Source organism: Coregonus clupeaformis, unplaced genomic scaffold, assembly GCF_020615455.1.
Source record: "Coregonus clupeaformis isolate EN_2021a unplaced genomic scaffold, ASM2061545v1 scaf1145, whole genome shotgun sequence".
Taxonomy (NCBI): domain Eukaryota; kingdom Metazoa; phylum Chordata; class Actinopteri; order Salmoniformes; family Salmonidae; genus Coregonus; species Coregonus clupeaformis.
This window is the reverse complement of record NW_025534599.1, coordinates 642-125,044: the sequence shown is the minus strand read 5'-3', so window position 1 is coordinate 125,044 and position 124,403 is coordinate 642. Positions and strand designations below refer to the sequence as shown.

Sequence of the window (124,403 nt, the reverse complement as noted above, 5' to 3'; positions counted from 1 at the left end):
CTCCCTGACCACTTCCAGAGGTAGTCGGGGTGCATTGTGTCTGCATATCTTACAAGTGTAAACAGATCTAAAATCATTGACAATTGACTTATGGCATCAATATGTCTTAAAACAAATATCTGTGAAATAATTTACTAATCTGTTTACAATGCAGACACTGTGGATGGATCAGAGACCTTTTAATACCATGTGTAGACGCGACAAACTTTGATCAGATAGTGATTGTATCATATTTGATCAGATCACAAAACCTACATGCTAGTGCAAGGTGTAAACAAGGCTTATTACGATGTATTCCATCTGGTTCTGCCACCTTTGCTTTGCTTTTCACCTTGTATTAACAAACCCACATTATGGCTGACAGAACGAACACTACAGTTCATGTGAAATTAAACAGGTTGGGGTTACACTTTACACACACATTATTCAATCTGTATTTCGGAAGTTAAGCGTTAAAGCGTGATTGGAATTTAAAGGCAATGTTCCCGCGTTAGCGGAGACTGCATTCACGGTGAAGGCTGCATATGACGACTCAATCGGAAATTACCTTTACATTTCTATCAAGTAATCTGTAACGCTTCAGCGATCCAGATTGAATAGAGTCCTAAGTTTCTCTGATACCTCTGTAATAGTACTGTATTACACTACTTACACTAATAGCAACATTGTATTAATGTTGTTAGCGTGTCAACGACATGAGTGAAGACATTATACTGTACATTGATATACAGTGGTGTAAGCCTATGGAAAGAACAGAACATTGATATAAGGTAATGGAGACCTATAGTTATTATTAGGAACAGTCAGAGAGATACTGAACAGAACATTGATATAAGGTAATGGAGACATATAGTTATTATTAGGAACAGTCAGAGAGATACTGAACAGAACATTGATATAAGGTAATGGAGACCTATAGTTATTAAAAGGAACAGTCAAGAGAGATACTGAACAGAACATTGATATAAGGTAATGGAGACCTATAGTTATTATTAGGAACAGTCAGAGAGATACTGAACAGAACATTGATATAAGGTAATGGAGACCTATAGTTATTATTAGGAACAGTCAGAGAGATACTGAACAGAACATTGATATAAGGTAATGGGAGACCTATAGTTATTATTAGGAACAGTCAGAGAGATACTGAACAGAACATTGATATAAGGTAATGGAGACCTATAGTTATTATTAGGAACAGTCAGAGAGATACTGAACAGAACATTGATATAAGGTAATGGAGACCTATAGTTATTATTAGGAACAGTCAGAGAGATACTGAACAGAACATTGATATAAGGTAATGGAGACCTATAGTTATTATTAGGAACAGTCAGAGAGATACTGAACAGAACATTGATATAAGGTAATGGAGACCTATAGTTATTATTAGGAACAGTCAGAGAGATACTGAACAGAACATTGATATAAGGTAATGGGAGACCTATAGTTATTATTAGGAACAGTCAGAGAGATACTGAACAGAACATTGATATAAGGTAATGGAGACCTATAGTTATTATTAGGAACAGTCAAGAGAGATACTGAACAGAACATTGATATAAGGTAATGGAGACCTATAGTTATTATTAGGAACAGTCAGAGAGATACTGAACAGAACATTGATATAAGGTAATGGAGACCTATAGTTATTATTAGGAACAGTCAGAGAGATACTGAACAGAACATTGATATAAGGTAATGGAGACCTATAGTTATTATTAGGAACAGTCAGAGAGATACTGAACAGAACATTGATATAAGGTAATGGAGACCTATAGTTATTACGAGGAACAGTCAGAGAGATACTGAACAGAACATTGATATAAGGTAATGGAGACCTATAGTTATTATTAGGAACAGTCAGAGAGATACTGAACAGAACATTGATATAAGGTAATGGAGACCTATAGTTATTATGAGGAACAGTCAGAGAGATACTGAACAGAACATTGATATAAGGTAATGGAGACCTATAGTTATTATGAGGAACAGTCAGAGAGATACTGAACAGAACATTGATATAAGGTAATGGAGACCTATAGTTATTATTAAGAACAGTCAGAGAGATATTGAACAGAACATTGATATAAGGTAATGTAGACCTATAGTTATTATGAGAAACAGTCAGAGAGATACTGAACAGAACATTGATATAAGGTAATGGAGACCTATAGTTATTATTAGGAACAGTCAGAGAGATACTGAACATAACATTGATATAAGGTAATAGAGAGTTATAGTTATTATTAGGAACAGTCAGAGAGATACTGAACAGAACATTGATATAAGGTAATGGAGACCTATAGTTATTATGAGGAACAGTCAGAGAGATACTGAACAGAACATTGATATAAGGTAATGGAGACCTATAGTTATTATTAGGAACAGTCAGAGAGATACTGAACAGAACATTGATATAAGGTAATGTAGACCTATAGTTATTATGAGGAACAGTCAGAGAGATACTGAACAGAACATTGATATAAGGTAATGGAGACCTATAGTTATTATTAGGAACAGTCAGAGAGATACTGAACAGAACATTGATATAAGGTAATGGAGACCTATAGTTATTATTAGGAACAGTCAGAGAGATACTGAACAGAACATTGATATAAGGTAATGGAGACCTATAGTTATTATTAGGAACAGTCAGAGAGATACTGAACAGAACATTGATATAAGGTAATGGAGACCTATAGTTATTATTAGGAACAGTCAGAGAGATACTGAACAGAACATTGATATAAGGTAATGGAGACCTATAGTTATTATTAGGAACAGTCAGAGAGATACTGAACAGAACATTGATATAAGGTCATGGAGACCTATAGTTATTATGAGGAACAGTCAGAGAGATACTGAACAGAACATTGATATAAGGTAATGGAGACCTATAGTTTATTACTGGGATCAGACAGAGAGTTATAAACCATATATATACAGTACCAGTCAAAAGTTTGGACACACCTACTCATTCAAGGGTTTTGCTTTATTTTTACTATTTTCTATGAAATAACACATATGGAATCATGTAGTAAGAAAAAAGTGTTAAACAACTCAAAATATATTTTATGTTTGAGATTCTTCAAATAGCCACCCTTTGCCTTGATGTCCGCTTTGCACACTCTTGTCATTCTCTCAACCAGCGTCACCTGGAATGCTTTTCCAACAGTCTTGAAGGAGTTCCCACATATGGTGAGCACTTGTTGGCTGCTTTTCCTTCACTCTGCCATCCGACTCATCCCAAACCATCTCAATTTGGTTGAGGTCGGGGGATTGTGGAGACCAGGTCATCTGATGCAGCACTCCATCACTCTCCTTCTTGGTAAAATATCCCTTACACAGCCTGGAGGTGTGTTGGGTGATTGTCCTGTTGAAAAACAAATAATAGTCCCACTAATCCCAAACCAGATGGGATGGTGTATCGCTGTAGAATGCTGTGGTAGCCATGCTGGTTAAGTGTGCCTTGAATTCTAAATAAATCACAGACAGTGTCACCAGCAAAGCACCCCCATAACACCTCCTCCTCCATGCTTTACGGTGGGAACTACACATGCAGAGATCATCCATTCACCCACACTGCATCTCACAAAGACACTGCGGTTGGAACCAAAAATCTCCAATTTGGACTCCAGACCAAAGGACAAATTTCCACCAGTCTAATGTCCATTGCTCGTGTTTCTTGGCCCAAGCAATTCTCTTCTTATTATTGGTGTCCTTTAGTAGTGGTTTCTTTGCAGCAATTCAACCATGAAGGCCTGATTCACACAGTCTCCTCTGAACAGTTGATGTTGAGATGTGTCTGTGACTTGAACTCTGTGAAGCATTTATTTGGGCTGCAATTTCTGAGGCTGGTAACTCTAATGAACTTTTCCTCTGCAGCAGAGGTAACTCTGGGTCTTCCGTTCCTGTGGCGGTCCTCATGAGAGCCAGTTTCATCATAGCGCTTGATGGTTTTTGCGACTGCACTTGAAGAAACTTTCAAAGTTCTTGAAAAGTTCCGTACTGACTGACCTTTGTGTCTTAAAGTAATGATGGACTGTTGTTTCTCTTTGCTTATTTTAGCTGTTCTTGCCATAATATGGACTTGGTCTTTTACCAAATAGGGCTATATTCTGTATACCCCCTACTTTCTCACAACACAACTGATTGTCTCAAACACATTAAGAAGGAAAGAAATTCCACAAATTAACTTTTAAGAAGGCACACCTGTTAATTGAAATGCATTCCAGGTAACTATCTCATGAAGCTGGTTGAGAGAATGCCAAGAGTGTGCAAAGCTGTCATCAAGGCAAAGGGTGGATATTTGATGAATCTCAAATATAAAATATATTTTATAATAATAATAATAATAATATAATAATAATAATATAATATAATATGCCATTTAGCAGACGCTTTTATCCAAAGCGACTTACAGTCATGCGTGCATACATTTTTTTTGTGTATTTTGATTTGTTTAATACTTTTTTGGTTACTACATGATTCCATATGTGTTACTTCATAGTTTTGATGTCTTCACTATTATTCTACAATGTAAAAAATAGTAAAAATTATACTTTATATCCAGTAATGGTTTTGATGAGGTGTTGAAAAATAGTGTATAGTTAGGGGTCAAATCAAATCAGTTATGACATCTCAGTGGAATCGTGCATTTTGAGCATATTGTATAGTTTCTTTAGGAATCAATTTTGAAGTAGCAAATTAAAAATGACTAGCAGATTTTATTCTAAATACAGGAAGACAGGCAACGTAGGGCAGCTATGAATTGCAGTGCAGAAGTAGATGTCCCCATATGTTTTAAATGACTGGTCCCAGAGCCCTTCCTGATGGACTCTGTCCTCGCTGTCACTGTCCTCTGAAATAAATGTCAGAGGTTGTAGATTAGTAGGCACCGCTGCCCTCCTTTAATCTGTCACCTCACCTCTTATTCTCCCTGTGTGTCATTCTAGCAGCCTGCACCCTCCCTCTCTCTCTCTCTCTCTCTCTCTCTCTCTCTCTCTCTCTCTCTCTCTCTCTCTCTCTCTCTCTCTCTCTCTCTCTCTCTCTCTCTCTCACACCTCTTCAATACACTGTATGTGATTTCTGACTTTGGCAGCCGGCTAACTTTCACACTCGAATAGGTTTTATGTGCACTGTGCCTCCAGAAGGTTAACCAGATAAGATCAGGCAGATTTGGCTCAGGGACTGATGTGGAGACAGAGGGAAGGTTGTGTGTGTGTCTCTCTGTGTGTGTGGGGGATCTTGTTTGTTCTGTCTGGTGGGCCCAGTCTGGCCTAGCCTGCATTACAACAGCAGACACTGAAGGAGCTGAAAGAGCATCAGTGTTACCTCTCAGGGGAACAGCCATCCGCCCGCCAGCAGGAGAAGGAGACAGAGGAAGAAAAGGGGGAGGAGAAGGTGAGCCTACATCACTGAAAGCCTGCCAATCTGATGGAGAAAGGAGGAGGAAGAGGAGGAGGAGCGAGAGAAGGAGGAGGAGGAGGAGGGGGGGGGAGGAGGAGGAGGAGGAGGAGGAGGAAGGGAAGAGAGGAGGAGGGAGAGAGAGGGGGAGATGATGAGGGAGAGAATAGGAGGGAGAGATGAGGAGGAGGAGGAGGAGGAGGGAGAGGAGGAGGGGGAGAGGAGGAGGAGGAGGAGGGAGAGGAGGAGGGGGAGATGAGGAGGGAGAGATGAGGAGGAGGAGGAGAGGAGGAGGAGGGAGATGAGGAGGGAGAGATAAGGAGGGGGAGGAGGAGGAGGAGGAGGAGGGAGAGGGAGAAGAGGAGGAGGAGGAGGAGGAGGAGGGAGGAGGAGGAGGAGGAGGGGGGAGTGGAGGTGAGCCATGCACCACTGAGAGTCTGCCCATTTGACGGAGAGAGGAGACTAGAGGGAAGGAGGACAGAAGAGTAAAGGAGAATTGATTCTCTACTCTCTCTCTCTCCCTCCTCTCTAGTTTCTTCACGAGAGTATTGTATGCGTGGTAGCTGAATGTCATGACAGAGAGTATTGAGCCTGGGTTGATTTTACATAATTCCCATACATGTTTATATGTCTACACAGGGAAGCCACAGGGAAGCCCTTCTCTTCCCCCTGCATCGTATGAGAAACGTCTCTGTGGTACATTTGTAAGGGCTGGCCGGCCAGTGAGATGCTGCCTCGTAATTGGCTGAAATTCAACCCCAGGCTTTGCTGACTCATGTGTGGTTGGCTAGTTACTTAATTACCCACCTGGGGCCTAGTACACAGGATTATACAAGCAAAAGCAGTCCTTGTGTTAAACTGACAATCTTTCTCAATTCCCCTTCCCCATTTAACCACATACACATGTACTGTAGGATCTTAATTTGATCACCCTGTTGCAGGAGAGCTTTGCACATTTAAAATGTGTAGTGATTTGACTGAGGTTTAAAAAGGCTTTTGAAGTTTGTAATTTCCACTTTAAAATGTCAGACTTGGTTTTCCCTTACGAAAAATGTATCAACCCCTCCAAAAATGTCCATTCATTATAATCCACAATATAATTCACATTTCCTGTTGCTGCAGGATTATTTTCCAGCTGTAGAAAACTGGCTAAAATTCAGATCCTACACCTGTATGTTGTGTAATATTGACGTTCGGTGGAGATTCACATCAGATTATATTTTACTTCTGATACTATGTATTAATAAGGAGACGGGACACCATAGCGTTAGCTTTATAAACGTCTTTAGTAAGATAAAACCAGATATAGTTACAGAGCATTATGGGAACTGTAGTACATCCTGCTACAATAAGTGAAAACTATTTGTAATACCTGTGTTGTCCTTTAAAGAAGATGGTCAAAATGAAGCCTTATAATAAGTCATACAGTGAGGGAAAAAAGTATTTGATCCCCTGCTGATTTTGTACATTTGCCCACTGACAAAGACATGATCAGTCTATAATTTTAATGGTAGGTTTATTTGAACAGTGACAGACAGAATAACAACAAAAAAATCCAGAAGAACGCATGTCAAAAATGTTGTATAAATTGATTTGTATTTTAATGAGGGAAATAAGTATTTGACCCCCTCTCAATCAGAAAGATTTTCCGCCTAATTCAACAATCTGCCATCTGGACCAGTAGGTTTTCTTGGGAAGAGGATAAATTATTCAGAGTAGCTTCGATATTCTACTTTCTGTCAGATTGGGTGCTAGTAGAGACAACACTTTTTTTACCAGAGTGGCATGTATTCTTCAAAGAAGCCTCAATGTCATGGGCTATTTTCTGTCAGAATGGGTGCCACTTCAGCCAATACTTTTTATCCTGAAATCAACAAGGACGTTTCACTGCACATTTGGATCCCAGATGAAACATGTTATTTAATACACTCCATTAATTCATCACTGTTCACTGGCCTAGTTTTATACCAGTCATCTGCTGCTGTTAAACACTCACACACGCGCACACACACACACATACACACACACACATATACACACACACACACACACACACACACACACACACACACACACACACACACACACACACACACACACACACACACACACACACACACACACACACACACATATACACACACACACACACACACACACACATACACACACACACACACACACACACACACACACGCACCCATGCACGTGCGCAAACACACACACAAACACACCCACCAATGCACGCACACATACATACACAGATACACATACACACACGCATGCAAGCACCCACGCACGCACTTGCACACACAAACGCATGCGTACGCACAAACACGTTTGTGTTCACAGACTGAAGTGAGCATCTGCTCAGTAAAATACCCATACATCCTACCAAACACTCCCCCTCCATCCCTCCTCTGTGTCCTCGTATGACCAGACCACTTCTATCTCTTCTCTAGACCCCCGTCCATCCCTCCTCTGTGTCCTCGTATGACCAGACCACGTCTATCTCTTCTCTAGACCCCCCGTCCATCCCTCCTCTGTGTCCTCGTATGACCAGACCACTTCTATCTCTTCTCTAGACCCCCGTCCATCCCTCCTCTGTGTCCTCGTATGACCAGACCACTTCTATCTCTTCTCTAGACCCCCGTCCATCCCTCCTCTGTGTCCTCGTATGACCAGACCACTTCTATCTCTTCTCTAGACCCCCGTCCATCCCTCCTCTGTGTCCTCGTATGACCAGACCACTTCTATCTCTTCTCTAGACCCCTTGTCCATCCAAAATAATAATACTGTCTCATCCTTTGCTTCTCAATACAGTATGTGCCATTAGGAGAAAGGAGGGTGACAGGAACCTAAGCCTCCCCCTCCAAGCCTCCTCTTTGTCCTCATGTGACCAGAAACCTCTGCTACCTTTCCCCTAAAGCCAAAATCCATCAACGAATGTCATCCTTATAATAAAGTCATCCTTATAATAATGTCATCCATCAACCTAATGTCATACATATAAATATGTCAGCCATTAACATAATGTCATCCTTATAATAATGTCATCCATCAACATAATGTCATCCTTATAATAATGTCATCCATCAACATAATGTCATCCATATAATATTGCCATCCTTATAATAATGTCATCCTTATAATAATGTCATCCAACAACATAATGTCATCCATATAATCATGTCATCCTTATAATAATGTCATCCATCAACCTAATGTCATCCTTATAATAATGTCAACCATCAACATAATGTAATCCTTATAATAATGTCATCCATCAACATAATGTCATCCATATAATTATGCATCCATCAACATAATGTCATCCATATAATAATGTCATCCATCAACATAATGTCATCCTTATAATAATGTCATCCATATAATAATGTCATCCATATAATAATGTCATCCATATAATAATGTCAACCATCAACCTAATGTCATCCATATAATAATGTCAACCATCAACATAATGTAATCCTTATAATAATGTCATCCTTATAATAATGTAATCCATATAATAATGTAATCCATCAACACAATGTCATCCTTATAATAATGTCATCCATCAACATAATGTCATCCTTATAATAATGTCATCCTTATAATAATGTCATTCTTATGATAATGTCATTCTTATGATAATGTCATCCATATAATAATGTCATCCATCAACTTAATGTCATCCATATAATAATGTCATCCATCAACATAATGTCATCCTTATAATAATGTCATCCATATAATGATGTCATCCATATAATAATGTCATCCATATAATAATGTCAACCATCAACCTAATGTCATCCATATAATAATGTCAACCATCAACATAATGTAATCCTTATAATAATGTCATCCTTATAATAATTTCATCCATATAATAATGTAATCCATCAACATAATGTCATCCTTATAATAATGTCATCCATCAACATAATGTCATCCTTATAATAATGTCATTCTTATGATAATGTAATCCTTATAATAATGTCATCCATATAATAATGTCATACATATAATAATGTCATCCTTATAATAATGTCATCCATCAACATAATGTCATCCTTATAATAATGTCAACAATCAACTTAATGTCATCCATATAATAATGTCATCCTTATAATAATGTCATCCATCAACATAATGTCATCCTTATAATAATGTCAACCTTATAATAATGTCATCCATCAACATAATGTCATACTTATAATAATGTCATCCATCCACATAATGTCATCCTTATGATAATGTCATCCATCAACACAATGTCATCCTTATAATAATGTCATTCATATGATAATGTAATCCTCACAATAATGTCATCCATATAATAATGTCATCCTTATAATAATGTCATCCATCAACATAGTGTAATCCTTATAATAATGTCATCCATCAACATAATGTCATCCTTATAATGATGTCATCCTTATAATAATGTCATCCATATAATAATGTCATCCTCATAATAATGTCATCCATCAACATAATGTCATCCTTATAATAATGTCATCCATCAACATAATGTCATCCTTATAATAATGACATCCATCAACATAATGTCATCCTTATAATAATGTCATCCATATATTAATGTCATCCTTATAATAATGTCATCCTTATAATAATGACATCCATCAACATAATGTCATCCTTATAATAATGTCATCCATATAATAATGTCATCCTTATAATAATGTCATCCATCAACATAATGTAATCCTTATAATAATGTCATCCTTATAATAATGTCATCCATCAACATAATGTCATCCATATAATAATGTCATCCATCAACCTAATGTCATCCTTATAATAATGTCATCATCAACATAATGTCATCCTCATAATAATGTCATCCTTATAATAATGTCATCCATATAATAATGTCATCCTTATAATAATGTCAACCATCAACATAATGTCATCCATATAATAATGTCATCCTTATAATAATGTCATCCATCAACATAATGTCATCCATATAATAATGTCATCCTTATAATAATGTCATCCATCAACATAATGTCATCCTTATAATAATGTCATCCATCAACATAATGTCATCCTTATAATAATAATAATAATAATATGCCATTTAGCAGACGCTTTTATCCAAAGCGACTTACAGTCATGCGTGCATACATTTTTTTTGTGTATGGGTGGTCCCGGGGATCGAACCCACTACCTTGGCGTTACAAGCGCCGTGCTCTACCAGCTGAGCTCCATCAACATAATGTCATCCTTATAATAATGTCATCCATATAATAATGTCATCCTTATAAAAATGTCAACCATCAACATAATGTCATCCATATAAAAATGTCATCCTTATAATAATATCATCCATCAACATAATGTCATCCATATAATAATGTCATCCTTATAATAATATCATCCATCAACATAATGTCATCCTTATAATAATGTCATCCATCAACATAATGTCATCCTTATAATAATGTCATCCATCAACATAATGTCATCCTTATAATAATGTCATCCATATAATAATGTCAACCATCAACATAATGTCATCCTTATAATAATATCATCCATCAACCTAATGTAATCCTTATAATAATGTCAACCTTATAATAATGTCATCCATATAATAATGTCATCCATCAACATAATGTCATCCTTATAATAATATCATCCATCAACATAATGTCATCCTTATAATAATGTCATCCATCAACATAATGTCATCCTTATAATAATGTCATCCTTATAATAATGTCAACCATCAACTTAATGTCATCCATATAATAATGTCATCCTAATAATAATGTCATCCATCAACATAATGTCATCCATATAATAATGTCATCCATATAATAATGTCATCCATCAACATAATGTCATCCATCAACATAATGTCATCCTTATAATAATGTCATCCATCAACATAATGTCATCCTTATAATAATGTCATACATTTACATTTTAGTCATTTAGCAGACGCTCTTATCCAGAGCGACTTACAGGAGCATTTAGGGTTAAGTGCCTTGCTTAAGGGCACATCGACAGATTTTTCACCTAGTCGGCCCGAGGATTAGAACCAGTGACCTTTCGGTTACTGGCACAACGCTCTTACCCACTAAGCTACCTGCCACCCTGTCATCCATATAATAATGTCATCCTTATAGTAATGTCATCCATTTAATAATGTCAACCATCAACATAATGTCATCCTTATAATAATGTCATCCATCAACATAATGTAATCCTTATAATAATGTCATCCTTATAATAATGTCATCCATCAACATAATGTCATCCATATAATAATGTCATCCATATAATAATGTCATCCTTATAATAATGTCAACCATCAACTTAATGTCATCATATAATAATGTCATCCATCAACATAATGTCATCCTTATAATAATGTCATCCTTATAATAATGTCATCCATCAACATAATGTCATCCTTATAATAATGTCATCCATCAACATAATGTCATCCTTATGATAATGTCATCCTTATAATAATGTCATCCATCAACATAATGTCATCCTTATGATAATGTCATCCATCAACATAATGTCATCCTTATAATAATGTCATTCTTATGATAATGTAATCCTTATAAAATGTCATCCATATAATAATGTCATCCTTATAATAATGTCATCCATCAACATAATGTCATCCTTATAATAATGTCAACCATCAACTTAATGTCATCCATATAATAATGTCATCCTTATAATAATGTCATCCATCAACATAATGTCATCCTTATAATAATGTCATCCATCAACATAATGTCATCCTTATAATAATGTCATCCATCAACATAATGTCATCCTTATAATAATGTCATCCTTATAATAATGTCATCCATCAACATAATGTCATCCTTATAATAATGTCATCCATCAACATAATGTCATCCTTATAATAATGTCATCCTTATAATAATGTCATCCATATAATAATGTCATCCTTATAATAATGTCAACCATCAACATAATGTCATCCTTATAATAATGTAATCCTTATAATAACGTCATCCATCAACATAATGTCATCCATATAATAATGTCATCCATATAATAATGTCATCCATCAACATAATGTCATCCATCAACATAATGTCATCCTTATAATAATGTCATCCATCAACATAATGTCATCCTTATAATAATGTAATACATTTACATTTTAGTCATTTAGCAGACGCTCTTATCCAGAGCGACTTACAGGAGCATTTAGGGTTAAGTGCCTTGCTTAAGGGCACATCGACAGATTTTTCACCTAGTAGGCCCGGGGATTAGAACCAGTGACCTTTCGGTTACTGGCACAATGCTCTTACCCACTAAGCTACCTGCCACCCTGTCATCCATATAATAATGTCATCCTTATAGTAATGTCATCCTTATAATAATGTCATCCATATAATAATGTCAACCATCAACATAATGTCATCCTTATAATAATGTCATCCTTATAATAATGTCATCCATCAACATAATGTCATCCTTATAATAATGTCATCCATCAACATAATGTCATCCTTATGAAATGTCATCCTTATAATAATGTCATCCATCAACATAATGTCATCCTTATAATAATGTCATCCTTATAATAATGTCATCCATCAACATAATGCCATCCTTATAATAATGTCATCCTTATAATAATGTCATCCATCAACATAATGTCATCCTTATAATAATGTCATCCATCAACATAATGTCATCCTTATGATAATGTCATCCTTATAATAATGTCATCCATCAACATAATGTCATCCTTATGATAATGTCATCCTTATAATAATGTCATCCATCAACATAATGTCATCCTTATGATAATGTCATCCATCAACATAATGTCATCCTTATAATAATGTCATTCTTATGATAATGTAATCCTTATAACAATGTCATCCATATAATAATATCATCCTTATAATAATGTCATCCATCAACATAATGTCATCCTTATAATAATGTCATCCTTATAATAATGTCATCCTTATAATAATGTCATCCATCAACATAATGTCATCCTTATAATAATGTCATCCATCAACATAATGTCATCCTTATGATAATGTCATCCATCAACATAATGTCATCCTTATGAATATGTCATCCTTATAATAATGTCATCCATCAACATAATGTCATCCTTATAAAAATGTCATCCATCAACATAATTTCATCCTTAGAATAATGTCATTCTTATGATAATGTCATCCTTATAATAATGTCATCCATATAATAATGTCATCCATATAATAATGTCATCCTTATAATAATGTCAACCATCAACTTAATGTCATCCATATAATAATGTCATCCTTATAATAATGTCATCCATCAACATAATGTCATCCATCAACATAATGTCATCCTTATAATAATGTCATCCTTATAATAATGTCATCCATCAACATAATGTCATCCTTATGATAATGTCATCCTTATAATAATGTCATCCTTATAATAATGTCATCCATCAACATAATGTCATCCTTATAATAATGTCATCCATCAACATAATGTCATCCTTATAATAATGTCATCCTTATAATAATGTCATCCATCAACATAATGTCATCCTTATGATAATGTCATCCTTATAATAATGTCATCCATCAACATAATGTCATCCTTATGATAATGTCATCCATCAACATAATGTCATCCTTATAATAATGTCATTCTTATGATAATGTAATCCTTATAAAATGTCATCCATATAATAATGTCATCCTTATAATAATGTCATCCATCAACATAATGTCATCCTTATAATAATGTCAACCATCAACTTAATGTCATCCATATAATAATGTCATCCTTATAATAATGTCATCCATATAATAATGTCAACCATCAACATAATGTCATCCTTATAATAATGTCATCCTTATAATAATGTCATCCATCAACATAATGTAATCCTTATAATAATGTCATCCATATCATAATGTCATCCATCAACATAATGTCATCCTTATAATAATGTCATACATTTACATTTTAGTCATTTAGCAGACGCTCTTATCCAGAGCGACTTACAGGAGCATTTAGGGTTAAGTGCCTTGCTTAAGGGCACATCGACAGATTTTTCACCTAGTCGGCCCGGGGATTAGAACCAGTGACCTTTCGGTTACTGGCACAATGCTCTTACCCACTAAGCTACCTGCCACCCTGTCATCCATATAATAATGTCATCCTTATAGTAATGTCATCCTTATAATAATGTCATCCATATAATAATGTCAACCATCAACATAATGTCATCCTTATAATAATGTCATCCTTATAATAATGTCATCCATCAACATAATGTCATCCATATAATAATGTCATCCATATAATAATGTCATCCATCAACATAATGTCATCCTTATAATAATGTCATCCATCAACATAATGTCATCCTTATGATAATGTCATCCTTATAAAAATGTCATCCATCAACATAATGTCATCCTTATAATAATGTCATCCTTATAATAATGTCATCCATCAACATAATGCCATCCTTATAATAATGTCATCCTTATAATAATGTCATCCATCAACATAATGTCATCCTTATAATAATGTCATCCATCAACATAATGTCATCCTTATAATAATGTCATCCTTATAATAATGTCATCCATCAACATAATGTCATCCCTTATGATAATGTCATCCTTATAATAATGTCATCCATCAACATAATGTCATCCTTATGATAATGTCATCCATCAACATAATGTCATCCTTATAATAATGTCATTCTTATGATAATGTAATCCCTTATAACAATGTCATCCATATAATAATGTCATCCTTATAATAATGTCATCCATCAACATAATGTCATCTCTTATAATAATGTCATCCTTATAATAATGTCATCCATATAATAATGTCATCCATCAACATAATGTCATCCTTATAATAATGTCATCCATCAACATAATGTCATCCTTATAATAATGTCATCCTTATAATAATGTCATCCATCAACATAATGTCATCCATATAATAATGTCATCCATATAATAATGTCATCCTTATAATAATGTCAACCATCAACTTAATGTCATCCATATAATAATGTCATCCATCAACATAATGTCATCCTTATAATAATGTCATCCTTATAATAATGTCATCCATCAACATAATGTCATCCTTATAATAATGTCATCCATCAACATAATGTCATCCTTATGATAATATCATCCTTATAATAATGTCATCCATCAACATAATGTCATCCTTATGAGAATGTCATCCATCAACATAATGTAATCCTTATAATAATGTCATTCTTATGATAATGTAATTCTTATAACAATGTCATCCATATAATAATGTCATCCTTATAATAATGTCATCCATCAACATAATGTCATCCTTATAATAATGTCAACCATCAACTTAATGTCATCCATATAATAATGTAATCCTTATAATAATGTCATCCATCAACATAATGTCATCCTTATAATAATGTCATCCATCAACATAATGTCATCCTTATAATAATGTCATCCATCAACATAATGTAATCATTATAATAATGTCATCCTTATAATAATGTCATCCATCAACATAATGTCATCCATATAATAATGTCATCCATCAACCTAATGTCATCCTTATAATAATGTCAACCATCAACATAATGTCATCCATATAATAATGTCATCCTTATAATAATGTCATCCATATAATAATGTCATCCTTATAATAATGTCATCCATCAACATAATGTCATCCTTATAATAATGTCATCCATCAACATAATGTCATCCTTATAATAATAATAATAATAATATGCCATTTGCAGACGCTTTTATCCAAAGCGACTTACAGTCATCGTGCATACATTTTTGTGTATGGGTGGTCGGATCGAACCACTACCTTGGCGTTACAAGTGCCGTGCTCTACCAGCTGAGCTCCATCAACATAATGTCATCCTTATAATAATGTCATCCATATAATAATGTCATCCTTATAAAAATGTCAACCATCAACATAATGTCATCCATATAAAAATGTCATCCTTATAATAATATCATCCATCAACATAATGTCATCCATATAATAATGTCATCCTTATAATAATGTCATCCATCAACATAATGTCATCCTTATAATAATGTCATCCATCAACATAATGTCATCCTTATAATAATGTCATCCATCAACATAATGTCATCCTTATAATAATGTCATCCATATAATAATGTCAACCATCAACATAATGTCATCCTTATAATAATATCATCCTTATAATAATGTCATCCATCAACATAATGTAATCCTTATAATAATGTCAACCTTATAATAATGTCATCCATATAATAATGTCATCCATCAACATAATGTCATCCTTATAATAATATCATCCATCAACATAATGTCATCCTTATAATAATGTCATCCATCAACATAATGTCATCCTTATAATAATGTCATCCTTATAATAATGTCAACCATCAACTTAATGTCATCCATATAATAATGTCATCCTTATAATAATGTCATCCATCAACATAATGTCATCCATATAATAATGTCATCCATATAATAATGTCATCCATCAACATAATGTCATACATCAACATAATGTCATCCTTCAACATAATGTCATCCTTATAATAATGTCATACATTTACATTTTAGTCATTTAGCAGACGCTCTTATCCAGAGCGACTTACAGGAGCATTTAGGGTTAAGTGCCTCGATTAAGGGCACATCGACAGATTTTTCACCTAGTCGGCCCGAGGATTAGAACCAGTGACCTTTCGGTTACTGGCACAACGCTCTTACCCACTAAGCTACCTGCCACCCTGTCATCCATATAATAATGTCATCCTTATAGTAATGTCATCCATTTAATAATGTCAACCATCAACATAATGTCATCCTTATAATAATGTCATCCATCAACATAATGTAATCCTTATAATAATGTCATCCTTATAATAATGTCATCCATCAACATAATGTCATCCATATAATAATGTCATCCATATAATAATGTCATCCTTATAATAATGTCAACCATCAACTTAATGTCATCCATATAATAATGTCATCCATCAACATAATGTCATCCTTATAATAATGTCATCCTTATAATAATGTCATCCATCAACATAATGTCATCCTTATAATAATGTCATCCATCAACATAATGTCATCCTTATGATAATGTCATCCTTATAATAATGTCATCCATCAACATAATGTCATCCTTATGATAATGTCATCCATCAACATAATGTCATCCTTATAATAATGTCATTCTTATGATAATGTAATCCTTATAACAATGTCATCCATATAATAATGTCATCCTTATAATAATGTCATCCATCAACATAATGTCATCCTTATAATAATGTCAACCATCAACTTAATGTCATCCATATAATAATGTAATCCTTATAATAATGTCATCCATCAACATAATGTCATCCTTATAATAATGTCATCCATCAACATAATGTCATCCTTATAATAATGTCATCCATCAACATAATGTCATCCTTATAATAATGTCATCCTTATAATAATGTCATCCATATAATAATGTCAACCATCAACATAATGTCATCCTTATAATAATGTCATCCTTATAATAATGTCATCCATCAACATAATGTAATCCTTATAATAATGTCATCCATATAATAATGTCATCCATCAACATAATGTCATCCTTATAATAATGTCATCCATCAACATAATGTCATCCTTATAATAATGTCATCCTTATAATAATGTCATCCATATAATAATGTCATCCTTATAATAATGTCAACCATCAACATAATGTCATCCATATAATAATGTCATCCTTATAATAACGTCATCCATCAACATAATGTCATCCATATAATAATGTCATCCATATAATAATGTCATCCATCAACATAATGTCATCCTTATAATAATGTCATTCATCAACATAATTTCATCCTTATAATAATGTCATCCTTATAATAATGTAATACATTAATTTTAGTCATTTAGCAGACGCTCTTATCCAGAGGCGACTTACAGAAGCATTTAGGGTTAAGTGCCTTGCTAGGGCACATCGACAGATTTTTCACCTAGTAGGCCGGGGTTAGAACCAGTGACCTTTCGGTTACTGGCACAATGCTCTTACCCACTAAGCTACCTGCCACCCTGTCATCCATATAATAATGTCATCCTTATAGTAATGTCATCCTTATAATAATGTCATCCATATAATAATGTCAACCATCAACATAATGTCATCCTTATAATAATGTCATCCTTATAATAATGTCATCCATCAACATAATGTCATCCTTATAATAATGTCATCCATCAACATAATGTCATCCTTATGAAATGTCATCCTTATAATAATGTCATCCATCAACATAATGTCATCCTTATAATAATGTCATCCCTTATAATAATGTCATCCATCAACATAATGCCATCCTTATAATAATGTCATCCTTATAATAATGTCATCCATCAACATAATGTCATCCTTATAATAATGTCATCCATCAACATAATGTCATCCATATCATAATGTCATCCTTATAATAATGTCATCCATCAACATAATGTCATCCTTATGATAATGTCATCCTTATAATAATGTCATCCATCAACATAATGTCATCCTTATGATAATGTCATCCATCAACATAATGTCATCCTTATAATAATGTCATTCTTATGATAATGTAATCCTTATAACAATGTCATCCATATAATAATGTCATCCTTATAATAATGTCATCCATCAACATAATGTCATCCTTATAATAATGTCATCCTTATAATAATGTCATCCTTATAATAATGTCATCCATCAACATAATGTCATCCTTATAATAATGTCATCCATCAACATAATGTCATCCTTATAATAATGTCATCCATCAACATAATGTCATCCTTATGAATATGTCATCCTTATAATAATGTCATCCATCAACATAATGTCATCCTTATAATAATGTCATCCATCAACATAATTTCATCCTTAGAATAATGTCATTCTTATGATAATGTCATCCTTATAATAATGTCATCCATATAATAATGTCATCCATATAATAATGTCATCCTTATAATAATGTCAACCATCAACTTAATGTCATCCATATAATAATGTCATCCTTATAATAATGTCATCCATCAACATAATGTCATCCATCAACATAATGTCATCCTTATAATAATGTCATCCTTATAATAATGTCATCCATCAACATAATGTCATCCTTATGATAATGTCATCCTTATAATAATGTCATCCTTATAATAATGTCATCCATCAACATAATGTCATCCTTATAATAATGTCATCCATCAACATAATGTCATCCTTATAATAATGTCATCCTTATAATAATGTCATCCATCAACATAATGTCATCCTTATGATAATGTCATCCTTATAATAATGTCATCCATCAACATAATGTCATCCTTATGATAATGTCATCCATCAACATAATGTCATCCTTATAATAATGTCATTCTTATGATAATGTAATCCTTATAAAATGTCATCCATATAATAATGTCATCCTTATAATAATGTCATCCATCAACATAATGTCATCCTTATAATAATGTCAACCATCAACTTAATGTCATCCATATAATAATGTCATCCTTATAATAATGTCATCCTTATAATAATGTCATCCATCAACATAATGTCATCCTTATAATAATGTCATCTCTTATAATAATGTCATCCATCAACATAATGTCATCCTTATAATAATGTCATCCATATAATAATGTCATCCATCAACATAATGTCATCCTTATAATAATGTCATACATTTACATTTTAGTCATTTAGCGCGCTCTTATCCGGCTTACAGGAGCATTTAGGGTTAAGTGCCTTGTAGGGCACATCGACAGATTTTTCACCTAGTCGGCCTTAGAACCAGTGACCTTTGGTTACTGGCACAATGCTCTTACCCACTAAGCTACACACTGTCATCCATATAATAATGTCATCCCTTATAATAATGTCATCCTTATAATAATGTCATCCATATAATAATGTCAACCATCAACATAATGTCATCCTTATAATAATGTCATCCTTATAATAATGTCATCCATATAATAATGTCATCCATATAATAATGTCATCCATATAATAATGTCATCCATCAACATAATGTCATCCTTATAATAATGTCATCCATCAACATAATGTCATCCTTATAATAATGTCATCCTTATAATAATGTCATCCATCAACATAATGTCATCCTTATAATAATGTCATCCTTATAATAATGTCATCCATCAACATAATGTCATCCTTATAATAATGTCATCCTTATAATAATGTCATCCATCAACATAATGTCATCCTTATAATAATGTCATCCATCAACATAATGTCATCCTTATAATAATGTCATCCTTATAATAATGTCATCCATCAACATAATGTCATCCTTATGATAATGTCATCCTTATAATAATGTCATCCATCAACATAATGTCATCCTTATGATAATGTCATCCATCAACATAATGTCATCCTTATAATAATGTCATTCTTATGATAATGTAATCCTTATAACAATGTCATCCATATAATAATGTCATCCTTATAATAATGTCATCCATCAACATAATGTCATCCTTATAATAATGTCATCCTTATAATAATGTCATCCTTATAATAATGTCATCCATCAACATAATGTCATCCTTATAATAATGTCATCCATCAACATAATGTCATCCTTATAATAATGTCATCCATCAACATAATGTCATCCTTATGAATATGTCATCCTTATAATAATGTCATCCATCAACATAATGTCATCCTTATAATAATGTCATCCATCAACATAATTTCATCCTTATAATAATGTCATTCTTATGATAATGTCATCCTTATAATAATGTCATCCATATAATAATGTCATCCATATAATAATGTCATCCTTATAATAATGTCAACCATCAACTTAATGTCATCCATATAATAATGTCATCCTTATAATAATGTCATCCATCAACATAATGTCATCCATCAACATAATGTCATCCTTATAATAATGTCATCCTTATAATAATGTCATCCATCAACATAATGTCATCCTTATGATAATGTCATCCTTATAATAATGTCATCCTTATAATAATGTCATCCATCAACATAATGTCATCCTTATAATAATGTCATCCATCAACATAATGTCATCCTTATAATAATGTCATCCTTATAATAATGTCATCCATCAACATAATGTCATCCTTATAATAATGTCATCCATCAACATAATGTCATCCTATAATAATGTCATCCTTATAATAATGTCATCCATCAACATAATGTCATCCTTATGATAATGTCATCCATCAACATAATGTCATCCTTATAATAATGTCATTCTTTGATAATGTAATCATATAAAATGTCATCCATATAATAATGTCATCCTTATAATAATGTCATCCATCAACATAATGTCATCCTTATAATAATGTCAACCATCAACTTAATGTCATCCATATAATAATGTCATCCTTATAATAATGTCATCCATCAACATAATGTCATCCTTATAATAATGTCATCCATCAACATAATGTCATCCTTATAATAATGTCATCCATCAACATAATGTCATCCTTATAATAATGTCATCCTTATAATAATGTCATCCATATAATAATGTCAACCATCAACATAATGTCATCCTTATAATAATGTCATCCTTATAATAATGTCATCCATCAACATAATGTAATCCTTATAATAATGTCATCCATATCATAATGTCATCCATCAACATAATGTCATCCTTATAATAATGTCATCCATCAACATAATGTCATCCTTATAATAATGTCATCCTTATAATAATGTCATCCATATAATAATGTCATCCTTATAATAATGTCAACCATCAACATAATGTCATCCATATAATAATGTCATCCTTATAATAACGTAATCCATCAACATAATGTCATCCATATAATAATGTCATCCATATAATAATGTCATCCATCAACATAATGTCATCCTTATAATAATGTCACCCATCAACATAATGTCATCCATCAACATAATGTCATCCTTATAATAATGTCATACATTTACATTTACATTTTAGTCATTTAGCAGACGCTCTTATCCAGAGCGACTTACAGGAGCATTTAGGGTTAAGTGCCTTGCTTAAGGGCACATCGACAGATTTTTCACCTAGTCGGCCCGGGGATTAGAACCAGTTACCTTTCGGTTACTGGCACAATGCTCTTACCCAATAAGCTACATGCCACCCTGTCATCCATATAATAATGTCATCCTTATAGTAACGTCATCCTTATAATAATGTCATCCTTATAATACTGTCAACCATCAACATAATGTCATCCTTATAATAATGTCATCCATATAATAATGTCATCCTTATAATAATGTCATCCATATAATAATGTCATCCTTATAATAATGTCATCCATATAATAATGTCATCCTTATAATAATGTCATCCTTATAATAATGTCATCCATCAACATAATGTCATCCTTATAATAATGTCATCCTTATAATAATGTCATCCATCAACATAATGTCATCCTTATAATAATGTCATCCTTATAATAATGTCATCCATCAACATAATGTCATCCTTATAATAATGTCATCCATCAACATAATGTCATCCTTATGATAATGTCATCCTTATAATAATGTCATCCATCAACATAATGTCATCCTTATAATAATGTCATCCATCAACATAATGTCATCCTTATAATAATGTCATCCTTATAATAATGTCATCCATCAACATAATGTCATCCTTATAATAATGTCATCCTTATAATAATGTCATCCATCAACATAATGTCATCCTTATAATAATGTCATCCATCAACATAATGTCATCCTTATGATAATGTCATCCTTATAATAATGTCATCCATCAACATAATGTCATCCTTATAATAATGTCATCCATCAACATAATGTCATCCTTATAATAATGTCATCCTTATAATAATGTCATCCATCAACATAATGTCATCCTTATAATAATGTCATCCATATAATAATGTCATCCATATAATAATGTCATCCATCAACATAATGTCATCCTTATAATAATGTCATCCATCAACATAATGTCATCCTTATAATAATGTCATCCTTATAATAATGTCATCCATCAACATAATGTCATCCTTATAATAATGTCATCCTTATAATAATGTCATCCATCAACATAATGTCATCCTTATAATAATGTCATCCTTATAATAATGTCATCCATCAACATAATGTCATCCTTATAATAATGTCATCCATCAACATAATGTCATCCTTATGATAATGTCATCCTTATAATAATGTCATCCATCAACATAATGTCATCCTTATGATAATGTCATCCATCAACATAATGTCATCCTTATAATAATGTCATCCATATAATAATGTCAACCATCAACATAATGTCATCCTTATAATAATGTCATCCATATAATAATGTCATCCATATAATAATGTCATCCATCAACATAATGTCATCCTTATAATAATGTCATCCATCAACATAATGTCATCCTTATGATAATGTCATCCTTATAATAATGTCATCCATCAACATAATGTCATCCTTATAATAATGTCATCCTTATAATAATGTCATCCATCAACATAATGTCATCCTTATAATAATGTCAGCCATCAACATAATGTCATCCTTATAATAATGTCATCCTTATAATAATGTCATCCATCAACATAATGTCATCCTTATGATAATGTCATCCATCAACATAATGTCATCCTTATAATAATGTCATTCTTATGATAATGTAATCCTTATAACAATGTCATCCATATAATAATGTCATCCTTATAATAATGTCATCCATCAACATAATGTCATCCTTATAATAATGTCATTCATCAACATAATTTCATCCTTATAATAATGTCATTCTTATGATAATGTCATCCTTATAATAATGTCATCCATCAACATAATGTCATCCTTATAATAATGTCATTCATCAACATAATTTCATCCTTATAACAATGTCATTCTTATGATAATGTCATCCTTATAATAATGTCATCCATCAACATAATGTCATCCTTATAATAATGTCATCCTTATAATAATGTCATCCATCAACATAATGTCATCCTTATAATAATGTCATCCATCAACATAATGTCATCCTTATGATAATGTCATCCTTATAATAATGTCATCCATCAACATAATGTCATCCCTTATAATAATGTCATCCATCAACATAATGTCATCCTTATAATAATGTCATTCTTATGATAATGTAATCCTTATAAAATGTCATCCATATAATAATGTCATCCTTATAATAATGTCATCCATCAATATAATGTCATCCTTATAATAATGTCAACCATCAACTTAATGTCATCCATATAATAATGTCATCCTTATAATAATGTCATCCTTATAATAATGTCATCCATCAACATAATGTCATCCTTATAATAATGTCATCCATCAACATAATGTCATCCTTATAATAATGTCATCCTTATAATAATGTCATCCATATAATAATGTCATCCATCAACATAATGTCATCCTTATAATAATGTCATCCTTATAATAATGTCATCCATCAACATAATGTCATCCTTATAATAATGTCATCCATATCATAATGTCATCCATCAACATAATGTCATCCTTATAATAATGTCATCCATCAACATAATGTCATCCTTATAATAATGTCATCCTTATAATAATGTCATCCTTATAATAATGTCATCCATCAACATAATGTCATCCTTATAATAATGTCATCCTTATAATAATGTCGTCCATCAACATAATGTCATCCTTATAATAATGTCATCCTTATAATAATGTCATCCATCAACATAATGTCATCCCTTATAATAATGTCATCCATCAACATAATGTCATCCTTATAATAATGTCATCCTTATGATAATGTCATCCTTATAATAATGTCGTCCATCAACATAATGTCATCCTTATAATAATGTCATCCTTATAATAATGTCATCCATCAACATAATGTCATCCTTATAATAATGTCATCCATCAACATAATGTCATCCTTATAACAATGTCATCCTTATAATAATGTCATCCTTATAATAATGTCATCCATCAACATAATGTCATCCTTATAATAATGTCATCCATCAACATAATGTCATCCTTATAATAATGTCATCCTTATAATAATGTCATCCTTATAATAATGTCATCCATCAACATAATGTCATCCTTATAATAATGTCATCCTTATAATAATGTCATCCATCAACATAATGTCATCCTTATAATAATGTCATCCATCAACATAATGTCATCCTTATGATAATGTCATCCTTATAATAATGTCATCCATCAACATAATGTCATCCTTATGATAATGTCATCCATCAACATAATGTCATCCTTATAATAATGTCATTCTTATGATAATGTAATCCTTATAACAATGTCATCCATATAATAATGTCATCCTTATAATAATGTCAACCATCAACTTAATGTCATCCTTATAATAATGTCAACCATCAACTAATGTCATCCATATAATAATGTCATCCTTATCAAATAATGTCATCCTTATAATAATGTCATCCATCAACATAATGTCATCCTTATAATAATGTCATCCATCAACATAATGTCATCCTTATAATAATGTCATCCTTATAATAATGTCATCCATATAATAATGTCAACCATCAACATAATGTCATCCTTATAATAATGTCATCCTTATAATAATGTCATCCATCAACATAATGTCATCCTTATAATAATGTCATCCATATATAATGTCATCCATCAACATAATGTCATCCTTATAATAATGTCATCCATCAACATAATGTCATCCTTATAATAATGTCATCCTTATCAATAATGTCATCCTTATAATAATGTCATCCATCAACATAATGTCATCCTTATAATAATGTCATCCTTATAATAATGTCATCCATCAACATAATGTCATCCTTATAATAATGTCATCCTTATAATAATGTCATCCATCAACATAATGTCATCCTTATAATAATGTCATCCATCAACATAATGTCATCCTATATAATAATGTCATCCATATAATAATGTCATCCATCAACATAATGTCATCCTTATAATAATGTCATCCATCAACATAATGTCATCCTTATAATAATGTCATCTTATTCCTTATAATAATGTCATCCATATAATAATGTCATCCTTATAATAATGTCATCCATCAACATAATGTCATCTATAGCACATCAACATAATGTCATCCATATAATAATGTCATCCATATAATAATGTCATCCTTATAATAATGTCATCCATCAACATAATGTCATCCTTATAATAATGTCATCCTTATAATAATGTCATCCATCAACATAATGTCATCCTTATAATAATGTCATCCATATCATAATGTCATCCATCAACATAATGTCATCCTTATAATAATGTCATACATTTATACATTTTAGTCATTTGCAGACGCTCTTATCCAGAGCGACTACAGAGCATTTAGGTTAAGTGCCTTGCTTAATGGCACATCGACAGATTTTTCACCTAATCGGCCGGTTAGAACCAGTCCTTTCGGTTACTGGCACAATGCTCTTACCCACTAAGCTACCTGCCATGTCATCCATATAATAATGTCATCCTTATAATAATGTCATCCTTATAATAATGTCATCCATATAATAATGTCAACCATCAACATAATGTCATCCTTATAATAATGTCATCCTTATAATAATGTCTCCATCAACATAATGTCATCCATATAATAATGTCATCCTTATAATAATGTCATCCATCAACATAATGTCATCCTTATAATAATGTCATCCATCAACATAATGTCATCCTTATAATAATGTCATCCTTATAATAATGTCATCCATCAACATAATGTCATCCTTATAATAATGTCATCCTTATAATAATGTCATCCATCAACATAATGTCATCCTTATAATAATGTCATCCTTATCACATAATGTCATCCATCAACATAATGTCATCCTTATAATAATGTCATCCATCAACATAATGTCATCCTTATAATAATGTCATCCTTATAATAATGTCATCCATCAACATAATGTCATCCTTATAATAATGTCATCCTTATAATAATGTCATCCATCAACATAATGTCATCCTTATGATAATGTCATCCATCAACATAATGTCATCCTTATAATAATGTCATTCTTATGATAATGTAATCCTTATAACAATGTCATCCATATAATAATGTCATCCTTATAATAATGTCATCCATCAACATAATGTCATCCTTATAATAATGTCATCCTTATAATAATGTCATCCATCAACATAATGTCATCCTTATAATAATGTCATCCATCAACATAATGTCATCCTTATAATAATGTCATCCATCAACATAATGTCATCCTTATGAATATGTCATCCTTATAATAATGTCATCCATCAACATAATGTCATCCTTATAATAATGTCATCCATCAACATAATTTCATCCTTATAATAATGTCATTCTTATGATAATGTCATCCTTATAATAATGTCATCCATATAATAATGTCATCCATATAATAATGTCATCCTTATAATAATGTCAACCATCAACTTAATGTCATCCATATAATAATGTCATCCTTATAATAATGTCATCCATCAACATAATGTCATCCATCAACATAATGTCATCCTTATAATAATGTCATCCTTATAATAATGTCATCCATCAACATAATGTCATCCTTATGATAATGTCATCCTTATAATAATGTCATCCTTATAATAATGTCATCCATCAACATAATGTCATCCTTATAATAATGTCATCCATCAACATAATGTCATCCTTATAATAATGTCATCCTTATAATAATGTCATCCATCAACATAATGTCATCCTTATAATAATGTCATCCATCAACATAATGTCATCCTTATGATAATGTCATCCTTATAATAATGTCATCATAAATAATGTCATCCTTATAATAATGTCATCCATCAACATAATGTCATCCTTATAATAATGTCATTCTTATAATAATGTCATCCATATAAATAATGTCATCCATATAATAATGTCATCCTTATAATAATGTCATCCATCAACATAATGTCATCCTTATAATAATGTCATCCATCAACATAATGTCATCCTTATAATAATGTCATCCTTATAATAATGTCATCCATCAACATAATGTCATCCTTATAATAATGTCATCCATCAACATAATGTCATCCTTATAATAATGTCATCCATCAACATAATGTCATCCTTATAATAATGTCATCCTTATAATAATGTCATCCTTATAATAATGTCAACCATCAACATAATGTCATCCTTATAATAATGTCATCCTTATAATAATGTCATCCATCAACATAATGTCATCCTTATAATAATGTCATCCATATAATAATGTCATCCATCAACATAATGTCATCCTTATAATAATGTCATCCATCAACATAATGTCATCCTTATAATAATGTCATCCTTATAATAATGTCATCCATATAATAATGTCATCCTTATAATAATGTCAACCATCAACATAATGTCATCCATATAATAATGTCATCCTTATAATAATGTAATCCATCAACATAATGTCATCCATATAATAATGTCATCCTTATAATAATGTCATCCATCAACATAATGTCATCCTTATAATAATGTCATCCATCAACATAATGTCATCCATCAACATAATGTCATCCTTATAATAATGTCATACATTTACATTTACATTTAGTCATTTAGCGCGCTCTTATCCAGAGCGCTTACGGGCATTTAGGGTTAAGTGCCTTGCTAAGGCACATCGCGATTTTTCACCTAGTCGGCCCGGGGATTAGAACCAGTTACCTTTCGGTTACTGGCACAATGCTCTTACCCAATAAGCTACATGCCACCCTGTCATCCATATAATAATGTCATCCTTATAGTAATGTCATCCTTATAATAATGTCATCCATATAATAATGTCAACCATCAACATAATGTCATCCTTATAATAATGTCATCCATATAATAATGTCATCCATATAATAATGTCATCCATCAACATAATGTCATCCTTATAATAATGTCATCCATCAACATAATGTCATCCTTATGATAATGTCATCCTTATAATAATGTCATCCATCAACATAATGTCATCCTTATAATAATGTCATCCTTATAATAATGTCATCCATCAACATAATGTCATCCTTATAATAATGTCATCCTTATAATAATGTCATCCATCAACATAATGTCATCCTTATAATAATGTCATCCATCAACATAATGTCATCCTTATGATAATGTCATCCTTATAATAATGTCATCCTTCAACATAATGTCATCCGTATGATAATGTCATCCATCAACACAATGTCATCCTTATAATAATGTCATCCTTATAATAATGTCATCCATCAACATAATGTCATCCTTATAATAATGTCATCCTTATAATAATGTCATCCATCAACATAGTGTAATCCTTATAATAATGTCATCCATCAACATAATGTCATCCTTATAATAATGTCATCCTTATAATAATGTCATCCATCAACATAATGTCATCCTTATAATAATGTCATCCATCAACATAATGTCATCCTTATAATAATGTCATCCTTATAATAATGTCAACCATCAACATAATGTCATCCTTATAATAATGTCATCCATATAATAATGTCATCCTTATAATAATGTCATCCATCAACATAATGTCATCCTTATAATAATGTCATCCATCAACATAATGTCATCCTTATAATAATGTCATCCTTATAATAATGTCATCCATCAACATAATGTCATCCTTATAATAATGTCATCCTATAATAATGTCATCCATCAACATAATGTCATCCTTATAATAATGTCATCCTTATAATAATGTCATCCATCAACATAATGTCATCCTTATAATAATGTCATCCATCAACATAATGTCATCCTTATAATAATGTCATCCTTATAATAATGTCATCCATCAACATAATGTCATCCTTATAATAATGTCATCCATCAACATAATGTCATCCTTATAATAATGTCATCCATATAATAATGTCAACCATCAACATAATGTCATCCTTATAATAATGTCATCCATATAATAATGTCATCCTTATAATAATGTCATCCATCAACATAATGTCATCCTTATAATAATGTCATCCATCAACATAATGTCATCCTTATGATAATGTCATCCTTATAATAATGTCATCCATCAACATAATGTCATCCTTATAATAATGTCATCCTTATAATAATGTCATCCATATAATAATGTCAACCATCAACATAATGTCATCCTTATAATAATGTCATCCTTATAATAATGTCATCCATCAACATAATGTCATCATATAATAATGTCATCCATATAATAATGTCATCCATCAACATAATGTCATCCTTATAATAATGTCATCCATCAACATAATGTCATCCTTATAATAATGTCATCCTTATAATAATGTCATCCTTATAATAATGTCATCCATCAACATAATGTCATCCTTATAATAATGTCATCCTTATAATAATGTCATCCATCAACATAATGTCATCCTTATAATAATGTCATCCTTATAATAATGTCATCCATCAACATAATGTCATCCTTATAATAATGTCAGCCATCAACATAATGTCATCCTTATAAAATGTCATTATGATAATGTCATCCTTATAATAATGTCATCCATCAACATAATGTCATCCTTATAATAATGTCATCCTTATAATAATGTCATCCATCAACATAATGTCATCCTTATAATAATGTCATTCATCAACATAATTTCATCCTTATAATAATGTCATTCTTATGATAATGTCATCCTTATAATAATGTCATCCATCAACATAATGTCATCCTTATAATAATGTCATTCATCAACATAATTTCATCCTTATAATAATGTCATTCTTATGATAATGTCATCCTTATAATAATGTCATCCATCAACATAATGTCATCCTTATAATAATGTCATCCTTATAATAATGTCATCCATCAACATAATGTCATCCTTATAATAATGTCATCCATCAACATAATGTCATCCTTATGATAATGTCATCCTTATAATAATGTCATCCATCAACATAATGTCATCCTTATGATAATGTCATCCATCAACATAATGTCATCCTTATAATAATGTCATTCTTATGATAATGTAATCCTTATAAAATGTCATCCATATAATAATGTCATCCTTATAATAATGTCATCCATCAACATAATGTCATCCTTATAATAATGTCAACCATCAACTTAATGTCATCCATATAATAATGTCATCCTTATAATAATGTCATCCTTATAATAATGTCATCCATCAACATAATGTCATCCTTATAATAATGTCATCCATCAACATAATGTCATCCTTATAATAATGTCATCCTTATAATAATGTCATCCATATAATAATGTCAACCATCAACATAATGTCATCCTTATAATAATGTCATCCTTATAATAATGTCATCCATCAACATAATGTAATCCTTATAATAATGTCATCCATATCATAATGTCATCCATCAACATAATGTCATCCTTATAATAATGTCATCCATCAACATAATGTCATCCTTATAATAGTGTCATCCTTATAATAATGTCATCCTTATAATAATGTCATCCATCAACATAATGTCATCCTTATAATAATGTCATCCTTATAATAATGTCATCCATCAACATAATGTCATCCTTATAATAATGTCATCCTTATAATAATGTCATCCATCAACATAATGTCATCCTTATAATAATGTCAGCCATCAACATAATGTCATCCTTATGATAATGTCATCCTTATAATAATGTCATCCATCAACATAATGTCATCCTTATGATAATGTCATCCATCAACATAATGTCATCCTTATAATAATGTCATTCTTATGATAATGTAATCCTTATAACAATGTCATCCATATAATAATGTCATCCTTATAATAATGTCATCCATCAACATAATGTCATCCTTATAATAATGTCATTCATCAACATAATTTCATCCTTATAATAATGTCATTCTTATGATAATGTCATCCTTATAATAATGTCATCCATCAACATAATGTCATCCTTATAATAATGTCATCCATCAACATAATGTCATCCTTATAATAATGTCATCCATCAACATAATGTCATCCTTATGAATATGTCATCCTTATAATAATGTCATCCATCAACATAATTTCATCCTTATAATAATGTCATTCTTATGATAATGTCATCCTTATAATAATGTCATCCATATAATAATGTCATCCTTATAATAATGTCAACCATCAACTTAATGTCATCCATATAATAATGTCATCCTTATAATAATGTCATCCATCAACATAATGTCATCCATCAACATAATGTCATCCTTATAATAATGTCATCCTTTATAATAATGTCATCCATCAACATAATGTCATCCTTATAATAATGTCATCCTTATAATAATGTCATCCATCAACATAATGTCATCCTTATAATAATGTCATCCATCAACATAATGTCATCCTTATAATAATGTCATCCTTATAATAATGTCATCCATATAATAATGTCAACCATCAACATAATGTCATCCATATAATAATGTCATCCTTATAATAATGTCATCCATCAACATAATGTCATCCATATAATAATGTAATCCTTATAATAATGTAATCCATCAACATAATGTCATCCTTATAATAATGTCATCCATCAACATAATGTCATCCTTATAATAATGTTATCCATATAATAATGTCGTCCATATTATAATGTCATCCTTATAATAATGTCATCCATATAATAATGTCAACCATCAACATAATGTCATCCTTATAATAATGTCATCCATCAACAAAATGTCATCCATATAATAATGTCAACCATCAACATAATGTCATCATTATAATAATGTCGTCCATCAACATAATGTAATCCTTATAATAATGTCATCCTTATAATAATGTCATCCATCAACATAATGTCATCCTATAATAATGTCATCCTATAATAATGTCATCCATCAACATAATGTCATCCTTATAATAATGTCATCCTTATAATAATGTCATCCATCAACATAATGTCATCCTTATAATAATGTCATCCTATAATAATGTCATCCATCAACATAATCTCATCCTTATAATAATGTCATCCATCAACATAATTTCATCCTTATAATAATGTCATCCATATAATGTCAACCATCAACATAATGTCATCCTTATAATAATGTCATCCTTATAATAATGTCATCCATCAACATAATGTCATCCATATAATAATGTCAACCATCAACATAATGTCATCCTTATAATAATGTCATCCATATAATAATGTCATCCATATAATAATGTCATCCTTATCAATAATGTCATCCATCATAATAATGTCATCCATCATAATAATGTCATCCTTATAATAATGTCATCCATCAACATAATGTCATCCATATAATAATGTCATCCTTATAATAATGTCATCCATCAACATAATGTCATCCTTATAATAATGTCATCCATCAACATAATGTCATCCTTATAATAATGTCATCCATAATAATGTCATCTCTTATAATAATGTCATCCATCAACATAATGTCATCCTTATAATAATGTCATCCATCAACATAATGTCATCCTTATGATAATGTCATCCTTATAATAATGTCATCCTTATAATAATGTCATCCATCAACATAATGTCATCCTTATAATAATGTCATCCATCAACATAATGTCATCCTTATAATAATGTCATCCTTATAATAATGTCATCCATATAATAATGTCAACCATCAACATAATGTCATCCTTATAATAATGTCATCCTTATAATAATGTCATCCATCAACATAATGTCATCCATATAATAATGTCATCCATATCATAATGTCATCCATCAACATAATGTCATCCTTATAATAATGTCATCCATCAACATAATGTCATCCATATAATAATGTCATCCATATAATAATGTCATCCTTATAATAATGTCAACCATCAACTTAATGTCATCCATATAATAATGTCATCCTTATAATAATGTCATCCATCAACATAATGTCATCCTTATAATAATGTCATCCTTATAATAATGTCATCCATCAACATAATGTCATCCTTATAATAATGTCATCCATCAACATAATGTCATCCTTATGATAATGTCATCCTTATAATGTCATCCATCAACATAATGTCATCCTTATGATAATGTCATCCATCAACATAATGTCATCCTTATAATAATGTCATTCTTATGATAATGTAATCCTTATAACAATGTCATCCATATAATAATGTCATCCTTATAATAATGTCATCCATCAACATAATGTCATCCTTATAATAATGTCATCCTTATAATAATGTCATCCTTATAATAATGTCATCCATCAACATAATGTCATCCTTATAATAATGTCATCCATCAACATAATGTCATCCTTATAATAATGTCATCCTTATAATAATGTCATCCATATAATAATGTCATCCATATAATAATGTCATCCTTATAATAATGTCATCCATCAACATAATGTCATCCTTATAATAATGTCATCCTTATAATAATGTCATCCATCAACATAATGTCATCCTTATAATAATGTCATCCATCAACATAATGTCATCCTTATAATAATGTCATCCATCAACATAATGTCATCCTTATAATAATGTCATCCTTATAATAATGTCATCCATCAACATAATGTCATCCTTATAATAATGTCATCCATCAACATAATGTCATCCTTATAATAATGTCATTCTTATAAATGTCATCCTTATAATAATGTCATCCATATAATAATGTCATCCATATAATAATGTCATCCTTATAATAATGTCATCCATCAACATAATGTCATCCATATAATAATGTCATCCTTATAATAATGTCATCCATCAACATAATGTCATCCATAAATAATGTAATCCTTATAATAATGTCATCCTTATAATAATGTCAACCATCAACATAATGTAATCCTTATAATAATGTCATCCATATAATAATGTCATCCTTATAATAATGTCATCCATCAACATAATGTCATCCATATAATAATGTCATCCATCAACATAATGTCATCCTTATAATAATGTCATCCATCAACATAATGTCATCCTTATAATAATGTCATCCTTATGATAATGTCATCCTTATAATAATGTCATCCCATATAATAATGTCATCCATATACATAATGTCATCCTTATAATAATGTCATCCATCAACATAATGTCATCCTTATAATAATGTCATCCTTATAATAATGTCATCCTATCAACATAATGTCATCCATAAATAATGTCATCCTTATAATAATGTCATCCATCAACATAATGTCATCCTTATAATAATGTCATCCTTATAATAATGTCATCCTTATAATAATGTCATCCATCAACATAATGTCATCCTTATAATAATGTCATCCATCAACATAATGTCATCCTTATAATAATGTCATCCTTATAATAATGTCATCCATCAACATAATGTCATCCTTATAATAATGTCATCCATCAACATAATGTCATCCTTATAATAATGTCATCCTTATAATAATGTCATCCATCAACATAATGTCATCCTTATAATAATGTCAACCATCAACATAATGTCATCCTTATAATAATGTCATCCTTATGATAATGTCATCCTTATAATAATGTCATCCATATAATAATGTCATCCTTATAATAATGTCATCCATACATAATGTCATCCTTATAATAATGTCATCCATCAACATAATGTCATCCTTATAATAATGACATCCATATAATTATGTCATCCATCAACATAATTTCATCCATATAATAATGTCATCCATCAACATAATGTCATCCTTATAATAATGTCATCCATCAACATAATGTCATCCTTATAATAATGTCATCCATATAATAATGTTATCCTTATAATAATGTCAACCATCAACATAATGTAATCCTTATAATAATGTCATCCTTATAATAATGTCATCCATCAACATAATGTCATCCTTATAATAATGTCATCCTTATAATAATGTCATCCATCAACATAATGTCATCCTTATAATAATGTCATCCATCAACATAATGTCATCCTTATAATAATGTCATCCTTATAATAATGTCATCCATATAATAATGTCATCCTTATAATAATGTCATCCATCAACATAATGTCATCCTTATAATAATGTCATCCTTATAATAATGTCATCCATCAACATAATGTCATCCATATAATAATGTCATCCTTATAATAATGTCATCCATCAACATAATGTCATCCTTATAATAATGTCATCCATCAACATAATGTCATCCTTATAATAATGTCATCCTTATGATAATGTCATCCTTATAATAATGTCATCCATCAACATAATGTCATCCTTATAATAATGTCATCCTTATAATAATGTCATCCATCAACATAATGTCATCCTTATAATAATGTCATCCATCAACATAATGTCATCCTTATGATAATGTCATCCTTATAATAATGTCATCCATCAACATAATGTCATCCTTATAATAATGTCATCCATCAACATAATTTCATCCTTATAATAATGTCATTCTTATCATAATGTCATCCTTATAATAATGTCATCCATATACATAATGTCATCCTTATAATAATGTCATCCATCAACATAATGTCATCCTTATAATAATGTCACTAATTCCATATAATAATGTCATCCTTATAATAATGTCATCCTTATAATAATGTCATCCATCAACATAATGTCATCCTTATAATAATGTCATCCATCATAATGTCATCCATATAATAATGTCATCCTTATAATAATGTCATCCATATCATAATGTCATCCATCAACATAATGTCATCCATATAATAATGTCATCCTTATAATAATGTCATCCATCAACATAATGTCATCCTTATAATAATGTCATCCATCAACATAATGTCATCCTTATAATAATGTCATCCTTATAATAATGTCATCCTTATAATAATGTCATCCATCAACATAATCTCATCCTTATAATAATGTCATCCTTATAATAATGTCATCCATCAACATAATGTCATCCTTATAATAATGTCATCCTTATAATAATGTCATCCATCAACATAATGTCATCCTTATAATAATGTCATCCATCAACATAATGTCATCCTTATAATAATGTCATCCTTATAATAATGTCATCCATCAACATAATGTCATCCTTATAATAATGTCATCCATCAACATAATGTCATCCTATAATAATGTCATTCTTATAATAATGTCATCCTTATAACAATGTCATCCATATAATAATGTCATCCTTATAATAATGTCATCCATCAACATAATGTCATCCTTATAATAATGTCATCCATCAACATAATGTCATCCTTATATAATGTCATCCTTATTTTAAGGTCATCCATATAATAATGTCATCCATCAACATAATGTCATCCTTATAATAATGTCATCCATCAACCTAATGTCATCCTTATTTTAAGGTTATCCATATAATAAAGTCATCCATATTTTAATGTCATCCATATAATAATGTCATCCTTATAATAATGTCATCCATCAACATAATGTCATCCTTATAATAATGTCATCCTTATCATAATGTCATCCTTATAATAATGTCATCCTTATAATAATGTCATCCATCATAATAATGTCATCCTTATAATAATGTCATCCATCAACATAATGTCATCCTTATAATAATGTCATCCTTATAATAATGTCATCCATCAACATAATGTCATCCTTATATTTATGTCATCAACCTCTCCTTTACTGCAAAAGTCCAATTTGACCCTCCAGCCCCGGCCAGCACTCCTGTAGACACCCCTGTAGATTTGAAAGGATTGGATAGGTATAATATAAAATAGTTATACCTATGAGGTGGTCCGGGGGAGCGGAGAGCAGGCCGTGGCGACCCCGGGTTCGACTGGCTAATGAACGAGGGAGACAGACCACCTCATGTTTATTTCCCAGCTTCGTCGAGAGCAGGAGTCCCGGGAGAGACGGAAACAAGGCTGCTGAATAATAATCAGTGCTTTGTGTTTTAGTACGACTGGTCGACTCCACCGGCATATGGATGGAGAGATGGAAGGATGAGGGGAGAAGCGTGCCACTTTTCAGGGAGGGATGATGGTGGGGTCTAAGGAGGGAACACAGGCTCTCATTCCCTGAAGGGGAATGGTCGTAGATGGATGGGCCATGAATCAAGCTCTCTGTCGCTGCCCTGAGAGAAGGCGGCCATTTGTGACCTACGCTAATAGCAACTCATTCTCCAATACAGACTAATCAATTTTCAGGAGCCATCGCTTAACTGGGGCGCAAATTCATGAAAGGGTTGGCATATGTTGAATATGAAACATTTTATTTTGCACTGAATATTTTCTTATTGCAAACTGTCACAAGCTGTTGTCCCCTTTCTAGATCACGGGACCCTAATGTGCTTGAATACATTTACTTAATCATTTTGTCACCAGCCTTAGATAATACACTCCCCTACATATGTAGTTGGACAGTGCTGCTATTCTTTTTTTAAATTTGGCTCTATACTCCAGCATTTTGGATTTGATATATAATGCTTCATTTTAGGCGACAGTACAGAATGTCATCTTTTATATGAGGGTATTTTCATACATACCTGTTTTACTGTTTAGAAGTGTAAGCACTTTATGTATCTAGTCCCCCCATTTGAAGATGTCACAAGTATTTGTACAAATTTCACTTACAGTATAGTATACTAAGGTATTCAACAGTTTAAAAAATAAAAATAATAATAATTGTAAAGTGGTTATCCCACTGGCTATAAGGTGAATGCACCTATTTGTAAGTCGCTCTGGATAAGAGCGTCTGCTAAATGACGTAAATGTAAATGTAAAAATGATATATATTATAATTGTATATACAGTATTATATATTATATATTATTATATATTATTTTAAATATATAAATAAAGTTATTCTATTATAATATAGTTCCGTAGGGCCTCACATTACAGAGTGTTCAAGTACTTCTACGGAATATGAATTATTTAATTAATTAAGCACAATGCTTGAACACATTTAATTGCTTCGAGACCATATACAGTAATTGATGTCTGGCTGAGAAACACTTAATTCTGTATTGGATGCATGAATTCTGTGATTCCATTCATTAAAACGTACTAGACGCCATAAGACTCCTGAACAGCTAATCATGGCTACCCAAACTATTTGCATTGTCCCCCCCACCACCCCCTCTTTTACGCTGCTGCCACTCTGTTTATTATTTATGCATAGTCACTTTAACTCTACCTACATGTACATATTACCTCGATTACCTTGACTAACCTTTGCCCCCGCACATTGACTCTGTACCGGTACCCCCTGTATATAGGATATTTTATTGTTATATAGCCTTGCTATTGTTATTTTACTGCTGCTCTTTAATGAGCAGCAGTATCTATTATTATACTTAACACTTATTTTATTTTATTAAAACTGCATTGTTGGTTAAGGGCTTGTAAGTAAGCATTTCACTGTAAGGTTCACCTGTTGTATTCGGCACATGTGACAAATAAAATGTGATTTGATTTGATTTGATCCTTGCTTTCTCCATCCTTGTTTCCTTAATTCCTCTGAAATTTCATTGGAGGAGGAGGTCTCAGGTTCTCCTCCAATTTCCCTTTCAGAAGAATTTCAAGGACAGAGGAAGCAAGGATTTGACTGCTGGTAATGGTTCCCCACACACACACACGCATACACACACACACACACAGGAATGGCAGAGAGAGCAAGCTGTGTTTAGGGAAGTGGTTTTCTATTTTTGTGACCTAAATCTCTCTAGCAATTATCACTGTCACCACTGCAACCATTAGGCCAACTCTCACCACAAACAGTATGTTGCAGACCTGGGTTCAAATACTATTTCAAATCAGTTAAAAAACGTTATCTATATTTGATTGAGCTTGATTGGCGAATGCCCCCCGTTGATACCAGTAAATGTACTCTTTGTGGGTGATCTCTATAGAACATGGCTCAAACCCCTTCCAATCCTACACCGTTCGTAGCTCTTTAAAGAACATGGCTCAAACCCCTTCCAATCCTACACAGTTCGTAGCTCTTTAAAGAACATGGCTCAAACCCCTTCCAATCCTACACCGTTCATAGCTCTCTATAGAACATGGTTCAAACCCCTTCCAATCCTACACCGTTCGTAGATAATTTCCTCTGTCACTCTTCTGCCTGACTATAGAAGAGCAGTCTTCAGTTAATTCCAGACCATTAGTAGCATACTACTGATTTTCAGGGGAGCTTCAAAGAAACACATTACATTTCCAACCTTTCTAGTGACAGGCAGTAGCTACTGCAGGAAGCTTGGTGGGCGACCCTGTTCTAATGGATATGATTAAGGTATGGTGGTAATGCCAGGCATCTTGTGGTGGGCCACCTTTCTGCAGCTGAACAAAAATGATGATTCCAGGATGATTATTAAAATCAGTTTCAAGGCAAAGAGGTTGAATTGAGACATGTTGGTCAGTTATAATAACAAGCCTATGTCCTCCAAGTAGGCAGTGTTTTTGGCTCCTCTCTCTCTATGTGAACAAACTGATCATGACATTCTTCCATTTCATAATTGTGTTAAAATGATAATTTATTCAAATGCCCATTTATATTGATTTGTGCATGGAAAAGTCCTCATCCTCCATCTTCTGATGCAGTTTGAGCAGAAAGCCCTGGAGTCAAATGCTCAAAGTATTTGAAAGATATTTAATAGTATTTGAACCAAGGTTTGATATCTTGCTGCTTTAGTCCTTCATCAACGATTCAATCAACTCATCTTTCTTTTGCTCATTGAACTAAAGAGCAAACATCTTCTTAGATAGGAAGATGGAAATGAATACAACACTGTAGCATTGCGTGGTATTTCTGAATTGGCAATGTGCCTGAGAGGGTAGGCAGACTTCAGGCACTTAAACGTTGTTCTCACTTCCCACTATACTTGTTTCAACAGATACATCTAAAATTATTCTCCTAAAATGGCAGGGAGCTTAGCAACACTGTACTGCAGGCCCCACACTAACATACCACTTCGAATGCATCTAGGCTATTACATAAAAAAAAAAAATATGTTTAGTCATTTAGCAGAAGCTCTTATCCAGAGCGACTTACAGTTAGTGCATTCATCTTAAAATAGCTAGGTGAGACAACCACATATCACAATCATAGTAAGTACACTTTTCCTCAGTAAAGTAGCTATCAGCAAGGTCAGAGCTAGTAAGGAATATAATACAAAGTCAAGTGTTAGTTATCTATGTATTGGGCTAGCATTATTATCAGTTATCTATGTATTGGGCTAGCATTGTGATTAGTTATATATGTATTGGGCTAGCATTGTGATTAGTTATCTATGTATTGGGCTAGCATTGTGATTAGTTATCTATGTATTGGGCTAGCATTGTGATTAGTTATCTATGTATTGGGCTAGCATTGTGATCAGTTATCTATGTATTGGACTAGCCTTGTGATTAGTTATCTATGTATTGGGCTAGCATTGTGATTAGTTATCTATGTATTGGGCTAGCATTGTGATCAGTTATCTATGTATTGGGCTAGCATTATTATCAGTTATCTATGTATTGGGCTAGCATTGTGATTAGTTATCTATGTATTGGGCTAGCATTGTGATTAGTTATCTATGTATTGGCTAGTATTGTGATTAGTTATCTATGTATTGGGCTAGTATTGTGATCAGTTATCTATGTATTGGGCTAGCATTGTGATTAGTTATCTATGTATTGGGCTAGCATTGTGATTAGTTATCTATGTATTGGCTAGTATTGTGATCAGTTATCTATGTATTGGGCTAGCATTGTGATTAGTTATCTATGTATTGGGCTAGCATTGTGATCAGTTATCTATGTATTGGGCTAGCATTGTGATCAGTTATCTATGTATTGGGCTAGCATTGTGATCAGTTATCTATGTATTGGCTAGCATTGTGATCAGTTATCTATGTATTGGCTAGTATTGTGATCAGTTATCTATGTATTGGGCTAGCATTGTGATCAGTTATCTATGTATTGGGCTAGCATTGTGATTAGTTATCTATGTATTGGGCTAGCATTGTGATCAGTTATCTATGTATTGGGCTAGTATTGTGATCAGTTATCTATGTGATCAGTTATCTATGTATTGGGCTAGCATTGTAAGGGGTATGCTAGTGTGCACACTGAAACATACACTCAGCTACATAGTTTCTACATATCTAAAATGAGTGTCCAGCAAATACAGGCCTGTGTACTACATCCACGTTGAGTCCAGTAAACAGTATGTCCAACTATCTAGCTCTGGGAAAATATAGCTGTGGCATGTTGACCGGCTTGTTGACAGGGCCAAATAGTCTTCATTGGGGAACTGACTGTGGTAGACTGTGTCAGGTCCCAGCGGTTCTAGAGGGCAGAGAGGTTAACCAGGGGGTGTTTTACACAGCATCAACATAACCACACTGCTCCTGCTCTGCCTTGCCTGAATTCCCCCTCGTTGCCAGTGTTCAACTCTCCAGAGGCCTGCTGAAGGCTAGAGTAACACAGTGGAAATATAGTATGAACTAGAAGTCTGTCATCAGACAGCTAGGGGTCTCAGTGGAGGGACCCTACTGTAGTTCACTATGGCCTGGTGCCAGATCTGTTAGTGCTGACTGTAGGATTATTGGAAAGACAGCACTAACAGATCAAATCAAATCAACTTGTATTTGTCACATGCTTCGTAAAACAACAGGTAGACTAACAGTGAAATACTTACTTATGGGTCCCTTCCCAACAATGCAGAGTTAAAGATACAAATATATATATTTTTAAATAGAAATAGTGACACGAGGAATAAATACACAGTGAATAATGAATAACAATAATGAGTAGAAAATAACATGTCTATATACAGGGAGTACCAGTACAGAGTCGATGTGCAGAGGTAAGAGGTCATTGATGTACAGTCGTGGTCAAAAGTTTTGAGAATGACACAAGTATTGGTCTTCACAAAGTTTGCTGCTTCAGTTTTTTTTTAGATATTTTTGTCAGATGTTACTATGGTATACTGAAGTATAATTACAAGCATTCCATAAGTGTCAAAGGCTTTTCTTGACAATTACATTACGTTTATGCAAAGAGTCAATATTTTCAGTGTTGACCCTTCTTTTTCAAGACCTCTGCAATCCGCCCTGGCATGCTGTCAATTAACTTCTGGGCCACATCCTGACTGATGGCAGCCCATTCTTGCATAATCAATGCTTGGAGTTTGTCAGAATTTGTGGGTTTTTGTTTGTCCACCCGCCTCTTGAGGATTGACCACAAGTTCTCAATGGGATTAAGGTCTGGGGAGTTTCCTGGCCATGGACCCAAAATGTCGATGTTTTGTTCCCCGAGTCACTTAGTTATCCCTTTTGCCTTATGGCAAGGTGCTCCATCATGCTGGAAAAGGCATTGTTCGTCACCAAACTGTTCTTGGATGGTTGGGAGAAGATGCTCTCGGAGGATGTGTTGGTACCATTCTTTATTCAAGGCTGTGTTCTTAGGCAAAATTGTGAGTGAGCCCACTCCCTTGGCTGAGAAGCAACCCCACACATGAATGGTCTCAGGATGCTTTACTGTTGGCATGACACAGGACTGATGGTAGCGCTCACCTTGTCTTCTCCGGACAAGCTTCTTCCGGATGCCCCAAACAATCGGAAAGGGGATTCATCAGAGAAAACGACTTTACCCCAGTCCTCAGCAGTCCAATCCCTGTACCTTTTGCAGAATATCAGTCTGTCCCTGATGTTTTCCCTGGAGAGAAGTGGCTTCCTCGCTGCCCTTCTTGACACCAGGCCATCCTCCAAAAGTCTTCGCCTAACTGTGCGTGCAGATGCACTCACACCTGCCTGCTGCCATTCCTGAGCAAGCTCTGCACTGGTGGTGCCCCGATCCCGCAGCTGAATCAACTTTAGGAGACGGTCCTGGTGCTTGCTGGACTGTCTTGGGCGCCCTGAAGCCTTCTTCACAACAATTGAACCTCTCTCCTTGAAGTTCTTGTTGATCCGATAAATGGTTGATTTAGGTGCAATCTTACTAGCAGCAATATCCTTGACTGTGAAGCCCTTTTTGTGCAAAGGAATGATGACAGCACATGTTTCCTTGCAGGTAACCATGGTTAACAGAGGAAGAACAATGAGTTCAAGCACCACCTTCCTTTTAAAGCTTCCAGTCTGTTATTCTAACTCAATCAGCATGACAGAGTGATCTCCAGCCTTGTCCTCGTCAACACTCTCACCTGTGTTAACGAGAGAATCACTGACATGATGTCAGCTGGTCCTTTTGTGGCAGGGCTGAAATGCAGTAGAAATGTTTTTGGGGGATTAAGTTCATTTTCATGGCAAAGAGGGACTTTCCAATTAATTGCAATTCATCTGATCACTCTTCATAACATTCTGGAGTATATGCAAATTGCCATCATAAAAACTGAGGCAGCAGACTTTGTGAAAATTAATATTTGTGACATTCTCAAAACTTTTGACCACGACTGTAGATATGTACATATAGGTAGGGATAAAGTTACTAGGCAACAGGATAATAGACTGAGCTGTAGCAGTAGCGTATGTGGTTAGTGTGAAAGTGTGTGTGTGTGTGTGTGTGTGTGTGTGTGTGTGTGTGTGTGTGTGTGTGTGTGTGTGTGTGTGTGTGTGTGTGTGTGTGTGTGTGTGAGTGTGTGTGTGAGTGTGTGTGTGTGAGAGTGTGTGTGTGTGTATGTATGTAGCGTGTGTGTAATGCGTGTTGGGGTGTCAGTGTAAGTATGTGTGAGTGTGTGGGTAGAGTCCAGTGTCAGTGAAAAAGAGTCTGGAACCAGGCTACAAGACAACACAAACAGATCTGGGACCTGGCTTCAAGACAACACAAAAATATTTGAGACCAGGCTACAAGACAACACAAAAAGATCTGAGATCAGGCTACAAGACAACACAAACAGATCTGGGACCAGGCTATAAGACAACACACATATCTGGGACCAGGCTACAAGACAACAAAAACAGATCTGGGACCAGGCTAGTAGGTCAATCAAGCATCATTCACAGAAACTGTCACAGGGTCTACGTTCCAATATTCACACTAGCACACTCCTTAGAATGCATTCCAGGGAAGACTGGAACAGTGCCAGTGGAAGGGAAGACTGGAACAGTGCCAGTGGAAGGGAAGACTGGAACAGTGCCAGTGGAAGGGAAGACTGGAACAGTGCCAGTGGAAGGGAAGACTAGAACAGTGCCAGTGGAAGGGAAGACTGGAACAGTGCCAGTGGAAGGGAAGACTGGAACAGTGCCAGTGGAAGGGAAGACTGGAACAGTGCCAGTGTAAGGGAAGACTAGAACAGTGCCAGTGTAAGGGAAGACTGGAACAGTGCCAGTGGAAGGGAAGACTGGAACAATGCCAGTGTAAGGGAAGACTGGAACAGTGCCAGTGGAAGGGAAGACTGGAACAGTGCCAGTGGAAGGGAAGACTGGAACAGTGCCAGTGTAAGGGAAGACTGGAACAGTGCCAGTGTAAGGGAAGACTGGAACAGTGCCAGTGGAAGGGAAGACTGGAACAGTGCCAGTGGAAGGGAAGACTGGAACAGTGCCAGTGTAAGGGAAGACTGGAACAGTGCCAGTGGAAGGGAAGACTAGAACAGTGCCAGTGGAAGGGAAGACTGGAACAGTGCCAGTGGAAGGGAAGACTAGAACAGTGCCAGTGGAAGGGAAGACTAGAACAGTGCCAGTGGAAGGGAAGACTGGAACAGTGCCAGTGGAAGGGAAGACTGGAACAGTGCCAGTGGAAGGGAAGACTGGAACAATGCCAGTGGAAGGGAGACTAGAACAGTGCCAGTGTAAGGGAAGACTGGAACAGTGCCAGTGTAAGGGAAGACTGGAACAGTGCCAGTGTAAGGGAAGACTGGAACAGTGCCAGTGTAAGGGAAGACTAGAACAGTGCCAGTGGAAGGGAAGACTGGAACAGTGCCAGTGGAAGGGAAGACTGGAACAGTGCCAGTGTAAGGGAAGACTAGAACAGTGCCAGTGGAAGGGAAGACTGGAACAGTGCCAGTGGAAGGGAAGACTGGAACAGTGCCAGTGGAAGGGAAGACTGGAACAATGCCAGTGGAAGGGAAGACTAGAACAGTGCCAGTGGAAGGGAAGACTGGAACAGTGCCAGTGGAAGGGAAGACTGGAACAGTGCCAGTGGAAGGGAAGACTGGAACAATGCCAGTGGAAGGGGAAGACTAGAACAGTGCCAGTGGAAGGGAAGACTGGAACAGTGCCAGTGGAAGGGAAGACTGGAACAGTGCCAGTGGAAGGGAAGACTGGAACAATGCCAGTGGAAGGGAAGACTGGAACAGTGCCAGTGGAAGGGAAGACTGGAACAGTGCCAGTGGAAGGAGACTGGAACGTCCAGTGGAAGGGAAGACTGGAACAATGCCAGTGGAAGGGAAGACTGGAACAGTGCCAGTGGAAGGGAAGACTGGAACAATGCCAGTGGAAGGGAAGACTGGAACAATGCCAGTGGAAGGGAAGACTGGAACAGTGCCAGTGGAAGGGAAGACTGGAACAATGCCAGTGGAAGGGAAGACTAGAACAGTGCCAGTGGAAGGGAAGACTGGAACAGTGCCAGTGGAAGGGAAGACTGGAACAGTGCCAGTGGAAGGGAAGACTGGAACAATGCCAGTGGAAGGGAAGACTGGAACAGTGCCAGTGGAAGGGAAGACTGGAACAATGCCAGTGGAAGGGAAGACTAGAACAGTGCCAGTGGAAGGGAAGACTGGAACAGTGCCAGTGTAAGGGAAGACTAGAACAGTGCCAGTGGAAGGAGACTGGAACAGTGCCAGTGGAAGACTAGAACAGTGCCAGTGGAAGGGAAGACTGGAACAGTGCCAGTGGAAGGGAAGACTGGAACATTGCCAGTGGAAGGGAAGACTAGAACAGTGCCAGTGGAAGGGAAGACTGGAACAGTGCCAGTGGAAGGGAAGACTGGAACAGTGCCAGTGGAAGGGAAGACTGGAACAGTGCCAGTGGAAGGGAGCTGTGGAGTACATTATATTCTATCCATTTTCAAATGCAACAATTCCACCACATCCATTTAGACATTCCTTTCTGTCTCATTGTGTCATTTCCTTCCATGAATAAATTATGTTAATGTACCTCCCAACAAGACATCATTAACACAGTATAATATACATTATGTACCATACATCTCCCAACAAGACATCACTAACACAGTATAATATACATTATGTACCATACATCTCCCAACAAGACATCACTAACACAGTATAATATACATTATGTACCATACATCTCCCAACAAGACATCACTAACACAGTATAATATACATTATGTACCATACATCTCCCAACAAGACATCACTAACACAGTATAATATACATTATGTACCATACATCTCCCAACAAGACATCACTAACACAGTATAATATACATTATGTACCATACATCTCCCAACAAGACATCACTAACACAGTATAATATACATTATGTACCATACATCTCCCAACAAGACATCACTAACACAGTATAATATACATTATGTACCATACATCTCCCAACAAGACATCACTAACACAGTATAATATACATTATGTACCATACATCTCCCAACAAGACATCACTAACACAGTATAATATACATTATGTACCATACATCTCCCAACAAGACATCACTAACACAGTATAATATACATTATGTACCATACATCTCCCAACAAGACATCACTAACACAGTATAATATACATTATGTACCATACATCTCCCAACAAGACATCACTAACACAGTATAATATACATTATGTACCATACATCTCCCAACAAGACATCACTAACACAGTATAATATACATTATGTACCATACATCTCCCAACAAGACATCACTAACACAGTATAATATACATTATGTACCATACATCTCCCAACAAGACATCACTAACCCAGTATAATATACATTGTGTACGGTCAAGAAAACGTTTTATTCTCTGTAGAAAAACGTATGAAATAATGATTGAAACGGAAAGACGTTTACAAGACACCGTATACAGTACATCTTGTCAGAGCAATTGAGAATGGCAGCCTATCAATTTACAACATTTTGTAAATGGCTCAGACATTAATGTCATAATGCTTGTAGCTTTATGATTCTTTTCATGTGATATACAATAGCCTTAGACCACTAGTTTGGCTTTTGAAAGATGGGACAAAAGCTGACCCAAAAAGGCATGATGGACAATGTAACATAAGATAATGTGAAACCAATAGCCCTCCAGCAACGTTGTGAGAGATTAGCTGTTCATCCATCCACAGTACATGTAACAACAGTCCATCTAGAGTCCATTGCTGTGTAGAACACTAGCGATCTCTCCCTTCATCAGTTCATCAAACAATAAGGATGTTATACAATGAAGGCCAAGATGTCAAATCCAAAGTTCTCGAGTTGATTTAACTGGGAGAACCACTAACCCCATGCTGGTCTCTCAAAGGAACAACACAAATGGACCTCTTTTTAAGTGCAGTGATCCCAGCCAGCCTGTTTGTGAGTACTGCAAGCTCTGGGGTCTGTAAAAACCATGAATAAAACATTTTAAAGCATTGCCTAAAGGTCCCTCTGGTCAGGATGTCTGTTGTAGAAGATGGACTTTGACTGCCTCTCAGAGTGGGAAAGGTATTCTTCACTCTCTGTCCATCCCAAAGGACCACAACAATAGAATGGAAAACCAGACAAACAGGAATAAACAAACGTGACCTGTGCAGAACATTGCATTATTAAGTCACTTTCTAAGTGTGTTCTAAAACAGAAACAGAACCCTGACTGTGCATATAGATTTATATTCCAGACGTTGCTCATTCTGATTTCTTTAGTTTCATTATGTGTGTGTATTGTTTTGTATTGTTCAGTATTACTGCACTGTTGGAGCTAGAAACATAAGCATTTCGCGGCACCTGCAAATATATGTGTACGGACCAATAAACTGTGATTTGATTTGAGCTGTATATTGTGTTTTCACTTCACACCACCTTTGACCCATATCACAAATGAATGATGACCTTTAGGGTCTTATGAAAAACCTTTCAAAATGGCTGTGGTAGGAATCAGCTCATTGTTCCATAACTCAACAAAACCACACAATATTCCAGGATGACCATAGAATAGTATATTACAGCAGGACATGTAGTTATTTATTGGGCTGCCTGTGTAAACACAGCCATAGTGCTAGTTATTTCTTCTCTGGATCCTTCCCATCTGTTGTGTGTGTTTTTCATGTTCTCACCTGGAACAGATGCAGTGCATTCTTGGACCAACCTACCAACCAGATATCAGATAATTGGGCTGCTTCAGAGAATGAAGAGTGTGTATCTGTGTACAGGGGATAGTGGAGACTTAAGGTCTTTCTTAACACCAGCCTTTTTTTCTATAGTATGTAGCCCCAGGAATCACCACTGTGCTGATCCTTCATATTTTATATCTGTGTACACGCATTAGTACTAGAAGCCATTGATTAAGCTTCACCATGGTGATGACTAGAAGGTAAATAAATACTACAGCCTGCGATGAGTCAGCACTTTTTAATATCAACTGTACTAAAGCCGGCTACATGCCATCTTGTAGGTTAATAATGACCACTGTGACAGATTAAATCGATGCACTGGTCTCTAGTACAGTGATGAAAAGTGCATGGTACACAAAATAAGATAGGCCAGCCTCTTTATTAACAGTTTTAAAGAGGACACAATAAATACCACTAATGTCTAGTCCTTGAGGAAAAATGGCTACGCCAACGCCAACCACAACTTGAAGGTCCAAAGCAATCCCTGAATGAACGTTAGAAAGTGATAGATTAACAATGTAAATACAGCAATAATACATTCAGAATTTATATTTTATTCCAAATTCATAAAGTAAATTGACATCGTGATCAGTAGTCAAGTGATATTATGCTCAGTTCATCTTAAGATAACTTTACAGCAAATCAATGCAATAACAGTTAGTCAAGTTAAGCCCAACCAAACATGACCAAAACCAGGGATAAGAGAATATATATTTTAACCCCGCAATGTGCATTATCCATATGGTATGAAATACATGCCCATATTTGTTGCTGTAAGTTAACATGCTGAATGTGCCAAGTAAGTGATCTTAAAAATAATACATTTGTTATAGGCTAAACATTTATCGAGCCATATATTACATAAATGCACATGACTACAAAAATGTGATGAATTAGAATAAATAAGAAACATAAAGTGAGCCTGGAATGTTTCCCCAACAACATCTTCTCTTTATATTATCCAGAACTTCCAGTACCACAGGATAAAGCTTGTTTAATAATCCACCATTTTGTTATCAACCATGGATCTTTCTTAGGGTTGCAAAATGTTGGTAACTTTCCCAAAATTCCCTGTTTTTATTCCTGATTGGAAGATTCACAGAATAGTGAGGGAATAAGCAGGAAATCCGTAATCCTCCCATTTAGAAAAATATACCAGAATTTTGCAACTTTAAATCTTTCTTTTTGGAAACATAAAAACATGGAATTGATGCAGATGACGTTTGAAACAACAGGCTAATCCCCATAGTAATACAAATAAGGTTCCATCCCAAATGGCACACTAATCCCTATATAGTGCACTACTTTTGACCAGGGTCCAATAGGGCTTTGGTCAAAAGAAGTGCACTATATACAAAATAGGTGCCATTTGGGACGCAGGCAGGGTTTCACATACTGCTCTGAACAAAGACACCTGACTGAACAAAGAACTAAAAAGTTGCCCTAATACTAAAAAAGCAACCTCACAATCACTCTCTCCCGTTTATAATAAATCAGTACCAACACAACGTTGTGTGATATTAAGCAATCTCAGGCAGAAAACAGAAAACAAAAGTTCCAATTAAATTCATAGTTTCAAAGTTTTACTGCATTGTATGAACAATCCACTTGCCAAATTCTTATGTTATACCAAACCAGTTCTAACAGAAACCATCATACAAGCATCCATTTTAAGATCAATCCGGTTTAAATGTCTCCTGGTCCATGCAGGTAGCAGACCTGGGTCATATTCATTAGGGCACACCGTTTAAAATAATTTCGAATACTTAAACTGTATTTGATTAAGCTTGCAATTTGCAGGTGAACCCACAGAAAAGTCCCGAACGTGCAAACCCCGCCCACACGGCACTCCCAGGCAGGCTAAAGCAAAAGTATTTAAAATATTTCAAATAGTATTTGATTGAACCCAGGTCTGGCAGGATGTGGTATTGTCAGTGGACATATTCGTCTTCACTCATGTCAGAGTCGTCTGCCTCCACCTCTCCTTCGATCACTGATTTCTTCCCCTTACAACATGACACTACCAGGCCGATGAGGAAAACCTACAGGTGGAAAACATGGAAAGTTACAAATCAATCAATCAAACACCACCAGGCCAATGACGAGAACCTACAGGTGGAAAACATGGAAATAAGTCATAGGCCGTCTCCCAATACCCATACTAGCGTACTATATAAATAGTATGCGAAAAAAAAACAGTTTTATAGTATGTGAAATTTTGAAAATAATACTCTGAATGCGTCATCTAATGCGCGATTGCACCGACTCCCGCCATTCATTCATTTTGGTACAGCCCGTCAATTTATCTGATTATCAGCTGTTTAAAAAACACGTGAGTCGAAAAAGACGAGTCAATTCTACTAGATCAAACGCCGAAATGAGCATGCAGTTTAAGTATGTAGGACGCTAGTACGGGAGTCATCTTTAAATGTCCAATCAATTTAATAAATCAATCAATGAATCAATTGCAGCTCTAATTCTAGCAGCCTCAGCAGTACTCAGTAAATATGACCTGCCTTTACACTAGAAATTGCACTTACAGTCACACCATCAGTTATATTTTGGCAAGAACATTGTCAACCAAATCTTTGAGTTTCCAACATACCCCAATAAACACCCAGTTACCAAAGTAGTAGATGGTACTGAAGAACCAGAACTTGTGGAGGAAAAGGTACGATCTTGTCACTGTGCATTCGTCTGAAAAGAGAAGACAAAAAAAACCAGAAAGAAAATGAATGAGTCTTTGCTAACATTAGCATTAGCATTAGCCTGACATCAGGAGATAAATGTACAACTCTAACCTTAGTTCTCTAAACTTAATTTACACTTAACGTTTTGTGCGTTTGGAATTACAAATGTATATTAAATTACTCAAACATATATTTATATGTATATTTGTATGTTTCATGTATGGTCCTCTGTAGCTCAGCTGGTAGAGCACGGCGCTTGTAACGCCAAGGTAGTGGGTTCGATCCCCGGGACCACCCATACACAAAAAAAAAAATGTATGCACGCATGACTGTAAGTCGCTTTGGATAAAAGCGTCTGCTAAATGGCATATTATTATTATTATTATTATTAACAGCACAACATGGCCAGCCTTGGGAGTTCACTGAAGTCACTATGGCTGCGTTTACACAGGCAGCCAAATTCTGATATTTCTTTCAATAATTGGTCTTTTGACCAATCAGATCAGGTCTTTTGACAATGATTGCGCAAACAATCAGAATTGGCCTGCCTGTGTAAACGCAGCCATTATGTCTTTAAATGTTAAAGGATCTTATTCTGGGAGCAATTAACGCCATTATAGTAAATGGTAGCGACCCATCGCCGCCGCCATTACAAGGTAGCCTCAAGAGACTGCCTCCTACATAAATTACAGGCACTGCAGCATCTGTTTGAATCATGATGATAATGTAACAGTTAATGGGATGTAAGTAGGAGCCATTATAAACCAAATGCACTAAAAAGACCAGTCAGACCAAAAGACCAAAAAAAAAGATCAGAAATTGACATCCTAATGGTTGTCATTGAGATTGCTATTCTAATGGTTGTAGGGTTCAGACTACCTTCTTATGATTTAGAAAGCAAAGTAACACCAAAAGGAAAGTAAGACCAGAAACCGGTGTGAATCTAACATCCTAATGCATTTATTTTAGACTACCTTCTTATGTATGAGTCAGTGTGTGAGGGGTTGGAGCACTGGCAAAGTAACAACCAACTAACAACCCTGTGTCCACGAGCGATATTCTCAATCCAAGGCGAGGCAGATAGAACAGGTTTAAGTACGTTTCACATCAAGTGTTACTGCGAGGTTAAGATGAAGCAGAGTGATTGGACCCTGTAAATTGATTTCTGGGGGGGGGGACATTAATATATTTCAATATCTTTGCTTTTAATCAATGTTAATATTCTAGTTATGAGTTGACTTAAAATGAAAGAGTTCCTCACTACAGTATGTAGCAATGTATTCCATGAAGTGGGAATATGGAGGTATTCACATGTAGGTTTTGGTTTTCATGTTGAAGAAACATTGATGTAAGAACCAATAGGGTGGGTTGGAATGGGTTCGTATCAGTTTCAACGGTCAATGAACCTTAATAAGAAACGCAGAGTGGCAGTGTATGTACGATTAAGTGTGACAAAGCAATCACTTGCATGCAGTCTTATTACCCAAGCAGAGCACTTGCTGTGCAACTGTGTAAACTAACGATGGCCCTGTCCTCACTTAAGGCTACAATCTGGGATCTGAAAATCTGTTCAATGGTCATTCCAATTCTTGATATGTACCCATTGATTCTTAAAAAAATAAAACGTAGGAATTCCCCTTGCATTTGCGAGGGGTTACATTTCCCTAGCCCCATCCCTCAGCTGTATACCAAAACAAGTGGCAGGGCTACAGGGGGGCGGCAGGTAGCTTAGTGGTTAAGAGCGTAGTGCCAGTAACCGAAAGGTCGCTGGTTCTAATCCCCGAGCCGACTAGGTGAAAAATCTGTCGATGTGCCCTTGAGCAAGGCACTTAACCCTAATTGCTCCTGTAAGTCGCTCTGGATAAGAGCGTCTGCTAAATGACTAAAATGTAAATGTGAATGGCTACCCTTTTTTTGTTTTTCAAATCCCAGAATGGAACTTTAAGTGCCCCTGTCCTGACTTCTGTGCCTTAGAGGGGCTGTTAACGCCGTAGAGGAACCCAGCCTCGGGCTAACTGTGTCACGGTAACTGAAAAAGACAACAACTCTTCTGGTAAAGTAGAAAGCTATGTCACTGTCACTGTGGATAGGGCTGAACCTTGGATAACCTCCCAGGTGAAGTCACAGTTGACAGAATCTTAGCCATAAACACAACTCATATGTCATAATGTACTGCAGACCTATACGTAATACATGGTGTTTTTATGTCATACAGTACCAGTCAAAAGTTTGGAAACACCTACTCATTCAAGGGTTTTTCTTTATTTTTAAAATATTCTACATTGTAAAACAATAGTGAAGACATCAACACTATGAAATAACTCATATGGAATCATGTAGTAACCAAGAAAGTGTTAAACAAATCAAAATATATTTTAAATTTGAGATTCTTCAAATAGCCACCCTTTGCCTTGATGACAGCTTTGCACACTCTTGGCATTCTCTCAACCGGCTTCATGAGGTAGTCACCTGGAATGCATTTCAATTAACAGGTGTGCCTTCTTAAAAGTTAATTTGTGGAATTTCTTTCCTTCTTAATGCATTTTTTAATTTCTTAATTAATTTAACCTTGATTTAACTAGGCAAGTCAGTTAAGAACAAATTCTTATTTACAATGACGGCCTACACTGGCCAAACCCGGACGATGCTGGGCCAATTGTGCGCTGCCCTATGGGACTCCCAATCACGGCCGGTTGTGATACAGCCTGGAATCGAACCAGGGGGTCTGTAGTGACGCCTCAAGCACTGAGATGCAGTGCCTTAGTCCACTGCGCCACTCAGGAGCCCATCTGTTGTGTTGTGACAAGGTAGGGGGGGTATACAGAAGATAGCCCTATTTGGTAAAAGACCAAGTCCATATTATGGCAAGAACAGCTGAAATAAGCAAATAGAAACAACAGTTCTTCATTACTTTAAGACATGAAGGTCAGTCAATATGGAACATTTCAAGAACTTTGCAAGTTTATTCAAGTGCAGTCGCAAAAACCATTGAGTGCTATGATGAAATTGGCTCTCATGAGGACCGCCACAGGAATAGAAGACCCAGAGTTACCTCTGCTGCAGAGGATAAGTTAATTAGAGATACCAGCCTCAGAAATTGCAGCCCAAATAAATGCTTCACAGAGTTCAAGTAACAGACACATCTCAACATCAACTATTCAGAGGAGACTGTGTGAATCAGGCCTTCATGGTCGAATTGCTGCAAAGAAACCACTACTAAAGGACACCAACAACAAGAAGATACTTGCTTGGTCCAAGAAACATGGACATTAGACCGGTGGAAATTTGTCCTTTGGTCTCCACATTTTGGTTCCAACCGTCGTGGCTTTGTGAGACACGGTGTGGGTGAACGGATGATCTCCGCATGTGTATTTCCCACCGTAAAGCATGGAGGAGGAGGTGTTATGGTGTAGGGGTGCTTTGCTGGTGACACTGTCTGTGATTTATTTAGAAATCAAGGCACACTTAACCAGCATGGCTACCACAGCATTCTGCAGTGATATGCCATCCCATCTGGTTTGGGCTTAGTGGGACTATCATTAGTTCTTCAACAGGACAATGACCCAACACTCCAGGCTGAGTAAGGGCTATTTTACCAAGAAGGAGCGTGATGGAGTGCTGCATCAGATGACCTGGCCTCCACAATGCCCCGAACTCAAACCAATTGTGATGGTTTGGGATGAGTTGGACCACAGAGTGAAGGAAAAGCAGCCAACAAGTGCTCAGCATATGTGGGAACTGCTTCAAGACTGTTGGAAAAGCATTCCAGGTGAAGCCGGTTGAGAGAGTGCCAAGAGTGTGCAAAAAAGCTGTCATCAAGGCAAAGGATGGCTACTTTGAAGAATCGCAATGTAAAATATTTGTTTAACACTTTTTTGTAGAAAATAGTAAAAATAAAGAAAAACCCTGGAATGAGTAGGTGTGTCCAAACATTTGACTGGTACTGTATGTACCGCAGGCTTGTATCTTAGCAACAACACATCTCATATTTCCATTTACATTTTAGTCATTTAGCAGACGCTCTAATCCAGAGCGATTTACATGAGCAATTAGGGTTAAGTGCCTTGCTCAAGGGCACATCGACAGATTTTTCACCTAGTCGGCTCGGGGATTAGAACCAGCGACCTTTAGGTTACTGGCACAACGCTCTTAACCACTAAGCTACCTGCCGCCCTCATATGTACTGCAGGCTTGTATCTTAGCAACAACACATCTCATATGTACTGCAGGCTTGCATCTTAGCAACAGCACATCTCATATGTTCTGCAGGCTTGTATCTTAGCAACAACACATCTCATATGTACTGTAGGTATCTACCTAATATAGGATGTTTTAGTCACAGTTGACAGAATCTTAGCAACAAACACAGTTAATGTACTGTAGGCTTAGATATATATCTAAATAATATGTTTAAAGACAGAGGTGAGGGACTGGATGGGCATGCCAGCAACTGCTGCTGTTTTCTTTAGAATTGAAAAAAATAAAATAATTACTGAACTGTAAGGAAGAAAATCACAATTTTAGCCAAAACGATAGAGAAACAGTTTGACCATGAACTATCATATACAGTGTTGCACTAGAATCTGGCTAGGAGATTTAAGGTGACTTCAAAGCGTGTGCTAAGGAAAGAAATCCAAGTTGTCACAGAAATCCTTTCTAAGGCACACCCCAAACCAACCATGCAAACCATCTTAGACTGTCCCTACAGCTATAAATAAGGTTGTTATGTGTGTGTGTGTGTGCAGACAAGGAGAATCCTGGGTAATAGCTAAGCCGCTCTCCAGTCACCACAGTGCAACAAAAAAGAAAGACAAGAAAAAAGCCCATTTGAAAAGAAGTGGGTAAACTGTGTAATTGACTTGTCTGCAGGGCTGGAGGGCTGAGGTGTCCATGACAGGCTGAGGGTGTGTCTCAAATGGCACTCTATTCACTAGAGAGGCTCTATTCAGCTCTAAATGGAGAGGAGGAGGAGGAGGAGGAAGAGGGGGAGGAAAGAGGAGATTGGCGGTCGACTGCCCTTAGGCTTTGGAGGCTTCCTATTCTGTCAGAGTTTGGTGAATCCCCAGTCTTACCCGTTGAGCCGTTCCCAGGAAGGGAAAGGAAGGGAGTTTACATGGATAAGAAGGAAATCAAAGGAGTTGTGATGTAATAAATAAATAGGAGCTGTACGGACAGATACTGCTGGGCAGAGGAATGGGTAGAACTAAAGAACGAGTCCAAACAATGTGATTGGACACAGGCTTTACCAGTGATTTAACCCAAAACAAAATCTGGAGAGAAAGTGTTGAGGTCCATTCTAAAGCTGGAGATGCAATATAGCAATGAGATATTTAGCTAAATATGGTGCAATATTTTTGTGCTCAGTCCCTGACATAAAATAAAGAAAATACAATTAAGAAACCAGTGCTTGGAGCCTACTAAAGATGGCTTAGCCTGCATTTTAACAGTTAGCTACGTGTGAAGTCTTGTATTGTAGCAGTTAGCTATGTGTGAAGTCTTGTATTGTAACAGTTAGCTACGTGTGAAGTCTTGTATTGTAGGTAGCAGTTAGCTAGGTGTGAAGTCTTGTATTGTAGAAGTTAGCTACGTGTGAAGTATTGTATTGATGCAGTTAGCTACGTGTGAAGTCTTGTATTGTAGCAGTTAGTTACGTGTGAAGTATTGTATTGTAGCAGTTAGATATGTGAAGTATTGTATTGTAGCAGTTAGCTAAGTGTGAAGTATTGTATTGTAGCAGTTAGCTACGTGTGAAGTATTGTATTGTAGCAGTTAGCTACGTGTGAAGTATTGTATTGCAGCAGTTAGCTACGTGTGAAGTATTGTATTGTAGCAGTTAGCTACGTGTGAAGTCTTGTATTGTAGCAGTTAGCTACGTGTGAAGTATTGTATTGTAGCAGTTAGCTACGTGTGAAGTCTTGTATTGTTGCAGTTAGCTACGTGTGAAGTCTTGTATTGTAGCAGTTAGCTACGTGTGAAGTATTGTATTGTAGAAGTTAGCTACGTGTGAAGTCTTGTATTGTTGCAGTTAGATACGTTTGAGGTCTTGTATTGTAGCAGTTAGCTACGTGTGAAGTATTGTATTGTAGCAGTTAGCTACGTGTGAAGTCTTGTATTGTAGCAGTTAGCTACGGTGAAGTCTTGTATTGTAGCAGTTAGCTACGTGTGAAGTATTGTATTGTAGCAGTTAGCTACGTGTGAAGTCTTGTATTGTTGCAGTTAGCTACGTGTGAAGTCTTGTATTGTAGCAGTTAGCTACGTGTGAAGTATTGTATTGTAGAAGTTAGTTACGTGTGAAGTATTGTATTGTAGCAGTTAGCTACGTGTGATGTCTTGTATTGTAGCAGTTAGCTACATGTTAAGTCTTGTATTGTAGCAGGTAGCTATGTGTGAAGTCTTGTATTGTAGCAGTTAGCTATGTGTGAAGTCTTGTAATGTAGCAGTTAGCTACGCGTGAAGTCTTGTATTGTAGCAGTTAGCTATGTGTGAAGTCTTGTATTGTAGCAGTTAGCTATGTGTGAAGTCTTGTATTGTAGCAGTTAGCTAAATGTGAAGTCTTGTATTCTAGCAGTTAGCTAAATGTGAAATATTGTATTGCAGCAGTTAGCTAGGTGTGAAGTATTGTACTTTAGCAGTTAGCTACGTGTAAAGTATTGTATTGTAGCAGTTAGCTACGTGTAAAAGTATTGTATTGTAGCAGTTAGCTACGTGTAAAAGTATTGTATTGCAGCAGTTAGCTACGTGTAAAGTATTGTACTTTAGCAGTTAGCTACGTGTAAAGTATTGTATTGTAGCAGTTAGCTACGTGTGAAGGATTGTATTGTAGCAGTTAGCTATGTGTAAAGTATTGTACTTTAGCAGTTAGCTACGTGTAAAGTATTGTATTTTAGCAGTTAGCTACGTGTAAAGTATTGTATTGTAGCAGTTAGCTACGTGTGAAGTCTTGTATTGTAGCAGTTAGCTACGTTTGAAGTATTGTATTGTAGGAGTTAGCTACGTGTTAAGTATTGTATTGTAGCAGCTAGCTACGTATGAAGTCTTGTATTGTAGCAGTTAGCTACGTGTGAAGTATTGTATTGTAGCAGTTAGTTACGTGTGAAGTATTGTATTGCAGCAGTTAGCTACGTGTGAAGTATTGTATTGTAACAGTTAGCTACATGTGAAGTATTGTATTGTAGCAGTTAGCTATGTGTGAAGTCTTGTAATGTAGCAGTTAGCTATGTGTGAAGTCTTGTATTGTAGCAGTTAGCTAAATGTGAAGTCTTGTATTCTAGCAGTTAGCTAAATGTGAAATATTGTATTGCAGCAGTTAGCTAGGTGTGAAGTATTGTACTTTAGCAGTTAGCTACGTGTAAAGTATTGTATTGTAGCAGTTAGCTACGTGTAAAAGTATTGTATTGTATCAGTTAGCTACGTGTAAAGTATTGTACTTTAGCAGTTAGCTACGTGTAAAGTATTGTATTGTAGCAGTTAGCTACGTGTAAAGTATTGTATTGTAGCAGTTAGCTATGTGTAACGTATTGTACTTTAGCAGTTAGCTACGTGTGAAGTATTGTATTGTAGCAGTTAGCTACGTGTGAAGTCTTGTATTGTAGCAGTTAGCTACGTGTGAAGTCTTGTATTGTAGCAGTTAGCTACGTGTGAAGTATTGTATTGTAGAAGTTAGCTACGTGTGAAGTCTTGTATTGTAGCAGTTAGCTACGTTTGAAGTCTTGTATTGTAGGAGTTAGCTACGTGTTAAGTCTTGTATTGTAGCAGTTAGCTACGTATGAAGTCTTGTATTGTAGCAGTTAGCTATGTGTGAAGTATTGTATTGTAGCAGTTAGTTACGTGTGAAGTATTGTATTGTAGCAGTTAGCTACGTGTGAAGTATTGTATTGTAACAGTTAGCTACGTCTGAAGTCTTGTATTGTAGCAGTTAGCTATGTGTGAAGTCTTGTAATGTAGCAGTTAGCTATGTGTGAAGTCTTGTATTGTAGCAGTTAGCTAAATGTGAAGTCTTGTATTCTAGCAGTTAGCTAAATGTGAAATATTGTATTGCAGCAGTTAGCTAGGTGTGAAGTATTGTACTTTAGCAGTTAGCTACGTGTAAAGTATTGTATTGTAGCAGTTAGCTACGTGTAAAAGTATTGTATTGTAGCAGTTAGCTACGTGTAAAGTATTGTACTTTAGCAGTTAGCTACGTGTAAAGTATTGTATTGTAGCAGTTAGCTACGTGTAAAGTATTGTATTGTAGCAGTTAGCTATGTGTAAAGTATTGTACTTTAGCAGTTAGCTACGTGTGAAGGATTGTATTGTAGCAGTTAGTATTGGTGTGTCTCCTTGGATATGATTTATTGGGTAAATAGCAAGTGCTGTTATCTGGACCGTAAACACATCGTCATCCCTGTGTGTGTGTGTGTGTGTGTGTGTGTGTGTGTGTGTGTGTGTGTGTGTGTGTGTGTGTGTGTGTGTGTGTGTGTGAGACAGCCAAACACTGGAGGGAATTATAATGGTCAACCTTTGAAAGTGAAGCTCACTTTACTTAATCAGTTTGATTCTCACACTTCCCATTGATCATGGAAGCTTGTCACTTATGTAACTGGCCCAATTATTTTTGTGTGGTGATAATACAGCCTATTTACCTGAGGGAGGCCATCTACCACCACGGATATGTGATATGCTTTCCTATAGCAATATCCATAAAGAAATACTGTGCATTCATCTTCTTGACTTTAGTCAACAATTGATAATGTTATTATTATTCAACCATTTAAAAAACAGTCAGAAAATGTGTCAATCAATTAACCTAGCAAGGACAATAATTATTTAAGCGAGAAAACTACCTAATCTCTCTATATACATAATAATCTCTGCTCTCTAGCTATAAAACATGTCCTTCACCATCAGAGAGGCCCTAGATTTCCCCACTGACGTTGGTAGAGACAGTCAGGATGACCCCACTGACGTTGGTAGAGACAGTCAGGATGACCCCACTGACGTTGGTAGAGACAGTCAGGATGACCCCACTGACGTTGGTAGAGACAGTCAGGATGACCCCACTGACGTTGGTAGAGACAGTCAGGATGACCCCACTGACGTTGGTAGAGACAGTCAGGATGACCCCACTGACGTTGGTAGAGACAGTCAGGATGACATGGAGATGGAGAGTGTTGTCTGGCTATGTTGGCTGTGTTCTAGTTGTAATCTGTATATATTTATATTATATTGTATGTTGTAAATTATGTGTTTGAAGGGATCCCTTGTGAAAGAGACCTTGGTAAAATAAGTAGAAGACGTGTTGTGTTGTCTGGCTATGGTAGAGATAGGAGACGTGTTGTGTTGTCTGGCTATGGTAGAGAGATAGGAGATGTGTTGTGTTGTCTGGCTATGGTAGAGATAGGAGATGTGTTGTGTTGTCTGGCTATGGTAGAGATAGGAGACGTGTTGTGTTGTCTGGCTATGGTAGAGAGATAGGAGACATGTTGTGTTGTCTGGCTATGGTAGAGATAGGAGATGTGTTGTGTTGGCTGGCTATGGTAGAGATAGGAGATGTGTTGTGTTGGCTGGCTATGGTAGAGATAGGAGACGTGTTGTGTTGTCTGGCTATGGTAGAGAGATAGGAGACATGTTGTGTTGTCTGGCTATGGTAGAGATAGGAGATGTGTTGTGTTGTCTGGCAATGGTAGAGATAGGAGACGTGTTGTGTTGTCTGGCTATGGTAGAGAGATAGGAGACATGTTGTGTTGTCTGGCTATGGTAGAGATAGGAGATGTGTTGTGTTGGCTGGCTATGGTAGAGATAGGAGATGTGTTGTTTGTCTGGCTATGGTAGAGATAGGAGACGTGTTGTGTTGTCTGGCTATAGTAGAGAGATAGGAGACATGTTGTGTTGTCTGGCTATGGTAGAGATAGGAGATGTGTTGTGTTGTCTGGCTATGGTAGAGATAGGAGACGTGTTGTGTTGTCTGGCTATGGTAGAGAGATAGGAGACATGTTGTGTTGTCTGGCTATGGTAGAGATAGGCGATGTGTTGTGTTGTCTGGCTATGGTAGAGATAGGATACGTGTTGTGTTGTCTGGCTATGGTAGAGATAGGAGATGTGTTGTGTTGTCTGGCTATGGTAGAGAGATATGAGATGTGTTGTGTTGTCTGGCTATGGTAGAGATAGGAGATGTGTTGTGTTGTCTGGCTATGGTAGAGATAGGAGACGTGTTGTGTTGTCTGGCTATGGTAGAGAGATAGGAGATGTGTTGTGTTGGCTGGCTATGGTAGAGATAGGAGATGTGTTGTGTTGGCTGGCTATGGTAGAGATAGGAGATGTGTTGTGTTGTCTGGCTATGGTAGAGATAGGAGATGTGTTGTGTTGTCTGGCTATGGTAGAGAGATAGGAGACGTGTTGTGTTGTCTGGCTATGGTAGAGAGATAGGAGATGTGTTGTGTTGTCTGGCTATGGTAGAGATAGGAGATGTGTTGTGTTGGCTGGCTATGGTAGAGATAGGAGATGTGTTGTGTTGGCTGGCTATGGTAGAGATAGGAGATGTGTTGTGTTGTCTGGCTATGGTAGAGATAGGAGATGTGTTGTGTTGTCTGGCTATGGTAGAGAGATAGGAGACGTGTTGTGTTGTCTGGCTATGGTAGAGAGATAGGAGATGTGTTGTGTTGTCTGGCTATGGTAGAGATATGAGATGTGTTGTGTTGGCTGGCTATGGTAGAGATAGGAGATGTGTTGTGTTGTCTGGCTATGGTAGAGATAGGAGATGTGTTGTGTTGGCTGGCTATGGTAGAGAGATAGGAGATGTGTTGTGTTGTCTGGCTATGGTAGAGAGATAGGAGATGTGTTGTGTTGTCTGGCTATGGTAGAGATAGGAGACGTGTTGTGTTGTCTGGCTATGGTAGAGATAGGAGACGTGTTGTGTTGTCTGGCTATGGTAGAGAGATAGGAGACGTGTTGTGTTGTCTGGCTATGGTAGAGATAGGAGATGTGTTGTGTTGGCTGGCTATGGTAGAGATAGGAGATGTGTTGTGTTGTCTGGCTATGGTAGAGAGATAGGAGATGTGTTGTGTTGTCTGGCTATGGTAGAGATAGGAGACGTGTTGTGTTGTCTGGCTATGGTAGAGATAGGAGATGTGTTGTGTTGTCTGGCTATGGTAGAGAGATAGGAGACGTGTTGTGTTGTCTGGCTATGGTAGAGAGATAGGATATGTGTTGTGTTGTCTGGCTATGGTAGAGAGAAAGGAGATGTGTTGTGTTGTCTGGCTATGGTAGAGATAGGAGACATGTTGTATTGTCTGGCTATGGTAGAGATAGGAGACGTGTTGTGTTGTCTGGCTATGGTAGAGATAGGAGATGTGTTGTGTTGTCTGGCTATGGTAGAGATAGGAGACGTGTTGTGTTGTCTGGCTATGGTAGAGAGATAGGAGACGTGTTGTGTTGTCTGGCTATGGTAGAGATAGGAGATGTGTTGTGTTGTCTGGCTATGGTAGAGATAGGAGATGTGTTGTGTTGGCTGGCTATGGTAGAGATAGGAGATGTGTTGTGTTGGCTGGCTATGGTAGAGATATGAGATGTGTTGTGTTGTCTGGCTATGGTAGAGATAGGAGATGTGTTGTGTTGGCTGGCTATGGTAGAGATAGGAGATGTGTTGTGTTGTCTGGCTATGGTAGAGAGATAGGAGATGTGTTGTGTTGTCTGGCTATGGTAGAGATAGGAGATGTGTTGTGTTGGCTGGCTATGGTAGAGATAGGAGATGTGTTGTGTTGTCTGGCTATGGTAGAGATAGGAGACGTGTTGTGTTGTCTGGCTATGGTAGAGATAGGAGACGTGTTGTGTTGTCTGGCTATGGTAGAGAGATAGGAGATGTGTTGTGTTGTCTGGCTATGGTAGAGATAGGAGATGTGTTGTGTTGTCTGGCTATGGTAGAGATAGGAGATGTGTTGTGTTGTCTGGCTATGGTAGAGATAGGAGATGTGTTGTGTTGTCTGGCTATGGTAGAGAGATAGGACACGTGTTGTGTTGGCTGGCTATGGTAGAGAGATAGGATACGTGTTGTGTTGTCTGGCTATGGTAGAGATAGGATACGTGTTGTGTTGTCTGGCTATGGTAGAGATAGGATACGTGTTGTGTTGTCTGGCTATGGTAGAGATAGGAGATGTGTTGTGTTGTCTGGCTATGGTAGAGATAGGAGATGTGTTGTGTTGGCTGGCTATGGTAGAGATAGGAGATGTGTTGTGTTGTCTGGCTATGGTAGAGAGATAGGACACGTGTTGTGTTGGCTGGCTATGGTAGAGAGATAGGATACGTGTTGTGTTGTCTGGCTATGGTAGAGATAGGATACGTGTTGTGTTGTCTGGCTATGGTAGAGATAGGATACGTGTTGTGTTGTCTGGCTATGGTAGAGATAGGAGATGTGTTGTGTTGTCTGGCTATGGTAGAGATAGGAGACGTGTTGTGTTGGCTGGCTATGGTAGAGAGATAGGATACGTGTTGTGTTGTCTGGCTATGGTAGAGATAGGAGATGTGTTGTGTTGTCTGGCTATGGTAGAGATAGGAGACGTGTTGTGTTGTCTGGCTATGGTAGAGAGATAGGATATGTGTTGTGTTGGCTGGCTATGGTAGAGATAGGAGATGTGTTGTGTTGTCTGGCTATGGTAGAGAGATAGGATACGTGTTGTGTTGTCTGGCTATGGTAGAGATAGGAGACGTGTTGTGTTGTCTGGCTATGGTAGAGAGATAGGATACGTGTTGTGTTGTCTGGCTATGGTAGAGATAGGAGACGTGTTGTGTTGTCTGGCTATGGTAGAGATAGGAGACGTGTTGTGTTGGCTGGCTAAGTTATGGAGCCATCTGGGGTATTGTGACCTGGCCCTGCTGAGCTGTCACACTGTTACGTCATACTGCTGCTTCACACTGATCTAGGATCAGGTCCCCCCTCTTTATTCATTATGATTTAAAGACTAAACTGATCCCAGATCAGCACTCCTCCTCTCAGACACTTTGTGAATAAGGGCCCAGGCATGCTGAGCTGCTCCTATCTCAATGATCTCAGACCAGGCATGGAGTCCTGGTAGTGGCTGGGTACTGACAGTCTGACAGACACTGGGCTGACTCCATCGGGTTATGGTTTCAACCAAAACGTCCCCTATTATTGTTTCTAATTAGGGATATGACAAATGGAAAACATTTCTTAACGTTTAAACTACAACCCTTTTCTGCCATTTTTCCAACTGTTAACGACCTATTAATCAAGTAGACTCCCAAATCATTGATTCCTCGACACCTTGCACGTCGACTCCCATTTCTGAGAGTCAAGATTCGATTCCGCTAGGAATCTACTCCTAAGATACAGTATTTTTGAACGGAGGAGACTGATTAGTTGCCGTACTTCCGAGAACCCAAACACTCACATCTTTCATAACGAGCTAGCGAGGGAGAAGGGAGGGGCACAGTATAGGCAGGTCAGCCACCAGACAGACAGTCAGAACCATGTACTAGGCCTATCTATCAGTATAGGCAGGTTGGCCACCAGGTAGACAGTCAGAACCATGTACTAGGCCTATCTATCAGTATAGGCAGGTCAGCCACCAGACAGACAGTCAGAACCATGTACTAGGCCTATCTATCAGTATAGGCAGGTCAGCCACCAGACAGACAGTCAGAACCATGTACTAGGCCTATCTATCAGTATAGGCAGGTCAGCCACCAGACAGACAGTCAGAACCATGTACTAGGCCTATCTATCAGTATAGGCAGGTCATCCACCAGACAGACAGTCAGAACCATGTACTAGGCCTATCTATCAGTATAGGCAGGTCAGCCACCAGACAGACAGTCAGAACCATGTACTAGGCCTATCTATCAGTATAGGCAGGTTGGCCACCAGGTAGACAGTCAGAACCATGTACTAGGCCTATCTATCAGTATAGGCAGGTTGGCCACCAGACAGACAGTCAGAACCATGTACTAGGCCTATCTATCAGTATAGGCAGGTCATCCACCAGACAGACAGTCAGAACCATGTACTAGGCCTATCTATCAGTATAGGCAGGTTGGCCACCAGACAGACAGTCAGAACCATGTACTAGGCCTATCTATCAGTATAGGCAGGTTGGCCACCAGACAGACAGTCAGAACCATGTACTAGGCCTATCTATCAGTATAGGCAGGTCAGCCACCAGACAGACAGTCAGAACCATGTACTAGGCCTATCTATCAGTATAGGCAGGTCAGCCACCAGACAGACTCCAGTCAGAACCATGTACTAGGCCTATCTATCAGTATAGGCAGGTCAGCCACCAGACAGACAGTCAGAACCATGTACTAGGCCTATCTATCAGTATAGGCAGGTTGGCCACCAGGTAGACAGTCAGAACCATGTACTAGGCCTATCTATCAGTATAGGCAGGTCAGCCACCAGACAGACAGTCAGAACCATGTACTAGGCCTATCTATCAGTATAGGCAGGTTGGCCACCAGACAGACAGTCAGAACCGTGCACTCGGTCTATCTATCAGTATAGGCAGGTTGGCCACCAGACAGACAGTCAGAACCAGGTACTAGGCCTAGCTATCGACAATCAAAAGCTGTTGAGAGCCATCCGAAACACGACCCTGCCAAGCCGCACTGCTTCTTGCTTAACCCGGAAGCCAGCTGCACCAATGTGTCGGAGGAAACACCGTACAACTATCCGCCACAAGGAGTCGCTAGAGCGCAATGGGACAAGGACATCCCGGCCGGCCAAACCCTCCCCTAACCCGGACGACGCTGGGCCAATTGTGCTCCGCTTCATGGGTCTCCCGGTCGCGGCCGGCTGCGGCACAGCCTGAGATGGATCCCGGGTCTGTAGTGACGCCTCTAGCACTGCGTTGCTGTGCCTTAGACCGCTGCGCCACTCAGGAGGCCCAATACAGGCATTTCTAATGTCAGTATACACTGAGGGACTAACTTAGACGATAGGAACGCACCCCGGCCACCCTGTCTCTCCCTTCTCCTTCCCCCTCTGTGTCCTGCACCACCTTCCCCCTCTGTGTCCTGCACCACCTTCCCCCTCTGTGTCCTGCACCACCTTCCCCCTCTGTGTCCTGCACCACCTTCCCCCTCTGTGTCCTGCACCACCTTCCCCCTCTCTGACCTGCACCACCTTCCCCCTCTGTGTCCTGCACCACCTTCCCCCCTCTCTGTGTCCTGCACCACCTTCCCCCTCTGTGTCCTGCACCACCTTCCCCCCTCTGTGTCCTGCACCACCTTCCCCCTCTGTGTCCTGCACCACTTTCCCCCCTCTGTGTCCTGCACCACCTTCCCCCCTCTGTGTCCTGCACCACCTTCCCCCCTCTGTGTCCTGCACCACCTTCCCCCCTCTGTGTCCTGCACCACCTTCCCCCTCTGTGTCCTGCACCACCTTCCCCCTCTGTGTCCTGCACCACCTTCCCCCTCTGTGTCCTGCACCACCTTCCCTCTCTTTGTCCTGCACCACCTTCCCCCCCTCTGTGTCCTGCACCACCTTCCCTCTCTCCTCCCTCTTTCATATATCCCCCCTCCTCTTCCCCCTCTTACTCCTCTCTTTCTCCACAACCACCTCTTCCCCTGGTTATTCCTCCACCACCATTTCGGCCATCTGCAGCTCCCCAGCTGCCCTGCTGAATTACAGGGCTCAGAGTCTCCGCCTCCACAGATGGCTCTCTACAGCGGTCTGCCTAAACAAATGACTGTGTAACACCCCTGACCCACTTCCCCTTGAAATACACCTCTACTGTGTGTGTGTGTAGAGAGCACTGTTACCATTCCTAGACTAGAGGAGGAACACGGGCCACTTGTGAGCATCAGGTAATTCAACCTTCAGTAAAGACGCAGAGGTGAGGGGAGTGTGTGTGTGTGTGTGTGTGTGTGTGAGGGGAGGTGAGAGAGGGGAGAGTGAGCGCTGGCTGGCTTCTCTTACATGATGCATTACGTATGGTAGCTTTCATTCAAACACATAAACACACACAGCCAAGTACATCTACATTGGACCACAGTCTTTCCCACAGTACTAACAAGGACACTATTTCAGGCATTCATGTTTTTTTCCATTTTATTTCTTCCTATTTGAATTATTCTCTCCTCCATCAAAAAGTACTCTAGTCCTGGACATCTTACAGTACTCTGGTCCTGGACATCTTTCAGTACTCTACTCTCCTTCCGTTTCTGAAAGTATGTGAAGACAACAAAGAGAGCCTCTCTCCAGTCTCCTGAACTCTCACACACACTCTCTCTCTCTTCTCTCTCTCTGCTTTTATAGCAACAGAAAGGTTCAACAACAACAACAAAATTGACCACGGAAGTGCTCTACTAATCTGGACCCTGAAAATGTTTGTGAAAATTGTGCGTGAGTGAAGCTTTCTGAGAAATCTCCAATGGTCATACCAAATGTGATGTTATAAATAAAAAGGGCCAGGAAGGAAGGAAAGTGATGTTTAATTAAATAATTGAAAGAAAGTGCAACATGTCTGGTCTGTTCAAGTCAAATAAGGAAGAGAGAGAGACGGGTGTGTGTGTGTATGTGAGCCTTTCTCACCAGTCAGTTGTAATGAATAATTAGAACTTCTCAATTCTTAGACTGATATGTGTTCAAAGGGTGAAATCTATTCCTTGAAGTACACTCCCCAGCAGACCTGGGATCACCTCAAATACTATTAGAAATCTTTCAAATAATAGTAGCGTTTGCTTTAGCCGGCCTGGAATGCCAGATGGGTGGGATTTGTATATTTGCAACTATTCTATTGGTTCCATTGCGCCAGGCAAGCTCAATCAAGCCCAGATAAAGTATCTGGAATGATTTCAAATAGTATTTTAACCCAGGTCTGATGAAAACCGCTCCACTCCAAGAGTAATTAGTGTGTGAATGGTGAGATGTATTCCATGAAGTATCCTCCCCAGTCTACCTCACCAGAACTCTGCTAGAGAAATGTCAGAGTCAGTCAGTCTGCACATCCCATCTCCATGGACTCACAACCAGACGGTGTGTTAATTGAATTATTATTTAATCCTCTACTCGGTTTTAATACTGTGTGAGGTAATTATAAAGCATTACACTGCATGCCAGGGTGTTTGTGTGTGTCAGGGCGGGATTTGGGGAGCAAGTGCAGCTGAACTCAATCAACTGAGCCAGACCAGAAGAGAGTAACCCTCCAGTCTGGATTGGGAGACAGACTGCTTCAATGAGCACATCCTCTTCTGCTCCATAGAAAATACTTCAGGGGAAGGCTTTTGAAGAACACATTAGGGCCTGTATTCACAAAGCTTCTCAGAGTAGGAGTGATGTTGTAGGATCAGGTCCCCCCTGCTTTTATACAGGTACTATGAACTGTTATAAATGAGGTTCTAGAATCTAAGGCTTTTATACAGGTACTATGAACTGTCATAAATGAGGTTCCAGAATCTAAGGCTTTTATACAGGTACAATGAACTGTCATAAATGAGGTTCTAGAATCTAAGGCTTTTATACAGGTACTATGAACTGTTATAAATGAGGTTCTAGAATCTAAGGCTTTTATACAGGTACTATGAACTGTTATAAATGAGGTTCTAGAATCTAAGGCTTTTATACAGGTACTATGAACTGTCATAAATGAGGTTCTAGAATCTAATGCTTTTATACAGGTACTATGAACTGTCATAAATGAGGTTCTAGAATCTAAGGTTTTTATACAGGTACAATGAACTGTCATAAATGAGGTTCTCGAATCTAAGTATTTTATACAGGTACAATGAACTGTCATAAATGAGATTCTCGAATCTAAGGCTTTTATACAGGTACAATGAACTGTTATAAATGAGGTTCTAGAATCTAAGGCTTTTATACAGGTACTATGAACTGTCATAAATGAGGTTCTCGAATCTAAGGCTTTTATACAGGTACAATGAACTGTCATAAATGAGGTTCTCGAATCTAAGGCTTTTATACGGGTACTACGAACTGTCATAAATGAGGTTCTCGAATCAAGGCTTTTATACAGGTACAATGAACTGTTATAAATGAGGTTCTAGAATCTAAGGCTTTTATACAGGTACTATGAACTGTCATAAATGAGGTTCTAGAATCTAAGGCTTTTATACAGGTACAATGAACTGTCATAAATGAGGTTCTCGAATCTAAGGCTTTTATACAGGTACAATGAACTGTCATAAATGAGGTTCTCGAATCTAATGCTTTTATACAGGTACAATGAACTGTCAAAAATGAGGTTCTAGAATCTAATGCTTTTATACAGGTACTATGAACTGTCATAAATGAGGTTCTAGAATCTAAGGCTTTTATACAGGTACTATGAACTTTTATAAATGGGGTTCTAGAATCTAAGGCTTTGATACAGGTACTAATAACTGTCATAAATGCATATCACATGTAATTTACTACCCTACTGAATGTGTGAAGAAGAAGACAGTGCTATACATTACACTAGGCTATACACTGCACTAGTCTATACACTGCTCTAAGCTATACACTGCACTAGTCTATACACTGCACTAGTCTATACACTGCTCTAAGCTATACACTGCACTAGTCTATACACTGCACTAGGCTATACACTGCACTAGTCTATACACTGCACTAGGCTATACACTGCACTAGTCTATACACTGCACTAGTCTATACACTGCACTAGTCTATACACTGCACTAGGCTATACACTGCACTAAGCTATACACTGCACTAGGCTATACACTGCACTAGTCTATACACTGCACTAGGCTATACACTGCACTAAGCTATACACTGCACTAGGCTATACACTGCACTAGTCTATACACTGCACTAGGCTATACACTGCACTAGGCTATACACTGCACTAGTCTATACACTGCACTAGGCTATACACTGCACTAGTCTATACACTGCACTAGTCTATACACTGCACTAGTCTATACACTGCACTAGGCTATACACTGCACTAAGCTATACACTGCACTAGGCTATACACTGCACTAGTCTATACACTGCACTAGTCTATACACTGCACTAGGCTATACACTGCACTAAGCTATACACTGCACTAGGCTATACACTGCACTAGTCTATACACTGCACTAGGCTATACACTGCACTAGGCTATACACTGCACTAGTCTATACACTGCACTAGTCTATACACTGCACTAGTCTATACACTGCACTAGGCTATACACTGCACTAGGCTATACACTGCACTAGTCTATACACTGCACTAAGCTATACACTGCACTAGGCTATACACTGCACTAGTCTATACACTGCACTAGGCTATACACTGCACTAGGCTATACACTGCACTAGTCTATACACTGCACTAGTCTATACACTGCACTAGTCTATACACTGCACTAGTCTATACACTGCACTAGTCTATACACTGCACTAGTCTATACACTGCACTAGGCTATAAACTGCACTAGGCTATACACTGCACTAGGCTATACACTGCACTAGTCTATACACTGCACTAGGCTATACATTGCCGTTTAGTAAAAGAAAACAACCTAGGCATTAAGTCTGATGAGAATTATAATGATGCACAAACGTGTGTTTTTCCTATCACATCCATAGGACATCAATTGACACTGGACTCTAGCAATATAACATAAATCAATTAAATCTAAGGGGGATTTAAAAACACTGATTCAAATCGATGAATAGATCAAATAAATCAGACTATCCTATTACATATGGGAGTTTTAGTTACCATAATCCTAATAGGTTAGCAGTGAAATTGAATTCTGGGTGTGAGAACAGACCTGGGTTCAAATACTATTTGAAATCTGTCAATTACTTTGAGCAATTGCTTTAGCCTGCCTGGAGTTCCAGATTAGCAGTTTTGAGACATTTCTAATGGTTCCGTTGCAAGAGGCAAGATCAATCAAGCACAGATTTGGTATTTGACAAGATTTCAAATAGTATTTGAACCTGGGTCTAGCCTAAGAGCGAGGGGGTTTGAGGTGCTTGGCCGTAATTACATGTGAAAGATATTACTCCCTCATCCTCACCTGTCTCTCCACTTCTCATCTTTATAGCCTCAATATGTTACAGACCTTTAACTGACTCCCTGATCCTCACCTGTCCCTCCACTAGCCTCATTATGTTACAGACCTTTAACTGACTCCCTGATCCTCACCTGGCCCTCCACTAGCCTCAATATGTTACAGACCTTTAACTGACTCCCTGATACTCACCTGGCCCTCCACTAGCCTCAATACAGTGGCTTGCGAAAATATTCACCCCCTTGGCATTTTTCCTATTTTGTTGCCATACAACCTGGAATGAAAGTGGATTTTTGGGGGGTTTATATCATTTGATTTACACAACATGCCTACCACTTTGAAGACGCAACATATTTTTTCTTGTGAAACAGAACATTTGAGCGTGCATAACTATTCACCCCCCAAAAGTCAATACTTTGTAGAACCACCTTTTGCAGCAATCACAGCTGGAAGTCTCTTGGGGTATGTCTGTATAAGCTTGGCACATCTAGCCACAGGGATTTTTGCCCATTCTTCAAGGCAAAACGGCTCCAGCTCCTTCAAGTTGGTTGGGTTCTGCTGGTGTACAGCAATCTTTAAGTCATACCACAGATTCTCTATTGGATTAAGGTCTGAGGTTTGACTAGGCCACTCCAAGACATTTAAATGTTTCCCCTTAAACCACTTGAGTGTTGCTTTAGCAGTATGCTTAGGGTCATTGTCCTGCTGGAAGGTGAACCTCCGTCCCAGTCTCAAATCTCTGGAAGACTGAAACAGGTTTCTCTCAAGAATTTCCCTGTATTTAGCGCCATCAATCATTCCTTAAATTCTGACCAGTTTTCCAGTCCCTGCCGATGAAAAACATCGGTCCCAGTCTCTCGGTCCCAGCTTTGATGCACCTGTACTGTCTCCGCCTTCTAGATGATAGCGGGGTGAACAGGCAGTGGCTCGGGTGGTTGATCTCCTTGATGATCTTTTTGGCCTTCCTGTGACATCGGGTGCTGTAGGTGTCTTGGAGGGCGGGTAGTTTGCCCCCAGTAATGCGTTCGGCAGACCGCACCACCCTCTGGAGAGCCCTGCGATTGCGGGCGGTGCAGTTGCCGTACCAGGCGGTGATACAGCCCGACAGGTTGCTCTCAATTTACTATCTGAGGGAATGACATTCTGTTCAGGGAACTGAGCAGGAAAGACCACTTGACTTAATAAATGGAGATTGTTGCTTGTCCAACTGCCATTTGGGGATAAAGCTCTGGGCTCTGATGGGAGAAAGGAAAGCTTAGCAGGATGAAGACCACAGACAGATAGAAGCCTAGCTGTGGTCTGAGGGATTCACACTGCTGTAGTCTACAGGCTCACAAAGACACATGAGTAGATCTAACAGAGAAGCATCTTTATAAAGGCAGATCTGATGTTTTCATGTCGGCCATTGATAAGTCTAGCTAAATCCTGTTGATGTGTGAACAGTTTTCTGAGTCCCAAATGGCACCCTATTCCCTATTTAATGCACTACTTTTGACCAGGGCCCTATGGACTCTGGTCAAAAGTAATGCATTAAATAGGCAATAGGGTTCCATTTGGGATGCTGCCAGTGTGTCCACTGTATTGTCCAGATTAGTGTTCTTCTCTTATGGAGGCTCTGAGAATTGACTATGCTCTCTGGATGACCTCTCCTAGTGATCTCTAGACAATGACACCAAAGAAATAGAATTACTAGAACGGACATTCCCAGTCAAGTCAATATCTGTGATGGGTGGACCGGCGACCATATTGAGTGCACCCATGAGTGTATTGTCTAATTGCTATCGTCTGAGGGTTTTTTCCTGTTCTAGTAATTCTATGTCTATGAAGGAACCAATGGCATGGGTCAGTGTAGAGTTTTTTAAATAAAACATTTTGTAATGGCAGCCAGAGCCTGATCACTCCTGTTAATTTTATAAATATTTGTAATCATTAGGTGTTTTAAGTGTTGTTGTTTTTTAATGGAATTGTTTCCATTGACATTGTTTTTTTAATGAATTTACATTTTGACGATAATCCGGTCATTTTGATGATCCAAATCAGTTAGCTGGTTAAACTAGCTAGCGAGCAGGCTATCTACATCAGTTAGCTAGTTAAACTAGCTAGCGAGCAGGCTATCGACATCAGTTAGCTAGTTAAACTAGCTAGCGAGCAGGCTTTCTACAGGACTGTTTGTTTGGATTTCCATGACAACGGCTTGAGGGGGAGCGAAGAGAGAGGACTGCAATGGCTCATAGAAGCGGCAACTGAAGTGTGATAAGCTATTCTGACCTTGAACATTGTGTGCTGCGCTTCCAGCGCCTTAGTGGCTGCTTTTGAGTAGCATCACCCAAGTGGGTGCTACACGGTGTTAGTGGAGAGGAGTGGCTTTCTAGCTAATCTTCTGCAAAGCCGGAGGACGGAGAACGTGCGAGGTCGGTTGCTAAGGCTGCGGACCTCACCGTCTCTCTGACGCCGACTGACTGGCTTCCTCCGAGACCATCAACGCTTCCTCTGCTCTTGATACCATCTGAACTGCTTCAACTTCCAGAGAAACAATCCATCCTTCAGCTCCCATCCTGACTGAACTCTTTTAAAATAGTTTTTTCTGATATGTTGTACGCTCATGGATTTCAGTTTGTATTGACCGCTATATGAGTGTAATAAAAACTTGAACTTGAAAGAAAAACATTATATTCTGGCCCTTAGTATCTTAAGAGCATGGTGCTGGAAATATCAGGGTTATAGGTTTGATTCCCACATGGGCCACTGAATATATGAGTAACTGTCATTATCAACAGTTATGTAAGTGACTTAATTAGTAGGGAGTGGGTTGTCATTGTTTGCAAGAGCCAACAGTCAAAAGCTCAAAGTTAATCTTTAAAATGCATTTTTAAATTCCTGTAGCAATGTAGACGTCAAGCAAAACACATGACTCCTCCTAATCATCATTTAATTACTCCATTGTTAAGGTCTCCGGATGTATCAATCTGTATTCATAAGCAAACAGACAAGCCTGGGAATAACAGTACTCTGTTTTGACAGGATAGAGGCATATAGGCAAGATGACACGATGGCCTCCTTTCTCTAAGAACAAAGAGAAGGGAGTCTTGACTGACACATTCTATTGTCATACAATTCAAAAGACAATCCTCTTGATACTGACACAATTATAATTGATTTGTTGGGAAGAGTGATGCAGGGAAGGAGGGATGCTCATAACGCGCTGTAGATTGGCCAGGCCCACCCGACTTCTTTGAGGCAGCAACAGATATATATATAAAAAAACATGTTACTGCAAAAACAACAGGCATCAGGCTCCTCAAGCAAAGCACAGTCAATGCAGCATTGTTTTATCCTGTTTTCTTTTCCTCCTTGTTTTCTCCTGTTTTCCTTGTCTCCTTGTTTTCTCCTGTTTTCTTTTCCTCCTTGTTTTCTCCCTGTTTTATTTGTCTCCTTGTTACTCCTGTTTTCTTTGTCTCATTGTTTTCTCCTGTTTTCTTTGTCTCCTTATTTTCTCCTGTTTTCTTTTCTCCTTGTTTTCTGTGTCTCCTTGTTTTCTCCTGTTTTCTGTGTCTCCTTGTTTTCTCCTGTTTTCTTTTCCTCCTTGTTTTCTCCTGTTTTCTTTTCCTCCTTGTTTTCTCCTGTTTTCTTTTCCTCCTTGTTTTCACCTGTTTTCTTTGTCTCCTTGTATTCTCCTGTTTTCTTTGTCTCCTTGTATTCTCCTGTTTTCTTTTCTCCTTGTTTTCTCCTGTTTTCTGTGACTCCTTGTTTTCTCCTGTGTTCTTTTCCTCCTTGTTTTCTCCTGTTGTCTTTTCCTCCTTGTTTTCTCCTGTTTTCTTTTCCTTGTTTTCTCCTGTTTTCTTTTCCTCCTTGCTTTCTCCTGTTTTCTTTTCTTCCTTGTTTTCTTTGACTCCTTGTTTTCTCCTGTTTTCTGTATCTCCTTGTTTTCTCCTGTTTTCTGTATCTCCTTGTTTTCTCCTGTTTTCTTTTCCTCCTTGTTTTCTCCTGTTTTCTTTGTCTCCTTGTTTTCTCCTGTTTTCTTTGTCTCCTTGTTTTCTCCTGTGTTCTTTTCCTCCTTGTTTTCTCCTGTGTTCTTTTCCTCCTTGTTTTCACCTGTTTTCTTTGTCTCCTTGTATTCTCCTGTTTTCTTTGTCTCCTTGTTTTCTCCTGTTTTCTTTTCCTCCTTGCTTTCTCCTGTTTTCTTTTCCTCCTTGTTTTCTTTGACTCCTTGTATTCTCCTGTGTTCTTTTTCTCATTGTTTTCTCCTGTTGTCTTTTCCTCCTTGTTTTCTCCTGTTGTCTTTTCCTCCTTGTTTTCTCCTGTTGTCTTTTCCTCCTTGTTTTCTCCTGTTGTCTTTTCCTCCTTGTTTTCTCCTGTTGTCTTTTCCTCCTTGTTTTCTCCTGTTTTCTTTGGCTCCTTGTTTTCTCCTGTTTTCTTTTCGTCCTTTTTCTTGTTTTCTCCTGTTTTCTTTGACTCCTTGTTTTCTCCTGTTTTCTTTGACTCCTTGTTTTCTCCTGTTGTCTTTTCCTCATTGTTTTCTCCTGTTTTCTTTTCCTCCTTGTTTTCTCCTGTGTTCTTTTCCTCCTTGTTTTCTCCTGTTGTCTTTTCCTCCTTGTTTTCTCATGCTGCTTGCTCTTCTGAAAGAGCACTTTTCTTACAAAGTTATGATATACCGGTAACTGCCAAAATAAAGGAAACACCAACAATAAGTGTCTTAATAGGGCGTTGGCTCACCATGAGCCAGAATAGCTTCAATGCACCTTGGCATAGATTGTAGAAGTGTCTGGAACTCTATTGGAGGGATGTGACACCATTATTAAACGAGAACTTCTATCATTTGGTGTTTTGTTGATAGTGGTGGAAATTGCTGTCTCAGGCGCCACTCCAGAATCACCCATAAGTGTTGAGATGCGTTGACTGAGACGGCCATGGCATATGGTTTACATCATTGTCATGCTCATCAAACCATTCAGTGACGGGGGCATTGTCATCCTATGGGGGCATAGCCATGATAGCTACAATATTGGCCAAAATAACAGCCTGCCCAGCATTTTTACACATGACCCTAAGCATGATGGGATGTTAATTGCATAATTGCTTAATTAACTCAGGAACCGCACCTGTGTGGAAGCACCTGCTTTCAATACACTTTGTATCCCTCATTTACTCAAGTGTTTCCTTTATTTTGGCAGTTACCTGTAGATAACATAACAAGCTATCTTATCTGAGGCAGCAACAGATAGCTTGTTGTTATGCTGTCTATCTTATCTGAGGCAGCAACAGATAGCTTGTTGTTATGCTGTCTATCTTATCTGAGGCAGCAACAGATAGCTTGTTGTTATGCTGTCTATCTTATCTGAGGCAGCAACAGATAGCTTGTTGTTATGCTGTCTATCGGTTGCTGCCTCAGAGAAGATAGCTTGTTGTTATGTTGTCTATCTGTTGCTGCCTCAGAGAAGATAGCTTGTTGTTATGCTGTCTATCGGTTGCTGCCTCAGAGAAGATAGCTTGTTGTTATGTTGTCTATCTGTTGCTGCCTCAGAGAAGATAGCTTGTTGTTATGTTGTCTATCTTCTCTGAGGCAGCAACAGATAGCTTGTTGTTATGTTGTCTATCTTATCTGAGGCAGCAACAGATAGCTTGTTGTTATGCTGTCTATCTTATCTGAGGCAGCAACAGATAGCTTGTTGTTATGCTGTCTATCTTATCTGAGGCAGCAACAGATAGCTTGTTGTTATGTTGTCTATCTTATCTGAGGCAGCAACAGATAGATAACATAACAACAAGTTATCTTTTTCTTGGTACCTCTTGCCTATAGAACAAGTCAAACTGTTTCATGATAGTTATAATAGATGTGAACTTTATATATTTACTGTCTGTCATATACAGTGCATTCGGAAAATATTCAGACCCCTTCCCTTTTTCCACATTTTGTTACGTTACAGCCTTATTCTAAAATTGATTTTAAAAAATGTTTCCCTCAATCTACACACAATACCCCATAATGACAAAGCGAAAACAGGTTTTTAGATTTCTTTTGCAAATTTATTAAAAATAAAGTATTCCAACCCTTTGCAATGCGACTCGAAATTGAGCTCAGGTGCATCCTGTTTCCATTGATCATCCTTGATGTTTCTACAACTTGATTGGAGTCCACCTGTGGTAAATTCAATTGATTGGACATGATTTGGAAAGGCACATACCAGTCTACATAAGGTCCCACTTTTGACAGTGCATGTCAGAGCAAAAACCAAGCCATGAGGTCAAAGGAATTGTCCGTAGAGCTCTGAGACAGGATTGTGTCGAGGCCCAGATCTGGGGAAGAGTACCAAAAAATGTCTGCAGCATTGAAGATCCCCAAGAACACAGTGGCCTCCATCATTCTTAAATGGAAGAAGTTTGGAACCACCAAGACTCTTCCTAGAGCTGGCCGCCCGGCCAAACTGAGCAATCGGGGGAGAAGGGCCTTGGTCAGGGAGGTGACGAAGAACCTGATGGTCACTCTGACAGAGCTCCAGAGTTCCTCTGTGGAGATGGGAGAACCTTCCAGAAAGATAACCATCTCTGCAGCAATCCTCCATTTAGGCCTTTATGGTAGAGTGGCCAGACGGAAGCCACTTCTCAGTAAAAGGCATATGACAGCCTGCTTGGAGTTTGCCAAAAGCCAGGCACCTAAAGGACTCTCAGACCATGAGAAACGAGATTCTCTGGCCTGATGAAACCAAGATTGAACTGTTTGGCCTGAATGCCATGCGTCACGTCTGGAGGAAACCTGGCACCATCCCTACGGTGAAGCATGGTGGTGGCAGCATCATGCTGTGGGAAGGTTTTTGAGCGGCAGGGACTGGGAGACTAGTCAGGATCGAGGGAAGATGAACGGAGCAAAGTACAGAGAGATCCTTGATGAAAACCTGCTCCAGAGCGCTCAGGACCTCAGACTGGAGCGACGGTTCACCAGGACTTGAACCCGATCTAACATCTCTGGAGAGACCTGAAAATAGCTGTGCAGCGCTGCTCCCCATCCAACCTGACAGAGCTTGAGAGGATCTGCAAAGAAGAATGGGAGAAACTCCCCAAATACAGGTGTGCCAAGCTTGTAGCGTCATACCCAAGAAGACTCGAGGCTATAATCGCTGCCAAAGGTGCTTCAACAAAATACTGAGTCTGAATACTTATGTAAATGTGATATTTCCGTTTTTTTTTATACATTAGCAAAACTTTCTAAAAACGTATTTTTGCTTTGTCATTATGGGGTATTGTGTGTAGATTGATGAGGAAAATTCAATCAATTTTAGAATAAGGCTGTAACGGAACAAAATGTGGAAAAAGTCAAGGGGTCTGAATACTTTCCGAAAAAGTCAAGGGGTCTGAATACTGTCAACCTCCTTTAGGTCTTTTTTATTGTTTATTCTGCCGTTACAATCAAGCCGGCTCTCCAACCCTGTTCCTGGCGAGCTACCCTCCTGAAGGTTTTAACTCCAACCCTGTTCCTGGACAGCTACCGTCCTGTAGGTTTTAACTCCAACCCTGTTCCTGGACAGCTACCGTCCTGTAGGTTTTAACTCCAACCCTGTTCCTGGACAGCTACCGTCCTGTAGGTTTTAACTCCAACCCTGTTCCTGGACAGCTACCGTCCTGTAGGTTTTAACTCCAACCCTGTTCCTGGAGAGCTACCCTCCTGTAGGTTTTAACTCCAACCCCATTCCTGCAGAACTAACCTCCTGTAGGTTTTCACTACAACCTTGTTGATGGTTTTATTAAGGATAATGTTTATTTTAAAATCATCTTATTTCATTATGTCATATATTTTATATAAATTACCAAAATTCTGGTAGTTTACTGGTAAACTTTGAAAGTTTCCAGTAATATACCCTCCCTTTGCAACCCTAGGATACGTCTTTGATTGACATCAGCATGGTCCTAAATTCAGTAAATAATCAATGTACCTCAATGCCTAACAATTTCCACAAGTTTAGCCATTTCTAAGGTCTAACCAGAGTAAATCCATTTTGGACAAACAACCTGAATGACAACTTAGCCCTCGCCTGCCCCGTCTGACATGTTTAAATCCAAAAAGTGTTAAGGGACTTTCTCAATCCAAAATAAATGGTCTCAACCCAATAGCAGCAGGGCCAAATTCTCCATCCCTAATAATATCAGTTAACTGGCCTCTCCCTCCTCCTCCCCAGCCCCAGCACTACCATCTCTCCCCACCGCCCGAGGCTTTTCATCTAAACCTGGTGCCACTCAGAAGTCTGATTGCACTATTCCAAATAGCACCTAATCCGATTCCTAACAAAGATTAAAAAGCAGAAGAGGTGGGGGGGAGATGGTGAGGAGGTAAGGAGACACAGACAGACAGACAGACAGACAGACAGACAGACAGACAGACAGATAGACATACAGACAGACAGGCAGACAGACAGGCAGACAGACAGGCAGACAGAGACAGACAGAGAGAGACCGGAGAGAGACACACTTTTCAAAATAGCTTAATGTCTTTTTGTGAAATCCTCAGTGGCATTAGACCATTAGTGCAATTTCAGACCAGCCTAAGAAACGTTAGTCTCTATTATATGCTGAGTGAGTGAGTAATAGCCCTGGTAATGACCTTAGAGGAGATAATGGAGAAGCTTGGCACTCAGCACCTGCTCACCAACATGTTAGAAACCATTACACCACTGAGGACCACTGGCCAATCAGTCACAAGTTTGACCTCTAACCCTGCCCCCACCTGCACCTACTGCCTGTCTGTCAATCTGACATTGCCATGGCAGCAGCAGGCATAACATAACAGTTAAGTAGAATGTTCGTTTTTATGTTATACAGTGCCTTGCAAAAGTATTCATCCCCCTTGGCGTTTTTCCTATTTTGTTGCATTACAACCTGTAATTTAAATGGATTTCTATTTGGATTAATGTAATGGACATACACACCAAATTGGTGAAGTGAAATGAAAAAAATACGTTGTTTCCAAAAATTCTAAAAAATAAAGAATGGAAAAGTGTTGTGTGCAAATGTATTCACCCCCTTTGCTATGAAGCCCCTAAATAAGATCTGGTGCAACCAATTACCTTCAGAAGTCACATAATTAGTTAAATAAAGTCCACCTGTGTGCAAGCTAAGTGTCACATGATCTGTCACATGATCTCAGTATATTTACACCTGTTCTGAAAGGCCCCAGAGTCTGCAACACCACTATGCAAACGGCACCACCAAGCAAATGGCACCATGAAGACCAAGGAGCTCTCCAAACAGGTCAGGGACAAAGTTGTGGAAAAGTACAGATCAGGGTTGGGTTCAAAAAAATATCAGAAACTTTGAACATCCCACGGAGCACCATTAAATCAATTATTAAAAAATGGAACGAATATGGCACCACAACAAACCTGCCAAGAGAGGGCCGCCCACCAAAACTCACGGACCAGGCAAGGAGTGTATTAATCAGAGAGGCAACAAAGAGACCAAAGATAACTCTGAAGGAGCTGCAAAGCTCCACAGCGGAGATTGGAGTATCTGTCCATAGGACCACTTTAAGCCGTACACTCCACAGAGCTGGGCTTTACGGAAGAGTGGCCAGAAAAAAGCCAATGCTTAAAGAAAAAAATAAGCAAACACTTTTGGTGTTCGCCAAAAGGCATGTGGGAGACTCCCCAAACATAGGGAAGAAGGTACTCTGGTCAGATGAGACTAGAAATGAGCTATTTGGCCATCAAGGAAAACGCTATGTCTGGCGCAAACCCAACACCTCTCATCACCCCGAGAACACCATCCCCACAGTGAAGCATGGTGGTGGCAGCATCATGCCGTGGGGGTGTTTTTCTTCGGCAAGGACTGGGAAACTGGTCAGAATTGATGGATGGCACTAAATACAGGGAATGGACTGCTGAGGACTGGGGTAAAGTCATTTTCTCTGATGAATCCCCTTTCCGATTGTTTGGGGCATCCGGAAAACACCTTGTCCGGAGAAGACAAGGTGAGCGCTACCATCAGTCCTGTGTCATGCCAACAGTAAAGCATCCTGAGACCATTCATGTGTGGGGTTGCTTCTCAGCCAAGGGAGTGGGCTCACTCACAATTTTGCCTAAGAACACAGCCATGAATAAAGAATGGTACCAACACATCCTCCGAGAGCAACTTCTCCCAACCATCCAAGAACAGTTTGGTGACGAACAATGCCTTTTCCAGCATGATGGAGCACCTTCTATAAGGCAAAAGTGATAACTAAGTGGCTCGGGGAACAAAACATCAACATTTTGGGTCCACGGCCAGGAAACTCCCCAGACCTTTATCCCATTGCGAACTTGTGATCAATCCTCAAGAGGCGGGTGGACAAACAAAAACCCACAAATTCTGACAAACTCCAAGCATTGATTATGCAAGAATGGGCTGCCATCAGTCAGGATGTGGCCCAGAAGTTAATTGACAGCATGCCAGGGCGGATTGCAGAGGTCTTGAAAAAGAAGGGTCAACACTGAAAATATTGACCCTTTGCATAAACTTAATGTAATTGTCAAGAAAAGCCTTTGACCCTTATGGAATGCTCGTAATTATACTTCAGTATACCATAGTAACATCTGACAAAAATATCTAAAAACACTGAAGCAGCAAAGTTTGTGAAGACCACGACTGTAGTTATGCAAGCTCAAGTTTTCTGTTTTTTTGTCTTATTTCTTGTTTGTTTCACAATAAAAATATTTTGCATCTTCAAAGTGGTAGGCATGTTGTGTAAATCAAATGATATAAACCCCCAAAAAAACCATTTTAATCCCAGGTTGTAAGGCAAGAAAATACGAAAAATGCCAAGGGGGGTGAATACTTTCGCAAGCCACTGTAGCAGGTTTTTATGTTAAAGTACGCTTCGACTGTATATGCTGGCAGAATTTCCAGTTGGAAAATTAAATAGTTAATCTGGTTTCTTGTATCAGAGATAAATGACGAAGTAATATTGAGTTACAGTGCATTCGGAAAGTATTCAGACCCCTTCCCTTTTGTTACGTTAGACTTATTATAAAATTGATTAAATTACTTTTTTTTTACTACTCAACCTACACACAATAACCCATAATGACAAAGCAACAACAGGTTTTTAGAAATGTTTGCGCATTTATTAAAAATAAAAAAACGGAAAAATCATATTTACATAAGTATTCAGACCCTTTGCTATGCGAATAGAAATTGAGCTCAGGTGCATCATGTTTCCATTGATCATCCTTGAGATGTTTCTACAACTTGATTGGAGTCCACCTGTGGTAAATAAAATTGATTGGACATGATTTGTATGCACTCACTAACTATAAGTCGCTATGGATAAGAGCGTCTGCTAAATGACTAAAATGTAAAATGTGTAAAGGCACACACCTGTCTATATAAGGTCCCACAGTTGACAGTGAATGTCAGCAAAAACAAGCCATGAGGTCGAAATAATTGTCCGTAGAGCTCCAAGAGAGGATTATGTCGAGGCACAGATCTGGGGAAGGGTGCCAAAACATTTCTGCAGCATTGAAGGTCCCCAAGAACACAGTGGCCTCCATCATTCTTAAATGGGAGAAGTTTGGAACCACCAAGACTCTTCCTAGAGCTGGCCGCCTGGCCAAACTGAGCAATCGGGGAGAAGGGCCTTGGTCAGGGGAGGTGACCAAGAACCCGATGGTCACTCTGACAGAGCTCCAAAATTCCTCTGTGGAGATGGGAGAACTTTCCAGAAGGACAACCATCTCTGCAGCACTCCACCAATCAGGCCTTTATGGTAGAGTGGCCAGACGGAAGCCACTCCTCAGTAAAAGGCACATGACAGCCCGCTTGGAGTTTGCCAAAGGGCACCTAAAGGGACTCTCAGACCATGAGAAACAAGATTCTCTGGTCTGATGAAACCAAGATTGATCTGTTTGGCCTGAATGCCAAGCATCACATCTGGAGGAAATCTGGCACCATCCCTACGGTGAAGCATGGTGGTGGCAGCATCATGCTGTGGGAATGTGTTTGAGTGGCAGGGACTGGGAGACTAGTCAGGATCGAGGGAAAGATGAACGGAGCAAAGTACAGAGAGAACTTTGATGAAAATCTGCTCCAGAGCGCTCAGGACCTCAGACTGGGGCGAAGGTTCACCTTCCAACAGGACAACGACCCTAAGCACACAGCCAAGGCAACGTGGCTTCGGGATAAGTCTCTGAATGTCCTTGAGTGGCCCAGCCAGAGCCTGGACTTGAAACCGATCAAACATCTCTGGCGAGACCTCAAAATAGCTGTGCAGCGACGCTCCCCATCCAACCTGACAGAGCTTGAGAGGATCTGCAGAGAAGAATGGGAGAAACTCCCCAAATACAGGTGTACCAAGCCTGTAGCGTCATACCCAAGAAGACTCGAGGCTGTAATCGCTGCCAAAGGTGCTTCAACAAAGTACTGAGTAAAGGGTCTGAATACTATAATGCAGCTCAAAAACATTTCCACAGCATGATGCTGCCACCACCATGCTTCACCGTAGGGATGGTGCCAGGTTTCCTCCAGGCATGGCATTCAGTTCTTTATTTTTAATACATTTGCAAAAATGTCTAAAAACCAGTTTTTACTTTGTCATTATGGGGTATTGTGTGTATATTGACAAGGAAAAATACAATTTCATCAATTTTAGTATAAGGGTGTAACGTAACAAAATGTGAAAAAAGTGTCAAGGGTTCTGAATACCTTCCGAATACACTGTATTGTTACAAAAGGATCACAAGTTCAAAGGCCATTACAGATGTAGGATCTTAATTTGAGCCAGTTTGCAGGAAATGTGAATTGTTATGTGGATTATAATTAATGGACATTTTGAGGGGTTGATACATTTTTCGTAAGGGATCAAGTCAAATAAAAAATGGAAATTACATTTAAACCTCAAATACGCTACAAGTTTAACATTTCCTGCAACAGGGTGATTAAATAAAATTAATTGTACATGACAAAATCATATTTACAGTCGTCCATATGTCACAAATCATATTTACAGTCGTCCATATGTCAAAAATCATATTTACAGTCATCCATATGTCACAAATCATATTTACAGTCGCCCATATGTCACAAATCATATTTAGAGTTGTCCATATGTCACAAATCATAAATTGATGACATGAACATAAGGTAAATTATGACAGTACATTCTGTTTTAAAGCATGCCATCTCAGTCCAGGATCAACCTCTTATGTTAACATGGCCCCCTAGGGCCCTGAGTCACTTCTCTTCTCTGGGTTATGGCTTGTATAAAACACATGCTACCTTCTCTCCTGTCCCTGCTCTAACAGAGATTAGTATTTTCTGTATGGCACAAGGAAATATGTTCACTTAGAAGACACTTTTCTTCAGTGACCTACAGAACTGTCAAATAAGGATAGTGACACATATTGAGTATATGTGGCCCATGCAGGAAGCGAACCCACAACCCTGGTGTTGCTAGCTAAGCACCATGCTCTAACCCACAACCCTGATGTTGCTAGTTAAGCCCCATGCTCTAACCCACAACCCTGGTGTTGCTAGCTAAGCACCATGCTCTAACCCACAACCCTGGTGTTGCTAGTTAAGCACCATGCTCTAACCCACAACCCTGGTGTTGCTAGTTAAGCCCCATGCTCTAACCCACAACCCTGATGTTGCTAGTTAAGCCCCATGCTCTAACCCACAACCCTGGTGTTGCTAGCTAAGCACCATGCTCTAACCCACAACCCTGGTGTTGCTAGTTAAGCACCATGCTCTAACCCACAACCCTGGTGTTGCTAGTTAAGCCCCATGCTCTAACCCACAACACTGGTGTTGCTAGTTAAGCCCCATGCTCTAACCCACAACCCTGGTGTTACTAGTTAAGCCCCATGCTCTAACCCACAACCCTGGTGTTGCTAGTTAAGCACCATGCTCTACCCACAACCCTGGTGTTGCTAGCTAGACCTCATGCTCTAACCCTGGTGTTGCTAGTTAAGCACCATGCTCTAACCCTGGTGTTGCTAATTAAGCACCATGCTCTAACATTGGTGTTGCTAGTTAAGCACCATGCTCTAACCCTGGTGTTGCTAGCTAAGCACCATGCTCTAACCCTGGTGTTGCTAGCTAAGCACCATGCTCTAACCCTGGTGATGCTATCTAAGCACCATGCTCTAACCCTGGTGTTGCTATCTAAGCACCATGCTCTAACCCTGGTGTTGCTATCTAAGCACTGTGCTCTAACCCTGGTGTTGCTATCTAAGCCCCATGCTCTAACCCTGGTGTTGCTATCTAAGCCCCATGCTCTAAGCCTGGTGTTGCTAGCTAAGCCCCATGCTCTAATCCTGGTGTTGCTATCTTAGCACCATGCTCTAACCCTGGTGTTGCTACAGTGAGGAAAAAAAGTATTTGATCCCCTGCTGATTTTGTACGTTTGCCCACTGACAAAGACATGATCAGTCTATACTTTTAATGGTAGGTTTATTTGAACAGTAAGAGACAGAATAACAACAAAATAATCCAGAAAAACGCATGTCAAAAATGTTATAAATTGATTTGCATTTTAATGAGGGAAATAAGTATTTGACCCCTCTGCAAAACATGACTTAGTACTTGGTGGCAAAACCCTTGTTGGCAATCACAGAGGTCAGACGTTTCTTGTAGTTGGCCACCAGGTTTGCACACATCTCAAGAGGGATTTTGTCCCACTCCTCTTTGCAGATCTTCTCCAAGTCATTAAGGTTTCGAGCCTGACATTTGGCAACTCGAACCTTCAGCTCCCTCCACAGATTTTCTATGGGATTAAGGTCTGGAGACTGGCTAGGCCACTCCAGGACCTTAATGTGCTTCTTCTTGAGCCACTCCTTTGTTGCTTTGGCCGTGTGTTTTGGGTCATTGTCATGCTGGAATACCCATCCACGACCCATTTTCAATGCCCTGGCTGAGGTAAGGAGGTTCTCACCCAAGATTTGCTGGTACATGGCGCCGTCCATCGTAAATAAATAAAAATAAAATAAATTGGTCATTTAGCAGACGCTCTTATCCAGAGCGACTTACAGGAGCAATTAGGGTTAAGTGCCTTGCTCAAGGGCACATCGACAGATTTTTCACCTAGTCGGCTTGGGGATTAGAACCAGCGACCTTTCGGTTACTGGTACAACGCTCTTAACCACTAAGCTACCTGCCGCCCTTTGATGCGGTGAAGTTGTCCTGTCCCCTTAGCAGAAAAACACCCCCAAAGCATAATGTTTCCACCTCCATGTTTGACGGTGGGGATGGTGTTCTTGGGGTCATAGGCAGCATTCCTCCTCCTCCAAACACGGCGAGTTGAGTTGATGCCGAAGAGCTCGATTTTGGTCTCATCTGACCACAACACTTTCACCCAGTTCTCCTCTGAATCATTCAGATGTTCATTGGCAAACTTCAGACGGGCCTGTATATGTGCTTTCTTGAGCAGGGTGACCTTGCGGGTGCAGCAGGATTTCAGTCCTTCACGGCGTAGTGTGTTACCAATTGTTTTCTTGGTGACTATGGACCCAGCTACCTTGAGATCATTGACAAGATCCTCCCGTGTAGTTCTGGACTGATTCCTCACCATTCTCATGATCATTGCAACTCCACGAGGTGAGATCATGCATGGAGCCCCAGGCCGAGGGAGATTGACAGTTATTTTGTGTTTCTTCCATTTGCGAATAATTGCACCAACTGTTGTCACCTTCTCACCAAGCTGCTTGGCGATGGTCTTGTAGCCCATTCCAGCCTTGTGTAGGTCTACAATCTTGTCGCTGACATCCTTGGAGAGCTCTTTGGTCTTGGCCATGGTGGAGAGTTTGGAATCTGATTGATTGATTGCTTCTGTGGACAGGTGTCTTTTATACAGGTAACAAACTGAGATTAGGAGTACTCCCTTTAAGAGTGTGCTCCTAATCTCAGTTTGTTACCTGTATAAAAGACACCTGGGAGCCAGAAATCTTTCTGATTGAGAGGGGATCAAATACTTATTTCCCTCATTAAAATGCAAATCAATTTATAACATTTTTGACATGCGTTTTTCTGGATTTTTATGTTGTTATTCTGTCTCTCACTTTTCAAATAAACCTACCATTAAAATTATAGACTGATAATTTCTTTGTCAGTGGGCAAACGTACAAAATCAGAAGGGGATCAAATACTTTTTTCCCTCACTGTATCTAAGCACCATGCTCTAACCCTGGTGTTGCTATATAAGCCCCATGCTCTAACCCTGGTGTTGCTAGCTAAGCCCCATGTTCTAAGCCTGGTGTTGCTAGCTAAGCCCCATGCTCTAACCCTGGTGTTGCTATCTAAGCCCCATGCTCTAACCCTGGTGTTGCTATAAAATAAAAAATAATATGCCATTTAGCAGACGCTTTTATCCAAAGCGACTTACAGTGATGCGTGCATACATTTTTTGTGTATGGGTGGTCCCGGGATCGAACCCACTACCCTGGCGTTACAAGTGCCGTACTCTACCAGCTGAGCTATCTAAGCACCATGCTCTAACCCTGGTGTTGCTATCTAAGCACCATGCTCTAACCCTGGTGTTGCTATCTAAGCACCATGTTCGAACCCTGGTGTTGCTATATAAGCTCCATGCTCTAACCCTGGTGTTGCTATCTAAGCACCATGCTCTAACCCTGGTGTTGCTATCTAAGCACCATGCTCTAACCCTGGTGTTGCTATCTAAGCCCCATGCTCTAACCCTGGTGTTGCTATCTAAGCTCCATGCTCTAACCCTGGTGTTGCTATCTAAGCACCAGGCTCTAACCCTGGTGTTGCTATCTAAGCACCATGCTCTAACCCTGGTGTTGCTATCTAAGCACCATGCTCTAACCCTGGTGTTGCTATCTAAGCACCATGCTCTAACCCTGGTGTTGCTATCCAAGCACCATGCTCTAACCCTGGTGTTGCTATCTAAGCACCATGCTCTAACCCTGGTGTTGCTATCTAAGCACCATGCTCTAACCCTGGTGTTGCTATCTAAGCACCATGCTCTAACCCTGGTGTTGCTATCTAAGCACCATGCTCTAACCCTGGTGTTGCTATCTAAGCACCATGCTCTAACTAGCACACTGAGCCATCAGAACCACATAGGAAATTCAGGTACAACAGTCAGTCGACCCCAATCTCACTAAGGGAGAAGAGAGCAGAAAGCCTTTTCATTTTTGATTTGCAGCTGAATGCATTGAAACACCCACTGTTCCACCATGGGATACTTGCTGGGTGGTAGCCATGGTAACCCACTTGATCTTGCAGAACGCATAGGCAGTAGGCCTCGTGTCTCGCTGCAGTGAGCGAGATATATGATAATATTATCCACTACTGTAAAACTGGAGAAACATAGAGAGAGAGAGAGAGAGAGAGAGAGAGAGAGAGAGAGAGAGAGAGAAGCATTATTCTTCGCTGAGGGGGGTCCTCTGTAGCTAAAACTTATTTAAATTAACTTCTCAAAGTGTGATGAAGTCCCACTTCTCTCTCTGTTCAGAAGGGCAAGTAACACGTAATACTAAAATAAAAAACACCACACATTTTTACATGAGTGGAAAGACAAGTGAAGATACTGTCACAAAGTAATTCAGGCTATTAATTAACTTCTCAAAGAAGTTCCACTTCTCTCTCAGTTCAGAATGCAAGTAACACGTAATACTAGGAGTGTGGCTATTCTCCAGTCCTGAGGAACTACTTTCAAGAGAGAGAAGTATCAAACATTCCCGAGTGGCGCAGCGGTCTAAGGCACTGCATCTCAGTGCTTGAGGCGTCACTACAGACCCCCTGGTTAGATTCCAGGCTGTATCACAACCGGCCGTGATTGGGAGTACCATAGGGCAACGCACAATTGGCCCAGCGTCGTCCGGGTTTGGCCGGTGTAGGCCGTCATTGTAAAAAATAATTTGTTCTTAACTGACTTGCCTAGTTCAATAAAGGTTAATAATAAATTCATTGTTGTTTGATCAAGGTTTTCAAAACTAATGAGTGGAACGTAATGAATTGATAATGAAAGCAAATTGACATGGACACATCTGAGACATAATACTGGATGTGGAAGCTGAATTCTAGTTGACATCTTGCCTCTGCATCACTTTGTCAAGGAGACCTATTGGTCTCACAAAGGAAACACATGTTCACGGAAGAGACAACATTAAGCTGTGATTTAAATCCTCTCTTCCTCACCCTAAAGACACATTGAGGCTCTTCAAGGCTTGGATTGATCTGTGCCCCCCACACTACACTACACTCTACAGAGCAAAGGGCTGGTACTGACAGGGAGAGGGGGTGTGTGTTCAAATCTCTCCCCATCCCAATGACAACTCTGGCCTACTCTTTGAAGTGTGGCAACACCATGTCAGTTTCTGGTGGGCGGTCCCTCCCAGTCCCATGTGTTGTCTCAGCTGGATACTTCCTAGTCCGTTGTGCTAACGGCTGTTATGCGAGACGGCCAAAAGAGGCCCAGGCTGGTACTGTAATACCTTTTTCACACTACAGCGCCAACCCAAACCGTACTGTGCTGGCTCGGAGTGTATCTTTTCACATTGTCCTTTCCATCACGGTTCAAACCACTATGGTGGATGAATAATCAGGGCAGCACAGTACAGCTGCACTTGGCTCGGTAGTGTTAAAAGCATATAGGCTGGTCGGAGGAGCCGGCACAAGTTCTGTTGGATAAAAGCCTGGCAGTGTCTCAATAACTTGACATTGGAGATGTTCCCTGGTGAACAGCTAGTGGGCAATGGATGTGGGCATACAGGGAAGTCAGCCAAGGGATAACCAGATCCATAAATATACATGCATATATACTGCTTCCATAGACATAATTATATGGCTCTGAGGATAACAGGAGAAATACAATTAGGAGCTCCATATCCTCTTTTTTTGGGCATGCCTTTCGATTCACTTTCCAAACATGTGTGTAATGGTATTCTGAACATCTACAGGTCATGAGCCCTCACATTCTGATGATACAGTAATATGGGCTGTATCTTTATGGTGCATCATTGGTGTGTTCATACAGAGTACATCAACATACTGTTCTGCTCTACCATGAGGATGTCCCTGAGCTGCCTAGGTCTAGTGGTGGAAGGATACAGTGGTGGAAGGATACAGTGGTGGAAGGATACAGTGGTGGAAGGATACAGTGGTGGAGGGATACAGTGGTGGAAGGATACAGTGCCCACACACTGCCCGCCCTAAGCATGCTGACCTTGGGAAAACACAGTTAATGAACTGTGGCCTGCTGAACGCAGCGCTGCCGTAGACATACTATAACGGTGGGAGTAGGGGTGGTCTATACCTGCTGTGCAGTCCAATGAGCTGCTAACTCACTGTGGGACCATCATGCAGGGACACAGTGAGGGGCCTCAGTACCTCATGAAGACTCTGGATCAGAAATCACCGCAAGTTAGCTTTAAAAAAACTACTAAACTTTTATTTAGCCAAACATTTATTTTACCCGGTTGTTCTATTGAGATCAATATACCTCAAAGACCTGGCTATCCCCTCAGCCACTGGCTTTCGCTATCCTCTCAACAACTACAGGCAAACTATCCCCTCAGCCACTGGCTTTCACAACCCCCTCAGCCACTGGCTTTCACTATCCCCTCAGCCACTGGCTTTCACTATCCCCTCAGTCACTGGCTTTCACTGTCCTCTCAACCACTGGCTTTCACTATCCTCTCAACCACTGGCTTTCACTATCCCCTCAACCACTGGCTTTCACTATCCCATCAACCACTGTCTTTCACTATCCTCTCAACCACTGGCTTTCACTGTCCCCTCAACCACTGGCTTTCACTATCCTCTCAACCACTGTCTTTCACTGTCCCTTCAACCACTGGCTTTCACTGTCCCCTCAACCACTGGCTTTTACTGTCCCCTCAACCACTGGCTTTCACTGTCCCCTCAACCACTGGCTTTCACTATCCGCTCAACCACTGGCTTTCACTATCCTGTCAACAACTACAGGCAAACTATCCCCTCAGCTACTGGCTTTCACTATCCTCTCAACCACTGGCTTTAACTATCCCCTCAGCCACTGGCTTTCACTGTCCTTTCAACCACTGGCTTTCACTATCCCCTCAACCACTGGCTTTCACTATCCTCTCAACCACTGGCTTTCACTATCCTCTCAACCACTGGCTTTCAATATCCCCTCAACCACTGGCTTTCATTGTCCTCTCAACCACTGGCTTTCACTATCCCCTCAACCACTGGCTTTCACTATCCCCTCAACCACTGGCTTTCACTGTCCCCTCAACCACTGGCTTTCACTATCCCCTCAACCACTGGCTTTCACTATCCCCTCAACCACTGGCTTTCACTATCCTCTCAACCACTGGCTTTCACTATCCTCTCAACCACTGGCTTTCAATATCCCCTCAGCCACTGGCTTTCAATATCCCCTCAGCCACTGGCTTTTACTATCCCCTCAACCACTGGTTTTCACTATCCTCTCAACAACTACAGGCAAACTATCCCCTCAGCCACTGGCTTTCACTATCCCCTCAGCCACTGGCTTTCATTGTCCTCTCAACCACTGGCTTTCACTATCCCCTCAACCACTGGCTTTCACTGTCCCCTCAACCACTGGCTTTCACTATCCCCTCAACCACTGGCTTTCACTGTCCCCTCAACCACTGGCTTTCACTATCCCCTCAACCACTGGCTTTCACTGTCCCCTCAACCACTGTCTTTCACTGTCCCCTCAACCACTGTCTTTCACTATCCTCTCAACCACTGGCTTTCACTATCCCCTCAGCCACTGGCTTTCATTGTCCTCTCAACCACTGGCTTTCACTATCCCCTCAACCACTGGCTTTCACTGTCCCCTCAACCACTGGCTTTCACTATCCCCTCAACCACTGGCTTTCACTGTCCCCTCAACCACTGGCTTTCACTATCCCCTCAACCACTGGCTTTCACTGTCCCCTCAACCACTGGCTTTCACTATCCCCTCAACCACTGGCTTTCACTGTCCCCTCAACCACTGGCTTTCACTATCCCCTCAACCACTGGCTTTCACTGTCCCCTCAACCACTGTCTTTCACTGTCCCCTCAACCACTGTCTTTCACTATCCTCTCAACCACTGGCTTTCACTATCCCCTCAGCCACTGGCTTTCATTGTCCTCTCAACCACTGGCTTTCACTATCCCCTCAACCACTGGCTTTCACTGTCCCCTCAACCACTGGCTTTCACTATCCCCTCAACCACTGGCTTTCACTGTCCCCTCAACCACTGGCTTTCACTTTCCCCTCAACCACTGGCTTTCACTATCCCCTCAACCACTGGCTTTCACTGTCCCCTCAACCACTGGCTTTCACTATCCCCTCAACCACTGGCTTTCACTGTCCCCTCAACCACTGTCTTTCACTGTCCCCTCAACCACTGTCTTTCACTATCCTCTCAACCACTGGCTTTCACTGTCCCCTCAACCACTGGCTTTCACTATCCCCTCAACCACTGGCTTTCACTGTCCCCTCAACCACTGGCTTTCACTATCCCCTCAACCACTGGCTTTCACTGTCCCCTCAACCACTGGCTTTCACTGTCCCCTCAACCACTGGCTTTCACTATCCTCTCAACCACTGGCTTTCACTATCCCCTCAACCACTGTCTTTCACTATTCCCTCAACCACTGGCTTTCACTATCCCCTCAGCCACAAGCTTTCACTGTCCTCTCACCCACAGAGCGTCAAATTAGCATTGAATACATAAACATGAGTTTGACATTGGTTACGGAACAGTTTGCTAGCTTTCAGTAGTGGCAATGTCTATAGCTTCATAGTGACGCACTAAAATATCCCATAGTTTTAGGAGCACTACAGTACATAAACTGATGTGGAGCCATCCAGCTGCTGCTGAGGAGTGCTATACAACACTAATAGATTGCATTGTGTTGCTATGGTCTCTTTTTGTCTCCATATTTTGTGTGTGTGTGTGTAGCTTTATCCAGATACTGCTGGTGGGTGGCGAGGGAGGGAGGGTTACAGAGAGTGACCACAGATGGGAAAAGGCCAAACCCACACAAACAGATTGGGAGGCTGTGATATCTGGCAAGCGGAGGGTGAAAAATAGCGTCGGTTTAAACCGTGAAGTCAACTGGAGATGGATTGATTTGTGGTAACCCCGCAGAGCAACTTCTGTGCAGCAGATTGATGCTTCATTGTGAGAGACAGGAAGCCCAAACTGGATCCAAAATTCACATGATACTGTATTCACTAACAAGTCAAACTGGGTCCAAGATTCAAATACTGTTTTCCTCACTAACAAGGGAGATACATGTTCTGTGCTGCCTCCGTGGCCAATACTTAATCACTTAATCTCTCTCTCTCTCTCTCTCTCTCTCTCTCTCTCTCTCTCTCTCTCTCTCTCTCTCTCTCTCTCTCTCTCTCTCTCTCTCTCTCTCTCTCTCTCTCTCTCTCTCTCTCTCTCTCTCTCTCTCTCTCTCTCTCTCTCTCTCTCTCTCTCTCTCTCTCTCTCTCTCTCTCTCTCTCTCTCTCTCTCTCTCAATAAAGAGAATGGTACAGTTGAAAATGCTTTTCATTCGTTGGTAATGATTCAACGGTGCTGAAGTGGTTGATAAACAGGAAACTTCAACCAATTAAACTGATCAACTCCTTTATGTAGCCTTTACTTAAATCATGACACAACTGTTTCTTGTGCTGAGAGAAGAACTGTCTTCGATACATCATGAAAGCTTGGCTGCCTCTCTCTTTGGTTCACTGACATAAAGACAGTAACTACATATTCCCAGCTCAGTTTAATTATAATTCCAGAGCTACATATGAGTGCCCTCCTCTGGATGTGTTGGGCCAAAAGTACAACCCAAGTCACCCAAGCATTACATTCCTCGCTCCCTATAAAGCCTTACTATAGGCCTTCTGTGACTCTGTGAAATTCCCAAACTGCAAACCTTCTGTCAAATTACGTAACTACATGATGGGCTCCCGAGTGGCGCAGCGATCTAAGGCACTGCATCTCAGTGCTTGAGGCGTCACTACAGACCCCCTGGTTCGATTCCAGGCTGTATCACAACCGGCCGTGATTGGGAGTCCCATAGGGCGGCGCACAATTGGCCCAGCGTCGTCCGGGTTTGGCCTGTGTAGGCCGTCATTGTAAATAAGAATTTGTTCTTAACTGACTTGCCTAGTTAAATAAAGGTAAAATAAAAATAAATGTAAAACGTCTGTTGTTTGAGAAATCGTAGACTAATCCGTAATGTAGTGATATGAATAAGTGCTCAGAATACAATACTTATCTGTTATGTAACACAGAGCTCTCAGAAAGTATTCACACCCCTTGACTTATTAAACATTTTGTTGTGTTACAGCCGGAATTTAAAATGGATTAAATATAAACATCTACACACAATACCCCATAATGACAGGTGAAAACATGTTTTTAGAAATGTTTGCAAATTTATTGAAAATGAAATACAGAAATATCTCATTTACATTTCAGTCAATTAGCAGACACTCTTATCCAGAGTGACTTACAGTTAGTGAGTGTATACATTTTTCATACTGGCCCCACGTGGGAATCGAACCCACAACCCTGGCGTTGCAAGCGCCATGCTCTACCAACTGAGCTACATAAGTATTCACAGCCCTGAGTCAATACATGTTAGAATCACCTTTGGCAGCGATTACAACTGTGAGTCTTTCTGGGTAAGTCTCTAAGAGCTTTGAACACCTGGATTGTACAATATTTGCACACTTGAAGAATTTTACTTTTTAAAATTCTTCAAGCTCTGTCAAATTGGTTGTTGATCATAACTAAACAGCCATTTTCAAGTCTTGCTATAGATTTTCAAGCTGATTTAAGTCAAAACTGTAACTAGGCCACTCAGGAACATTCAATGTTGTCTTGGTCAACCCAATGTATATTGGGCCTTGTGTTTCAGGGTATTGTCCTGCAATATTGTCTCCGTGTCTGTGGCACTAGTTTCCTCTAGGATTTTGCCTGTGCTTAGCTCTATTCCGTTTATTTTTATCCTAAAAAAACTCCCTAGTCCTTGCCGATGACAAGCATACCCATAACCTGATGCAGCCACCACCATGCTTGAAAATATGAAGAGTGGTACTCAGTGTTGTGTTGGATTTGCCCCAAACATAACGCTTTATATTCAGGACATAAAGTTGATTTCTTTGCCACATTTTTTGCAGTTTTACTTTAGTCCCTTATTGCAAACAAGATGCATGATTCTGTAAAGGCTTCCTTCTTTTCACTCTGTCATTTAGGTTAGTATTGTGGAGTAACTACAATGTTGTTGATCCACCCTCAGTTTTCTCCATTGAACTCTGTAACTGTTTTAAAGTCACCATTGGCCTCATGGTGAAATCCCTGAGCCGTTTCCTTCCTCTCAGGCAACTGGGTTAGGAAGGACGCCTGTGTCTTTGTAGTGACTGGATTTATTATTTGACTTTTGACTCTTGAACATATTTAGGCTTGCCATAACAAAGGGGTTGAATACCTATTGACTCAAGACATTTCAGCTTTTCATTTGTAATTAATTTGTAGAAATGTCTAAAAACATAATTTGACATTATGGAGTATTGTGTGTAGGCCAGTGACACAACATCTCAATGTAAACTAGATTGACCTCAATGACACAAACACACACACACACACACACACACCTTGTAGTTAATTACTCCGCTTTTGGCCTTTGACTTTTAACATTCTAACTACTTGTTTTTTTCATTATGCACAAGCTAATATATCAGTGGTCGCAAAAATAACAACAACAGCCGACCGGTATGTTTGTTGGTGGTTGGTTTTACATTGACTAGACACAGTAAATGTATCTCTTCCAAACTGCTGGTAAACTAATACAGTGATATGGTCTATACACACTAGGAGTTGAAAAATGCAGAGGGTGGGTTGCACCAACATGTATTAGATAGGCCTGTATTAGATAGGCCTGTATTAGATAGGCCTGTATTAGATGGGCCTGTATTAGATGGGCCTGTATTAGATGGGCCTGTATTAGATGGGCCTGTATTAGATGGGCCTGTATTAGATGGGCAACATTTACAACATCTAGATTAGCTCTAATCTACAATCATTGTAATTTCATTTGATCCAACCCACCCAGTGTGGGTCAATGATAGCCATGACTTCAACTCCACTAGACCACTGTATCCCAGCCCTCACCCTGTGAGCCACCTGCACCAGCCCAGAGCTTCTTCTTGCCTTTCAGCCTCTCTGTTGGGGGTTGATTTTGTATTGATGATACACTAATACAGTGATATGGTCTACACATGCATTTTAGATTTTGAGTGAAGAGGCGTCTGACAGCGATAGACATTAGAACTCCAACCTCTCTAAAGAACTGTATCCCCATATCTCTCCCTCTGAGCCACCTTCGCCCCTGAGCACTTCCTTTCAAACATGGAAAACATATTTCCCTCTTCCAGTCAAAGTGCAACGCACCCCCCCCCACCCAGCAACACACTCACATTTCAGTCCACTCCTTTCCTCATTAGATTTCAACACCTTCCTCTCCATGGTAACCCTGCCTGACAATGTTCTTGGTGAATGTCTATATACTCCTCTTGCCCTCTCAACCTCTCCCTCTCAGAGGCTGCCTCCCAAATGGCAGCATTTCCCCTATATCCCTCAAACTCAACAAACTCAACGACCTCCAAGCCAGTTCCACTGAGTTTTTTCACTTGTTCCCCTCTAATCAGGGACTGGTTTAGACCTGGGACACCAGGTGGGTGCAATTAATTATCAGGTAGAACAGAAAACCAGCAGGCTCCGGACCTCAGAGTTGAATCCCACTGCCCTATAGTATATAGTGCACTACCTTTGGCCATGGCTTATAGGGCTCTCTGTTAAACATTTGGGACACATACCCTATCTAAGACAGGCTCCGCTCTGCCTCGAGCATTAGGTAGGATGAATAAATGATTGCGATCCTGCTCACTGGAATAGGAATATTCACGTTTGTGTCTGCATGGCTTTACTGTAGTGAGTGCTGAGGAGGCTAGGAGGCCATGTAATCCATCAGTAAATGCTTGTCCTTGATATGAATCCATCCTGGTTGAATAATGAATGATACAGATTACCGAAGAAGGTCTTGTGTACCACTGTTGGGCATGAGGATAACTCTCCTCTACACCGCCATCTCTTTTCCCCCGCTGGAAACTCCTTGTCTGTGTCCAAAATGGCAGCCGAGTCCCTATTTAGTGCAATAGTTTTGACCAAGGCCCATGGTCAAAAGTAGTGAACTAAATAGGGAATAGTGTGCCATTTGGGACGTATGCCTTTTGTGAGAGATTAAACATTGATCATATTATGTAATATGTTTATTATATATTACATTCTTCCTTCTTAATTCTGGGTCTCCTTTCCTCTGGTGGACTGGTAGGTCTCTATGTATGGAAAAAAATATAGCATCTTGCTGTACTGCTAGAGATGGCAGTCTTCGTGTGTGTGTGTGTGTGTGTGTGTGTGTCAGTGTACGTGGTGTGTGTATGTATGCGTGTGTGTAGATGGCAGTCTTACCTTGAGGTGCATTGGCATCGCAGTTCTTGGTAGTCCCAGTGGTATTACTCCCTAGTGGCATCGGGCTCTGATCAAAAACAAACAAACAAACAAAACACACACACAAAAAGAGGCATGTTTCTCTTCTCCATAGCAAACAAAGTATCCAGTACTGTTTGTTTGCTATAATATGAAGGATGTGCACTTAAACTAACTGAGCGTACACAGTTTTCCATTAAACTCAAAAGCAATCCAGGAAATAAAACATGTATGTATGGTAATCATACTGGTATGTGTGTTCCACCAAGGTGTGTAGCTAATGTAGCTAAGGCAGCTAATATAGCTAATGCAGCAAATGCATCAAATGTAGCTAATGTAGCTAATGTAGTGAATGCAGCTAGGCAGCTAATGCAGCTAATGTAGCGAATGCTCCGAATGTAGCTAATGCAATGACTGTTTGTTATCATATTTTGGTGTACTGCCATTTACATTTAAAAGCACATGTTTATCCTTCAACCAACCATGAACCAAAGCCAAGTTTAATTCCATGACAATTGGCCAATACCCTAGACAATACAACAACAACAACAGGACATAATCATTATGAAGGAGAAACAAAGAACAAGCCAATAGAGATTCAAATCAAATCAAAAGGAATGGCAGCTGTTTACCAGACTGAAATACATTTCACTGTCAGTACTGTACATTATATCCACCAATTTAGAAGGATATAACCAAACCTCACTCCTTCAGGAGGATTCAGGACGACGTAACCCTCACTCCTTCAGGAGGATGTAACCCTCACTCCTTCAGGAGGATGTAACACTCACTCCTTCAGGAGGATGTAACCCTCACTCCTCACTCCTTCAGGAGGATTCAGGACGATGTAACCCTCACTCCTTCAGGAGGATGTAACCCTCACTCCTCACTCCTTCAGGAGGATGTAACCCTCACTCCTTCAGGAGGATGTAACATTAACTCCTTCAGGAGGATTCAGGAGGATGTAACCCTCACTCCTCACTCCTTCAGGAGGATGTAACCCTCACTCATTAAGGAGGATGTAACCCTCACTCCTTCAGGAGGATGTAACCCTCACTCATTAAGGAGGATGTAACCCTCACTCCTTCAGGAGGATGTAACCCTCACTCCTCACTCCTTCAGGAGGATGTAACCCTCACTCCTTCAGGAGGATTCAGGTGGATGTAACCATCACTCCTTCAGGAGGATGTAACCCTCACTCATTAAGGAGGATGTAACCCTCACTCCTTCAGGAGGATGTAACCCTCACTCATTAAGGAGGATGTAACCCTCACTCCTCACTCCTTCAGGAGGATGTAACCCTCACTCCTTCAGGAGGATGTAACATTAACTCCTTCAGGAGGATTCAGGACGACGTAACCCTCACTCCTTCAGGAGGATGTAACCCTCACTCCTTCAGGAGGATGTAACACTCACTCCTTCAGGAGGATGTAACCCTCACTCCTCACTCCTTCAGGAGGATTCAGGACGATGTAACCCTCACTCCTTCAGGAGGATGTAACCCTCACTCCTCACTCCTTCAGGAGGATGTAACCCTCACTCCTTCAGGAGGATGTAACATTAACTCCTTCAGGAGGATTCAGGAGGATGTAACCCTCACTCCTCACTCCTTCAGGAGGATGTAACCCTCACTCATTAAGGAGGATGTAACCCTCACTCCTTCAGGAGGATGTAACCCTCACTCATTAAGGAGGATGTAACCCTCACTCCTTCAGGAGGATGTAACCCTCACTCCTCACTCCTTCAGGAGGATGTAACCCTCACTCCTTCAGGAGGATTCAGGTGGATGTAACCATCACTCCTTCAGGAGGATGTAACCCTCACTCATTAAGGAGGATGTAACCCTCACTCCTTCAGGAGGATGTAACCCTCACTCATTAAGGAGGATGTAACCCTCACTCCTCACTCCTTCAGGAGGATGTAACCCTCACTCCTTCAGGAGGATGTAACATTAACTCCTTCAGGAGGATTCAGGAGGATGTAACCCTCACTCCTCACTCCTTCAGGAGGATGTAACCCTCACTCATTAAGGAGGATGTAACCCTCACTCCTTCAGGAGGATGTAACCCTCACTCCTCACTCCTTCAGGAGGATGTAACCCTCACTCCTTCAGGAGGATGTAACATTAACTCCTTCAGGAGGATTCAGGTGGATGTAACCATCACTCCTTCAGGAGGATGTAACCCTCACTCCTTCAGAGTTTGTTAGGTTTAATCCACCCAAATTGACACTGAAACCTAAATGGAAGAATGTTAGGGCAGGGCTTAAGTTATAAATCCCCTGGTTTCCTACTACAATGGTTTAGAAGGAGTCGCTGGTATTAATGCCAGAGAGATGATGAATGAGGCTGGGTATAGGGGTGAACTGTAGTGGTGTGTGTGAGTGATGTGGATTTATGCTCATTAAAATATATTTGCTCAGTTCTAACCTTATTAAAGACTTGTTTTTTTACACAAGATTTAACCCCGCCCCCCACACACACACACACACACCACACCCCCACACACCCACCCACCCCCTCCACACACACACACACACACACACACCCACCCAGCCTGTGGTCACCTGCAGCAGGTAGTTCTGACTCCCGTACATGACGTACTGCGGGGCCAGGCTGTAGATCATGAAGCTGGTGTGAAGGACAATCAGCAGTAGAATCATGCAGAGGAAGAGGAGGGCCTGGGGACGGGTTCTCTTGGGTCTGATCTTGTACAGCTGACAGACAACACATTACAGTTAGATTAGTATGTCTGCTGTCAGACAACACATTACAGTTAGATTAGTATGTCTGCTGTCAGTTAGATTAGTATGTCTGCTGTCAGACAACACATTACAGTTAGATTAGTATGTCTGCTGTCAGACAACACATTACAGTTAGATTAGTATGTCTGCTGTCAGTTAGATTAGTATGTCTGCTGTCAGACAACACATTACAGTTAGATTAGTATGTCTGCTGTCAGACAACACATTACAGTTAGATTAGTATGTCTGCTGTCAGACAACACATTACAGTTAGATTAGTATGTCTGCTGTCAGTTAGATTAGTATGTCTGCTGTCAGACAACACATTACAGTTAGATTAGTATGTCTGCTGTCAGACAACACATTACAGTTAGATTAGTATGTCTGCTGTCAGTTAGATTAGTATGTCTGCTGTCAGACAACACATTACAGTTAGATTAGTATGTCTGCTGTCAGACAACACATTACAGTTAGATTAGTATGTCTGCTGTCAGACAACACATTACAGATAGATTAGTATGTCTGCTGTCAGTTAGATTAGTATGTCTGCTGTCAGTTAGATTAGTATGTCTGCTGAACAGTTAGATTAGTATGTCTGCTGTCAGTTAGATTAGTATGTCTGCTGTCAGTTAGATTAGTATGTCTGCTGTCAGTTAGATTAGTATGTCTGCTGTCAGTTAGATTAGTATGTCTGCTGACAGTTAGATTAGTATGTCTGCTGTCAGTTAGATTAGTATGTCTGCTGTCAGTTAGATTAGTATGTCTGCTGACAGTTAGATTAGTATGTCTGCTGTCAGTTAGATTAGTATGTCTGCTGACAGTTAGATGTCTGCTGTCAGTTAGATTAGTATGTCTGCTGTCAGTTAGATGCGTATATCTGCTGTCAGTTAGATGAGTATACAGTTGAAGTTGGAAGTTTACAGACACTTTAGCCAAATACATTTAAACTCAGTTTTTCACAATTCCTGACATTTAATCCTAGTAAAAATTCCCTGTCTTAGGTCAGTTAGGATCACCACTTTATTTTAAGAAGGTGAAATGTCAGAATAATAGTAGAGAGAACGATTTATTTCAGCTTTTATTTATTTCATCACATTCCCATTGAGTCAGAAGTTTACATACACTCAATTAGTATTTGGTAGCATTGCCTTTAAATTGTTTAACTTGGGTCAAACGTTTTGGGTAGCCTTCCACAAGCTTCCCACAATAAGTTGAGTGAATTTTGGCCCACTCCTCCTGACAGAGCTGGTGTAAGGTTTGAAGGCCTCCTTGCTCGCACACACTTTTTCAGTTCTGCCCACAAATGTTCTATAGGATTGAGGTCAGGGCTTTGTGATTGCCACTCCAATACCTTGACTTTGTTGTCCTTAAGCCATTTTGCCACAACTTTGGAAGTATGCTTGGGGTCATTGTCCATTTGGAAGACCCATTTGCGACCAAGCTTTAACTTCCTAACTGATGTCTTGAGATGTTGCTTCAATATATCCACATAATTTTCCTTCCTCATGATGCCATCTATTTTGTGAAGTGCACCAGTCCCTCCTGCAGCAAAGCACCCCTACAGCATGATGCTGCCACCCCCGTGCGTCACGGTTGGGATGGTGTTCTTCGGCTTGCAAGCCTCACCCCCTTTTTCCTCCAAACATAACGATGGTCATTATGGCCAAACAGTTCTATTTTTGTTCCATCAGACCAGAGGACATTTCTCCAAAAAGTACGATCTTTGTCCCCATGTGCAGTTGCAAACCGTAGTCTGGATTTTTTATGGCGGTTTTGGAGCAGTGGCTTCTTCCTTGCTGAGCGGCCTTTCAGGTTATGTCGATATAGGACTCATTTTACTGTGAATATAGATACTTTTGTACCTGTTTTCTCCAGCATCTTCACAAGGTCCTTTGCTGTTGTTCTGGGATTGATTTGCACTTTTCACACCAAAGTACGTTAATCTCTAGGAGACAGAACGTGTCTCCTTCCTGAGCAGTATGACGGCTGTGTGGTCCCATGGTGTTCATACTTGCGTACTATTGTTTGTACAGATGAACGTGGTACCTTCAGGCGTTTGGAAATTGCTCTCAAGGATGAACCAGACTTGTAGAGGTCTACAATTTCTTTTCTGAGGTCTTGGCTGATGTTTTTTAATTTTCCCATGATGTCAAGCAAAGAGACACTGAATTTGAAGGTAGGCCTTGAAATACATCAACATGTACACCTCCAATTGACTCAAATTATGTCAATTAACCTATCAGAAGCTTCTAAAGCCATGACATCATTTTCTGGAATTTTCAAAGCTGTTTAAAGGCACAGTCAACTTAGTGTATGTAAACTTCTGACCCACTGGAATTGTCATACAGTGAATTATAAGTGAAATAATCTGTCTGTAAACAATTGTTGGAAACATTACTTGTGTCATGCACAAAGTAGATGTCCTAACTGACTTGCCAAAACTATAGTTTGTTAAAAAGAAATGTGTGGAGTGGTTGAAAAAACGAGTTTTAATGACTCAACCTAAGTGTATGTAAACTTCCGACTTCAACTGTATCTGCTGTCAGTTAGATTAGTATATCTGCTGTCAGTTAGATTAGTATGTCTGCTGTCAGCGAACACATTACAGTTAGATTAGTATGTCTGCTGTCAGTTAGATTAATATGTCTACTGTCAGTTAGATTAGTATGTCTGCTGTCAGTTAGATTAGTATGTCTGCTGTCAGCGAGATTAGTATGTCTGCTGTCAGTTAGATTAATATGTCTACTGTCAGTTAGATTAGTATGTCTGCTGTCAGTTAGATTAGTATGTCTGCTGTCAGATTAGTATATCTGCTGTCAGTTAGATTAGTATTTCTGCTGTCAGTTAGATTAGTATGTCTGCTGACAGTTAGATTAGTATGTCTGCTGTCAGTTAGATGAGTATATCCGCTGTCAGTTAGATTAGTATATCTGCTGTCAGTTAGATGAGTATGTCTGCTGTCAGTTAGATGAGTATATCTGCTGTCAGTTAGATTAGTATGTCTGCTGTCAGTTAGATTAGTATGTCTGCTGTCAGTTAGATTAGTATGTCTGCTGTCTGTTAGATTAGTATATCTGCTGTCAGTTAGATGAGTATGTCTGCTGTCAGTTAGATTAGTATATCTGCTGTCAGTTAGATGAGTATGTCTGCTGTCAGTTAGATTAGTATATCTGCTGTCAGTTAGATTAGTATGTCTGCCAGCTAGTTAAAAACAATACAGAATGTCTCCTAGGAAGTTATAGAGACAGGAACCATGCAGTTATAGATAGTATGTCTGAAAGATAATCGTGGAAAAAGACAGAAAGCAGGTTAATCTACCCCACATAGGATGTAGCAATGAGATTATATAAAATCTATTATGTGAAAGGGCGAGTGTGTGTGTGTGCGGGGAGCTGTCCTGTCCTTACCCGTATCCAGAAGAACCAGATGCCCATGTTCCTGATGCCGGCCATGGAGGTGAACACAAAGTACATGGTGATCACAGTGATCAGGACATAATCCAACGGGAACACCTGGCAGAAATCAAGTCAAAGGTTAGAGAGCGAGAGAGCGAAAGAACGAGAGAGACGAGAGAGTAAGAGACAGACAGACAGACAGAGAGAGCGAGAGAGAGAGAGACACAGACAGACAGAGAGAGAGAGCGAGAGAGAGAGAGACACAGACAGACAGAGAGAGAGAGAGAGAGACAGAGACAGAGACAGAGATAGAGACAGAGATAGAGAGAGTGTGATAGCTCCCAACTCATTCCTTTTCAACAGGGCATCATCACAGTATCCTGAGGGAAACCAACCACACTCATCGGTGTATAAACACACACATAGTGATAGTTGTGTTGAGATGGGGCAATTAGCAGCAGTAGTCTGCTGTAATGTAACACTCTGTCCTGGCAGTAGTCTGCTGTAATGTAACACTCTGTCCTGGCAGTAGTCTGCTGTAATGTAACACTCTGTCCTGGCAGTAGTCTGCTGTAATGTAACACTCTGTCCTGGCAGTAGTCTGCTGTAATGTAACACACTGTCCTGGCAGTAGTCTGCTGTACTGTAACACTCTGTCCTGGCAGTAGTCTGCTGTAATGTAACACTCTGTCCTGGCAGTAGTCTGCTGTAATGTAACACTCTGTCCTGGCAGTAGTCTGCTGTAATGTAACACTCTGTCCTGGCAGTAGTCTGCTGTAATGTAACACACTGTCCTGGCAGTAGTCTGCTGTAATGTAACACTCTGTCCTGGCAGTAGTCTGCTGTAATGTAACACTCTGTCCTGGCAGTAGTCTGCTGTAATGTAACACTCTGTCCTGGCAGTAGTCTGCTGTCCTGTAACACTCTGTCCTGGCAGTAGTCTGCTGTAATGTAACACTATGTCCTGGCAGTAGTCTGCTGTAATGTAACACACTGTCCTGGCAGTAGTCTGCTGTACTGTAACACTCTGTCCTGGCAGTAGTCTGCTGTAATGTAACACTCTGTCCTGGCAGTAGTCTGCTGTACTGTAACACTCTGTCCTGGCAGTAGTCTGCTGTACTGTAACACTCTGTCCTGGCAGTAGTCTGCTGTAATGTAACACTCTGTCCTGGCAGTAGTCTGCTGTAATGTAACACTCTGTCCTGGCAGTAGTCTGCTGTAATGTAACACTCTGTCCTGGCAGTAGTCTGCTGTAATGTAACACACTGTCCTGGCAGTAGTCTGCTGTAATGTAACACTCTGTCCTGCCAGTAGTCTGCTGTAATGTAACACTCTGTCCTGGCAGTAGTCTGCTGTAATGTAACACTCTGTCCTGGCAGTAGTCTGCTGTACTATAACACTCTGTCCTGGCAGTAGTCTGCTGTCCTGTAACACTCTGTCCTGGCAGTAGTCTGCTGTAATGTAACACTCTGTCCTGGCAGTAGTCTGCTGTAATGTAACACACTGTCCTGGCAGTAGTCTGCTGTAATGTAACACTCTGTCCTGGCAGTAGTCTGCTGTCCTGTAACACTCTGTCCTGGCAGTAGTCTGCTGTAATGTAACACTCTGTCCTGGCAGTAGTCTGCTGTAATGTAACACACTGTCCTGGCAGTAGTCTGCTGTAATGTAACACTCTGTCCTGGCAGTAGTCTGCTGTCCTGTAACACTCTGTCCTGGCAGTAGTCTGCTGTAATGTAACACTCTGTCCTGGCAGTAGTATGTTGTACTGTAACACATTGTCCTGGCCCATTAATCCTCAAAAGTGTAGCCAAGACAATGGAGAGTGTTGAAATACGAGGTGTGTGTGTGTACAGTGGCTTGCGAAAGTATTCACCCCCCTTGGCATTTTTCCTATTTTGTTGCCTTACAACCTGGAAATAAAATGGATTTTGGGGGGTTTGTATAATTTCATTTACACAGCATGCCTACAACTTTGAAGACGCAAAATATTTTTTATTGTGAAACAAACAAGAAGTATGACAAAAAAACTGAAAACTTCAGCGTGCATAACTATTCACCCCCCCCCAATGTCAATATTTTGTAGAGCCATCTTTTGCAGCAATTACAGCTGCAAGTCTCTTGGGGTATGTCTCTATAAGCTTGGCACATCTAGCCACTGGGATTTTGCCCATTCTTCAAGGCAAAACTGCTCCAGCTCCTTCAAGTTGGATGGGTTCCGCTGGTGTACAGCAATCTTTAAGTCATACCACAGATTCTCAATTGGATTGAGGTCCGGGCTTTGACTAGGCCATTCCAATAAATTTAAATGTTTCCCCCTTAAACCACTCAAGTGTTGCTTTAGCAGTATGCTTAGGGTCATTGTCCTGCTGACAGGTTTCCCTCAAGAATGTCCCTGTATTTAGCGTCATCCATCATGCCTTCAATTCTGACCAGTTTCCCAGTCCCTGCCGATGAAATACATCCCCACAGCATGATGCTGCCACCACCATGCTTCACTATGGGGATGGTGTTCTCGGGGTGATGAGAGGAGTTGTGTTTTGCGCCAGACATAGAGTTTTCCTTGATTTTCAAAAAGCTCAATTTTAGTCTCATCTGACCAGAGTACCTTCTTCCATATGTTTGGGGAGTCTCCCACATGCCTTTTGGCGAACACCAAACAAGTTTGCTTTTTTTTCTTTTCTTTAAGCAATGGCTTTTTTCTGGCCACTCTTTCGTAAAGCCCAGCTCTGTGGAGTGTACGGCTTAAAGTGGTCCTATGGACAGATACTCCAATCTCCGCTGTGGAGCTTTGCAGCTCCTTCAGGGTTATCTTTGGTCTCTTTGTTGCCTCTCTGATTAATGCCCTCCTTGCCTGGGCCGTGATTTTGGCGGGCGGCCCTCTCTTGGCAGGTTTGTTGTGGTGCCATATTCTTTAAATGTTTTAATAATGGATTAAATGGTGCTCCGTGGGATGTTCAAAGTTTCAGATATTTTTTTATAACCTAACCCTGATCTATACTTCTCCACAACTTTGTCCCTGACCTGTTTGGAGAGCTCCTTGGTCTCCCTGAGTGGCGCAGTGGTCTAAGGCACTGCATCGCAGTGCTAACTGTGCCACTAGAGATCCTGGTTCGAATCCAGGCTCTGTCGCAGCCGGCCGCGACCGGGAGACTCATGGGCGGCGCACAATTGGCCCAGCGTCGTCCAGGGTAGGGGAGGGAATGGCCGGCAGGGATGTAGCTCAGTTGATAGAGCATGGCGTTTGCAACGCCAGGGTTGTGGGTTCGATTCCCACGGGGGGCCAGTATAAAAAAAATATATGTATTCACTAACTGTAAGTCGCTCTGGATAAGAGCGTCTGCTAAATGACTAAAATGTCAAATTTAAAAATGTTCATGGTGCCGCTTGCTTGGTGGTGCCCCTTGCTTAGTGGTGTTGCAGACTCTGGGGCCTTTCAAAACAGGTGTATATATACTGAGATCATGTGACACTTAGATTGCACACAGGTGGACTTTATTTAACTAATTATGTGACTTCTGAAGGTAATTTGTTGCACCAGATCTTATTTAGGGGCTTCATAGCAAAGGGGGTGAATACATATGTACGCACCAAGCTATTTTTTTCATTTCACTTCACCAATTTTGATTATTTTGTGTATGTCCATTACATGAAATCCAAATAAAAATCAATTTAAATTACAGGTTGTAATGCAACAAAAAATGAAAAACGCCAAGGGGGATGAATACTTTTGCAAGGCACTGTATGTGTGTGTGTGCACGCAAATTGGAGCACGGGAGGGTCAGAGAATGAGTCCAAATCAAAGTATGCGAAACGGAGCACAGAGGGCACTTTTCGAATGCGTACTCTGTTTGTACATATTTTGAAGCATCCACCGATGCAAGCTTCAACGGAAAGTATGCACAGAAATAGGATGCACCCACGTATAAAATGACGCAAAATTTATTGAAATCAATGGAGGCCATTATTTGAGCTGGAGCAAGAGAAATTACACTCCGACTTTGGAATTAAATGTTGCCTATTCACATCTCATATGTTGCCTGACTACAATATTCAATCTTTATACGTTAATAAATACATGCTGCGTTAATTTTAGCATGTTCACCTGACTACAAAACCCACTGTTTGTAGGTCGCAAGCCTGTAGTAAGTTAATAGGGCTAACTGGCTAGCTACTAGTACTGTTTGCTAGCCAGATAGCCACGAAGAATAGTTAGCTAGCTAGCTACTCACAAATAATTGACATCTACCTTGCATAACATTAGTTTTAGGTCATTTTTGCCTGTAAACTATCTGGGTTAGCTACATTATTACGATTCACATATAGCTAGCTGATAGTTATGAAGTAAAACGTTTGCTGTGTTTATATCTTGTTTTTGTCTCTTGCCATTGTCCCGGCTGGAATAAGGTTCAGTGAATGGGTAGCTAGCTACAGTGGGAAAAAAAAGTATTTAGTCAGCCACCAATTGTGCAAGTTCTCCCACTTAAAAAGATGAGAGAGGCCTGTAATTTTCATCATAGGTACACGTCAACTATGACAGACAAATTGAGGAAAAAAGATCCAGAAAATCACATTGTAGGATTTTTAATGAATTTATTTGCAAATTATGGTGGAAAATAAATATTTGGTCACCTACAAACAAGCAAGATTTCTGGCTCTCACAGACCTGTAACTTCTTCTTTAAGAGGCTCCTCTGTCCTCCACTTACGTTACCTGTATTAATGGCACCTGTTTGAACTTGTTATCAGTATAAAAGACACCTGTCCACAACCTCAAACAGTCACACTCCAAACTCCACTATGGCCAAGACCAAATAGCTGTCAAAGGACACCAGAAACAAAATTGTAGACCTGCACCAGGCTGGGAAGACTGAATCTGCAACAGGTAAGCAGCTTGGTTTGAAGAAATCAACTGTGGAGCAATTATTAGGAAATGGAAGATACAAGACCACTGATAATCTCCCTCCTCGATCTGGGGCTCCACGCAAGATCTCACCCCGTGGGGTCAAAATGATCACAAGAACGGTGAGCAAAAATCCCGAACCACACAGGGGGACCTAGTGAATGACCTGCAGAGAGCTGGGACCAAAGTAACAAAGCCTACCATCAGTAACACACTACGCCGCCAGGGACTAAAATCCTGCAGTGCCAGACGTGTCCCCCCTGCCTTAAGCCAGTACATGTCCAGGCCCATCTGAAGTTTGCTAGGAGTGCATTTGGATGATCCAGAAGAGGATTGGGAGAATGTCCTATGAAACCAAAATATAACTTTTTGGTAAAAACTCAACTCGTCGTGTTTGGAGGACAAAGAATGCTGAGTTGCATCCAAAGAACACCATACCCTACTGTGAAGCATGGGGGTGGTAACATCATGCTTTGGGGCTGTTTTTCTGCAAATGGACCAGGACGACTGATCCGTGTAAAGGAAAGAATGAATGGGGCCATGTATCGTGAGATTTTGAGTGAAAACCTCCTTCCATCAGCAAGGGCATTGAAGATGAAACGTGTCTGGGTCTTTCAGCATGACAATGATCCCAAACACACTGCCCGGCAACGGGAGTGGCTTCGTAAGAAGCATTTCAAGGTCCTGGAGTGGCCTAGCCAGTCTCCAGATCTCAACCCCATAGAAAATCTTTGGAGGGAGTTGAAAGTCTGTGTTGCCCAGCGACAGCCGCAAAACATCACTGCTCTAGAGGAGATCTGCATGGAGGAATGGGCCAAAATACCAGCAACAGTGTGTGAAAACCTTGTGAAGACTTACAGAAAACGTTTGACCTGTGTCATTGCCAACAAAGGGTATATAACAAAAGTATTGAGAAACTTTTTGTTATTGACCAAATACTTATTTTCCACCATAATTTGCAAATAAATTCATTAAAAATCCTACAATGTGATTTTCTGGATTTTTTTCTCATTTTGTCTGTCATAGTTGACGTGTACCTATGATGAAAATTACAGGCCTCTCTCATCTTTTTAAAGTGGGAGAACTTGCACAATTGGTGGCTGACTAAATACTTTTTTTCCCCACTGTAAGTCCATAGTAAGTCAATAGAGCTAGCTAGCCACGAAGAATTGGTAGCTAGCTACCCACGGAAAATGTACATCTACCTTGCATTCCATTCATTTTAGGTCATTTTTGCCTGTTTAACTAGATTATTCCGATTCACATATAGCTAGCTGATAGTTGTGAAGTAAAACGTTTGCTTTGTGTATATCTTGTTTGGTCTCTATTGTTGCGATTGTCCTGGCTGGAAGAAGGTTCAGTGAATGGGGAGATGCTGCGTGAGGTAATACAGTAGGGGGAGTGCTTCTCAAATGTAATGTTTTATGCGTTCTCCACACTCTCGCCCTCACAAGAACGTACTCAAGAGAACGTCCTCGGAGAATGCACTCGGAGCATGAAAGTATGGAGCACGGTAGTATGCATATTGAGAAACACTGTAGGTGTGTGTATGTGTGTCTAGGTGTGTGTGTGTGTGTGTGTGTGTGTCTAGGTGTGTGTGCGTTCGCTTCAGTGGGTCGCAAAAAAAACAAAAACAAAAAACAAAAACTTTTGTGGGGGGAAAACTCTTTGAAAGTCACGCTGACTGAAAATTACCATCCAGAGAGTTGCTTTGGCTGCACGTCACTGTGGAGGAAATGTTAATGCCTGGCACTTTGGCAGCTTTACGGTCATAACTCCTACTGGACTTGACATGCATTTTAAATATTAGTAAAATACACAGTGACCTTTAGAATTTCCATCATCATATCCTCCTACAAGCAAATCAGGGGCTGGATGAGTCTCAAATAGCAGCCTATGTCCTATATATAATTGAACAACTTTTTCTCTCTCTTTCTCTCTCCCTCTATCGCTCAAAAGTAGTGCACTATATAGGGATTAGGAACCCAGGGTTTTGGTCATTCACATCACAGAGAAGCCATTATGAATAAGCTATGGGTCTAGGGGGAATAATATATTTTAATTAAAGTATCCTACTCTAATTGCAGAAATCAATGGCCAGGACTTCTCTCTGACTGTGTCCCAAATGGCACCCTATTCCCTATGTAGTGCAATAGTTTTGACCATGGCCCATTGGGATCTTGTCAAAAGTAGTGCACTATATAGGGAATGGGGTGCCATTTGGGACCCATCCTCTCTCTAATACTTCTTGATCTAATTAGCTGATTTGAGAACAATGACGTAGGGAGGCTCTGGAACTATTACATACCAAGGCACCAGAACGCCTACCAATCCACTCCTAAGATCAAATTAAAGTCAAATACAGTTAAGTACTCAATTAAAACTATACCGAGCCACTTACGATTCCACCACTTAAGATAAAGTAAGATCTAAAAGTAATTTAAAATTGCCTGGAACATGGCATGTACTTAATAATGTGTTATTATGGTAAAAGATACTGGTTGACCCCCTGTGACCTGTACTGTTTTAGTAATATAATTAATTATTCTAGATAATATGAGATTGGCAAAATTATGAACATTATCCCGCTGAGGCCAACGGCAAGGAATATTTATCCCACCGAGGCCAACGGCATGGAACATTATCCTACTGAGGCCAACGGCAGGAAACATTATCCCACTGAGGCCAACGGCATGGAACATTATCCCACTGAGGCCAACGGCATGGAACATTATCCCACTGAGGCCAACGGCATGAAACATTATCCTACTGAGGCCAACGGCATGTAACATTATCCCACTGAGGCCAACGGCATGGAACATTATCCTACTGAGGCCAACGGCATGTAACATTATCCCACTGAGGCCAACGGCATGTAACATTATCCCACTTTAAGGAAAGAGGGGTTCCAATATACTCACAGGGTGTGCGCGCACACACACACACACACACACACACACACACACACACACACACACACACACTTTACATGTTTTGTCATTTAGCAGACGCTCTTATTCAGAGAGACTTCCAGTAAGTGCATTCATCTACGCACACACACGCACCAAACAGTACTCACAGGCTGTAGAGTCAGTAGGAGTTCATTCAGAGGGTTGGTCAGGTTGGTGCCAAACACCATGAAGCCAGAACTGATGCCAGCGGAGTGAAGAGCTTTGTCCAAACTGCCGAGTAGAAAATAACAGAACAGAGCAGAGCAGAGCAGAGCAGAACAGAACAAAGCAGAATAGAGTAGAGCAGAGCAGAGTAGAGTAGTTTAGTCTTCCAAGGAAATTATTGTTCACAGGCGTGTACATTCACAGACACAAACCATTTGACATTAGTTTAACAGCACGTTACTATAACAGACACAAACCATTTTACTTTACTTCAACTATGCATCATAAACCCATATTAACTTTTATCAGACATGAGATATGACGGCACACTGCAACTTCAATTACACCGTCAGGACCCTGCAACTTCACTGGCTACACTAACTACAATTACACCGTCAGGACCCTGCAACTTCACTGGCTACACTAACTACAATCACCCTGTCAGGACCCTGCAACTTCACTGGCTACACTAACTACAATCACCCTGTCAGGACCCTGCAACTTCACTGGCTACACTAACTACAATCATCCTGTCAGGACCCTGCAACTTCACTGGCTACACTAACTACAATTACTAGAGCTGACTGTCTGTGTGACTCATGAGTCTTAGTAACAACACTGTCTGTGTGACATGGGCTGTCCTATCTATACTAACTGTTACTATGGTACCCAGAGACAGTAATACTGTAATGTGTTGTACTAAATAAGAGTGACTCTGCATTACATTGTTATTGCAGGTTAGGTGTACAGTAGTCTACTTACTTTGAAATGAACAGAGCAACAACAAACAGCAGAGCAACCAGGATGAAGAAAATTCCCAGCAGAATCTGAGGGAGAGACAGAGGGAGAGAGGGAGAGAGATAGAGAAAGGGAGAGAGAGGAGGGAGAGACAGAGGGAGAGAGAGAGAGAGAGAGAAAGAGAGAGAGAGGAGGGAGAGACAGGGAGAGATAGAGAAAGAGGAGGGAGACAGAGAAATAAATAAAAAAGAGAGAGAAAAGAGACAGAAAGAGAGAGAGAAAACAAAAGAGATGTTATGTTGTTGAAGGCATCAGCACAAGGGAAGTGTTAGGTATTAATATCCTTCATGCCGTAGACCCCATGCAGAGGGGAAGGAAACGTGTCCCATGGGCCTTAAGACTTTAACCTATGGGTCATGTCATTAGTCAAAGCATGGCCATATGGACTGGCTGGGCACAGAGTGCAGTCTGCCGCTGCTGCCAAAGGTGACATGGAGGCAGGGGAGGTGAAACAGAGGCCCAGACCAGTGTCTGTCTGTCTGCTCGTCTGCCAGCGGCCCTCCTGCCCTCAAGTCACCAGGGGAAATATACAGGCAAACACATGGACACACATATGCCAGATACAGACACCCCACAACACACACACAAACATGATCACCTTGCTGAGCCCAATCATGTCTGACAGTCTTTGTCTCCTTCAGAATATGCTGTCTCTCTGAGAACAACGTAGTATCTCTGTAATGACCACGGCCGTGTCCCCCATTGCACCCTAATCCCTATGTAGTGCACTACTTTTGACCACTGCCCATAGGGAACAGGGTGCCATTTAGGATGCAGGCCATCCCTTACGCTTTGAACACAGCGACTGCGTCATTGCGTTTTGGTACACCAGAAGTACATTCATTTCCAGTGGAACGCTGCGTTTGCCTTCCAGCATTGGAAATGGTCCCAGCTGCCTTGAGATCATTGACAAGATCCTCCCGTGTAGTTCTGGGCTGATTCCTCACCGTTCTCATGATCATTGCAACTCCACGAGGTAAGATCTTGCATGGAGCCCCAGGCCAAGGGAGATCTATGTTGTTATACCATACAGTGTGTGTGTGGCAGGGTTGTGCTGCAGTACAGTGTGTTTTCATTAGGAGTATCTCAGGTGCCATGTATTCATCTTCAAACAGTCCCTAAACCCCACCACAGGGCCTTTGGCCCGGCACAGAGGAGCAGACTAAACCTCACCACAAGGCCTTTGGTCCGGCACAGAGGAGCAGACTAAACCCCACCACAAGGCCTTTGGTCCGGCACAGTGGAGCAGACTAAACCTCACCACAAGGCCTTTGGTCCGGCACAGAGGAGCAGACTAAACCTCACCACAAGGCCTTTGGCCCGGCATAGAGGAGCAGACTAAACCTCACCACAAGGCCTTTGGCCCGGCATAGAGGAGCAGACTAAACCTCACCACAAGGCCTTTGGTCCGGCACAGTGGAGCAGACTAAACCTCACCACAAGGCCTTTGGCCCGGCACAGAGGAGCAGACTAAACCTCACCACAAGGCCTTTGGTCCGGCACAGTGGAGCAGACTAAACCTCACCACAAGGCCTTTGGTCCGGCACAGAGGAGCAGACTAAACCTCACCACAAGGCCTTTGGTCCGGCACAGTGGAGCAGACTAAACCTCACCACAAGGCCTTTGGTCCGGCACAGAGGAGCAGACTAAACCTCACCACAAGGCCTTTGGCCCGGCACAGTGGAGCAGACTAAACCCCACCACAAGGCCTTTGGCCCGGCACAGTGGAGCAACACTAATTCTACAAGCTGAGCTGTATTATAGTGTCCACCATCTATTCTCACAGCAGCCTCTGAAACACAGTTATAGGCTGTCATTGTGTTCATCTTTACATAGTGTTCTATTGGCATCTCCAGGGAATGTTAGCTGCCAGGCAACACAATGTTAGTTACAGGAAGGTCGGCCAAAGAATTAGATTCTTTAAGTAGGTTTATAAAGAAAATGTATGTAAAGATAGTTTATTGTTTTTAGTTTATAGTGTAAGTTTATACATTTGTAACAAACAGTGATTGTTATTTTGGTTCCTGCCAAATAGCGAGCTTGTGTTACTGAATAGTGTAGGCATAAAAGCTGAATTCTGTGCCAAGGAACAGAGACATCTCCGGTATTTAGACTGAGGCTGGATTGAGGCTATATATTTGAGCATGGACTTGGGCTATCTATTAAACGTTAATGATCACTGCAACAGCCTCACACAGGCAGATACAGCAGACTGCCTGGAGCAGTGGTTACTGCTCTCCATTCACCTCTACAGACAGCCAAGCCAGCCAGCCAGCCAGCCAGCCAGCCAGCCAGCCAGCCAGCCAGCCAGACAGCAAGACAGCAAGACAGATAGACAGACAGACAGACACCCAGCCAGACAGCCAGCCAGCCAGCCAGCCAGCAAGACAGACAGACATACAGACACCCAGCCAGACAGACAGACAGACAGACAGCCAGCCAGCCAGCCAGCCAGCCAGCCAGCAAGACAGACAGACATACAGACACCCAGCCAGACAGACAGACAGACAGACTGGTCCATTTAGCTGTCTGTCTTTATTGTTCTCATCTCATAATGGGACATTCTGATACACCAAGATGGGAGGGGCAAGGGATCACCCACCAACATCATACATACATGTATGTTGGCCAGACGTGTGGGTGTGAAGGTAAATGTTACTGTCTGAGGTGCAGTTACATGGTTATCAGCTAAGCTAATTTAGTCATTAGTAACCAATTAGTCAATTAGGCCTCATCAAAGTCTCTCGAGGCTCATTAGGGAAGCAGATGACAGTAAATACATTCAAAATGTAATACAATAACATCAATCAAGATTAAATCATCATATTGAGTTCACTAGGGTCACTCACAAACACGCCTGTCTGTCAATCAAAAGTATTTATAAAGCCATTTTAACACCAATACTAGTTACGTGAATGCTTTATAATGGCTTCAGAACCCACAAGGACAAGCAACAGCAGCCTGACAGACCAACCGACTGGACAGAAAGGTTGCAGGAAGTACCGGGCTGTGATCGACACACAGCCAGACACTAACGCATTAGAGCCACCACAGCAGAAGCGTATGCAGGGCTCTACACTGACGCTTTTCAACAAGGAGCACATGTGCACCTAAGTTGAAAAATGTAGCGCTCACAAATATATTTAGGAGCACATATGGAAGTAAAATGGTCGCACTGTAGAGCCCTGGTGTGTGAGCGAAACAGAGAAACACCGGTAGGTAGCAATGCTCTCTCGAGGGATCGCTGCCTGGCTTTTGCTCCCAAAGAGCAAGAAGTAGCAGTCAGAGAGAGACAGACAGTAAAACAGACATACAGGTTGCAAGAAAAGGTCCTTGATCCCATTCCAGTCAGATTTCACCATTTACATTTACATTTTAGTCATTTAGGACGCTCTTAACCAGAGAGCGACTTACAGTTAGTGAGATGCATACATTTTATACTGGCCCCCCGTGGGAAACGAACCCACAACCCTGGCGTTGCAAGCGCCATGCTCTACCAACTAAGCTACAGTTAGATCAGGCATTGAAGTGATCTAACATGTCTGGTGTCATATGATCTACCACGTCTGGTGTCATATGATCTAACATGTCTGGTGTCATATTATCTAACTTGTCTGGTGTCATATGATCTAACATGTCTGGTGTCATATGATCTAACATGTCTGGTGTCATATGATCTAACATGTCTGGTGTCATAATCTAACATGTCTGGTGTCATATTATCTAACATGTCTGGTGTCATATTATCTAACATGTCTGGTGTCATTATCTAACTTGTCTGGTGTCATATGATCTAACATGTCTGGTGTCATATTATCTAACATGTCTGGTGTCATATTATCTACCATGTCTGGTGTCATATGATCTACCATGTCTGGTGTCATATGATCTAACATGTCTGGTGTCATATGATCTAACATGTCTGGTGTCATATGATCTAACATGTCTGGTGTCATATTATCTACCATGTCTGGTGTCATATGATCTAACATGTCTGGTGTCATATTATCTAACTTGTCTGGTGTCATATGATCTAACATGTCTGGTGTCATATGATCTAACATGTCTGGTGTCATATTATCTAACATGTCTGGTGTCATATTATCTAACTCGTCTGGTGTCATATGATCTAACATGTCTGGTGTCATATTATCTAACATGTCTGGTGTCATATGATCAAACATGTCTGGTGTCATATTATCTAACATGTATGGTGTCATATTATCTAACATGTCTGGTGTCATATGATCTAACATGTCTGGTGTCATATTATCTAACATGTCTGGTGTCATATTATCTAACATGTCTGGTGTCATATTATCTAACATGTCTGGTGTCATATTATCTACCATGTCTGGTGTCATATTATCTAACATGTCTGGTGTCATACTATCTAACATGTCTGGTGTCATATGATCTAACATGTCTGGTGTCATATGATCTAACATGTCTGGTGTCATATTATCTACCATGTCTGGTGTCATATTATCTAACATGTCTGGTGTCATATTATCTAACATGTCTGGTGTCATATTATCTAACATGTCTGGTGTCATATTATCTAACATGTCTGGTGTCATATTATCTACCATGTCTGGTGTCATATTATCTAACATGTCTGGTGTCATATGATCTAACATGTCTGGTGTCATATTATCTACCATGTCTGGTGTCATATTATCTACCATGTCTGGTGTCATATTATCTAACATGTCTGGTGTCATATTATCTAACATGTCTGGTGTCATATTATCTAACATGTCTGGTGTCATATTATCTAACATGTCTGGTGTCATATTATCTAACATGTCTGGTGTCATATTATCTAACATGTCTGGTGTCATATTATCTACCATGTCTGGTGTCATATGATCTAACATGTCTGGTGTCATATGATCTAACATGTCTGGTGTCATATTATCTAACATGTCTGGTGTCATATTATCTAACATGTCTGGTGTCATATTATCTAACATGTCTGGTGTCATATGATCTAACATGTCTGGTGTCATATTATCTAACATGTCTGGTGTCATATGATCTAACATGTCTGGTGTCATATTATCTACCATGTCTGGTGTCATATGATCTAACATGTCTGGTGTCATATTATCTAACATGTCTGGTGTCATATTATCTAACATGTCTGGTGTCATATTATCTAACATGTCTGGTGTCATATGATCTAACATGTCTGGTGTCATATGATCTAACATGTCTGGTGTCATATGATCTAACATGTCTGGTGTCATATTATCTAACATGTCTGGTGTCATATGATCTACCATGTCTGGTGTCATATGATCTAACATGTCTGGTGTCATATTATCTAACATGTCTGGTGTCATATTATCTAACATGTCTGGTGTCATATTATCTAACATGTCTGGTGTCATATTATCTAACATGTCTGGTGTCATATGATCTAACATGTCTGGTGTCATATGATCTAACATGTCTGGTGTCATATTATCTAACATGTCTGGTGTCATATTATCTAACATGTCTGGTGTCATATTATCTAACATGTCTGGTGTCATATTATCTAACATGTCTGGTGTCATATTATCTAACATGTCTGGTGTCATATTATCTACCATGTCTGGTGTCATATGATCTAACATGTCTGGTGTCATATTCAAATCAAATCAAATCAAATCAAATTTTATTGGTCACATGTGCCGAATACAACAAGTGCAGACATTACAGTGAAATGCTTACTTACAGCCCTTAACCAACAGTGCGTTTATTTTAAACAAAAGTAAGAATAAAACAACAACAAAAAAAAGTGTTGAGAAAAACAAAGAGCAGAAGTAAAATAAAGTGACAGTAGGGAGGCTATATATACAGGGGGTAACGGTGCAGAGTCAATGTGGGGGGCACCAAGATAGTTGGAGGTAGTTGAGGTAATATGTACATGTGGGTAGAGTTAAAGTGACTATGCAAAATACTTAACAGAGTAGCAGCAGCGTAAAAGGATGGGGTGGGGGGCAGTGCAAATAGTCCGGGTAGCCATGATTAGCTGTTCAGAGTCTTATGGCTTGTGGGTAGAAGCTGTTGAGAAGTCTTTTGGACCTAGACTTGGCACTCCGGTACCGCTTCACCGTCATGGTAGCAGAGAAACAGTCTATGACTAGGGTGGCTGGAGTCTTTGACAATTTTGAGGGCCTTCCTCTGACACCGCCTGGTATAGAGGTCTTGGATAGCAGGGAGCTTTGCCCCAGTGATGTACTGGGCCGTACGCACTACCCTCTGTAGTGCCTTGCGGTCAGAGGCCAAGCAGTTGCCATACCAGGCGGTGATGCAACCAGTCAGGATGCTCTCGATGGTGCAGCTGTAGAATTTTTTTGAGGATCTGAGGACCCATGCCAAATCTTTTTAGTCTCCTGAGGGGGAATAGGCTTTGTCGGTGCCCTCTTCACGACTGTCTTGGTGTGCTTGGACCATGATAGTTCGTTGGTGATGTGGACACCAAGGAACTTGGAAGCTCTCAACCTGTTCCACTACAGCCCGTCGATGAGAATGGGGGCGTGCTCAGTCCTCTTTTTTTTCCTGTAGTCCACAATCATCTCCTTTGTCTTGGTCACGTTGAGGGAGAGGTTGTTGTCCTGGCACCACACGGCCAGATCTCTGACCTCCTCCCTATAGGCTGTCTCATCGTTGTCGGTGATCAGGCCTACCACTGTTGTGTCGTCGGCAAACTTAATGATGGTGTTGGAGTCGTGCCTGGCCATGCAGTCATGGGTGAACAGAGAGTACAGGAGGGGACTGAGCACGCACCCCTGAGGGGCCCCCGTGTTGAGGATCAGTGTGGCAGATGTGTTGTTACCTACCCTTACCCCACCTGGGGCGGCCCGTCAGGAAGTCCCAGGATCCAGTTGCAGAGGGAGGTGTTTAGTCCCAGGATCCTTAGCTTAGTGATGAGCTTAGAGGGCACTATGGTGTTGAATGCTGAGCTGTAGTCAATGAATAGCATTCTCACGTAGGTGTTCCTCTTGTCCAGGTGGGAAAGGGCAGTGTGGAGTGCGATAGAGATTGCATCATCTGTGGATCTGTTGGGGCGGTATGCAAATTGGAGTGGGTCTAGGGTTTCTGGGATTATACTGTTGATGTGAGCCATGACCAGTCTTATTATCTAACATGTCTGGTGTCATATGATCTAACATGTCTGGTGTCATATTATCTAACATGTCTGGTGTCATATTCTACCATGTCTGGTGTCATATGATCTAACATGTCTGGTGTCATATTATCTAACATGTCTGGTGTCATATTATCTAACATGTCTGGTGTCATATTATCTAACATGTCTGGTGTCATATTATCTAACATGTCTGGTGTCATATGATCTAACATGTCTGGTGTCATATGATCTAACATGTCTGGTGTCATATCTACCATGTCTGGTGTCATATGATCTAACATGTCTGGTGTCATATTATCTAACATGTCTGGTGTCATATTATCTAACATGTCTGGTGTCATATTATCTAACATGTCTGGTGTCATATTATCTAACATGTCTGGTGTCATATGATCTAACATGTCTGGTGTCATATGATCTAACATGTCTGGTGTCATATTATCTAACATGTCTGGTGTCATATTATCTACCATGTCTGGTGTCATATGATCTAACATGTCTGGTGTCATATTATCTAACATGTCTGGTGTCATATTATCTAACATGTCTGGTGTCATATTATCTAACATGTCTGGTGTCATATTATCTAACATGTCTGGTGTCATATGATCTAACATGTCTGGTGTCATATGATCTAACATGTCTGGTGTCATATGATCTAACATGTCTGGTGTCATATTATCTAACATGTCTGGTGTCATATGATCTAACATGTCTGGTGAGCAACACACAGCCAATCAGACACTAACACATGACAGCAGCAGAAACAGAGAACCACCAGAAGACTGGTAGGTAGCTCTGCTCTGGAGCACCCCACTCCCTGTTGCTTTGCTCATCATTCCTCGCTGGTGCCTGAGCATACAGTAGATATATCTCCCATCTCATTACTGTGTAGATGTGAGTCTTGGGAGTGTCATTAGGACTGGACCCCCTCGGTTAAAGATACACTGTTACAGAAGCTAGCCGGCTGCTTTAACATTTCATTAGAGCTTAATGAATCCCCATAGATAGCATATGGATGGCTTTCTTTCATTTGGACAGATGTACATCCCAGCAAACATGTATTTTAGTCCCATATTTCTTGAAATAGATGTTCGATAGTGACACTTCTTAAAAATACATAAAGATTTACCAACTTGCTCACTCATTTTCTCCAAAATGTTTGCAGACAGACTACTCACTATGGCCATAGTGGAGAGGGGTGCAATCCCATTACCCGGTGTTATCTGTAGGGGTGTGGGTTAAGGCACATTCCTTCTACAAGTCGTTTACTGTGTGTCTTTCAGTAATGACATCAAAAGGTGGGATAGCATTGTTTTGAAAAATATGTTTAAAACGAAACAAAGCGAATAATTAGATCAGCATTGTTAAACCTAATAATAGAACAACTCAAGATGTTCTAGTGAAATAATAGGGTCCAAAAGAAATCTCAAATCATTAGCTTCTTATATTTCCAACATGAAGTTGAGGAGCCAGGGTTTGGGACAGCCACCTCTCTATAGAAATCGGTGTATAAACAAGGCAGTTGTATTATATTCATGTAACTGTATCTTTGTTATTGCCTCGGATTGAATTAGACCATATACGTATGTAAATACATGTCCTAAGTGTGGAGACTTAAATGTTTTTTTTTTTTTAAATAGTTTTTTAGGGGTGGTACTGCAATCTGCACCACTTCTGTAGAATCACACATATAGGGAATAGGGCACCATTTGGGATGTACACTAGATGATGTGTTAACTCATAATCAGTGTGTCCCTTCCTAGTTCCTGTATGGAACAGATGACATGATGAACCGTCAGCTGGGACTGCTGTGTGTGTACGAGTGCCTTTCCAGCAGGTAAAGAGAGATGACCGTGATTCTTCAATATCTCTTTCATCTCCAATGTCACACCGTATTGGAACCGGTTGAAACTGTAAAATCCATTTAAGTTCTCAAAGTGAAAAGTTAACGGAAATTAAATGACAGACCGGCTTCTGGTTAGATGGGGACCTGAGTGTGTGTGTGTGTGTGTGTGTGTGTGTGTGTGTGTGTGTGTGTGTGTCGTGTCTGTGTGTGTCTGTATGTCTCACCTTGAGTGGTCTGAGAGCAGATCCAACCTTGGTGCAGCAGTGACTCTCTGCTATCTCCAGATGTCTGCCCCGCCTCTGGAGCACCTAAAGGACCAGGATGAAAACAAGACTGAAGGTTCTGTTGTTCCATAAAGAGGTAGTTAGTAAGCCTTGTCCGTGCCAGAACGGACCATTCTTTATTCCATCCTCAATGTTATCACCTACGCAGCTTGTCTTGGATTTATGTTTATTATTTTTTATTGTCATATAAACAAATTAAAACTGAGAGAGATGCTGCTTCTAAACAGGGCAAGAGACCGTGCTGCTTCTAAACAGGGCAAGGTGACCGTGCTGCTTCTAAACAGGGCAAGGTGACCGTGCTGCTTCTAAACAGGGCAAGGTGACCGTGCTGCTTCTAAACAGGGCAAGGTGACCGTGCTGCTTCTAAACAGGGCAAGGTGACCGTGCTGCTTCTAAACAGGGCAAGGTGACCGTTGCTGCTTCAAACAGGGCAAGGTGACCGTGCTGCTTCTAAACAGGGCAAGGTGACCGTGCTGCTTCTAAACAGGGCAAGGTGACCGTGCTGCTTCTAAACAGGGCAAGGTGACCGTGCTGCTTCTAAACAGGGCAAGGTGACCGTGCTGCTTCTAAACAGGGCAAGGTGACCGTGCTGCTTCTAAACAGGGCAAGGTGACCGGGGACAATAGTTTGGTTAAACAGTACAAATACGACCTACGCATTTGGATCAAGAAGGCGAAACCCAAGTATAGAGACAAAGTAGAGGAACAATTCAGCGGGTCGGACACAAGGCATATGTGACGGGCTCCTAACCATCACGGTATACAAAAAGAAAGCCAGCCACATCGCGGTCACCAACGCCACCCTACCGGAGGAGCTAAACACCGTTTTCTCACGATTTGAGAACAATGACCCTGAGCTGCCGAGGAGAGCCCCCGATGACAACGTGGGCTACACAGGACGTATGTAAGTCATTTGATGGCATCCCTAGCTGTGCCCTCAGAGCATGTGCAGACCAGCTGGCTGTTGTGTTCTCTGACATTTTCAATCTCTCCCTAGCTCAGGCCGCTATACTCACCTGCTTCAAGATGTCCACTATCATCCTGGTGCCCAAGAAAGGGAAGGTAACTCAACTGAATGACTACGGACCAGTAGCACTCACTTCCGTCATCATA

At 39.4% G+C, this 124,403-nt stretch overlaps 1 protein-coding gene across 2 annotated transcripts; it reads right to left on the bottom strand.

Moving 5' to 3' along the window:
* Positions 1 to 50,155: 50,155 nt before the first annotated feature.
* LOC121553929 (lysosomal cobalamin transport escort protein LMBD1) lies at positions 50,156 to 123,315 on the bottom strand (the record flags this gene model as incomplete). 2 transcript variants are annotated; one of them, XM_045217611.1, is given in 8 exon segments in its annotated part: positions 50,156 to 51,978; positions 52,542 to 52,633; positions 99,047 to 99,113; positions 101,615 to 101,779; positions 105,214 to 105,318; positions 113,180 to 113,282; positions 113,979 to 114,043; positions 123,232 to 123,315. In XM_045217611.1, coding segments are annotated over 8 exon segments (792 nt in total), but the record flags the coding sequence as incomplete, so codon positions are not given.
* Between the last annotated feature and the right edge of the window lie 1,088 nt (positions 123,316 to 124,403).